The following is a 117562-nucleotide window of genomic DNA, read 5'->3' as shown; positions in this document are numbered from 1 at the left end:
ATAATTCACGAATTATTAGATTAATTAATAAATACATTTATGAATTACTGTATGAATTGACAAATTTACGGACGAATTGCTGGACAAATTGACCAATTCACGAATTGACAAACAAACTGACAAACTAACGGCTGGATAGTTTTGGCACAAATGGCACTCCATACTGATCAGTCACTGGCAGTTCATACTGCTTTTTCCACACTAGACAGCCAATGGGAAGGCTCCCTGTCTGCTTGGAGGAATCACAAGCTTTCCTATTGGCTGAATGCAAAGGATTTGCGGGCACCAGTAAACTAGTCACTATCTGCAGCCCCCAATCACAAAAAAAGTAGAGACACATCTAGGTAATAATATAAAAACATATATAATATGTTATCCTTGATCTAGGGGAGGCTTTTCAGGTTTGCAACAGCCCACATCACCATGGAATGTAGTTCCGCCCGGGGTACACTGCCTACTTCCTGACCGTCTTGCTATTAGTGTTTCCAGCTTTCTATTAATTACTGTGGCTCCTTTTGCGACACTGCAGGGAATAGCTAACCGAATAGGTTACTGGCTTTTCTGACCTATTTCCAGAGGAGCTAGAACCACCAAACTTGGCATGTGAGATGTACTCGACGTCACCTACAATTCGGTACCATTCATATCGCTGTGCCACCTATAGGGGCTCTGTGGCGAATAGCTAACCGAATAGCTAACTGGCTTTTCTATTAGAATGCGAAAGTAATGACTATTACTTAAAAGTTGTTACATTAAAATCCACTGTCAAATCATTAAATACAAGCACCTCTATGCTGTATTTTTTAATTCTTATATCAGAATAATGTGCCAGAGCCCTGGGGGAGGAGGATATTGCAACAGTAACACAGGGACCCAATTACCACATGCATTACACACACGCAAGTACAATGTGGGACAGTTACTTTGTTAAACTCCTTGACAATTTTAAATACCTCTATTAAGTCGCTTCTGGCTCTCCTTCTTTCTAGGCTGTACAGATTCAACTCTTTCAGTCTATCTTCACAAAATTCTAGGTGTGGTCGTACCAGTGCATTGTATAATTTTAATTTAACTTCTCTAGATTTGAATTCAACTGTCTTGAATATATAACCTAACATTCTGTTTGCCTTTTTTATAGCTTCTCCGCACTGTCTAGTTGGCTTAAGAGATTCATCCACTACTACCCCCAAGTACTTTTCATACATTATTATTATTATTAGTTTATTTAGCAGACGCCTTTATCCAAGGCGACTTACAGAGACTAGGGTGTGTGAACTATGCATCAGCTGCAGTCACTTACAATTACGTCTCACCTGAAAGACTGAGCACAAGGAGGTGAAGTGACTTGCTCAGGGTCACACAATGAGTCAGTGGCTGAGGTGGGATTTGAACCAGGGACCTCCTGGTTACAAGCCCGTTTCATAGCCTCCTCTATTTCATTACTATTCATGCTGTACTTGCCTCTAATGTTTTTGCTCCCTATGTGCAAGACATTGCATTTATTCACATTAAATTTCATCTGCCATGTGTCAGCCCAATCTTGAATCTTGTTTAAATCTCTTTGTATTATTAAAGTTGCTGATTGGGAGTTGGCTACCGCTCCCAGTTTTGTGTCGTCTGCAAATTTGCAGTTTACTGATTATGTTTTGGTCCAAGTCATTTATACAGATGAAGAATAGCAATGGTCTCAATATTTATTCCTGTGGTACCCCACTTGTTACATTACTCCAGTTTGATGTCTGGCCTCTAATTATAACTCTCTGCTTCCTATCTTGTAACCAGTTATGAATCCATGCTTGGTTGTCTTTAGTCACTAAATTACCACTGCTGTCACGTAAACTGACTTCCTCTTTCAGTTTCCTTTTAGCATTAACATATTGAAAAAACCCTTTTGGGTTAAGTTTACTATCTGACACCACTTGTCTCTCTAATTTCCCTTTTCACTCTCCTTGTCTGCTTTTTAAGGTCTCTACATGCCTCTCTGTATTCTATCATATTATGGTCACTTATTTCTAGTGGTTCTATTACCTGTAAATTGTGTATCCTTGCTTCATTGTTTGTTAATACCAAATCTAGACATGAATTGTATCTAGTCAGGGCATTCACCATTTGTGATAACAAGCAATCTTACAATAACTCTATACAGCAAATTTGCCAGTGTTGGATTAACTCTAATAGAGTTGAAATCAACACTTTCGCAGTGAACATATGGTCCCAATCTGTACAGATAGCGTGTAAAACGTTAATTCTATTGGAGTTGAATAGAATTAACTCTATTAGAGTGTTGTCGCAATTTATATTACTGCACCTATGCTATAAATATATACATTCCTTTAAAAACATAGCATGGGCACATATTAAATGTTCTTATAAAAAGTTTTATAGGCCTAATAATCAATAACCAGTCAAAGTATTGAAAATATTGTTTTATTTAATAATCCAACAGGTTACATTTGCCTCTTTTTGAGCTCCAAGCATTGACAAAACAAAATCATACAGAACCATATAATTAGGATGCCATTATGCAAAGGGTTTCCTTTCACAAACCAATAACACCAATACAAATCATTGCAGATATGTTTAGATCACCTGGGAATCTACCTGGTTATACATATTATTAAAACACAATATTTAAACTGTCAAATGGCCTGCAGTGTTTAAAATTACCCAGCACAAATACAGACAATTTCTCAATCCTAAAAGCATTTTAGCCATCATACAGGGCCCTATTCTGACTCGATTTACATGCCACAAGTGTTCATTTTCCCCATACATGGTTAATCTACAATGCATAAATACTTATGCAGCACAAGTTAAGTCAGAATAGGTCCCATAAAGAAATGCTCACAATATCAAGTTACTGAAAAGGCTTGTTCCTTTGATAACACAAATCAAACATGCGTTTTCATATGCTCAGATTATATGGCAATATGGGACTATAATACCTAATGTCATCTGATCCATATGAAAACTGTCTATCAAATGGCTTGTAGTATACAAGATCATTCACCTCAAATACATAGTGTGTCTGCTGTTTTCTCCTCCATCCTAAAAGCATTGAAGTGCTCATGAAAATAAAGTCACAATATCGCTGGTTACTAAATAGGCTTGTTCCTCTTTAAATATGATATTATTGATTTTTTTTTAAGCTAGCATCTCAAAGCTAGTGCCACACAACCAAGCCTTTGTGATACTCTGTTCCATAACACTTCATCCACTTTGTTGTGAAAATATAAGAATACTTACATTACATTTTTCAACAAGAACTAAACATCCCTGCATTCCACTTAGTAATTCAGACCAAATTCAAATCTATGAAAGCTGAAATGTTCCCATTGGTATACTACATAAGCCTGATGTTTCTTTACCAATGTTTTTGAAATTCTTGACTTAAAAAAATTGTTTGGCTTTAAATCTCATACACCACCTATGTAGCAATGGTCCGATCTTCCGAATGCACTGTGGATAGTGAATAACAATATGATGTTTGGGTAGTAAGTTCCTATCTTTTAACATGTTGTGATGATGACAAATCAAATGCTTTAAATAAGTCATACCATCGGTTATAATTGGGGAGAAAACAATATCAACAAAAAATCGGTAGAAGTAGCTGCAGTAGGTTCCAATATTTGTAATTTTGTTCAACAAGATCTCCAAACATTAGAGGAACATTGCGTAGCGAGCACCAAGTTTGAATAGCATTCAAGACCAAATCTTCGCTGTCATCATCCATTTTTAATCCACTAGATTAAAAATGTGAAAAACAAGAGAACATCCTAACTGGCCACATTTCAGATGCAATAATTTTCCAGGAAATAAACCATGTTTTAATTGTATATGTTTGCTATGGGAATTGCTACTTTTGTGGTATGATTTACAAACAAAACAAATCAATATTTTTGGTCTCATAGGCAGAATATCTTTTCAAAATTTCTCTATTCTGATTTTTCTGGTGTTTAACAATCTTGCTCCAAGTTCTCCAACTCTTGGGTTTTCGTTTGCATTTCCAACATCCGTGTTGTAGATGGTAGTTTGGATGAAAGTGTACAGACAAGATACATTCATTACAGTGTGCTTTGAACAGTTCATCAAAAGCGCCAACTGAACTTCGAGCCTTACATGGAATGGCTTTCTTGTTGATGACTATGAAGCATTTGTGGATGGTGTTTTTTCATGTGCCCACATCAGACAGCAAGCATGGCTGATCACAGCCCTCAGTGTTTTCAAGATGTTTTTCCAAACTGGTCTCCACCTACAACATTAAAAAGGGAAGAAATACTGACATTGTATTCAATATATCCCTAAAATCTGGCCCTAAAATAATGAACATAAAAGATCAGAACAGCAAGTAATAAAGCAGCAAGTCAACAGTTTACAGTGCCTTTCATATTTTACACCATATTTACAAGCTGTACTTATAAATCACCTACATGTTTGGGGTGCTCCTTTTAAAAATACCCAACTGAAATAAGGACACATTACAGAGAAAAGGTTTCATATTTCACTGCACTTTAATCTTTAACAATCTCCTGTTGAGAGGAGCATCATTATAGGGATCATCCTCTATCATACAAAACACAATACAGCAGCTTTTAGTAACTTTTTTGAAGCTCACCAGATAGTCAGTAGCTTGGTTGGCACTAATTTTTGCAGACTAAATTTGGCTCCTTGATGTTGGCAACAGCATCAGTATTGATGACATATCATTGTCCCACCCTGACAAAGAAGGGTGAAAAGCCTCAAATACACACATAATAAAACCTTTGGAAGAAACTTCCAAATGTCGCCTTGATTAAAATCTTGACCCAGTATGCACAACTTGTGCACTGACCAGACAGCATGACAAAATCCTGTTCAATCTGAAATTAAAGAATCATAATACATTTAACTGAACAGAAATTCAGCTAGCTTACCTACTGTATAAAAAGGTAAAGAGAGAAAAGGATCAAATGTAATTTGCAAATGTAAAACTTATTGTAAGACTGCATTTAATTCACTGTTACATGTATTTGTAAATGCAAGTAAAATTATAAGTCTAAAAAGAAAAATAAGTTAAAATACACTTTTGAGTTAAGTGTGCATACCAGGACTTGTGTGTCCAGAAACAGTGGGAACACCTCTATGACTCCAAGACACTTCTGGATCATGAAATTTGAAGGTAATCAGATGTTGCTCTCATTTATTGCTGTATCATTTGTGTGTCGGATGAATGTTTCAGAAATGGCTTCTCTGCACCGCTCCCCAGTCAGCTGCTCCTCATTCAGATATATTTCTCGCTGTACTCTTGGCCCATCTTTATAATCAGTGCTGGCTTTCCTGGGTTGCCACCACAGAATTGCGCTGAATTGTTTTAATTCTCCAGGCTAGATATCCTGATCCGCTATCTGCATCATAGTAACGATCCTAAGAAATTAAAAGAAGATGTCTGTTTTAATTCTGACACCAAAATAAGATCTGACAAATTCTTAACAATAAAAAAGTATGTCAATTTACAAAATGTCAGTTTAAGTATATTAGCTTTACTTGACCATTTTAAAAAAATTACTTTTATCAGAGAGAGCAAAAGCAACTTTTACAATATCTTACTTACATATCCATTTTTTGAATATGGCTCCAAGTACGGGAACAAAGTCACAATTCCTAAAGCAACATGATCTGTACATCTAGTGGTGGAATGCTCCTGTTAAAGAATATATAAATGATGAGACATCATACAAAAAGTAACCCCATGTGGATATAAGACATGAAATATTAATGTATTTAATAGAATACACTGTGTATATTATGGAACATTAACAATTGATCTAACTTTGTTTACTATTTTGGAAGCTGAATTATCCATATACTTCTGTCATATCTGCCTCTGGGTGCTGGCTAATAAAGTCTTGTTTTTTGCATATTCATCCATGACTGTCAGCACCTGGTTTACACTGAAGTATGCAACTAATCACCTGAAAAAATAAAGTATAAATGCAAAATTAACATTAAAAATTAACATTTTAAACCCTGAATCACAGAAAAAGTGGCAAGCACACATGCTGTTAGCATAGTTCTATCAAGAATCCAGTGTGTCCTAAATTTCTTACATTTTAAATTCTATTTGTTTTTTATTTAGTACATTTAGTTAAACTGAATGTATTCTGCCACAAAGCCAGTTTCTAAGTGGTGTTAAGCCTACTTGTTTTGCATGTTCAGTGCCACAGGCTTTTATCTATGAGCCTAATTTTCTTAGATGATGTTAAGCCTTCGTTTTCCTCCAAAATGAGTGGCATCCGAGTCATCAGATGCAGCAGATGAAAATGAAGAATCTAAAAATGGAGCACTGACTGCAAATTGTGACTAAAAAGTTAAAACATGCGATTACTATTTTAATGCAAGAGTGTAACTTTATTAAGTATGGCAATACAAAAAATATTTGGTTAAGATATTCTGCACTTCCAATTAAACATTTTAGAGATTTCTACTCTATTACTTACCATCAGATTCTCATTCTGAATTTGACTGACCCATCAAGTAGTATGACTTTTGTGGACAAAGGTAGACTTAAATATAGGCATTTCAGTTTATGAACAATTTGGTTGCACTTTGTTGTTTGCTGTGCAGTTTGTAGTGTAGCTCCCCCTGGCTCTATTGTTTCTGCCCCACCTATGTAATATACAGATTCCATGAATGTGACAGATAAGAATGGGCAAGTTTTTAGTCATTGCTATCTTTCATGTAATTGAAGCTCATTCTTTAAGTTGTATATTATTATTATTATTATTATTATTATTATTATTATTATTATTATTATTATTATTATTATTATTATGTATTTATTTATTTGCTTAGCTGGCCAAATAGATATGGTATAACATAATTATTCATAACATTTATTTGCACAAGCTTTTTTGTTCTGTTGTATGCAGACAGGTTTCAAAGTGCTTGCCTCCCTGAGGCTTCACGCGACTCAACAAACCTAACCGTGATGTCATAGGCTGCCAAATAAGGAAGATCCACGCAGTAGTGACAACTGGATGCGTAAATAACAAACACAGCGGATGAAAAAAAATTAAAACAAAGACCGAATAACTAGCTCGTTATTTTGACATTTAAATTTAATTATAATTTTGACATTCAATTATAGAGGAATTTAAAGAAAAGGATATTGTGATTTTTACAGATTCTCTAAATTCGATACAGGCATTAGAATTTGAAACAGTGGCGGCGAACTGAACTAAGCTGCACTTAATGCTAATGTACACACATTATATACAAATGATATGCTAAACAGTATCGTGTATCCCACAATGCTAATCGATCATGGCAGAGCCCATGGAGGAGCAGCGAGCTAGCGCGGTATTCTTGAAAGCCTTCTTAAGACAAAACGTAAGAAAGTTTTAAGAAAATAGTTAAGATCTTCCTAAGATTGTTCTTAAGTTCAATTCTTCAATTTTTCTTCTGTCGTCCAAAATTTCTTCTTAAGAACGTCTTAAATATTGTCTTTAAAAAAAGAATCCTGAGTAATATAGGCCTAAGGCAAACTGAATTTAAAATACATGTATTGTGATATAGCTAAACACACATTAGATTTTAATTTATGTATTTATGTATTTATTTATTTATACCAGTATATGTATTATAGTGTATTAATATCCCCATCTTAATTACATTACCAGTTCTATTATAGAGATCAGAATCTCTTAAAAACTGGAGCTATAATTACAAAAATTATCACTATCCACTGAATAGTACTAAAATAGTACATGCATGCCCAGTCATCTATTTGTAACACATTGGGAGCAAATCCTTTTCCATACACAATTACACAAATTTCCAGAAAAGGCCTGCTGTGGTTAAAAACTGTAGATCAGGGATTTAAAATCCTGGTCTGTCTTGGTTTTTGTTCCAACTGTACCCTAAATTACTTAATTGGTACAGTTGGAACAAAAACCAAGAACTGGACACCAGCCCTCCAGGACCACGATTGGAGACCCCCTTGCTGTGTAGACAGATAGACTATATTATCCTTGCTTTGCCCGCTCTAGATGGCACTGTAAATTTTATCTGAACAGTTTCAACTATAACAAACATTCTCTTTCAAGGTTTGGCATTGTATTTATTTATTTTTGAATTTGTCTTAATCCTCACAGGGATTACACCCAATCTATCGTCGTTGCTAAATCATAATAATCGCATTAGGATTCTGAGAAGGGACGTTTCCTGTTGGATTTTGAGTATCCTCCTTCAAACAAGAGGCTGATTTGTAATATACTAATTTGACTACATTATGGCTTTATATATCTGTCCAGGCTTTCACCGTTTTATATCATGGGCACACCTGCAATTTTAGATGGGAGTTACAACTTCTTTTGTAGAAAACATAATTTGGTGCATATACAGTACACTGGCCTGTATAGTCATGATTGTTTACAGTATGTGAATAAACGATTACACAAATAGATACTAGAATATCATTGTGTGCACTCATATTACATATTAAAAGCGTCTTACAAAAATCACTGAAAACGAAAAGCATACCTCTAAATTAGATGTAAGTGTACTTAAATACATATATATATATATATATATATATATACAGACGTGCTCAAATTTGTTGGTACCCCTCCACAAAAAACGAAGAATGCACAATTTTCTCTGAAATAACTTGAAACTGACAAAAGTAATTGGCATCCACCATTGCTTATTCCATATTTAATAGAAATCAGACTTTGCTTTTGATTTTTTATTCAACATAATATTGTAAATAATAAAACAAATGAGACCTGCACCTGTTAACAGGTAGTTTGGCCCACTCTTCCTGAGCAAACTGCTCCAGCTGTCTCAGGTTTGATGGGTGCCTTCTCCAGACTGCAAGTTTCAGCTCTTTCCATAGATGTTCAATAGGATTCAGATCAGGACTCATAGAAGGCCACTTCAGAATAGTCAAATGTTTTGTTCTTATCCATTCTTGGGTGCTTTTAGCTGTGTGTTTTGGGTCATTATCCTGTTGGAGGACCCATGACCTGCGACTGAGACAGAGCTTTCTGACACTGGGCAGTATGTTTCGCTCCAGAATGCCTTGATAGTCTTGAGATTTCATTGTGCCCTGCACAGATTCAAGGCACCCTGTGCCAGACGCAGCAAAGCAGCCCCAAAACATAACTGAGCCTCCTCCATGTTTCACTGTAAGTATGGTGTTCTTTTCTTTGAAAGCTTCATTTTTTCGTCTGTGAAGCTGATGTGACTTGCCAAATAGCTCCAGTTTTGACTCATCTGTCCAAAGGACATTCTCCCAGAAGGATAGTGGCTTGCCAATATGCATTTTAGCAAATTCCAGTCTGGCTTTTTTATGTTTTTCTGTCAAAAGTAGAGTCCTCCTGGGTCTTCTTCCATGGAGCCCACTTTCGCTCAAAAAGCGACAGATTATTATTATTATTATTTATTTCTTAGCAGACGCCCTTATCCAGGGCGACTTACAATCGTTACAAGATATCACATTATTTTTACATGCAATTCCCCATTTGTACAGTTGGGTTTTTACTGGAGCAATCTAGGTAAAGTACCTTGCTCAAGGGTACAGCAGCAGAGTCCCCCAACTGGGATTGAACCCACGACCCTCCGGTCAAGAGTCCAGAGCCCTAACCACTACTCCACACTGCTGCGATCAGAAACTGATGTACCTTCACCTTGGAGTTCAGCTTGTATCTCTTTGGCAGTTATCCTTGGTTCTTTTTCTACCATTCGCAGTATCCTTCTGTTCAATCTGGGGTCGATTTTCCTCTTGCGGCCGCGCCCAGGGAGGTTGGCTACAGTTCCATGGACCTTAAACTTCTTAATAATATTTGCAACTGTTGTCACAGGAACATCAAGCTGCTTGGAGATGGTCTTGTAGCCTTTACCTTTACCATGCTTGTCTATTATTTTCTTTCTGATCTCCTCAGACAACTCTCTCCTTTGCTTTCTCTGGTCCATGTTCAGTGTGGTGCACACAATGATACCAAACAGCACAGTGACTACTTTTCTCCATTTAAATAGGCTGAATGACTGATTACAAGATTGGAGACATGTGTGATACTAATTAAAGAAACTAATTAGTTTGAAATATCACTATAATCCAATTATTTATTATCTTTTCTAAGGGGTACCAACAAATGTGTCCAGGCCGTTTTAGAATATCTTTGTAGAATAAGCAATAATTCATCTCTTTTCACAGCTTCTTTGCTTTAGTCTATGACATACCAAAGGCATGCAAGTATACATGATAAAATAGCTTTTAATTTCATCACTTTTCAGGAGGAATGAAGCATATATATATAAACACAACACAATTTTTCATGAGCTACAAATTCATACAAAATCATTACATTGATATCAATGTTAAATATTTTTATGTTCCAAATGATGTAACTCTTCAGATCAGTTTGCACATTCCCAGGTATACGAGTACAGAATTAAAACCCATGACAACATGAACACATGTATTGTACTATACAAAAAATAACAATGAACTCTAAGTATAACTGCAATAAACAATTGAAGTATATATTTTTAGAATCAATGGATTTACACATAACAAAATGCCAAGGACCAAGTTGCTCTCAAGCTCTGTCTTACTTCCTACTGTTTGTCTGGGAAAGGAAATAATACTTATTCACATCATTTCTCTTTTGTCTGGAAGTCACGTTCGATCACAGTGAAAGGCAGGGTCATCACTCCCTTTACTCCTTAAAGAAAGGCAGTGAACCATTTCATGGCAACAGGAGTTAAGGTCATACAACTTAATTGTTAAATTTGGCAGCGTATGAAACAAAACAGTAATAAGAATTCAAAGAAAGACAATCGTACTGCTGGAGTTATTATTATTATTATTATTGTGCTGATTTTTCAGATTGTGTGAATTTCTGGAAAGCAGCAAGACAAATTTAGAAATAACACTGTTTAGGAATTCCATATACAGAGATGCCAAGGTCAAAATATCCAAATGAGTGAGATAATGCATTGTCATTTCATGACTTTTAGAAGTTACTCTGCTACAACTGACACTAAAAAAGTACCTAAAATGAGAGAGTCACTCCAAATGAGTGAGGCTTGTTATGTCTGCATATATACAGATGATGTTTTTGGATACATGTGTCTGTAAGCATTTATTTATTTCTGTTAAAATTGTCCCTTATGTCCCCTCACATTGTTTGCCAAAATTGCCCCTGTTGTAGGGCGAAAGTCCTAAATGTAAATTGTATGTTTGTGTGTGTTGGGAATATAGGGTTGACAGGGTGGGGATTAAAATCCTCCCTTCCATAAATATCTGAGAATATGGCTGGAGAGTTAATTGAATGATTAATGGTTCCAGTCAGAGTAACATTTACATTTAGGGCTTTTGCCCTGCCACCAATAGAAAGCTTGGACACACATTTGCATAGAGGGTCATATTCACAAAACATTTACCACTGGGAGTTGTTTTTGTAAAATGAAACACAAACTGCTAACAAGGACATGTATTGGTAGAGGAGGTAAAATAACCTCCCAGGTTATTTATTTGATGCCATTTAACATCAACATTTGGTTTCTTTTATAGAAAGGTGGTAAACAAATTTTGAATATGGCAAGGATTGTGGTGTAACTATTTTTACTGTATATTCGGCAAAATGTTTTCCATAGATCTAATCTGACATAATTTTATATAGCATTTTCATTCATCTTTCTATGTGGAATGTCCTAAACTACCTTAAGAGAGATGAAGATAAAGATGCATGTTAGCCAACGTGTTAAAATTCCTTTAAACACATGTGTATAGATTGAAGGCCAGATACTTCATTCCACCCAAAACATCTGTAGCAGTTCATCACCACTGACTGCGGGTGAAGGTTGTGTTGGTTTGTGTGTATATCTTCCTGTCCATCCCACATTAAATATATGCCGAACAGGATTTACTTCCCAGGACTTTAATTCCTTCAGTGACTGGGTCTTAGTGCATGCCTTGTTGTATACATCTGGCTTTATGGAGTGTCACAGTGCTGTAACCCACACCCCAGACCAGAACAACCTGTGTGGTCTCCTCAATGTCATTTTATAATCCACCTCCTCCCTCGACTCCCTCTGTCCCCTCACCTCCCGACCTGCTCTGGCCTGGTTCTCCTCCTAACTCTTCGGCCACACCTGCCAAGTAACCTGGCGTGGCTCAACCTCCACACCTCACCATCTCTCAACAGGAGTCCCCGAAGGATAAGTCTTGGGTCCACTCCTGTTCTCTCTCTACACCCGCTCCCTGGGCCCCCTCATCGCATCCTATGGTTTCTCATACCATTTCTATGCTGATGATGCTCAGATCTTCCTCTCCTTCCCCCCTCTGACCCTAACATCCCCTTCCGTATCTTTCTGCTATCTCCTCCTGGATGCACTCGCATCACCTCAAACTCAACCTCTCTAAATCTGACCTCCTTTTCTTCCCCTTCCTCTAATCTCACTATCTCCATTCCTCTGGAATCTACCACGCTCTCTCCTTCTCCTCAGCCAAGAACCTCGGAGTAACCCTGGATTCCTGCTTCTCCTACTCCCAGCACATCTCCACTCTAAACGCACCTGCCATTTCTTCCTAAGCAACATACGAAGAATCTGTCCCTTCATCACCAACTACTCTGCAACTCCTCGTCCAGGCCCTGGTACTCTCCTGCCTAGACTACTGCAACTCCTTCCTGGCCGGCCTCCCTGTGTCCGCTCCAGCTCACCCAGAACTCCGCTGCTCGCCTGGTGTTCTCTCTGCCTCGCTTCTCCCACACTACTCCACTGCTCCGCTCACTCCACTGGCTCCCGATCACTGCTCGCATCCAGTTAAAGACTCTTGTACTCACCTACTGATGCCTTGACCAGACTGCACCCAGCTACCTCCAGACCCTCATCTCTCCCTACACCCCCACCCGACCTCTCCGCTCCACCTACACTAGAAGACTGGCTGTACCTCCTCTTCGCTCCCCTGCCTCCAGAGCCCACTCCTTCCCCACCCTCGCCCTGCAGTGGTGGAACAACCTTTCTATGGATGTCAGGACTGCCCAGTTCCTGACCATCTTCCAGCACCTCCTCAAGACATACTTCTTCAGACAACACCTGTAAAATTCAACTCTTCTCTTCTGGACAATATAGGACTCTGCCTTTAATGCACTTTAACTTGCACTTACCTTCGCCCTATTTTACTGTATTTAATCCTGCACTTAACCCAATCTGTAGTATTTTGTATTTCACTTGCACTCGTATCTAACCCTGATGTATCTATCAACACTGTTATCTGCTCTTGAACTTCCCTGATATCAAGTCTACTGTGTTTTGTATTTGCTCTTTTATTACAACTGAAATCATTGTATTTTGTATCATGCTCTTAATTGTACTGTAATTCTTGATATGTACTTTTTGTATAACTGTAAGTCACCCTGGGTAAGGGCGTCTGCTAAGAAATAAATAATAATAATAATAATACCCAGTGCTGCTATACCTGTCCAGAGCCATCAGGATCGCGGTGATCTGATTCATGCATTCAAAATTCTAAAAGGTATTGACAATGTCGACCCAGTCTTTTTCGACCTGAAAAAAGAAACAAGGACCAGGTGTCACAGATGGAGATTAGAGAACAGAAAATAAGTGGCACTTTTTTACATAGAGAATTGTGAAGGTCTGGAACCAACTCCCCAGTAATGCTGTTGAAGCTGACACCCTGGGATCCTTCAAGAAGCTGCGTGATGAGAGTCTAAGATCAATAAGCTACTAACAACCAAATGAGCAAGATGGGCAGAATGGCCTCCTCAGTTTACCAATCGTCTTTTTGAGAGGATAGATTGCATACATTTCTATACAGGTCTGCGTGTATATATATATATATATATATATATATATATATATATATATATATATATATATATATATATATATATTGTAACAAACCAGTAGAGTACCCCTGCGTGATACTCTATTACTGCTTCCACCGACTGGCACAGACACGAAGAACGTTCAGGCAAGTAACTTTTATTTACAATATTGACACAAGTCAACACTTTCTTTGTATAGATTATTGCCCTGTACGTGTCACTAACTGGCTCACTTCTTCGCCCCTCTCTAACTATTTCAGAATACCGAGTTCTGCAGGCCGAGGCCTGTGCAAGTCTTTTCCCTGTGGAATTGAGTCCCCTGGGATGAGCTTAGCAGGAAACTCTAGCTGAGGAGCCCGGTAAGTGTCAGGAAGGATCCTTCGACCCGGGTGGGTCAGTCCACAGTTACGTACAGGCCACCTCCCTCCGCTGGAGTAGTCCTGTACGCTGGTAGGTTCAATGTAGGCTTTCCCTGCCAGGGTAGCTTTGTATTCCAAGTCAGAAGTGGCTTCCCCCTGCTGGAGTCTCTCTGCAACACAGGTAAGGATAGCGCACACTCCCTCTGCTGGAATCTTGCTGCAACACAGGTAAGAACAAAGAAGACACCCTCTGCTGGAGTATCTCTGCAACACAGGTAAGCGTAAAGAAGACACCCTCTGCTGGAGTATCTCTGCAACACAGGTAAGGATAGTGAAGACTCCCTCTGCTGGAGTCTCTCTGCAACACAGGTAAGGATATCGCAGACTCCCTCTGCTGGAGTCTTGCTGAAACACAGGTAAGAACAAAGAAGACTCCCTCTGCTGGAGTCTTGCTGCAACACAGGTAAGAACAAAGAAGACACCCTCTGCTGGAATATCTCTGCAACACAGGTAAGAACAAAGAAGATACCCTCTGCTGGAGTATCTCTGCAACACAGGCAAGGATAGCGCAGACTCCCTCTGCTGGAGTCTTGCTGTAACACAGGTAAGCGTAAGCAAGTATGGAATGGGCCCTCCCAGAAGAAGGGCTCTGTTGATAAAGAATTGTATCCAGGCTGTGGGGAAGGACCCCTGCAGCTGATGTCCCAGTTGTTCACGGAAACATGGGAGTGTCTCTGAGTTCAAGCACAATATCCATACTGTCCACACCACCTGTGGGTACTGTTGTTCATGTGGGTCACAATAAAGCACGTCCAGAAAACCAGACTGTTGCCTCAGTTCTCTCTGTTACAGCCCGCTGTTCCTGCAGTGCATGAATGCGCACTTTCCCTCCGAGTCCCGTGTCAAACACACATACACAAATATATGGATGTTGTGACGGTTCCCAATCGTCACGGAAACTGCGGAACTGTTTTAAATTAAACTACCGAGAGGCAGCGTTTATCTACCAACGTTTCAATAAATAAATTAAACTTTGTCAAAACAAAAGACTACCTCACCAAGAGGAAATACGCTCACGGTATCAACAAAACATAACTCTTGTTCACAAAAGAAACCAAACGTTCACTTTACCTTACAGTACTATGTAATGCACTCTTAACCTTCTGGGTACTATTCAGCAGGACAAACAGGCGGTGCTCCCCACAATCACCCCCTGCTGTCCCGCTCCACTTCCCTTTATACCCAGAAACCCCGCCTTGCTCATTAGTGCTAAGGTTCCTGGGTTGTGTAGTCTTTCAAATGGCGTTGCCATTTCTTAAAGGCGGCGCCACTCTTTCTTACAATATATATATATATATATATATATATATATATATATATATATATATATATATATAATTCCAATAGCCAAGATGAGTGTAGTGAAATATAAAAGGGCTTGAAATGGAATATAAAACATGCCAACCCATTTCAAGAAGGGACCATGAGTGTACCATCTTTAAAGCAGCCTAGTCAATGGGAAAATATCTTCCAATATTTGTGCTTAAGAATGAAATGCATTGGCATCAATGCTATCACATAAACATCATTTTTAAAAATGAAAGAACTGTAAAATCAATGTATGTTAATAATACCACATAATAAAAGACAGATTTGCTGATGTAATGATGTAACATGAGAGTAAGTGGCTTTCTTTTTCAACACTTGATGTCACTTACCCTTTCCCTTTCCTTTACAGACATAGAGGTGTATTAGCATTTGTAAACATGTTACCCTCCAAGGCCAAATCATTTTAATATGAATTACAGTGTGATGAAGAAACACAACAAAACAGTCAGTGATATCTGAATAGATGTATATAATGATACAGACTGTTTAATTTTCCTTGGAAATAATATTTAGAGTACAAGGAATGTTACAAAATGTAGGTTCATAGCAATATGGAGGCTTTATTAAAGTACATTGTTAAAAATATGTACACTGGTATTTAGTCAAATATGTATGCAATATATTCATTTAGAAGTCACAGCAATGTTTATAAACTTCTTTATTCAACCCTATGTACAGTCTTAAGCTACTTAAGGTACTCAAAGAATGGCAATCCCTATGTTTTGGACAGGTGCTCAGTTAATCAAACATACTTTTTTTTTAATATGTCTGCTTTAATATTACAAGAATTTAAACAAATTAAGATTTAAAAACAATTTTAAATCACACAAAGCAAAGTTCTTATTTGATAGAAACATTTCAAATATGAACATGTAACCCTAGGAGATGAGCACTTGACCTCCAGTAAATTAAGCTTACACAAGTGCATTTAAATGATGAAGGATAACAAAATACTTCCAGTAAAGCTTACCTAATATAATTTACTGTCATTTTTGTAGGCCTCACATTTTCCTATATGAAAGATGCACACATTATGGTAAATGTGTATTTTATTTTTTAAGGACATATTTTCCTAACAAAAAACTGTCTAGAGCCTTTGTACATTTTTCGTTGATTTCCCTTCAGTCACATGACTCAGTGAGTCGTAGAAAAAAAACAGTGATTGTTTACTGGGAAACAGAATCAAAGTGTGAAGACCAACTCCAGGAAGCAAACTCCTACACGCTTTGGCTCTCCTTCTAAGAAAATATGAAACAATAATTCTCTGTAAATATTTGATAGCTGTATTTCCTTTAAAGTGAAGTAATTTTTCTACCGTGGCAGTGTATTTTAGCATACTCTTAATTGTACACAAAAGATTACATTCAAAATGGAAAATTGTAATTTTACATACAGTAGTTTTAAATGCTGTTTACATGTTTAAGTAATTTGTACAGTAACTCCTTTCAAAAAAAGGCGCAGATTTGTCTGTTATTGTGTGGATCAGACTACAGAAAGAGAAGCACAGACACACTCAACCGTACTTTTGGAGTTTTTAGCGTTCAGTATTAACTGTGTTTAAATTTAATCTGCTCAGAAACGATTATCATTCTCAGAGGTCCTCCAACTGCTGCTGGATCATGGATCGCAGTGCACTGTATCTTCAAACAAAGTGGAAAAAAAAGTTTCAGTAAAAAAATTAAAGAGTGAAAACAAAGTATTCCCTGATAGACTTATCCACTGATATAAAAACAGTAGCAGTCATCCAAAGCTCATTGTATTTATATTTATTCACAGTTTGACATATATAACAAAGTGGTCAATCCAGCATTCAAAGTGGGAGCTATCTAGAATGTTATAGTTGCTATGTTACAAGCATAATCTGAGCCAATCAACAGACTTCTTGTCTTGTGCATGAAGTCATGTTTGTTAACATCTCACAACAGATCATTTTGAGCCCCCTGCTGGTGAGATCTGATAATATATAAACGCAATTAACCTACTGTTAACATTCGTCAATAAAGGAAAACATTTTACACTAGCAAGATACAGTTAATCAGTTTTGCTCCTAAATTGCATGCATTGTACACAGATATTGTATTAATGCATTCTACATACAAAATCTGCAAATGAAGTGACAGTGAAACACGTTCGTAATTTTTGTTGCAAAAACAAAAAAAGTCATACTGTCATGTATTTAACTTTCGACATGCACTAACCTAAGACAATACAGTTTATTTTTTCAAGAATAAGGATTCCTGTTTTCAATTAAATAAATATCTTTGGTAAAACTTACTTCCTTGTTAGTTTTGTAATTTCTCTCTCCTCTTCTTCCTTTAATTTTTCAACAAAACTGTCAAGTAGAGCCATTTTATTATTATTATTATTATTTATTTCTTAGCAGCCGCCCTTATCCAGGGCGACTTACAATTGTTACAAGATATCACATTATACATTATTTCACATTATACAGATATCATATTATTTTTTACATACAATTACCCATTTATACAGTTGGGTTTTTACTGGAGCAATCTAGGTAAAGTACCTTGCTCAAGGGTACAACAGCAGTGTCCCCCACTGGGGATTGAACCCACAACCCTCCGGTCAAGAGTCCAGAGCCCTAACCACTACTCCACACTGCTGCCATTTCAAACTTTATATACTGAACAACCTAAAGCAGGAGTCCAAAACTACTGTTTTTTTTTTTTTTTTTTTTTTTTTTTTTTTTTAAATCTGTAAGCAAGTAATCACATAATTTATTAGCATTTTACATTTAGAGCACTTTTAACACAATAGCATCTCAAGGGCATGGCTGAGCACATTGACTGCAGCAGGTACATGCCTCACCTATGGACTACAATACAGCTGCAAAACGTATTTGATATAATAAACAGTGAAACGTCTCTAGTAATGAATTGAGAAACAGAGACAAAGCCAGTGCTAACATTATAAACTAAAACTGTGAAACTAAAACTGAGAATTTTTTGCAGGATAAATGCAACTGAAGATTTATATAGTTAATCCCTTTAAAATAATAATTAAAAAAAAAACGTTCCTACTGAACATTTTAAACAATCGTAAAACTCACATCATAGGTGACTTCTTCTCCCAGGTCTGTCTCCATTAGGAATATCTTTGCTATTTTCTCACAAGGACCATGAAGTGTTCTAGATATCAATGGATATTCTGTGTCTCTTTGTTTGGTCCGTTCTGAAACATTGAAAAGTATTTTATTAAATGTTAATAGTACTGATAGGTAAAATCATATACTGTACAATGTCTTTAATGTTCACAGGGACAAACAACAGATTCATTTATACACCCCCGCATGGTAAATATATTTCCTCTTTAAATTTAAAACTAAAAAAGCAAAAGAAAACAGAATATGATTATTTACAGAGCAATTAAAGGTGTGATAGGATTAGGTTCATTTTTTAAGTTAACATTATTTGTTAACCCAAAGGGTTATCTTAAAAGAGCGGTTATTATCAAGACAGCTGTCAAGTTATCTGGCACTGGCTTTTTACACTGATATGATTACTTTGTGACTCAAGTTATTCATTGAGCATGTTGCTTAACCCCCCCCTGAAGTGTAAAAATAACTCTTCAAACGTCTACTCATCACCTTCCAGTTCACACAGAGCACTGGAGTTAGGTGCTTACAATAAAAAAAGGCCATTTGAATCAAATTCAATTAAACTTGAGGAGTAGTCACAGTTTATGAGACTGAACATCTGTAATCTTGCTTAATATATTGTACCTGAAGTGCAAAACTGGACTCACTGTCGCTGGATTTGTCCTTTCTATTGTCTTATATTCCTTACTGCAAACATGTGGTAACAGCATTAGCAATTCTGTGTGAATGGTGCCAATTATTAAATGGCATTTACACAAAACCAGTATGACAAGCATGAAGATACGTGCTGGTTTACATGCACATGAACTTTCTAAAACAGCACATTTGGCACTGATCTTGCATCTTGAATTGGATAAAGTACAGAACTTACCTCCAGTTTCATGAACCAAATACAGTGCAAATTCATCTGACGTATTTTCATCCTGCAATCGTTAAATATAGTTGTGTACCAAAATATAAAATTCAAAAGTAAAACGTAAGAGCAATTGTTTCTTCACTTTTCATAATATTAAATATTGAAGTACTGACAGCACAGCAATGACAGTGATAGTAAGGGCAGTCAGCTACTTCAAAGAAAAATCGCATTCTTACTTAGAAATGTGCTAACTTCATCACAACAACATTAAGAGTTTTCAAATTTATTATTGATTTTAATATTTTTAGAATTCATCTGCAAAAAGTTTATTTTTACTAGTCATAACCGTTTCAAAACTGTTGTTGGTATTTTTCATGAATCTAAAATTCAAAACTAGTCACTTGTTTAAAATAAAATATTAAATAATTATATTCATTAAATGCATGCATGTCATAGAGATCTAAAAAGAAAAAAAAAACTTACTCGGAATTTGTTAAGAAGTAAATTCAGTACTTGTGGTGTGGTCATAGTACTGTTCACTCTAACATTTGTCACAAATCCATAGGCAGGCATGAACACTGAAGTCTGTAAAACATAAATTACATTTGGTTGTTGTAGGAGAATGAAATAAAATGGGAAATGTGTGCATAGATACTGTATACACAATGTACACAGAGCTTGATTCATCCTGAGAAATTACTCACTGCAGTACATGGATCCACAGATGGAACCATGTAACCTGGTAAATATTTCACGTGTTAAAAATATAAGCAGTGCCTTTTGTGACCCATCAGTACAAAATCAGTCGCTAAAGAGGCGCTTTGCATTTTCAAAAGGATAACAGTATTAAAACAATAACGATGAATGGCAGGCAATGTTTTAACATTCAAACCACAAACAAACCCATTTCATACGTTTTATCACCTGACATATCATGATGAAGTCATTTAAAATATTCTTTGTAATAATGGTAAATATATTACTTGTTTTCTTGTTCAAGCAGGAATCAAATAGTTGTATTTCATACAATATGTTGGCATGACTAGCTTTTTCAACAGAGATCTAGTGTTATTTAGAATTCATAATCTGAATAAAACCAAACCAAATATTTTCTTTTGGAAACTTGAGCTCATAATCATGTTTTGTTGCTGAACCATGTCTTCGTTGTTGTCTGTTGAGTCTTGACTTGTTGCTTTAGCTGGAGTTGTACTTAAAAAGGTAACAACCAGGGGCTCCCAAGTGGTGCATCCAGTAAAGGCGCTCCTCGTGGAGTGCAGGATGCGCTCTATAGTCTGGACGTTGCTGGTTCGAGTCCAGGCTATTCCACAGCCGACTGCGGACGGCAGGGGGTGGCACTCAATTGGCCGTGCGTTGCCCGGGGGGAGGGAGGGTTAGGTCGGCCAGGGTGTTCTCGGCTCACCACGCACCAGCGACCCCTGTAGGCTTGCCTGTAAGCTGCCCGAGAGCTGTGTTGTCCTCCGACGCTGTAGCTCTTGGGTGGCGTCATGGTTAATATTATTTGTCCACAGTGTGAAAAAAAGCGGTCGGCTGACGGCACACGCTTCGGAGGACAGCGTGTGTTCGTCTTCGCCCTCCTGAGTCAGCGCAGGGGTGGTAGCGGTGAGCTGAGCATAATAAAATAATTGGCGATTCCAAATTGGGAGAAAATAATAAAAATAATTGGCAATGACTAAATTTATATATATATAAAAAAAGGTAGCAACCAAATTATTATTCTTGTTATAAGGTGTGCTAGGTGATGCTTTAAAAAATCAATTTCTTATCAATTATTATTCACTTTATTAACATCATTACTATTCCCCGTTTATTGTGCTGACAATCTTTCAGGTCTTCTCTGGTTTTATTACATTAATTGAGGATTTGCTAATATTTTAAATACACAGCTCTAGCTAAACTGCTGCTCCATCATTCTGGTTCCTTTTCTGCAGGTTACATAGTCTGAATGCAGCCTAGACCAACACAGTGAGTTTGAAGTGATTCGGTACCAGGAGGCAGCAACAACTTTTTATTCAATATCATTGTCTTGGATAGATCTGCAGATGTCAAACTGCAGTATGAAACACAAGCAAAGAACCCAAAGATCACCAATAAAAGAACACTGTAACCAATGATAACATTGCTGGTGCTATTAAAAGGTAAGAAAAATGGATTTTAAAAGCTAGGGTAGCACTCTTTTACTATGCTCAAAGGGGGCGTGCATCTTTCAAATAGGCATGTCCTTTGCCTTACAGCTTTATTCTGTTAGAAATCTTGTTTTCCACACCAAAAAGAAACACTGCTTCCTTTCTGTTTTTTAAACAAGTGTTTTAAGACCTTTGTGTACTCAACGAACTTTGTAACCTCAGATATTATTTATGGCCGTGTCACGTGAGCGTACTGTATCTGTGTTTATTCTAGTTGCACTGGTGGTGCTGACAGGGCACCGGTGTACATGAAAAGCTGCATCCTGATAGAACAATACATTCATACACAAATACTTTTACTAAATACTAGAAATGTCTGTTTTTGTGAACAAAAAGAATGCATCCTCTGTGTCACAACAAAGTGAATTTAAGCACTGCATGGCCACTACATATAGACACATCTGCAAATTACTTCATCACTTGGCAAATTAAGACCAACAACCAAGATGTGTGAGACAAATGAATGGTTGTTTTTCAAAAATACACAACTTAGATTAAAAGACAAATACAGTGTTGTTGGAACAGCTTTGTTTTACATTAGATGAGCAGTTACCCAGATATAGGCACCTCCGGTATATACTTGTCTGTATGAATATACATAATGGTCAGATAATTAGCATTACTTCCTTTTATAGTGGCATTACTAGAGACAGTGGTAGGCATGGAGACAGTGGCAACAGACATATAATCATTAGGGATTCACACAAGCCACCTATAATGTCATGGTAAACCAAGGAGAATGGATGAGATGGGAGAGTGTGGAACAACGCAAGTTTCCTCATCAGGTCAACATATGATGTTCTCCCATCACCACAGAACCTAAACCTCTGGGTAGGAGAGGATCCCTCATGTTCATCATCTGCAACATTAAGGCACATTTTGACAAGATGTAAGGTGGCTCTTAGCCAAGGACGGTTTACTTGGCACCATGACCAGGTGCTGCGATGTTTGGCCTTAGCATTGGAAGACAAGCGTAACATGACCAATAAGTTGCCAACTGTTCCATCAAAACATTACACACAAAAGACAACATTTCTCCGCCCAGGACAGCAACCACTAAGAAAAGGTGTTAAAACCAATCCTCGCCCAGGACAAATGGAAGCTGCTAGAGACTGGAAAATGCTGGCAGATGTTGGTCAACGGCTTATTTTTCCACCTGAGATTGCCACCACTAACCTTCGACCAGATATTGCCTTGTGGTCTGGATCAGCATGCGCCTTGTTCACCTGGTAAACAGTGCCATGGGAGGATGCTGTAGATGAGGCGTATGAGAGGAAGAAACTGTGGTATGCTCAACTAGCCACTGAAACGGAAAAGCGAGGATGGAGAGTTCGGGTTTACCCGGAGGTGGGTTGTTGAGGATTTGTGGCACACTCTACAAACCGGTTTCTCAGAGACGTCGGATTCAGTGGCCAAGAGTTGCGTCGCACAGTGAAGAACTTATCTGAAGCAGCAGAGAGGAGCAGCAACTGACTGTGGTTGAGATGGAAAAATTCTGGCTGTGTGCACAATAGAAAGAAAGAACGGGTAAGTAAGCTGGGCTGAGTTGAGTGGGGGACGGAGGGGGGTGATGCTGGGACGCCAGAATCACCGTCGAGCCCTCTTGAGGTGTCGTAGGCTAGTCGGCGAAACACCGAGGATGGAAGGTGCCCACTTGAATTCCCCAGAGATGTACCCTACTTAGTTCAATCCAGACGGTTGTCATGCTGATGCGTTGGGTTGACCGCACTGTGGTTGATCCCCGGAGCTAGCATCGCAGCCGTTGTGTGTGCTGATGCGCTAGGGAGGCAATAAGCTGATCCCTGGAGCCAGCATTACACTTCAGCCATTAACACCAGACAGAAGGATATCTACATCATCATATGGAAGGAAACGTAAATGGATGGAGACACATATGGATCACATTAGTTTACTGTAAAGCTACGTCTTAGTTGGTGCTTATCTTGGGGAGAGCCGAGTTCAAATCAGCATGAAGTTTTAACATCTACTCTCGTGTAATGGAAATCATTATATATATATATATATATATATATATATATATATATATATATATATATATATATATATACACACACACATATATATAGCAGTTAACTTATATATATTTAAATATAAATATATATTTTTAAGTTAACGGCTCCAAAAACATCATTACCAGACACTAGTTTTCTTCCCACCTCTCTGCTCTCGTCACCAGAGCAGGTCTTTCTCTCCAATTCTACACCACATACTCCTTCAGGATTGACGCCGCCTCTTCAGCAGCAAGAGCCTGCATCAGCCATCACCTGATCAAGACCATGAGGCGCTGGTCCTCTTCAGCAGTCAACTCCTACATCCAATTGCTGGCATCTGATATCACAGCAGCACACCAGTCTATAGCTAGCATGCCCGGAGTGGGGGAGCACTCTCTGCCAGACCACAGAGGTTTTCCCCTAATAGAAGGCTTTTTTTCCTCTCTGCCGAGCGGATGGCTGGCACATAGCTTGTTCCACTAACCATCTATTTTAGTTAGTTTTTTGGGGGGAGGGTCATTGTTTGTCTCTTCTTGCTTTATGTTATACATTGGCACATGGTCTTTGTTTGTCTTCACAGGTGCGGGTTCAGCGGGGAGTCAGTGGTCCATCTTTTGGGGGGATACTGAGTCTCACCTCCCCGACCTAGAGTTTCAGTAACTCCACAGGTTCTTCGTGTGGTCAGAGAGGACCACCAGCCACACTATTCTTTCGCAGCTCATGTGCTATATCTTGCCTCAAGAAAGAAGGCTCTGTCTTACTTCGTCCTTTATCCTCCTGGAAAGTGGCCCTCTTAGTGCTCAAGTCCCATCACTAACAATTATTTGTGTTCTTTAAGATTCTCTTCTCTTCCTTACGTCAAGGCTTCGTATGAGCTGTTCCGTCCTCTGAGGGTCAAACCTGGTCGGTAACCGGGACCAAAGCGCATGGCTCCACCTATAACGGCTCTCCGAGAAGTCAGAGGACCGTATATTCATGGGCCCGGAGGTCGATAGGGCTAGCCTCGACTCCATAGGGAAAGCTCTCTCAGTTGGAGTCTGGCCTGTCCTTTTCTCTCTCCCCTGTTCTAGAGGCCAAGCCTGCAATCCTATGTTTCAAAAACATTCCCTTCCTATCGCAGCCCTGGCTCCCGCCCGGTGAACTACCAGAAAACTAAATGTTTTCCTGAAGGTTAAAAATAGAACTACATACTGCGCTCTTAAGGTGAAAAATACGTACTTCAGCCTATGCTGGGGTGGACAATATGTTGTGTATATGCTTTTATGTTTAGGCTAATTGAATTTTTTTACACAGGCTGTTGTTAAAAGCAGCAACATATATAGAGCAGTAGATAACGTATTAATTAGAAGCATTAACTATTCTAACAAGTTCTAATGCACAGTACAATACTTACTTGTAAGAGTCTGTGAAAATATTTCAGTGCTAACAGAATTATTATTGGACTTCAGTGTATTCTCTTTTTGAACAGTCTGTGCAGCATTTCCATTTCTGAATAACAATAAGAACATACGACAATAACAATAAGAACATTAATCTGTAAATCACATTACTGAAGTTCATATCTGTAGTTGTTCTGTTTATTATTGATTGATTGATTGATTGATTGATATGACAACAAAGATATTGAACCATTGTCCTTGCCATAAACAGATTACATTTTGTGCTTTATTAATAATGGAATCTCAGTTCACAACATGCAATCGATTGGTAACCCAGAGTATTATTATAAGCACACCCTTAATTTTAAACTATTTCTTATCATTTGCTTTCCACAAGATCATTGTAAACTATATTCTGACAAAATAAAAAGGGGGAAAAAAAGCCAGATTCTAGGAACCTTGATGACTTTGCAAACTTTCAAAGCATTCCTTTTATCTGGCTTTTATGTTGGACCTCCCTTTAATCTTTATGGCTTTGATATTGCTTGCACTTACATTGAATGAGCAGTTACTCTTACACCCTGGCACAGCATACTGTGAAAAGGCCATATCTTGAATTCTAACAATCTTATCAAAAATGATACAGCACCACTTAGACTGTATAAAATGACCTTTGTTTTATTATTCCGACAGGTTTATACTTGTCAATACCTTGATTCAACTCACACTGGCTTGTATTGACCAGCACTGTAGTCTATCAGGACTGCAAAAAAGCAGCAACATGTGCTACAAACACATTTTTACTAGAGACAGCTGTAAACTTATAACGGTATAAAATAAATGCAGTTAGAAAGAATGTATACTTCTTCCATTTCCTTTAATAAATATACCTATTGCACAGTGGGATGGACTACAATTATATTTAGGTTCTTAATTAATTTTATTCCTACAATGTTCCATTGCATATTTTATAGGTTTGCAAGTAGTATTACGGTTGTATTTGTCAAATATCTGTTGAATAGGTTAAACATACAGTTAATTGATGCCTTAAAAAAAATCGAATAACTGATTAAATCAGTTAAAAGACTGACCCAGACGCAACATTAAACAGCAGCAGCTACTGAATCTGCATGAACAGCCCGAGGGTTTTGTTGAAGTTGTATACTCACAAACAAACCTTGATTAATCCAGCCATAATCACACATGCTTTTGTAAGTAAGATTGTACACGAGAGACACAATAACATGCATAAACACAGGTCAGCTACACAAGACAGATGTAGCAGGTGGCTAGTCCAATACACCCTTGGCAAGTTAAGTCTTTCGGAGAACAACCAATTTCTTATGCAGTTTTTTACTGATTAGACGGGTGTTTGGTTCTATAAAATCTTATTTTGTTCCAAATGTTCACCCATCTACCATCTGCAGAAACCAGAAGATCTGCTTACCCATCATCCCAGTACAACTGGCTGTGGGCATGCAAAATGCAACAGAATATATTTAAAGAATAGACCATAATCTGTTCAAATTGAAACAATTCAATTATTGTGAATATCAGATTAACTTTTGTCATCGCCTTCCCGGCAATCAACTGTGGTGTGGTAAAAACTTGGGAGGGGGCAATAGCAAGTCTAAAATATGATACATCAGGGAATGTTTTGTCAGTAGTTTGTCAAGCTGTTTTCCAGGTCATGTTAAAAATATAAGAACTCTGCTTAAAACATGTGATATGTATACCATGAAGAAATATGACACCCTGTGTGTCATGAAAGGACTGACCTTGACAGTTTACAGCATTTCTAATCTTATGCTGTTTATTACTCATGTCTTACATTTAATTGCCCTTGCAAATCAGACAAGCCTTGCTTCAGCAAACATCAATGACACTTGTCTATTTGGCGAGTCACTGCATGTTACCTTACTTGTTGTAAATAATGGCTGATATATACTCTACATAGATGCAATGCAGGCAATAAAAGCAGACAAAACAGTAGAGAAACAGCTGATGTGTGTTATTAAACTACAGAGTGGATAAAGATTAAGCAAACATTAAAAGCAACATCTAGCTGGTGATATTGATTAATTTTTTTATTAGACAGATTCAAAATGTTGTAAATTAAAAGATAATGGAAAGTTACAAACAGATTTGTGCTTTGTTTGTTTACACAGTGGTGGGTTCAGGACATGTGCACCAATGTCTGGAAGTTTGATCGAATAACAACATAGAACAGGGACAATACATTTCATCAAGAGTATTCTTTTAATTCTGAGATCAAACATAAAAACCAGCTGCATGTTTAATGCGTACTTTACCCTGCTACCCACCTGTTTAAACCAGTCTGATCTAACCTCCACGGCCCAATACATGGGAAATGGACTCGCTCATTGTCATCACGCATCTGAAGTCTGATTAGCCTTCGAAGACCCCAGGAGATGTTAAGCAAACCTTCAATGATTAATTCACCTTCTTCCTGCAACAGTACAAAAAATGAATTCAGAATTAATAATATGAAAGCCAGGAAATCCTGCTGGCTGAAGTCCATTCTAGTTGCAGCACAGGTCTACGTGCACAAGAGCAGTTATGTTGATCACACGTTCACATTTTAGAACAGGAGTGGTCTGGAAACCTGGGCTGGGTACAGTCAATGAAATTCACATCAACCAAAAGCTAATAACTGTCACTTCTAGGAGGGAAAATGAAGATGAGACGTGTGACGTCACAGACTACAAAGTGGTGCCTGAGGACACGTAGGCCTTGTTAAGGTTTCTGAACTCTGTATTGAAGTTGTTTTTTTTTTAATCTGTTATATATATATATATATATATACACACACTGTATATATGAATGAAAAAAATATTTTCGATAGCACCGATCGTAGCTTTTAGAAGGGATGGAAATTCAGCTGACATTTTAGTCCACAGTAAACATATAGGGGTCACTGATACATTAAGGGACATTGCAACCTGTAAAAGCACATGTAAAGTGTGCAAATATATTGGTAAAGATAAAAGTGAAATCACAAATAAAGAAGTCTTAAAAAATCTGTCATGTAAGGATAGCAACCTTGTATATGGTATATTTTGCATAAAATGTAATACAATTAAATATGTAGGCAAGACAGAAAGAATACAGAACCAGCTATCAAATATAATAAATAAAAAAGAAAATGAACCAATAGTTCAGCACTTTACATAATGTACAATATAGAAGAATATATTGGATAAACAGACTAGATACCATGATGCCTGAAGGTTTAAATAGAAATGAACAGTAGATTGTTGCATCATTAGCTACATGGTGAATGACATCACAAAGACATTGGATTTAAATAAATGTGTGGTTACCGTGGCATCAAAAAGCCTATAAATACCTCCAATGTTTGTTTTCAAACACACTTTCCCTTGACAAAGGTATGTTAAACATACAGAAATGTTGGGAAGTTGGCTCTTTGAGAAAAATACTTATATATACATAGATAGATAGATATAGTATTACAAAATGGGCCCTATTTTGTCTGATTTACTGCCAATACCATCATATCAACTGAATCATATCAATATGCGTTATTTTTACACAGGGTTGAGTTGAAAACGAATACTTTATTTTTGCTCGCAATCCCCAATGTCAGTTCATCTGGCGATGGAAATCGCCAGCTCTAGTTGTTGTGTAATTAACGCAAATCAAATCCTGAGCTTGAGTTATATTCAAATAAGTAAAACACTTTATCTGATTTGGCAGACTTTCCTGAACCAATTCAACCTGAGATGAACTTGAGCTGGATGCCTCATGAAACATAATATAATATTACATCCTAGTTTAGTCTGTTTGGAGATGAACTACATTTTACCCTTTTCTTCTAAACTGGATTCTCTTAAACGGTACACAACAGTATTTGTATTACTTGGTATTGAGGGGTTACATAAGCTGGAATAGTACAGTATCTCATTGTTTGAAGTGATAAAGTGTCTTTAGAGCTTGCTTTCCAATAAGCTGCAGACTTTACATTGGATCTGTTTCATGGCTATCTGTGATATTGAAGAACAGGACTGTATAAAGAGCAGCACATTTTAATTGGAAAGGAAAGCACTGGCGTTCAGACTTCAGTTCATGCTTTCACTTTTGTCCTGATTGACATGCTGTAGGAACTTTTAGTAAGACTTGGCTCTTTCAAACATTGCACATTAGCACTATCTTGCTGTAAGGCCCTATTTCAAGTACAGTACACACCAAAGGTATTTCACTGTGTGACAATTATTATTTCACTCAAACTTTATGTAAAATAATGAGTCTGGAAAGTGCAATTATAAACTGGTCCTATTAGACTTTAGATTACTGGCAGATCTCAGAAGTAGTATAACAAATGTCCACAATATACAGACACGTAATGGCTGCATTGACTTAAACACATTCCCTTAAAATGTGCCTGACAAAGTTTAAGATTCATTTTGTATGTATTTCTCTCAATTCCTTGATAAGTGTGTGTTTTCCAGTCAGTGATAAATATTGTGACCTCCATCCAGACACATCAAGGACTCATTACAAGTCTTCTGATCATGACAGCCATGAATGTCACACTAAAAGCATTTTCATAGAATTGTCTTTTGAATTGCGGTCTACGGCCTATTTTTTAATTCTCACACTAAACCAGAGAAAATAGGCCAAACATGAAAACAAAAACACTACAAAGAACACTGCTCATCTCTGGCAGATTAAACAATTTCACCAGAAACTATTCAAATGATAACCTTTTAATTCACTACAGACTATCTATTTCCGTCTCCCTCTCCATAGTAATTCTTAGGTTCACTAAATGACTGTTGGAAAGGGTTAACTGTAGAACTACTAGAACCTTAGGTGGCCTACATGTTTAGCTACTCATAAAGCGGTCAGGACTACAGGACTAATCCAATCAGGAACCCACTCAATGGATAAGTCTCTTCCGTTCACAGGACACAGCTGAACTAAAAAAAAACAAAAAAACCCTCAGGGTAAATATACAACCAGCATGGTTTTAGAATAAGTACTGAGTCAAAGATGTTGTACAAATTACTAAAAATAACTTGAGGCACTCAATTGCATTAACTGTCTGAGACAGCTTTTGAAAATAGCAAAAATGCTGTATCTATTTTCTTTATAGTACAAACTGACAACATGTTTCTTTTGTGGTTTATGACTCGTTTATTATACGTGGTAGACAGGCACTGTACAAATGCGTAGGTTCTTAACATAATTCTTTGTAAATATATCATCTTCAAAAATAGACTGACATGTACCCAGTCATAAAATATCAACTTCCTGTTATATAACATTTTTATTAGTTTTCAGATGAACACACCCGAACAAATTATTAAACTAAAAAATATATATATATATTTACTGCTGCTGAAACTTCCATATATTTTGTTTAAATGTGTAATATGTGAAAAAAAAGAAAAAAAATTGGTGGTGGATTCTTCAAAATTGTTTTCACTGATATTGTGTAATTCCTGTCTGCAAATAAAATGCATCCAATTACGCACATGCTGTCTTTATAGCAAATATTTACAAAACTGATAAGTGGGAGATAAATGAAACAATAACTTTATAGTACATTAAATTCAAAAGAAATGTAAACTCTGTAACAGCTGTTGAAATGCTGAATCCATAGTCAGCTTCCACACCAGGTTTTGCTTGGCACGCACGCACACACACACACACACACACACACACACACACTCACTCTCCCATCAAAGTTCTGAGGTCAGAGGCACAGCTATTTTTGTTGTCTGTTATCCTTGATTTAAAACTCGCCGCAGGGGTAACAGTATAAAAGGCTCTGCCATTCACTGTTGTCCTGAGAAAATATTTCTATCTCAGACAAGTAAGTACAAGCTACCTACAGTTACAGTATCAGCCACCATTTACAAAACACAAGCTGATAAAAGGACTGCATTACTTGGGCACCACAGTAACTCAAATAAGGTAAGCTTATTTATATTCTTAGCTGGTTATTTTTTGTTACTGATCAGTACAATGGTACATCACTGTAGTGTTATACAGCCTAAAAATACAGTCATTTTAAACACAAAAAAAATACTGAATGTTTTCTACTTCTGCATTTCAAGACTGTACTTTTTATATTTCTTGTACACAAATGGTTATTAACCCAAATTGTTCAGCTTCTAGTCAGTATTTCTGAGAAGCTTGGTAATGGTCACACATGGCACATTAGTTTAGCCTGAATCAATAAAATATTATTTAGTTTACTGTTATAAAAATCAGCTGCAAAATAATTAATCTTTAATATGTGTTGCTATAGTCCAATAAAAATGTGGGTCTCAAATGTATTGCTCCACATGTAACATAACATGCAAAAACAACTTACAGTTAAAACTAATCAGTTTAGGGGCAGTTCACCGCGCACCAGTGACCCCTGTGGTTGATAGGGCGCCTGCGGTTCTGTAGTGGATCCATCAGATCTGTGTTGTCCGCCGGAATTATAGGTCTGGTGGCTTCGCTGTGGATCCACAGTACTAAAAATGGCGGATTGGCAGAAACACGTTTCGGAGGACGCGTGTTCTGGTGGGATGCAGCAGTGAACCAGGATTAAATAATAATAACTGGGCATTTCAAATTGGGGAGAAAACCGGGGTAAAAAATTGGTGACGACTAAATTTTTATAAAAAAAAACTAATCAGTTTAACACAATGTATAAAAACTGGTTTGTCCATGGCTTCATGTATATTTATTATATTTTAATGGGAATGTTTTTTTTTTTAAAAAAAGTCCTTGCTCATTAACAAACTAATTTTCTATCCACTTGTTGCAGAATGAAATCTAGACTACTTCTCTCTGTTGACCAGTTGCCTACGATCAGTGAAATGTACGAGGAGAAGTCTCAAGGAGGATGCCTAACCCCTTCGTACTCATCCCAGTCACTGGATGAATATATCATGTCCATTCGTCAGCTGGCACAGCCCACGTCTTCATCAGGGTACCCGCTGTGCAGCAATCCCTTCAAAATGCAAAGCCCACCGAAAACAAAAACCAACAGCAAGCCTCTAACGCAACATTCCAGCTCAGCAACTCGAAGAAGAAGCAGCACCCGGGGTAACAACGCTCTCATGCCAGTGTGCTTGGACGATGTTACATTTACAATCGGAAATCACATGGAATGTAAAAGCCAAGTGTTTCTAAGCACAAGGGACCCACTGGATTGGCTGTTTGCACAATCACAAAACAATTAATCTTCTCTTAAAGAAAATATTCCTGCTGCTATGTGTCTCCTCTGAACAATATACCAATATGTCAAAAGCATGAGGACAATCCTGACAGACTCGAAAGTGCACTCAGAGAGCTTGAACACTCAATTATTTATGTGATATGCACATGTGTTTACATTATTGACTGGTATTATATTACAATAATATTGTGATGTATCTTTTATTGTAGGAGTATATATATATTTTTTTATAGAACCAATGATTTTGTATTTGTTAATAAAATATTATAATTACATTTTTGTCAATACTATTTATTATTTGGGTAAACTTACACTAAAATTACAAACTCAATTCCATTCCATAGATCACCCCCACTGCATAGTAATTTCCAGATTTAACATACCAATGGACTGTGTTTCACATCTTTGTAATTCATGACCAGAAGAGTATGGCGTTGTGATACTTATATCATTCTATGCAGGTTTCAATAGCATAACCTTTTGTTATCCCCTAGGTAGCACCATTCACTACTATTCACTATTTAGGCTGTTAATATGACAACAGTGTATTTGTACTGTTCAGTGTCTCTTCCTTATCTAACTCCATATGATCACAAGGAACACAAAGACGACTTTGTTTGTCAACACACGAACAACAAGGTCTTGTTTGAAGCACTTCCGGATGTATTAACTCATATTAAAGTGGCATATATGGTGTGGGTAGAATTAATTATTGCTTTTATTTATAATTAAAATCCATGCATTTTTAAACTATCAAAACTCTCATCATAATGCACTTCCATCCTTCCCATTATACCACCCTGTTATAATGCCACCTTTGCATTCCATCAGCTATTCCTTCTAAACTAAAGTTCACTAATACAAATACGACTACCCCTTACAATTACTTACATTAGCTAAACAAATGTACATTAATGCATTATAGTCTCACTCGCCAACAAGATAACATCACAAAATGCTAACATTTTGGGGATCTTTAAGGACCCCTGTTTTATTGCCACTCTCACTAGTTTGTCTCTTGTCCCTTACTTGGATGTTCACAAGGGTGGAATCAGAAGTTGAAAAATAAACCCTAACATTTTGTTTTCAAAGTTAACGTTGAACTGGACAGTGAAATTCAGTAAAATGTTGATACACAGCACCAGGACCAGTAGTTGGTTGTTTCCTTGTTTAAATAAAATATGAAACAAGTCCCAAGATTTGTTCTGATGTTCAGTCTGCTAGATATCTGATGCCAAGATGAGAGGTAACTGAGTGACACGCCCATCTTTTGATTTCTGCAATCCTTAGATGCAATAACTGAATAAAAAGTTGCATATCGTTGTAGAATAACGTTTTGGTTTATAAAACACTTCCTCTCCCTATTATATGGCAGTTCAAGGTCACTTCAGACATCTCCACAGCTGTGTCTTAAATAAACAAACAGGAAAGGAGGAAGTTCCGTTCACTTTGTAAGAACATACTTACCCTGCTGCAGTGGGCACAGACACAAAGAGCCCCTTGTTAACAATGTTTATTCTGGCTTCAAGGAGTGGCATTTGGAAGCACTCCCACGCGTAGGTGTGGCAAAGAGCTCTGACTACAGGAAATGGCACTTCAATAACAGAACATCTGCAAAAAACAAGTCCATGATACATTACTAATAGTTTTTTTCAGACACAATTGAATGCAAATATTACAACAAAAAAAACACACACACACACACACACACCTAAGCTTAGCTAATCAAGCTTTCTGTAAACCTTGCTATGCAATGGGAGTTTGAGTTCCATCCCTGACTGTATGGTACAGTACATGCCTCCATATATCCCCAGATCTGAAACTCTCAACTTGTTCCCCAAACATTACAGATCGGATAGATGGATGGGATATCCTCAAAGGATACTTTAAACACAACCTAAGTTGATCATATCTGTGGAATGGGTTTACATTTCGTTTAGGCAACAGTACTTGTTAATTAATTGATTATAAAAATAAAAATAAACAATCACATAAAATGACATTTGTTAACATGTTAGTGAGCTAGCTGTAGTTTATAAAATATAAAATAAAAGGGACCTTTTATTATTTAGTAATACAAATCCTTTGTCGTTAATATATGGTTCTAAAACAGTTTAGTAATACAACTCCTTTATAGAGGCTGCAGTAACCCCTGTATGAAATGTATTTCTAACACAGCGCTGCTGCCACCCACTGGCGAGAACAATGCACTGGATTTGGATTCCAACCAATGTACTGTACTGGGAGTCAAAGGCAATAGGAAACTGATGCAGTTCTGCTACTGAGGTATGTATTGTGATAATACCATGGTCCAGATGGAAAACAAAGCATAACTTTATTTAAAAAATAACTTTTCGATCATCAAAATAGATTGACTTTAGATTGTGGACTCTATTTTTATGATCTAAAAAGCCACCGTCCTTAAACTTGCACACCTGCTCTATTGCAGACCTCTTGTCCCACAATTTGTTTTTGTATTCAATGATGCTGGGAAACACCAGCAGGGTTAATGCAGCAGTGTTTTCATCAGCCACTGATTCGATCATTTAAAAACCCCTGTGCGTCGTTCATAATAAAGCTGTGGATTCGCTTCCCTGCTTTTAGATCCACTACAGTGTCTGTATTGTGCAACTGCTGTGGAAAAGTACACAAAACAAACTTGAAACAACAAGAAGATGGATAGCAGGAAATGGGGACATCTTATTTGTTTACATCTACACTATCTGATATTACACAAACATTACCAATGGAATTAATAAATCAAGAGGTTACTACACCGTTGTCTGTGGAGACATGCTCTTCAACCCAATATTATTGAGCAATAGGCACTGGTACAAACAGATTCCATTGGCAGTGACGCAAAAGGCCTGCTTTATATAGGAAACCAGATTATATTGTTATCTGTGACGTACATGCGTTTAGAGACACTTCTAATAAGAGGGGCCTCTGTGAGCTTTGCCATGAATCCAAATAGAACAGACAGTCTATAATGTGACTGGTTTCTACAATCCATGGATATCTCATTAACAATATGGAATAACTGGGACAGAGCAAGATAATCAGACAGAACTGACTGGGGAACAGTGTGGAGTGTACATTTAAAACTCTTTTTTCCTGAGCAGATCCATGCTACTCCATACAAACACTTTGTAATGTTAGTGCTGCCTAGTTCTGCATCACCCAGAATTTTAGGATTGAGACATCATTTAAAAAGGCAAACTATATGAGCAGAATTTAGCTCTTTTGTTTAACATCATGTCATAAAAGAAACTACAAAATGATATCGCAAAAGTCTACTGGAAGCCACAACAGTAGTAGTACAGTATTTCATGTTAGATAACCGAAATGTCAAATTTTTTCATTTGTGCCAGTTTTTCATTAAGTATATGGAAAACTACAAAGCGGTACATAATTCAATGTTAACAAAACATTATTCAGCAGGTTTCATTTGACTTTATCAAGCAAAATGTGTTAATTCTATAGAATGATGCAAAACGTTTGGCTACAGCTGTAGATGTGTTCTGGGAATGTCCACTTATTTGAGTTTTTTGGAGACATGTGACCTTGGTACTGTCTCTCTCAGGATGGGCCAAGCAGAGGATTCTCTAACTGGGCTGCCCATCCGTGGGGTCTTGGTAATAGAATCCACTATGGGGTATATGCACAGTAATTCATCTTTTTCATTGCATTTTTCTGTTGCATTAATTTAATTTTTTTTTATATTATTACTCAACTACAAAGTGCATCAGTTCCCCCAAAGCTGTAGCTAGTATTTCCAATACAAGTGAAACAAATGGCTTCAAAATTAGGTAAGCTTTGGATAACTGCATGTAGTTAAAAATCTACCAGGAGAAATTGGCAAGTATTCAAATACTTTCTTTCGAAAGAAATCTGGGCTATCAACAAATTCTTTCGTTTCTTCTACAAGAGCTTTACAAAGTAATAATATAAAAAAAAACACAGACAAGACCTTTCTTGCCTTTGCAATCATGGAAATACCCAGCAGGGTTGTCCTTGAACTGCAATGAACTGCAGTCACCTCTGTGACAAATTACTTGGCAAACAAAGCTGGGAAAGTCCAAGGCATTGGTTAGTTTAAGATTACATTGTTTAATTAATATTAAACCAATGTATAATATATTGTACAGTATATAGTAAAACCCACAAGATAAATGAAAACATATAGAGGGGCTGGGCAAACACATCAGTCACATGTAGCACATATGAAGCACTTAATCTGGTCTTGGCTCTAAATGTCAAAAACATAGGTGGTGATGTTTCTACCAAAGTCTAGAGCCCAAAAAACAAACTGCATGTGCTACAAAATTAAAACAACTCAATAAGCACATAGGTTCTCTAGAGTTATTTATTTCTACATATATATTTTTTAATGTTACGTTTTTGTTCCCTTTGAAACTAAAATTGTGTTACCTGCAGTGTTATTATAGGAATTCCACGGAGCTACAAAATCCTGATTGAATCTATGTATGTGAAACCAACTACGTGTGTCTTGAAGGGTACATAGTTTAACAATGGGATCTATTTAGATGTGTTTCTCTTTGCCCAGACAGGATATACCAGTATTTAATTGCTCTTCTATTTCTTTTTTCTTTACCTTCTTATGTTTTTTGCAAAGATCACTATTTTTCCATTTAGCTGTCACTTTTTCGCTTTCAGCTAAATTCTAGCTGACCCTTTTCATTTGATTTCCTCATTCCAGAAAGTCACACGAGGTTGTGAACTCAAACTGCTACTATATAGCATAGTGAATTAAGGTTCAAATACTAAATGACCATGTTTAGTCTATTGTAGTTCTGAATGCTTTCAGGATGCAGGGCAAACTTTGAAACTAGCATTTTTTTCAGGATTTAGCATCATAGACAGAAGCATACAAATAACTACAACATCTATCAAACTTCATGCTGTACCTCTCGGTTCCTTAGCTGGAAAGTTTTACCTTCATGGTAACAGTTATATGTTTTCAGCAGGGATAAAAGATCTGACCTAGAATAAAAAAAATATTAAAAAGAGCTGGAATGAGCTCATCCTGGGTTTCCCTTCATTGTCTCACGTACAGGATCTAGACAATAACATTTCTATTCTGTTCTTTTATCATGAATAGGGATCCAGGACATAAAACAAGTGGGGTAACACTAGTAATACCACAATGCTTTGCATCTTTAACAGCTGTCAGTGCATTGAAGCAGCATGCAATAAGGAACAGTGCAAACAAATATCACAGGTGAGCCAATCACTGGAAAGTGCATTGAGATTTATGTTTGGGGTGTGTGTTACAGAAATGGGTCTAGGGATTTTTGGGGATAATTTTTGCATAGACATTCAATAAAAAATAACCCACTGTTGTAATCCTTCAAACTGATTTTTGTCTTAGTCAAACACTAGATTTACTTTTGAGATTCAAATTCTTGTTTTGCTATTATTATTATTATTATTATTTATTTCTTAGCAGACGCCCTTATCCAGGGCGACTTACAATTGTTACAAGGTATCACATTATACATTATTTCACATTATACAGATATCACATTATTTTTACATACAATTACCCATTTATACAGTTGGGTTTTTACTGGAGCAATCTAGGTAAAGTACCTTGCTCAAGGGTACAACAGCAGTGTCCCCCACTGGGGATTGAACCCACGACCCTCCGGTCAAGAGTCCAGAGCCCTAACCACTACTCCACACTGCTGCTATTGAGGTGATTATAACCATACCCATAAAATCCAATACACTATGGTCAAGGTTTGACTCTGTTTTTCCTCTGCAATCTTTCATTGCAAGTTTAAATTCAATTCTGGGGAATGTATACCGAATATCTGCCCCAGGGGGAAAAGAGCTGAATCAGATAAGTTAAACATTGACTGCACACTGGAAGGCAGCAACAACCGGGCTGTCCCAGTACTCTACCAGCAGAATTTGAAGAGTTTAACCCAGGACTAGGCTCTAAATGTCAAAGGTCTGTTATGTTACTCTATATATGAGTGCTGTTCCTGCCACAGTATCAACAAAACAAAGACCAATACCCACGTTGAAATGGCTTTATCACCACTGATTTTCACAAATGGAGCTTGCTGGTAGTCGTCCATCTTCCTTTTTAAAGAGTCAACTAAAAAACAGAGCAAAGGAATGAACGAGGACTGAACTGCTACACACAGGCATTTGTTTCAAAACTTGTAGCTACTCGCAGTTAAATTCAAACTTGGTCAATGTGGCACTACAATGGTGATAGTTTGCAACAGTTACTCCTGTACTCTTAGCAGTGGGAATCCAATGACTCATAGACTTTAATCATTTTGAACAGGATGGTATTTCTGTGGAGGCAAGGAATCAAACATCCCAAAAGGTTGTGTGGTTTATAGGAAATCACAAGACAGATTCTGGAATGCATCCAGATGATCTCATCATATAAATCATGCCCAAGGCGGCATGCTGGTGCACCAAGAAAAAATAAAAACTGGAAATCCCACTCTCAGAGGAGGGGAATACCGGGAAGCCATGTGACCCAGTGGGACAGGCCATGTGCACAATAAAAAGGTTCAGTTGTAGGAGAAAAGAAATTCATTTCAGCGTTCTAATTTTACCATGGACCCCACACTTCAAACACTGAGCCTTGTATTGGCATTAATGGCTTGCACTCCTCTTTTTAAAGGTAAGATTTAAAATCTGCATTTGGTAATTTAACATTTCTGATTTTTATATTCATATTAATCACTTAATATGCATTGCATAACAAGTGAAATGAGTGTTAGTCACAGCTCATTTGAGTATCACAAAACCTCTGAAGCTTAAAGTAGAAATTTAAGATGGTAGGTTAAAAAAACGAAATCAAACGCAAGCCATTTCAGACTACAAATAGAATAATTAGGGTTGTAATAAATTACAACATTTAAGTAACTACAGTAATTATGTCCAGTCCAAAGTAACTATACTATTATCTTCAGAAAAGCACTATATTATCTTCCTTTTTTTCACAGCACGATTTGGAGAAGCAGTGTATGTCCCAACAAGATGCCAGTGTCTACAAAGCAGAAAATCCATTAGAGAACCAATCGTGGATTTTACTATAACTGAAAAGGGAACACATTGCAAAAATGATGAAATCATGTAAGTTTCTAGAATATCCGTCCTTTCTCTATTGTATATAACTGAATGATACACTGGTTTCTGTTGGATTTCAATCGTAACAATGATATTTGTTTAATATTATTCGGAACGATCTGATCTTTTATGAAATATAACTTGAATCAAGTCAATATTGTTATGACACTGAACCTTTTTCCAACTAATACTTTTATATGACTACTTCTATAAAACAGATTTATCAAGATGTTTACTGAAGTGATATTTGATTTCTTTATGTTGTTACCAAACTAGCAACAAGCTTAAAGTGTTTGTTACTAGTTTTGTATCCAAAGATGCATTAGTTTACCTAAAAATTATTCATGTATTGATAATCTTAGCTACTGCTGCAAAAACCAATCAGATTAGGGTTTTCTTTTTAACAATTCCTTTCATTTCATTATGTTTAGATTAACTGTAAAAGAGACAGGTCGTCAACAGTGTCTGAGTCCAGATGGCAGACAAGGCAAACGGCTGATCAACTGCTGGAACAACAGGTCAGTGCACTTTCACTGTGTGTTACAGACTGAATCAATATTTACATTGCCAACTGGTCAGGGTGAGGGGTCAGGCATTCAAGTGAAAGGCTACTTTCAATTCTATAAACTCAATGCTCAAATCATGATTTTGATAAATACAAATAAATACAAATTGTATGACAACCCAAAATGGATGCTACTTCACAGTGTGAAGGAAGAGGGGCTTCCAGTTACTCATGCTGTGCTGTGCTGTGATAGGACAACAACAACAGCAAAATCAATACAGAAATGTCATTAGGTTGTAAAAAGTATGCATACCCTCCAGTGCAATTGAGATAGTATTGGGACAGAAGTGTCTCTAATGATAGCGACAGACTGTTGTAAACTACTATTTGTGCTAAAGAAAATGACATATTCGTATTAGTGTGTGAGAAGTTCAGTAGTCATAGCTGAGATCCAGTCCTTCTCAGCATTAACATGTTTGTGTTTCTCTTCTTTCAGAATAAATAAAGAGGAAAGCAGAAAGAATAAATGCATCGTAAGGAGGAGGCGTAAACAGAAACAGAAAAAGAGCTCCATGGCAAGGACCCCCCAAAACCAAAAAGGTGAAACGTCATGAATCCTCAGCAATCTTGTGGGTGAAACAGAAACCATGAAAGAAGAAGAAAAAGAGTGCAGCAGCAAACAGAAAGGAATGGAAGATGCCTGCTGATTCAAATAGGAACTGGGAGACAGCAGAAGAGATCATTTACTGTACATTGATTTAGATGATACTTTATGTTGAGATGCACTTTAAGATATTCTGGACTAACTTAACTGTATGTAAAACCTGAGGACATTCTGACAGAATGTTTGGAGAGAACTGGATGCTGTACAAAACCAGCATTACCATGGGTAATAGTCTCTTCCAGTCAGGGTCGAGGCTCACTGGTGGAACAGGTTGGACGAGCACAGAGACTGCCAAATGTGTAGAAATACTGTAGTTACAGTCTCAAGTGTCTATCTGAAATCTTTCACACACACAATTCAGAAATGTGTTATGTGTGCATTACTGCAAAATACAACAGTATAAAAATGATAAGCAACTCATTTTACCTGCTGGTTTCAGGGTTTTTCATAAGGTAATTGTAACTTTTAGGTCATATTTATATTTATGTAATTTGTTATGTTATGCTTAAAATCTTTTAAAACTGTATGTATTTGTGTAAGTTCAGTTGAAAATAAAACCAAAAATAACTTGATTGACATTGCTTTCTGTACTTACTATGCAGATTTCCATGCATGGTCGTTATTTCTGTCTGTCTGTCTGTCTGTCTGTCTGTCTGTCTGTCTGTCTATATCAATTTATAAGATTGAGTGACAGTCCTTACCAAATAACATGCAGCACAAGTAAGATTAAAAAAGAAAACTAAAAGAAAATGTACCCTGGTTCTAATCTTACAAATCAACCTATACATGGATTAAATACTTCATACACAAACATGCTGCAGAGGAACCCAAATGGTGCAACCCCACCCTTTGTGATGTGAGATATGTCTCCCTACAGTCCATACACATTTATTTAATGAATGATTCTTAGAGCACTCCTCTTGTGTGCTCCTTATCCAGCATCCTTATTCTGTAATCAGCGGGGAGATAAATGGATTGCTCTTGAGGACAAGCCCCCACTACTAGTACAGGAACGCTGTTTGTGATCTCTTTAGTACACAGTAATCCGGCGCATATCCGACTGCGGTGGGACCAGAGTAAGGGCGGATATGTAAAAAGTCGGATGAATCAATCCTGTTTTAAATACCATTATGCACAGCTGTAACAATTACTATATGCACACAATTATTGTTTTGAGATTCAGCTTTTATTAGGAAGCTCCCCTAAATCCCTTGTTTAGAAAGATACAGGGTATTGATGCTTGTGACAAGGTAGCCGTCTGCCGTGTGGGTGCGTGCTTTCGCTGCTGAGTGACAGGCAGGAGATCGAGACGGAGGTTGAAGTGAATATGCCCCGCAGGCGAACATGATTTAATTACATCAACACACTGAACAGCTCATGTGACACTACCAGCAATGGTAGCGCATGGAGCACATACAACACAGTGTATGAAAACTTTGGTAGGATCTACAATCTCTAAACTAATCTTCTCTGTTCAATAATAAACCAACATAGCTGAAGAGGTTGATCATGACGGTTAGGGCATATATGTGACAGGCGGATACGTGATGTAAGCCAAGCTGATAGAGAAATGCTTTTTTTGGCATGAATGACAAGTTCATTGTGCTACATAGTGCAGGACTCTTATTATAATCCAACTTATACAGTCTGTAGGTTTGCTCGATTTTTTACAATTTTTTTTATCTATTTCCCATAAGATACATTTTGAAGTGTTTTATAGTTAATTCATTAAGGCACGTTTCTAAGCCACTGCTATTCTTGATAAGATAAAGAGTAGTGTAAAACCAATAAAAGGCTGTGGGCCAAGATTTGTGCATTGTGAAGGAACAATGATTGTTATTGTGGCCACTTCATATATCATTGAGAAATATGACATGAACAATTTAGCATGCAACACCTAGATGACATGGCATAGGGACAACCCAAACACATAAACACATCAATAATCACCCAAAGCAGTTTTCATTGAGTAGGATTGGTAACTGTTAAAGAGTTAAAAAAAAAAAAAAAAAAAAATTGAAATAAATAAATAGTTAAATGAGCTGCTTTCTGCAACATTTGCCAAACTCAGTAAGAAAAGCTCTAATTTCCTGTAAGTCACGTGATTATGAAATCACTTTATATGGGCATGCAGTATGTTTATACATACCGTGCAGAACAACTGCAAAGCAAGATGCAAATCTGTAACACAAGATCGGAAATGTTTTCCAAACTTCCAGCAACAACTGCATGTCCTATATTCTTGAGCATGCATATATGTAAAGGTAAGGGATATATCTAATATGCAATACATTTATTGACATTATACATCAGATGGCTAATGCAACCTCTATTCGACGTCGGATTCAGTAGCCAAGAGTTGCGTCGCACAGTGAAGAACTTATCTGAAGCAGCAGAGAGTAGCAGCAACTGGCTGTGGTTGAGAAGGAAAGATTCTGGTTGGGGATCTCAAGCACAATAGAAAGAAAGAAGGAAAGAAAGAAAGAAAGAAAGAAAGAAACGCTGATGTACAGGTAAGTAAGCTGAGTTGAGTTGAGTGGGGGACGGAGGGGGGTGATGCTGGGACGCCAGAATCACCGTCGAGCCCTCTTGAGGTGTGGTGGGCTAGTCGACGAAACACCGTGGACGAAAGGTGCCCACTTGAAGCGATGTACCCTACTTAGTTCAATCCAGAAGGTTGTCAAGCAGATGCACTGGGGAGAGCGCACTGTGGTTGATACCTGGAGCCAGCATCGAAGCCGTTGTGTGTGCTGATGCGCTGGGGAGGCAAAATAAGCTAATCCCTGGAGCCAGCATTACACGGCAGCCACCAACACCAGGCAGAAGGATATCTACATCATCAGATGGAAAGAAACGCAAATGGATGGAGATGCAGATGGATCACATTAGTTCACTGTAAAGATACATCTTAGTTGGTGCTTACCTTGGCGACAGCCAAGTTCAAATCATCATGAAGTTTTAACATCTACTCTCATGTAATGGAAATTGTGACAGATGTGAATGTGTGAATACTATTGACTTTGTTCCCTACAGAAAGATAACTTTTTTCGCTATAACTGCAAGAACACCAAAATCATGTAAGTATTTAAACTTTATAACAGAGCTCTATACTGTATATCTTGGCAGTTACCCATGTGCCCATGTTTAACCTGTACAATACCTGCAGACAATAAAATGTTAACTATTATAATAAGAAAATATACTGTATGCATTAAATGTAAGAGTTACAGGGACAGCTGGTAGCTTTCTCCAGGTCAGATTCCAACGATCGGATCCGCTCCTGTCAACCCTCCCTGGCTATTCATTTGATTGTGGTTAGAACTTGAGGAGCTCTGACATGCAAATATTTAGGTTTAAAACTGACTGCAAACTGCAATACGTTATCTGCTTCTGAAATCAAGATTTGTTCATTACAAGTAACAATACCCCTATATTCTTTCTGAACAAAAGTCTTGTGACTTTAAATGAGTTTTAAAATCTAAAGAAATGTGTAGCTTCTTCTCCAAATTGCCCTTAATTATCACATTATCTATTAAGAAAATATATTTCATTAGAATCTGTTGTTTTTTTAAGACCTGAACTACCTTTTCTGGCTGGTTACATTGCATAACCCTACTATGCTGCAAGAATAAGAAAGCAAACATTTTGAACATAGTCATTTTATTTACATTAAGCAATCCTGATTGAATAGTCCAATGAAATCCCCTATTGACAAATACAGGCAGCACTCCTCCACATCTCCACATTACCAGAGTAGTCTCAAACAACTGTCAATTTAAAGGTAAAAAAAAAATGTGGACTGAGATCTGCATTTGGAAATTCATATAGGGTTAAATTAGGATCTATTTGTTGACTTTGTATCGCTAAAGATTTAAATCTTTATTGCTTCTCATTAGAAAACAAATCTCAGTCCATGAACGTATTGTGAATTGGCACAGATGCAGAAAAATCACTCCAAACATGAAAATACATGTAAAGCAAATGCTTTCAAGCGTGGGAAGCGTTTGATGCCAACGGCACATTAGAACAATCAGTTTGGCAATGAACAACAAAAAAGAGATATAACCAATTACATTTTCCATTCTGCTGTTACTGTATGTAATCATTGCATTAAGATCAATGGCAGTAGATGTACAGATGTGTGACAGTCTCTGTAAGCTTCTATAACCAGTATATCAAAATGCACTCTTAATGAACAAAACACAAGGAGACATTTCCTGATATTTTCCTCAACATCTTTAAGTTCCAAAATACTAATCCACTGCCAGCTGTGAAGAGCTGACGAAAGCGTCAGAATATTAGTGAAGGAAAGAACTTCACACGCCCGTCTTCCTTGTGGACACACATGCACACAATGCATAGCAGAAGAATATACATGTATGCATGCAAGTGCCCATGGTGGCAAGAATTATAACTTTGTTTTGTACTGTGCTTTAAACGGCAATACAAGGGGAGTCTGTTAAAACCGGATGTTATTATTTTCTTCCCAGACTTCATCAGAGAAATAACAAAGAGGTTTGACTAAATCCAGACTCTAAACAAGGCCAGGGCCTGCAGGAATGTTGGAGGTTAGTTCAGCACTTCAAAAGCCTACTTTTTTCTCTTCCCATAAAAATATCAATTTATGCGAGAAGCAACTCCATTATCTGCTACCCCTGGTACATAAACAGTGCATTTCTAGGAAACCAATATGTCATGCAGCCTTCCTCACATGCACACGTATTAGATATTCTATTTTAAATCAAACATGCATTGAACACTTGCATATGTTGATTAAGGTTACATTTTCATCCAATTCAAACCCGATAATTGATATGATGCTTATTGATTAAATAGCACTGATGTCTTGATGCAGAATATCTTAGAAGCAGACTTAGGCAAAACGTTTTATCTTCCTTCATTGCACTACAACAACATGCTATATAACGTGAGCTTGTACAGCCCCACAATGTAAGCTATGTAAACCCCCTTACAGTGTTGAAATCTCAGAGAATCGCACAGCTGCATAAATGAGACATACTCCCGAGACAGCCTTCCCCACCTGCTTTATCAAATCATTAAAGAGTCCTGAACAATTATACATCAACAGCTGTGGGACCATCTTACTCACCAGTAACACATGTATCTATAAAAAAAGTGAAAAAACATACATGCTGAGCGTGCCACCTGTTACGCTTTTTAAATGCTAGTTTGGTAATATATTCATGTGCCTTCAAGTACAGTAGCTTCTGTACAATGAAAAGTCAGAAGCTAAGCAAGGGTGAGCCTGGTTAGGATATAGGTGTTGGTGTCTCAGTATAGTGCACTCTTCCTTCGCCCAGTACCGTCACATGGTGCTGTAGGAGGAGCCATGCTTTCCCATAAGGGTTCATTCTCTGGACTTGTTGAATGTCCCCTTCCCTAACTCATTCTGGAACACAATTCTATTCCCCAGGTTAGTAAGAATCTAATTGGCTGGATATACATCTGTTCTTTTAAAATAAAGAATTCCAAAGGCTTTTAAACCATTCATGCTAAATTCTTAAACACAATTGCTGTTCTATGCAAAGCTTATTATGTCAAATAAAATCAATTCATACCGGTAAGCAATTTCTATAAAACTGAAAACTGCTTTTCCTCTACTAAATTAAACCACATGTCTTTTGATCAATTGACAACAACAATCTCATGCTTCCTGTTCTGGACAATTTATATGGAGGACAGAAGGGAAAGAAAAGATCATGCTTTTAAGGGTCTCTAAGCCAAGGCAGAACACACAGAACACTCTCATCATGCATGTCGACATTCCCAATAGATCAGATCACTCTAACCTTCCCCAACACAACAGATCCCCATTGCCAATACTAGGGCAAGTCATCCATGCAGATACTGACTATCAAACTGAACCCACTGCCAATCGTTCGTGATGACTCAACCTTGTTCAATAATGTTTTATCAACTGAATTCAACATTTCAATACAGTGCTTGCTGCTTGCACAAACGTGTAAAAATGTCTTTCTGGCTTACGTTCAAGACAAACTTAATGCATGACAAATGTAACCCGAAGACACGGTAATTTAATACATTATTATCCAGCTCACCTGGTGTTCATTCACGATTTTCTAATAACATATGTTTATGGTTTTAAAAGCAAAACAATTACTTTTATATATTGCCACATCAAATTAAACGTGTAATGCTACCAGTAAGACATTTTTTTCCCCTTCTCGCATTATATGCCTTACACATTAATTTCTGCAAGTCTTGCCACTCATTAATTTTACGCTTTTCTTTAGTTTAACACAGGCAACATTTTCAAGCAAACAATTTTACCAAATTCTAAACTGTATACTAGCCATCGACCTGAAACAATGTGCATCTTGTATCTATAAGCACGCTTCTTACAGTATGCATATAAGGAAATGACAGATATGCTTACCAATTCCAGAGTTTAGAATTAAAAAAAAAAAAAAAAAAAAAAAAAATCCCAATGCCGGACTATCACATCAGTTTAATACTTTGTCCATTTCCATTCATAAACCCGACTTCTGTCCACTCAGTTCAGGGTACTGTATGAGACAACATCTTCTAAGCAAACATCATGATTGACATTCACTCCAAGCAATTAAACACGAGGTATTTGACCAAGTAACACCAATCCGCGCTAAAAGGAGGGAATACCAGTCAGCGCCAGATTGAAGAGGAGTAAACAGTAAATTGTTACCATGAGAAATTTTGTCACTTGATAACAGACTGTTTCAAGAAAAAATATATTTAAGAATGATTTACACCCTTATATTCTGTCATTTCAACAAATTAAAAGGAAACGTTTGCAACTGTAAACAACGCTTTTTGTGCTTTTAATATGGTTATGCAGTATATTATGGGAAAATAGTCAGGCTTTTGATACGAGGTAGAGTGTATGTGAGACAAGTACAGCACGATTGTTTGTACTTATCACCGTGGCACTTTCTAATGTAACATAAACATCAGCAAAGCCTTCCATGGATGGCAGCACTGGTTATGAGTAATGTGATTGTTAAGGAAGCCTACCAATCCAGCTTCCAAGCAGCTTCCTCTAGGCAATTTAGCTTTGTTTTAAGAGGATGTAGTCATATGATTGCAAACATCCCCAAAAAGTAAGATAGTTCATTACATTTTAGGAAGTTGCCGCTGAAAAAAATGATGAAGTGGCTAAGGATTTGCTGAATGGAAAGTATTATTCAAAATAAGCATTTGAAAAATATATATGTTAATCATATATATATATATATATATATATATATATATATATATATATATCTATATATATATATATATATATATATATATATTAGATACTTGATAAAAAGGTGAATAAAGATAACAAAACATATACTAGTGTGTGTGTGTGTGTATATATATATATACCCTTACTTAAGCAGGATGTGGACACTTCTCTCCTCTAACTTGCTTGCTACTTGTGTTTGCTGTTTGGGTAACTATGCATATTAATTGATGTCTTTCAGGTGTCAGAATCAGTCATTCTTCCCTTATTCGGCAGCAGCTTCTTCAAATTGCAAGTAGACTGATCAGTAGTTATCTTCTTGTGCGTTTGCCATTCCTTAAAGATGTCAGAAACAATGGACTTTGATTTCCTGGCTGAAGTGTTTTGGATAAAGATGCTCAGGTACCCACTATCATAACCCTTTGTAAACGTTGATCCTACTAAATAGCTGCTAACTGTGCTAGTCCAACAAGTGCTAGTCCAACAATCTGCTTCTTAAAATGTCCCAATGACACACACACTTTATTTCTTAAGAGTTCCTAATAAAGTCCAGGCCCTGAAGAATCAGATTGTGATCACCTACACACCCATTCAAACGGTCTCTTTTTGTTTTAGTACTCACACTATTAAGATGTATCTGTGCTGGCCCTGCAGACAAAGTGACTAAACTAAACTAAACTAAACTAAACTAAACAGAAAATATTGTAAGCAATTTAGCAGTGATTTTTTTGAAGCAATAAAAAACGTTAAGACATTGTGCTCTTCTATTATAGTCAATAACTAGTAAAACATCTGATTGCTCACTAATACACACAGTGAATCATCTTGCCTTAGGAATAGATCGTGGAACAGACGAACAATTATAAAGCATTGGTTATGGATTTGTTATATATGTTCTACTGAAGGAAGAAACACACAAAACACAACCATGTGCAGTGAATTCAATACAGTCCTTAAGCCGTGTGTGAAAGGGGTTATACAATGGTTTACTTCCATTCATAAGAGCTTTTCATGGATGAAGAATAATACCGTGGCTCAAGGAATTCTTTTAGTGCTTGTAGTACACAAAGCCATTTGGTTTTGTGCTGCATGTTTCTACAGCCAGACAGAGACTGCACTGATGTTTTCAATGGTTTTCCCAATCCATGTACTGATCAATTCACTCAGAGCTGCAGAATTCTTATGTTTAGCACGCACTCCCTTGGTATATTACATGTATTTTGAATAAAACAGATTTACAGCAGTACTGTAAATCTTTAAAATAGGACCCCTCTTACATTTTTACAGACAGAAATACACCAAAGATACACACAGTCGCTATTTGCTGTTTGATTTGATATGCAAAGAGCTTATGTGAATGATATAAACATTGGCAGTATTTAGATCTGCCACTTTTTGGATCAATCGAATGCACTGCATTATTTTAAAGTCATGTCAAATAAACTTGGAAAGTTCTCATATCCTGTTTTTAAGGCAGTTAGCACACTGTTTGACACCCAGTTCCATGACTCAGCATCTTATTATTTTCTCTCTGACTGCATGCATGTCCTTTTGTTAAGAAGAATAATGGGAAACATGTTTGGGCCATCAGCCTATTTGTAACTTATGTAAAAGGATACTCGATAAAAACTAACACAAGGCAAAGATAAAAAATATATATTTTAAACAAACCAAAACTTGTGACTAGTCCTATAGAACTATGTGTATTGTTCATTTTAATCAGGCAGTTATATTTATACTGTATATTAGAATGGTGTGCATGACTATTACATACATAATGGCATTGCAGCACTTTTAGAAAAACATTATAATAATCATTTGTGTTAAAAGGGGAGCACATGAGGCTAATAAAATCGTTATACAAAACATATTATAAATATGAATAATTAACTGAAAAGGCAGAATATGGCAGTCTCCTCTTACAAAGAGATTGCAATGCTATGCTTTGAAGTATGCTATCCTGTTATAATAAGTGCTATGTACTGTACATACAAATCCAGTATTGGAAAGAGCACTTTCCGAATGTCAGTAGGCTGCCTGTAATTTTGAATGCCTTGGCAGTTCTCGTCTCTCCTTCCACTGTTAATGAATAGGAAAGTGGAGACTGTTGCTCAAGGTCAGACGAAACAAAAGTAGTGGCCCTGGGGGGTTTAAAGAGCCTGGTCTTTAGAATGTGGAAGTCTTGCCTCTATTAGGGATTTTTTTTTTTTTTTTTTGGATGTATGAATTGGATTTAGCTGTGTTTTTGTAATGTATTACATTTAGCTTAATCTAAGAACTCAGCACGTGTTGCTTGATGTCTGTATAACTATAATTTGTTGCTTAGCATTTTTGTACTGTAGTCAGTTAGGCCTCAAATAATAAAACTAAATTAAAACATTTAATCACTATGGTTTTAGCAATGCGATGCCCTTTGCGAGACAGGAATTGGCTTTGTGCCATGTTAACATGTGTAAAGGGTCCTGAGAGTCACAGGGGATTCTGTATATGAATGCTTATCCCATGTCTTACTAGCTATTAGTAGATTGAGCTGTAGTGTGTTTGCAGGGGTCACTGGTTCAGGCATTGTTTCTATTACTTTGGGGTGGGGCTGAGATGGGCAATCTTTTGTGCAAGGTTCAACTAGCAGGAGTAAGGTGCTCACTGTGATCCTTGGGTTTACAGTCCCCATCTCTATCTTTTTTTTTTTTTTCATAATAATACCGTATGTGCCAATGATCACACAGCTTATTGAATTACAGAAAATTGCACTTTTGTGGACATCTTTTTTTTCTATTAATGTAGTGCACTAGGAGCACAATCTGGAGGCCAACTCACAATGAAAACGTAAAATTAACATTCAGAAATGCTGTAATTAAAATCGAAATTGTTAAAACAGTTCTCCTCATCTAGAAAGTACTAGAGATACAATAAAATGTTCAAGTAACAACAAAACAAATATGAAACTAAATTAATTTAGAGTCCAATATATTAGCATTTAAAAGTTCAGTAAATGGCTAAACTAAACTGACGCATTTATATATTTCAGCTTGACACTTCAAGTGGGACTAGTAACAAGCAACTTAAACAAAATTTGCATATTGCTACAATTGCAGTCAAGGAAATACCAGTATGCATAATCAATGTATTTTACATCTCCCTGAAGAGTGTTGTGTGAAGACAGTCCACAATTACAGACCTACAGCAGAATGATAAGTGCATTCACTGTGGCTCCACACAAACTGTCTGTTCCAAATTAATCAGAGCTTCCATGAAAGAGCTCCACTTTCAAAGACTGTTAATGGTCTGACTTTTGTAAAAGGACTACAGCTATCAATACCATGGTTTGAATAGAAAAGTTAAACTTTCTCAGTAGACATGTTAGTCAAGCATGAAGCTAATCCACAATGGCTCATTATCCTTTAGAAAGTTTGCAAATGTTTGAAATAGCAATCATAACAAAATTCAACTCTACAACGTTTGTACGATTTCCTATTTCATATTTGCAGAATTAAAAAAGAATAAAAAGACAAACAACTGAGACATATATTGTCTATTTAAAACCCTGTATAACTGCTGGCCTTTGTTTACATAGAAAGCCCAGACATAGGTGATATCAGTCCCAGTCTCCTCTCTCTTCTGAATTAAGAGCTTTGTTTGAGCCTTTATTTATTTAGAAACAAAGATAGCCTTTATCAACAAAACATTTGTTAGATAAAACTAAATTACATGTGATTGTATCTTGGGAACATACAGTAAACTAGAGAAATATACTGTATGTATACTGACATGACCAAAACACTAAGAAACCAGCAGGGGGAAACAATATTTGGCATTGAGATTAATTAAAATGGTTAGCTATACAAAACAAAACAGTAGTTGCAGTTCATGAAACATTTTTTATTGGCTAAAGGCAACTTGTAATAATAATAATACTGTATTAAGTAATTCAGCATTGTTTGATTGCAGCGTTTAATAGTTATGGATACAGTAAATCCTTTCACCTTTGTCTGTGACATGAAACATAACATAAATATTTTATGAAAGGTGCTATATAAAATAAAGATTATTATTATTATTATTATTATTATTATTATTATTATTATTATTATTATTATTATTATAACAATTTATGATATCAATGGCACAAGAAACATTATCACAATCCATTTTATCTGTACAAACTGACTACACCACAGACTTGATTGGTGCAGAAAAATAGACGAATCAAACTCAGCTGGTATAACAATGATACTAAGTGATAATTTTCTTTCTGTAATTCAGTGTGTTGTTTGTTGCTTATTCTTTGATTGAACTGCAAACAGGATAGTTCATGATAAAACAGGATCTTATTTAATACATGCATTGTTTGGTACCACTGGTAAATGTGTCCAGATGTTCTCTTATGATCTGCAGCTGGTATATTCAATGTTATTGTTTAGTTCTGCTTTTTTAAACTCAGTAGTATTTTGTTTAAACAGTTCCTGGGTAAATTCACTGAAATCCCTTATATCTTTGCACAAATGTCCTAGCAGTAAATTATAACTAGATTAGTAGTGTTGGTGGTTAAAATATGTTTTGTTTCTCTGGAGCTTTCAGTTTGAACACTGAAATTTACTATTACTGTGTTATTATTATTATTATTATTATTTATTTCTTAGCAGATGCCCTTATCCAGGGCGACTTACAATTGTTACAAGATATCACATTATACATTATATCACATTATACAGATATCACATTATTTTACATACAATTACCCATTTATACAGTTGGGTTTTTTTTTTTTACTGGAGCAATCTAGGTAAAGTACCTTGCTCAAGGGTACAGCAGCAGTGTCCCCATCGGTCAAGAGTCCAGAGCCCTAACCACTACTCCACACTGCTGTTAATGTGTTTAGGAATGTGTTTAGGAAGTGACTCAGTGACTACGTACAGTAAGTAGCATGTACAGAATATATCTGACATGTGCTTAATGGTATACAGTACCTCCAGTGAATATATAAAGCAATGCCTAAAAAAATACGAATGTTATGGTCTGATGATGGGAGTCGTATCTGAAGTATCTTCCTCGAGATCCATGTCATGATTATACAGGCTTTCAGACTCAACTGCAATCATTGTTACTGCATTCTCTTCAATATGTTCCTGTCTTTTCCTCCCCATGTTTATCGGTGGTTTATCCTCAGGAAAGCTTTGGTGAAGCATAGATGGCTCATTGTCTTTTGACGGTTTGATTTTCAGTATGCTCTCAAGGTATGCTAAGGGAGTTGTCTTCTGTTTTTTAACAGGATTGTTGAAGCTGTACGTTTGCTCTGTATCCCCAGTTTCTGTCACATCCACCAACATAGCAGAAGGATCTGCAGATTGGCTGGCTGGGTCTTTAGACAGCTTTGTCTTTTTCTTTTTACTTATTATGAAGTAGGAAAAGCCAGTTGTAACAAGCATAGCTCCTGAAAAGAAAAGAAACTGAAGGCTTTCGTTTGCATCTTAGACATTACAGTACTTTATGTAGCCTTAACATTTGCATGGATTTTCCTTGGACTGCTGTACTTGGCCTCAGTGTAAACCTAAGCACTTGAATACAGAATATACTGTAAAACAGACATAATTGACAGTTTTGACATTCCCAGAAATGCATATACATATGGTTGCCAGGTATCAGAGGTGCTAACAATCCCTCATTTGGAAAGACTCTCCCTTATTTTGACACTGTCCCTCATCAGCTAGAATTTTATTAGCATAAAAGTGTCATTTATGAATCATATATCTGTAAATAAATCTATGTGGATGTAGTAAGCCTTCTAAATGAGTTGAGGTGCTGTATCTGAGCTAGCAGTGGCAAAAATCTAGACTCGGCTAGTTGAGGCAATAATCTAGGGATAGAGATACAGCAGTTTATTAAATGTAGACGATTCAAAATAAATCTACTGGATATCTCACGGAAGAGGGCTGTTAAATATTCATTTTACTGGGTGTGAAATATAAGACTATAGGCAGCATTTTCAGAGATGTTTACTCCAGTGCCATTAACTGAATGTTAAAGTTACAAAACTCTATCCTTACAGTGGCTTTAAAAAAATCCTTATAGTGACTTTTAGTACCAACAAACAAAAACTATGATAGCTGTGTGCAAATATTCAATGCTAACACTCTGGGCTCTGGACTCCTGACCGGAGGGTCATGGGTTCAATCCCAGGTGGGAGACACTGCTGCTGTACCCTTGAGCAAGGTACTTTACCTAGATTGCTCCAGTAAAAACCCAACTGTATAAATGGGTAATTGTATATCATAATGTGATATCTTGTAACAACTGTAAGTCACCGTGGATAAGGGCGTCTGCTAAGAAATAAATAATAATAATAAAAAATAATAATAACACTACATACTGTTGTCTTGACCTGAGCACCCCCTGCTATTCAATGCCACAACTGTGTGTTGGTTTTGAGGTCTGATTGAGGCCACCAAAATCATTTTACATGAGTATTTACAGAACGTGTGAATTAACCTGCTGCATCTCTGCCCAGTCTGTTTTTACGATGCTTCACGTTACCTGGAATAGTAGCATGCCACACCAGGACTGGGTGCAGAAAACACACAACAGACATCAGTGTATAGGCTAAAAACTTTTGAAAGCCACCCAGTCTAGCTGTTTTTGTCCATCGGATAGAAAGTGTGGAGTCAGACTTGCAGCTGCAATACAGAAAGGTTACATTTGATAAATAAGTGATTTAATATGTAATATAAAACACAACAGTAAAACTTAATCTGCATAATATTGTACTATAGTACAGTTCTTAAAATACCTTTTTGTGACTATGTAAACGCCTTATAAGTTATAAGTTACCTATTAACCAGTCCATTAACCCTGCCTATAAAATCACTGCTCTGTACAAAAATGGCTAATCTTGTTCCACAAATTAGAAGAGAGGGCCCTCTACTGAAAGAAAAGGATATTGTCTTAATTCAGTATTCAGGCCCCCTTCCTTTATTTAACTATAAAACAGGTTCATTACAGCATGTAGAATTACCACTATACATGCTTAAAACAAAACAGTAACTCCATGTCTCGTTTGCACAATGTAAGAAACTTCATTGGATTTATGTAGATTGTATAATAAATCATTTCTGAACAAGGACCTCTTCTCTCAAATTTTACTTCTAGAAAAAAAACCCCAGACACTTTGTTTTAGATATAAGCAAACATGGTTTTAAATTACATGACAATAAGTATGATATACTTATTAATAAATGTGTACATTTTCACATTTATAATCTCTATAAACCATTGAAATGGTAAAGCATTCCGCTTGATCGTGTTATCATGCACTGTAGTAAGTATGAAACACACCTTAAAGAAAGGGAATTAATGGGAGAATGGTAGGATATGTATATATAGGTTGATCTTATTGCACATTCCAGATATTAAATGTTTCTGCTGTATATAGATCTAAAGCAGTTAGCTTCACGTTCAAATTATGTCATTTCCTCATACAGAAATGTTTGTTTAATCTATTCTTTTTCCAAACTTAGCAATAGTGAAAAAAACATTTAGGGCTTCATACATTTTGGACAAGACCTGAAAATACCAGCAAAATCGCTGAGGCTAGCCATTCTTTTGAACCGAGTCATGAATCATGTGGTGTAGTTCAGGGCACATCAGATTGTGACTCATTTGGGAAAACAGCGAATTGTTTTTACTTGTGTCAAATTGTTACATTCTTTAAAAGCAAGAAAGTGATTAAACTTCAAATGAAGTGGTGTATTGTCGGTGAATGTTGAATTATTACTCATGGTAGGGCATTGGTCTGCTTGCTATTGTTAAGGTCTGTTATTCTAGCTCAGCCAGCGACTCAGCCTGTGACCATGGGCAGGCCACTTGACCTCCTCCCACGTCTTATTATTCACTAATGAAGCAGGACCCCACTTAGTCTCCGAGTTCTAGTGGAAGCATCTCGCTTACTAAACCAGTATGGTGAGAGTATCTCAATGAAGCAATACCTGATACCCAGGCTAGACCCCACTTTAAATGGGAGTTGTTTTTTTGTTTGTTTGTTTTTGAAGAACTCTTTATTCTCTCTATTATCTTATTAATTTTTATTTATTTTTTAATTAAGAATGTTCAGTCTCATTGTAAGGATAACTGCAGCATAATAAAACAAAGTGTTTTTAACTGACTACCAATAGTATTTCATAGAATGGATATTAAAACATGAATTTGGAGTCTTTATGAGAAGGACTCTAATGCTTGTTTAGTGTGTGCTTGTTACAGTTTGTGATTTTAAAAGTAAATGGTTTGCAAGATAAATAAAAGCATGTACAAAACTCCTTTGCAATAATAAACAGATATATACTCACGGGAAAAATGGCCCCAGCAGTAAGTCAATGAAATACGAAAGTTCAAAAACACTAACGGCAGCTGCTGAAATACTTACAAAGGAAAGCATATGTTAAATGAATATATATATATATATATATATATATATATATATATATATATATATATATATATATATATATATATATATATATTTGTATATGTTAAAACAACAAGCTTATTGGGGTATAATAATAAAGAGATTGTATTTCAAAATAAGATTTGAGTATTTAATAGACAACCTTTCACTCTGGTGTCAGGTCCTGTTGCTTGAGGCCATAAAACAGATTACTACACTATTTTTTAATCCACTTGACTTCCTCACAGACATGCAATGCCATCTCTGTCAACCATTTATTGCTGCATTCTAGATAGTACTGCTGAAATGTATCTCTAGACTTCACTGAAATCTACGTCAGTCCCCAGATCCCTGACTGTGACACAAACATAATTTCTTAGGGAAAACATTGAAATCACTTACAGATTGTAAAAAGGAGACATGATGTAAATCAAGCTAATTAACACTGTTACAGATTTAATAGGTAGCAAATTTAACTCCAGGCCAGAATGTTAAACACATTCTATTTAACAACCACTCAGCAGGGCATGTTTTGCATCACTGCAATAGATCTTGGTACTGCGCTTACATGAAAAGATCTTGGGTAAGCTTTGACACTGTGAAATATCCATGTACAAACATTAGTTATTCTACCCACCCTGCATTTTAAAACAACTACATGTTCAGATGGCTTTTCTGTATGAATATGTTCACTAAGTTAATACTCACAGAAGATAGACACCAAGACTTTTGAATTCTCCCTGAAGGATGGTTTCTATTCCTACTCCCAGAAGAACTTTGTTTAATTCAAGATGTTTTGGGATGGAAAGGAAAGGGAAATGTATTTTTCAAATTAAGAAAATTCAATTAAAAAAACAAAACAAAATAAAATATTTTTGGTCACATATCTAATTGATCATACAGATCTGATGAAAACTGATCAAAGCAACTAGTAACAACGAAATTAGGAGATGTATTCAGTAAAAAAAAGTCCCTATGGTGTCACTATACTGTAATGTTTACTGAATATAAAGTAAACAGTTAATTATGCTGTTTCTAAAAGCATTACATTGTTTTGTTATATTACAGTAATCTGAAAAAATGTAATAACATTTTCTATATAGCTACCTGTGATTTGTAGAACAGTTTCATGATTGTATTGTCTGGAGGCCTGGCATGCAAAGCAAAACCAATGCATCCACAATAGGTCAGGGTCTGTAACACTTCAATGTGGTTTGCTGTAGAGTTTATCAGTGCCACAATGTCAAATATTGAATGTTTAAACTTCTTTATAGAATGAATTAATTAAAAAAATGATTTTTGTATTTAACTTAATCATAATGGTTTTGATCAGGAGCAATAGTGTTGACTAAGGAGGTTCACAGTTAAAATAAATAAATAAATACGTGAACCTCATTACCATGTGAATTACTCAGAACATAAGCATATATTTATTATTATTATTATTATTTATTTCTTAGCAGACGCCCTTATCCAGAGCGACTTACAATCGTAAGCAAATACATTTCAAGTGTTACAATACAAGTAATACAATAAGAGCAAGAAATACAATAACTAATATATAAATTCCAACCTACGTGATATCATGGTTAAAACTTGCATTGCACAATAAAACTTAAATAGCAAAAGGAAACAATTTAACTTTTAGAAAAAACATGGGCATTGTCCATTTCCTCCCTCTTATGTATAATAAGCATTGTTGTGGGGATAGCACGATGCTGAGGTGAGTTTGCAAGTTTTGCACCATGTTCTGATCCCTTAAACAAAGAAGCCTATTCATGAGTACAGAAAAACACTCTGTACAAGAGAGCACAAGAGAAGGGTGTAAAACTATTCCACAACATCTTGTAGAGCAGCTGACTCTGATTTGCAGCATTGCAAGGATAAGGTTTTTGTTCCATTAAGATGATTCATTAACAATAGGTCTTAAACAAGTACAATTACAACAGTAAGTTAGTGTGTAAAACACAGGTTAAACAAACAACATGTTTAGGAATTAAATAGTGTAAAGTACTCCAGCATCCCTAATGTCTTCCAGATCTCAACTGCTTTCCAACACCTGAAACTCATTTGTGATTTTTATTTCTACCACAGTGCAGAAAATGAATTTATATATTGTAAGTTCTACAGGTTTTTGTTTTTTTTTATCAGTTTATAGAAATGTAAGTTCTTCTAGTACAAACAAATAAAGTATCACTAAGTGTGCCAAATCCCACTTATTGAAAAGCATTTCAAACTGTGAACAGTCAGTTCTATTTCTTGGGAGTTTATAATAACGATAATATTACGATAATAAATGGCTTTAGACATAGTTCACTGGAAGGTTATGGCACATACATTGTGTGACACTTTTCAGACACATTTATAATTATTTTGTTATCTGGGCTAGTGGTTATAGAGATAAATAATATATTATTTAATTGCAGAATTGAGAAAAAAAGTGAATATAATATGTACTGCTATATATAAACTATTTGAAAAAAGAAAATCTGTTGACATGTTAGTAAACACAGTTTAGCTCCTTTCAATGGGACAAAAAATGTTGTATACGGGTCTTTCTACAGAAAGAGGACAAATTGGGCCTTTTTTTATAGTGAAACAACCAAAATTAAATAAGAAAATTTTTTAACTGCATATAACATAAGTCAGCCGAAATTTTAATGTATTTTTCAATATTTGTGTTCAAAAATGTTTTAGCACATAAATCTGTCATTACTGTAACACAACTAAAAACTGTGATATAAAGAGAAATATACATAAAATTAAAATCGATTAGGCATTAGAACATTACACATTAGTGAAAATATTTATTCCATTTTTCAAAAGATTTTCATATTTATTGACTAATTAAATTAAAGTTAAACTTAGTTTTGACACTTTTATCAGGTTTTGTACTGATATTTTTTATTTAAAAATATGTTAGCAATGATTAAAAGTATACCAAATTATTTAAATAAATAAATAAATAAATAAATAAAATTATATATATATATATATATATATATATATATATATATATATATATATATATATATATATATATATATGAGCCCTTCACTCCTGCCAATGCTGCTGCAGTTTTATTAACTAAAATAACTATTGTTACGGTAAGGACATTACAGTTACAGGAATGACAGCTTGTTACGGTAATGACACTAAAAGATTTAAACAGTGATTTAAAATAAATATGTAAAGAAATAAACCATGTATAATGACAATACACAGATTCCAAAATAGGTTTTATTGGAAATCGTAAAACTTTAAAACACGCTGGGGCTGATGTAAGGATAGGCATAGTGCAAACAATTGTGGCTGCAAAATCCAGATTGCCCAGCAGCCAGGCAATTATTTTGCACTGTGGCCTATGTAAACTTAAGAGTAATGCAAATTACTCAACACGCACAAACAATGAGCTGCAATCATGACAATGAGGGTCACAATGAGCACCGGCCGTGCATCGGGCTATTTAGCGGACGCACTGAAAGCCCAGAGGCGAGGTGAGTTAGGAGTATAGAGAGCAGTAGGCGCTGTATGAGATTTGTGGAGCACGAAAATCAAACCAAACAAAAACATATGTCAGAGGAAGGGCAGCAAAGTCCTCTTGGCACACGGAAAAGAAAATAAGTTTTTTTTGTTGTTGTCGTGGTGCGGTCTGTCCTACGACACATTTGCTTGTCGCATTGCGTGCGGTGTGTAGATGCCAGTCTAAATAGAGTAAAGCATTATGATATGCACTGCCTAGCCACTTTATTGTGTGCATTTCTACCCTATTGGATTTGATGGGGTTGTGGCCTTTACTGACTATTTCACCTCACATAACCCTTTACAGTTCTGGTCACCCTGCTACAAAAAGGATATTGCTGCTCTAGAAAGAGTGCAAAGAAGAGAGACCAGAATTATTCCTGGTTTAAAAGGCATGCCATATGCAGACAGGCTAAAATAATTGAATCTATTCAGACTTGAACAAAGAAGACTACGCGGTGATCTGATTCAAGCATTCAAAATTCTAAAAGGTTGCCCCAGGGGACTTTTTCAAAGTGAAAAAAGAAACAAGGACCAGGGGTCACAAATGGAGATTAGATAAAGGGGCATTCAAAACAGAAAATAGGAGGCACTTTTTCACACAGAGAATTGTGGGAGTCTGGAACCAACTCCCCAGTAATGTTGTTGAAGCTGACACCCTGGGATCCTTCAAGAAGCTGCTTGATGAGATTCTGGGATCAATAAGCTACTAACAACCAAACGAGCAAGATGGGCCGAATGGCCTCCTCTCGTTTGTAAGCTTTCTTATGTTCTTATGTGCTTACTGACTAAATATCTTGGCATTGTTAAATAGAGCAAAATATTTATATTATATATTAACTACGATTCATAGGCAAGTATTTCAATCACAAGGCCATCTTACAAGGGAATATGCACCCCAAAATAAAATCAATTTTCTAGTAATGCAGATGGGAGTGGACTTAAAGGGCATTAATGCCCCTCCCCTAGTCATTCTGCATTCAAAGAAAATACTAACAAATGAATTTACATTTAACATTAATTTAGTACAAAGTATTTCCAAAAAGTGTCATTACCGTAACAGCTCTGTCATTACCGAAACTAAATAAGTTGTTACGGTAATGACTGTTACGGTAATGACAATTTTAAGCATTTTCATGAATTTATAAAAATCTGAGGCCTATACATTCTGACCTTGCCTAACTTTGAACATATAAATCATGAAATAATTCTAACCTATAATTATTTGTTTCATAAAACATTATAGCACGTACAGTAATGACGCATACCAAACCCAATCAATGATTTTCAGAAACTTGAAGTGATTTTTTTAAAAGAAATATTTGAAACTGATCTACTCCCCATGTGGCCATTTCTCTTCTTATGATCACATGCTCAAAGGAGTGGCCAAAGAGGCTTTCACACGGAACTTGGTGAGCCTGCCACCTCCTTGCGCGCCGCTCTCTAGTCGCCGCAGACCACTGTTCACACCAAACGTGGCAGGGGAGTGACAGGGGAAAGTCAGTGGGTAGTCTGTTGTTACATCACAACTGAATGTACAGTGACTTTTGGTTGCCAAGCAACAAACATTTAATGTCAGCGGGAAGGGAAAACGCTTTTATACCGAAGACAAAAAGGTACGGCGAATATCATTGGCTGATACAGGCGCTCCGGTTTGATGAAGGCAGATTTCAAACTTACTTAATATTGTATTATCCAACTCTGAAATCATAACCACGAGCTTTACCTCCATTTTAATTTATTTAATTGTTTTTATTTCTTCCTCACAAAGGAGCCTCCTACTTTCCCCTGATTGGCTGCTGGTAGTTTACGTCACGGCGCGGCGAAAGTTGAAAATATTTGATCTCCTGCGCACCGCTCTGCGGTGCGGTGGGGTGCCGCTTCTCTCTGCTGCTGCGTGTGACCGCCTTCATTGAAAACAATTGCTGCTGCCACCCCGCGTCCGATGTGAACGCCCCTTTCGCATATTTTCACTAGATGGCAATAAACATACACTGTCTGTTACGGTAATGACATTGAAAACTGGGGACAGGTTTTCAATGTCTTTTTATTCAAAAATAAAAAAATATATATTTTAAAATAGTAGTTCAACAGCATACATTCCTTTTTAAAAAAATATTGTCATATTTTAAAATGATTACATAAAATACATTTGGTTTGATGAGAAAGTATAAGAGCTGGAAGTGGGGACACTGAACTTTTAAAAAATCACCCTTAAATGTTAATTTTGCATAAATATATATATATATATATATATATATATATATATATATATTTGCTAAATGTTAATTAAAACAGATATATACATATGTATATTGCATAGGTGGGGACTCAATTTGTCCCATTTCTGTAGAATGACCCATACATCGTAATTGCTTCAGGAAATAGCTCTTTTTTAGGTATAAAAGTAAAAAATGTACGTTTATATATTTCATTGTATTTATTTAAAATTATTATTTAAAATAGAATACACCTGTGTATTTATCAAAAAGTAAATATCACAAACATCATAATTAAAAAGTTTTGATTCACATCCAACAAATCAAAAGGTTATGTAGTGTAACATAACTGTTCTCTTTCCAAAATATTTTTAAATCAGAAGTGTCACAATAATAAAGATGCTTTATACATTTATCACTCACATTTAGTCTAAATACTGTATTTAATATATTTTTTTTTATCTTTGCATAAATCTGCCACCAACCTTCCTACCTGCTGCTGTAGAAATACCAAGGACTCTACAAATGCACTCCACAACAATCCAGGCAACTGCTCGTTCCATTGTAAAGGACCTTACGCTTTTTGTTCAACAATTAAAAAGCTTCCTGTCACCTACTGCAAAGCAGGCATATGAAGGAAGAAAAATAATTTACAGAATCTTACTTATGGAAAAAACAAAACCTGTCTCAAAATATTTGTTCTTGTTGTTGGTGATGACATTCCAGTAATGCTTGGTTTCCTGTTTGCAAACAAGGGTCTCACTCCATTAATCACAAAATGTTCAGATTTCACCAAACTTAACCAGTTTATTCTGCTTCCAAGCCGTCTGAGGGCGATGAAGAAAACCAAACTCACCACTGTGTGTTGAAAGGTTGTTTAATTATTACCTGTATACAGTAACCCCAAGGCCCTGTCCACACTACATAACCATTCTCGAGAACCGTACTCAAAACCATTCTAACAAACTTCACACTGTGAAGTACCGTTTCATGTAATGTTGTTGAAGTACCTTCAAAGTTGTGAAGTACCTTCTCCCCAGTAATGTTGTTGAAGCTGACACCCTGGGATCCTTCAAGAAGCTACTTGTTGAGATTCTGGGATCAATAAGCTACTAACAACCAAACGAGCAAGATGGGCTGAATAGCCTTCTCTCGTTTGTAAACTTTCTTATGTTCTTATGTTTAGTCGGGCTTAATGCGTCCGCACACTATTAGAATAGTTTGTTTACAGTTCCTTGAAGTGCAATGAACAGTGGAAATTAATACAATAGTATCCCACCATGCACTGTATTTTATTTTAAAATAATGTGTTTTGCTTCATTAATAGAGGTGCATATATGTATATCTAGTGTTGTGCTGCAGACTGCAACCACCATTCAGAAACTTTCTGAGAAAGAGAAAACTGCACTTTCGTTAGTCGATTGTATGTATTGCTGGTCCCTAAATGGCAAGACTAAATAGGCTACTAATAAAAAATAAACACCACCATTTGTGTATAGACATGTAATTTTATCATGTTCATGGTATATTACTGTAGGCCTATACTACAGAGAACAACGAAGCACAACTGTTAAAACGTACAGCAGAATAATAAATCGGTGTCCACGCTGTGCTCTTCGTGCGGCTGACACATCTGCTGATAACTAACTTATACAAAGCTGAGAACGCTTCGTCATGTCTATTTTTACTACCATGTTGGTCGTCTGGTGTTGAGGTGGGGGGATACTATTATATGATAGTGTTTTTTGCGTATGCACTCTCCCATGTGTATGATGCATATAACGAGCGTCCCGCTGAACAGTTTCCAAATGTTGGCAAGTATGCCTATGACAAAAAAAAAAAAAGAAAAATACCTATGTTCACATTTTCAAGAATATGGTACACAAAGATAAATACACTACAGTAACTGCAGTAATTACAGTGTATATGATTTATAATGCAGTGAGCAGCTTTGTTCAGGATGACTGATGTAACATTATGCATGACTGCCTCACTGACTGGGAGATTATGGAGAAGTTAAACTAGTGTTGCTGAGTACTAATGATGCACTGGTTTAAAACATCAACTTTACTTACCAAAGAGTATAAAACATGCAAATAAGCAGTTATATTTTTAGTTTTTCAAACTGCACTTTAAAAAATTATAACCTTGAATATTGTTACTGTTTTTTTGTTTTCTTTTTATAAAGTAAACATAAAGACATTTTTAGAAGCGCAATAAACCACACCAGGGTCTGTGTAAGACACACCTTAACACACAACCTGTCTGGAAAATTATGAGATGTTAGAGCACAAAAAAAAAAAAAAAACTATTTTGAATTATAATATAGCAAATTCCATATCCTCTTGAGAAATAACAAATAATATTGGAAATTCAAAATTATTATTAAAAAAGAAAAGGGACAAAAACAAATAACAATAACAAGTGAAAGAATGAAGCCATGTTGTTTGTTTTATAAAGCAAGGATTCAAATACATGCGCTAGTACATTTTAGTACAGAACTGTATTTTTTCCTTTCACTTTTGCTGTATTACAAATGCCATCTGTTTACAGCTATATAACAACAAAGAGCTACCGGAAGACATTTATTTGTAGAATACAAAAGTGGTGTCAAAGGGCACCGCTATTGGCTGACTGGCTGTCAAATCTAATTATTATGGATTGCTTCCATGCATTAGAGATCAACAATCTGTTTTAATGGCTCACACTGTTGATAATACAACAACAACAACAACAACAACAACAACAACAACACATGCGTTATTGTGTTTCTGCCAGAAAACAAATATTTTAAAATAATTTAATTAAAAGGTGAATGAGCAGACCGATTCCAGTACACGTTCTCCAGCACTGGTACTTCAGCTGCTATCTTAAGTGTTGCTACTACAGTTTTATGAAATAATACAATTCCTGTTGTACAGTCCGTAAGCAGCTGCAGTTCATTTACATCTTTTAAAGCATTATTTGGTTACCTGTGAATGAACCTTATAATGCACTACGTTTTGGTACAGGAGGCCCTAGTCAACTTTAACAAAACTTTACATTTGAAGGTCATCAATATCAAACCTTTTTTATTCAACTTTGGCAAGTTTGTGAATAGAGCCTGGGGTTTTAGAAACAGCTAATGATCAACTCAGATTGTTTGTTGCATAACCAGTACTGCTTAAACTCTCCTTAAACTGCTTTAGGTACTAATACATGAAAGTGTTGTTTATTTTCATTTGTTTGGCTTTTTAATTATTATACTCTGCTCTAAATTATTGTGGTCATTCAAAATCGCAAGAAAACACTGTTATGAAAAATACATGATCCCTTTATATAGACTTCATGTGCCTATTTTTAGCCAAGTATTTGGTGTTGTTTTCTATGTAGTTGCATACTGCAACTACATGCCTCCTCAAGTATCATTCAGTACATTTTTTCTTGTCTGTTGAAAACACGAACACAAAAGGGAATGTAAACTGCGCGGTTCACTGTTCCTAGCTCTGTTTAGCATGTGTTTGTCATTATAAAATTGTAGAACTGAAACTCAGTGGCAAGCAAAGTATACAGCACTGTGTCAGCCATGAACAATCACTTCACTTACTTCATCTTAGGTAAATCAGATCCAGTCATATTTTTACTGCATCTTTGTGTAGTCAGTCAGCTGTGATTTTTTCTAAGCATAGGAATCTAACAAAAGCTACGAAAACTAATTTTGACTGTGAAATTCCATGATGGAGAATCATTACCCTTGGTTTACAACAACTAATAACTGTTAGAAATATGCTTGATAGGCAAATGTGAAGCTATACCCCTTTTCAAGAAACAAACGTAAAGTATGTGACAGAGCCTTCTGGAAATCCACTGAGAAGGCATAAAGAGCCTGTATAAGGCAGCAGGGAACCAGAACTGCTGAAGAACATCAATGTACAGTACTTCTGTGAAGACTAGGAAATCACTGCCAATCCATATTGATCCAGAAACATCAACGTAACTATATTAGTTGTGCATGGCAGCCTTAAAGCTGCTTGTCCAATACCTTTTAAACTCTTTGGTGGACAAGTGAAACTTCTCTATAACTGGTTAGTATTTATTTCTTAGCATCCTTTATCGACTTTGATATGTGGTGTCGGATTTTTATCTACAGGCACCTTGGTTTGAGTTGTATTCCAAGAGCAGAGCCCACACAGTGCTTAGGTTTCAGGCTCTGTATAATAAATATGTACAGGATTTCAAACAACAATTCTCTGCTGCAAAAACAGATTCTCTATCTACTGACATACTAAAATCCTCTTTGGGATAAGATGTCAACCACAAATATATGTTAGTGTTCAGTTAACCTAATTCTTGTCAAAATACATCTGAATATACTTGTCAAAGAAGCTTATAATTCAGTATATTGACCAGTTCAGCATGGATATAAAACAAATAGGGGTGAAGACCCAGAAGAAATGTTTCTGGAGCTAGCAAGCATCTAGAAATGTTAGACATTAGAAAGTACAGCATGCTAACAAAGAACCATTGACAAAAGGAAAACACAGCTCTTTAATATTCTGAATTTACGGGGTATTAATGTTGCAAGAGAGTTAAACCCAGCGAATGTGGTCTTGGCATACATGCAGAGAACACTTTTTGTTTTTTCTTTAATGTTTATAGGAATGTTGACTCTTGTTAAGAAAACAAAATTACAAAGAACTTTGTTTTCTATCAGGCTGCAGTACTAATTGTTGTATGCATTCCAGTTCACAACTTCATTACAATAAATAAGTTTCACTATTTTATCCCAGTAACTCGTCAGTTATGCTACAAACAGTTTATAAAAACTGGCTATAGTTTATATAAGAAAAAAAAGCCCAGAAATGATCGGATTGTTGCTTGAGGCATGTAGAAAGCATGCCAAGGTCTCCTTGCCAATCCAAGAGCAGAGATGGAGACCAAAGCAATTTACTTTGATTGTTGTGTTTACCAATTTCCTGCCAGAACTCTATCCAGTTACATATAAAGTACAGCATTTGGCATGCTGACATGCATGGCTTCTAGCAAAGAAGACAGACTGCCAGTTCTGTAGTGCTTACTCTATCCAAAGAACAGGCACAGCATGCTTACATACGTTGTTAGTCATGTCCACTCACCTCCATGCTATTACCTTGACCTTGTGTAGGTTGTTTTTTCCTGCTTCATCACTCAAAACTTCGAGCATAGTATGTCTATTCTAACATATTCTGGGGTGGTCTTATGACACCTAAAGGTGAATGCAGACCAGTAAAAGAATTACTCCTATAACCTAGATCCTAAATTGTGCGTGCTTGAAATCTACCAATGATGGTCTCCTGATAATTCCAAGAACGCGATTAAAAACCTATGGTGTGAGGGCTAATCAGTATTAAAAAAAAATATAAGCATTAAAACATTTTTATTATTATTATTATTTGACCTTTAACGGGCGAGTAGTTTTGGTCTGTGTGCCCTGGGATGCTTGCACATGAAGGACCCTATATAAATTAAATTGGTATGGCTGAAGATCAGGATCATTACCTAATACAGCATTCTTAAAGATACAAATCAAGAAACTAAGGTCGTACACATAGTTTTATACTAGAATATGTATTACCCAGTAGAATAAACTTGAGAGTTGTAGGGATGACCTCTTAGTACTAAAGCTTGTATGGAAATAGCTAGCTTGTTGCCTATGGCTATGAAATTTGGTTCGCAGGAATATATTCAAAGCTCAATATAAACTTTGCTGGCATTGGTGTGGACAGTGAGTATATCATCGGCCATGATGGGCATTAGTTTATTGTATTGGCAGTTAAATCATTTCTGTCATAGATTTAGGATACAGTAATACAATTGAACTGGACAAGAGATCCCACTGCACAAGGTAATGGAATTGCAAATCTAATTGGGAGTACTGTATTGTAACCCCTGGCATGGTACTGATTTGTAACATCCTGTGAACATCCTTTGTATGTTAAGGATTTCTGGAGCAATACCAAACCTATCTGGGAATCCTACACTATTCCAACTTTCTCATCCAAGTGTCTATTTTAGCTTGGCAATCATTTTTTGGCAGTGGAAGATGGTGGGAAATAATCTTCTGACATTCAGCAGTGGGCCAGACTTTACATTTTTATTCTTCGGGGAGTTAATCCCTTAATCCGGCCACTCTATTATTAACATGTTTCTGTTCTGAGCATGCAGTAAAAGTCACTTTGAAGTTTTAATAACTGCCTTAATACCAACTCAATTTAATTGGCAACTCTTAGAATGCACACTTTTTAAAAAAATCCATTCTCCTACCATTTCTGTTCTGTTCTCCTTACGAAAAAGGTACGTGTCCATCTTTGTTATATTCTTTATTCTTTTCTTATACATTGGTCGGCATCTATTTATACGTTAATAAAGACTTTTAATTGAAATAATTTATCTGGTGCATTTCCAGTTAGAACTCAATTTAACTTGTGCTATGCATCCATGCATAATTGAAAGAATTAGGCAAATAACACATACTTGTAGTTCAATATTTCATATGACAACACAGTGAAAGACTACAGCAAAGTTGTTGTTTTTTACCTTTAGAAATATGTAAACGCTAAGATGATGTGGGTAGCACTTGATAACATGGATAGAAGTGTAATTCCATTGTAATAACTGTGTAATTATGAATGATTCCTGCTCTTATATAGTAACTACCTCATGTACCTAATTGTATGGTGACAGATGATTTCCATGTAATTTGACAATGTTTCCACCAGTAGTTACCATATAAGAGCCAGAACCATTGGTAGTTCACTAGTTATTACCATGTTATTACATTGTTATGAAGATCCATTTAGAATTTAGTGTTTTTTTATTTTTTTAAACCGATAGACCTGTGTTTTGGCAATATATTTTAAATAATGTCAATCATTCACTACTGTTTCTACATAAAGAAAATGGCTTCCAGAAGGCGGACAGTATGAATGTTGTGCGATAGATGCATGGACAGTAATGGGCGTAAAATTAAATCTGTCACTATTCTTAGATTCAAAATGCATCCAGAATTCTACATTGCCAGAGTTCTACATTGCTAGAATCCTAATGTGGACTTTAGCACAGTAAGTTAACATTTGTATATTGTGGCAAAGTGCCCCGCCCCTGTGTGCATTTGTGTGTTTTGTGTATGTATGCGTGCGTATGTTAAATGTTGGTGTATAGATTGGTACACGGGATATAAACGGGTCTGTGTTTCACGTGTATTTAAAAAGTGTAGATTTGTATTTAGGCACGGGATTGCACATCACGCACGTGCATTTAAAATATAATATGTGAGCACGGGGTTGCACAGAATTAATTCACGTGCTGGGATTCAAGTGAATAATTAATTAGTAATTGAATCCCAGCACAACAGTATATATAGAGACACGTAGCACTCAGTCGGGGTTAGGTGTTCTGGAGTGGAGAACGGGTGTGGAGAAGGAGAGTTAAAATAAGCGAAAAGATCGTAAAGATAAGTGTTTTCACTCACCGTGTTTGTTCGTCTGTCCTGCACCGTCTGTTTAGTGTTAGTCCGTTTTGTATGTCTGTTTATTTTGGCGCAAGTGCCGTGTCCAGTGTTTTTGTCTGTTCCAACCTTTTATTTTCTGTTCTGTTTATTAAATGCTGAACGCGATCACGCGTTCAGCCTCACCAAAACCCCATCTCTCTGTCGTTTGTGTTCCTGTTTCTGGTCTGAGTCCTGGAGGCGCTGTCGATCCCACTTCTGACACCACGTGTCACAAAGACGGCCGGAGTGGGTGGCGTCAGACCAGAAACAGGAACACAAACGACAGAGAGATGGGGTTTTGGTGAGGCTGAACGCGTGATCGCGTTCAGCATTTAATAAACAGAACAGAAAATAAAAGGTTGGAACAGACAAAAACACTGGACACGGCACTTGCGCCAAAATAAACAGACATACAAAACGGACTAACACTAAACAGACGGTGCAGGACAGACGAACAAACACGGTGAGTGAAAACACTTATCTTTACGATCTTTTCGCTTATTTTAACTCTCCTTCTCCACACCCGTTCTCCACTCCAGAACACCTAACCCCGACTGAGTGCTACGTGTCTCTATATATACTGTTGTGCTGGGATTCAATTACTAATTAATTATTCACTTGAATCCCAGCACGTGAATTAATTCTGTGCAACCCCGTGCTCACATATTATATTTTAAATGCACGTGCGTGATGTGCAATCCCGTGCCTAAATACAAATCTACACTTTTTAAATACACGTGAAACACAGACCCGTTTATATCCCGTGTACCAATCTATACACCAACATTTAACATACGCACGCATACATACACAAAACACACAAATGCACACAGGGGCGGGGCACTTTGCCACAATATGTATTCATGGAACATACATTCAACGGTGTGTATTTTTAATAACCAAAAATAACTGATTTTGTCAAATAATAATAAAAAACGATACCCCCCTCCGAACTGAACAAAAAATGAAAACCGAAAGATTCAATCCCTAGCTATATATAGCCACAGTATTTAGCTATCTGACATTAATTACATACAGCTTCTGTCCCCTTATATTTGTTAAGTTATACTTTTTCAATTTTACCAAAAAGTGATTCCAAAACTTGTTAGAAATTAAAAAAATATATAACTTAACATTTATAATGGGACAAAAGTTGCAAATCCAAAGGATTTCCCCGTCTTCCTACTCAATGAACTGAAAAAAATATATTCAATATTATGTGATAGAAGATTAAAGCTCACACAAAAAATTACAATAATTTACAAACAAAGTTAATCTTTATATTCATCAAAATTCTTTTACTCCTGGCTTTTTTTCTAGTCTAAACACACATGAGGTGTGATTAATTTGTTTGTGGGAGGAAACTAAATCGACCATATCAGTCTTCTAATCTCAGATTACTATAAAACAGAGTGAAAGCTACTTTGTTTATTTAGTGTAAAGAAATGCATCCGATGAAAGACTATCATTAATTTACTACCATGTGGTTAAGAATTCATTGTCGAGTTTGGTTCCTGGCTGAAAAGAGAGACTCTCATGAAGCCAATTAAAGGGTGATGCTAAGACCTGTGCTAACCAGACAGAAACAAGGGGGGAAATGAAGCATGTTTGTAAAAGCATATATATTGTAAACTATATACCAGTATTATATAACTACCGGACACTGCTCTTTTCTATAGAGGTCTAATAATGGAATAATGGAACAGCAAATAAAGCACAGCTCAGAGATAACAATTAATGATACCTGTTCTAAAACCGCTGCTTACTAATAAAATGCTCAAGCCCTGCTCTGAAAAAGATAACTCTTTCAGTGGACTACAATGATATTTTCAGACAGACAAATAAATAAATACCTTTGAAAAGTTGTAGTATAATAATGATAATGGCATTGCTATTTGTGGGTGTTCCTTGACCTCCCATCTCAGGCTTTATTTATTTTTGAACACATTTTTTTTAATTTATTTAGAAAAGAAGAAAAGTACTGAAGTACATAGCACATTGTAACATAAAACCCCAAACACAAACTAACCTCCCCTCCCCTCAGACTCCCACAATTCTCTGTGTAAAAAAGTGCCTCCTATTTTCTGTTCTGAATGGCCCTTCATCTAATCGCCATTTGTGACCCCTAGTCCTTGTTTCTTTTTTCAAGTCGAAAAAGTCCCCTTTTAGAATTTTGAATGCTTGAATCAGATCTCCGCGTAAATCTTCTTTGTTCAAGACTGAAAAGATTCAATCATTTTAGCCTGTCTGCATATGACATGCCTTTTAAACCAGGAATAATCCTGGTCACTCTTCGTTGTACTCTTTCTAGAGCAGCAATGTACTTTTTGTAGTGAGGTGACCAGAACTGAACACAATATTCTAGATAGGTCTTACTTAATGCATTGTAAGGTTTTAACATTACTTCCCTTGATTTAATTTCAACACATTCACTATATATCTGAGCATTTTGTTGGGTTTATTTATAGCTTCCCCACATTGTCTAGATGAAGACATTTCTGAGTCAACATACACTCCTAGATCTTTTTCATAGATTCCTTCTTCAATTTGAGTATCTCCCATATGGTATTTATAATGGACATTTTTATTACCTGCATGCAATACCTTACACTTTTCTATATTAAATGTCATTTGCCATGTGTTTGCCTAGTTCTGAATGCTGTCTAGATCATTTTGAATGGCAGTGTTTGCCACCCCTCCTATTTTCGTGTCAGCTGCAAATTTAACAAGTTTGTTTACTATACCAGAATCTAAATCATTAATGTAGATTAGGAAGAGCAGAGGACCTAATACTGATCCCTGTGGTACTACACTGGTTACCTCGCTCCATTTTGAGGTTTCTCCCCCAATCAGTACTTTCTGTTTTCTACATGTTAACCGCTCCCTAATCCATGTGCATGCATTTGCTTGAATCCCTACTGCGTTCAATTTGAGAATTAATCTTTTATGCAGGACTTTGTCAAAAGCTTTCTGGAAATCTAAATAAACCATGTTATATGCTACCCCCTTATGCATGTGAATACAATACTTATGAATTATGTTCATATACACATGTATTCAGTGCAATCATCTATAATTGAACATAAAAGGCTTTTTATAATGAGATAAAATCCCAGAAATGAAAAGCAGTGCACTACAATTCACTTTTCTGGTACTGCAGGAACTGTATTTATGTAAGTGGCCTAGCCTTTGATTACATTATCAGTTAGGTATCTAACTTCTTCCTTATAACTAACCTTCAATTTGGTCTCCTCTTTGAATCTGGCATCCTTCAGAAATAAACTAAAATAATGTAATCTTGTTCACAATGACAGTTTTATCTGGTCAGTAGAAACATTCTGTCACTATCTTCTCTGTGTATAAATATTATAATAGTTTGTACTGAGGATAAACAGCCTTCGTACAACTAGCAAGACCCCAACTGTATTATAAAACAGCTACATTTTGACATTCCTCGGGTCAATTATCAGAACTTAGCAGTAAAGGTTAAATACCAAAAACATACAGTAATCTGAATTACCATAGAAAGGTGTTGTTTTTTTAATACTGTATTTAAAGATATCTAAAAACTTTTTTTAAAATCTATAACTATACTTTAGAGCTAAATTAAATTTCATATTTCAAAATTGACTGATTTTTTTTTTTTTTTTAACATTGCAAATTAAGGTACAGGTAAATTGTTACAATACCTGTAATCTGCTTTTCATTGTTAATACAGATTGTATTCATAGCATTTCTATGGCTGCTACAACCTCATCATTTTTTTTTAAAAAAACAACACCTTTTTTTTTTTATCTTATATGACATATATTATGTGCCAAACTATGTTTAACTAAAATACATGAGATAACTTTATTATTGATCATAGTTAGTTTATTACACTATGCTACTAGAATGAGCTGCACACCATTGTGTAACTGTCATTAGCCATATTCTGCAGTTCTCATATGGAAGCAACTTTCTAATTTTTATGCCTCAAAATGATTAATGCAGCTAGCTCCTCGAGTCATTTAATGGAAAATGTCATCAGTTTATTTTTTTCAGAATGGAAAACAAGTTTCTAAAGGGGCTTGTAAATAGTCTTGTAAATGGGACCCATATGCAATGAAACAATGTATCTGCTTATTAAAAATACGCAATAACTCTGTATCGGTTAATCCCACACTGACTGCCAAATGATAATTAAATATCCCTGTTTCTTCAGCCATGAACAAAATTGAAACACAAGTGCATTGTTGCTTGCCAGTGAAGAAAAAACAGATCTTGAGATAAAGTGCCATCTTGTGGTAAAAATCAATCAGAGCGCCTGTGTACTTTTAGTTAAATAGAGTGAATACATACAGTGCCGCTGGTTCACTCAGAAAACATTTTTTTAAGTTAATGTATATATGGAAGGATGGATTATTTATTTATTTTTAATTTAGAGTGCCCAATTATTATTTGTATTTATTCCCCCCCCCCCCCCCCCAATTTGGAATGTCCAGTTATGTTTTTTCTCCTCACCGCAGAGAGTCCCCACACAGCACTGATGTTCTGAGGGCATGTGAGCATTCTCCAATCTCACAAGCCTAAAGCCAGAATCGCTTTTATGGCGAGCAATCCAGAGCAGAGGTGGGCAGGCTACTGATCACGGAGAACAGAGATCAGCCCTGTTGCTTTTTATCCACTCTGAATGTGTTCGGTGTCTGGCCAGTAGGGTTCGCTGTTGCGCGATGAGGAGAAGAAACCCCTGCCGGTTTCCCATCCCCCACCTTTTAGAATCCCCAGCAAAGTTCGGCCTCTTTGCACAGCCAGGACATGAACTGGCGCCGTCCACGCTGTGTGACCCTTCCTATGCTCCCGCGGCAGCGCTTTAACTGGATGAGCCACTTGGGGACCCATGAAGGATGGATTATTGTTCTGTATTTATTAATGCATATTGGAAAATGAAGCTATTCATCTAGGAAAATGCTGCTAGTGTTGCAGAAGTGAGGAGATGTCTCATGTGCATTATTAGTAGATACATACCAGTGCTGCTAATTCACACATTTTCATGATGCTGTCATTAGCAGTGGCAGCACCAACTGATCCCAAAGGGTCAAATTATGTGAGTCCTGTCTCCGCTATGGCACCTGCATAAGAAGCAGCTAAATTGAATCAGACCTAACACAGATCTGTTCCTTATTGGCTGCTGGCCCTATTTACCTCCGCAAAGACAACTACTCCAACCCCTCCTGGAGCACATCCCTTGATGGTACTGTAAGCATGAAATGTGTTTTAATTCTCCTCAAAAGAGGGAGCAACACTGTATGATGTAGCTTAGACTGAGTTCTAATCATATCCTTACACTGTTTAATCCAGTAAGCACATTAGGGTCAGTTAGCACCCTTGCTTTGTATACATGCTTAAATGCAGTCTTGTTCCACTGTTATGTAACCAAAGGGTGCAGACTAACTTGCACATTTTTATCCATTTTTTATAAAATATATGTGCAATAAAAATCTTACTAAAATATAATGCTTCATTATTAATATCTGATATTTCTTTACACAAGATTGTACCGAAAGTCAGTTGATGTGTAATACAGGTTTCTATTTTGTTGGTAATGGCTCCACTGCAGTACTTTGTAGAGATGTGGACAGCTTTGAACTTCATAAACAGTTTGTTCTTACATCGGCTGTTCTTTGCCTGATAAATTCCAACTGCTGTGATGGGAAGCTCATAACTACCTTACATCTGTACTTCTCAGCTCTAAGGAAACAGCATGTCCCCCACTGAAGCTGCTTTCTCTCAATCTCAGCTGAGCTCCTTGTCCCAGAGGTAGCAACCAGTTAAATATGTACAAATATAAAAGCAAGCAGCAGCATGGTTAATGTACAGCGGTACCACAGGAGGACATCCCCATTTAGACATCCACGTAGCCTCACACTTCAGGATAAAAATGGTAATAAAATACATCTTTTTTAAGTATTGTTCCTCTTTCAATTGTGTAAATCACATACCATGTTGTCTTTGAGATGTCAACAACCAAGCTGATGTGTGAACTACAGTAAACGACCAAAAGAATTGTAATCAGTGACTGAAAGGAAGCTGTCAAAATGCTAGTTAGTTGCTTGTTAGAGTTCTACAGGGTAAAGATCAATCAACAAAAGGATATTTTTTGCTGTTGTTTCAACCTTGCTGTTTTACTGGGGAGTGAAGAAACCCGATGCCTCATACTGTCTAACATTGCATGTTGTTTTAATTGCATTACGGTACTATGTGTATTAGCTCAGTTCTACTGATAGAATCTATTTAAACTATATTTTACTCAAGGGCTATGAAAAGGAAATACATATCTAACTATGACCTGAAATAAAGTCCTAGAACATTAATCATACATGCTTGACTTAAGCCGAACTACATTAGGGTAATGGAAGGTCCCTTGGCAATGTGAGCACAGTGGGTATAGCGGGTCCACAAACTTTCCATCCCAATCTTTCAAATAATAAATCATAGTGCTTATTAAACATGTACAGGCTGCAGTTCAATCTTTGGTACACTGTACACCCTTCATTTCCTAGAATAGGAAAATATCCAGAGCACACAGTGGTAAACTTACAGCACACAGTGAGTTTCTTTGTGATCGCTGTGGGCGCTAAAGCAAATCCGATCATTAAATTAAAACAGCTTTGGCAACTCATCACAGTGTAATGATGACAGTATCAATTGACAATATTATAACATATGGTATATGGAAACTACATTGAGCTGTTAAACATCGGAAAGCTACTTGGTCAAATCTAGTTAGATTTAAATCTGTTGATATTCAGAGTAGTTAAATGTAATTCCTTAAGTTCCAAGAGCTTCAGTAAAAGTAGCAGTTTCAAAGCATAGAGTAAATATTCATTTAACAATACTTATCTCAGTGTAAATCACTACTCAGTCATGTTGGATTAATGGTACTATGCAAGATAACATTAAACAGACACCATGCTGTTTATTTTGGGAAAATGTACAGAGGCTTTCAAACATGCTCTCAAATATGGTTTGAACACCAAAAAACATATGCAACAGATTTCTCAGTACCGTGTAAAGAATATCTAACATTTGTATTGTGCTTTGGATTTTCTCCAAAACTGGGATGTTGGTTGCGGACAGGGGGAACATTTTCCATTTCCATTTTCCCTTAAAGAATAAGATCACATTCCCATTAGTTACCGCATGAACACGATCAGACATGAGCGGCATGTTTACTTCATTTGATTTTAAGTGGGATATGAAAGAAGTTATTAATATTACAATGTTAAATGCTTTCAATACATTATCCTGTAGCACACTGAATTGTAAACCTAAAATCTGTTTTTAAAGATAATCCTAGATTTTTACAATTCAGTGCAAATGACGTAGAATGCAAAACTATTCTTGAAATGTATCGGATACATACGTTAGCTTGGCATGTGTTAGAAGTTAGAAGGGAGATTTTGGGTGGGCTCAGCATTATGAAAATATGTTTAGGAAACCCTGTCTTTCATGCCAATGTTCAAATTCCCTCTCACAAGTAAATTAAATTTATGAGCTAAGAAGGACTTATTCAAACTTAAGAACTCCCCACACCAAGTTAGGGTTGAATGCACCTCGTATACATGTTTATCAGCTCCAAAACAATTCTTTCCATGTAAACTTGTTTATGAGACAAGTTTGGCTTTCGCACAGCTCAGATTTTTATATCCTGCCCCAGTTTTGATAGATGTCTTAATAAATTATGCCAACTTAGTTTATGTTAAATGCTAGGATTAGATATACCAACATATTCTTTACCTTCTGATTGTAAATTTAAACACTATGAACATCATGTTCAAAATAAAGGCTGATGCAGCTGCTCACACACTGGCTACTATTTTACATTTGCATTCAATTAATTTAATCTGCTTACAAGTTTATCAGAAGCCTGTCTGTTAATACAGGACGTTAAACACATCTTACTGGGTTTAAATACAGTAACTTATACACAGGAAACAAATTACTTCTGAAATAGTTGGTATTTTTCACATATGATGTCATATCTTTTTGCTGTTCAGTAATCATCTGTACACCAGCAAATACATGTATGAAGATGATTAAACTGAAAAATATACTGCTATCACTATGTAATTAAAACAGTATCTCTCCTATGCAACATGAAATTTCTGCTTTCTTAAACAATTACAAATGTAGGCATTAATTTTCAGTAACTTGCTTGTAAGTCTAATGTTTATTAGTGCATGCACAAGATGGAAATTGTAAACAGTTTTATTATTTATTATTTTAGTCATTGCAATCTGCCTGCATCTGCGCCAACAAAAATATAAACCATGTGAACATAACAATGCTTAATCACTTTATTTAGTCTGCCTGTGCTTGTTGTGTAAATAAAAATAATTCTGCAGTCATCGAAAATGGAAAAAGAATGCAAAAGTTGATGAAAAATGTCCCGTATTATTCTCATAAAGCAGTTATAGATTATTCTTTAGAACAATTAGCACCCACAACCTTGAAGAGAACTAAAATGGTCCCTTAATATCAGATTCTATAAATAAACGCAAGTATCCTGTGCGTTGTATCCCTAAATCTGACTCACACGATCTTACACCTCCTCAAGGCTTTATTTTAATATTTATGCTGCACATCAACCCAGAGGATTTTGCACTAAGGTCCTCTTTAAAGTCACCAGTACCAAGGCAATGGTTTATGGTTGCGACTGAGGGATGTCAATCAAAATTTAAAGGTGGGCTGAACATCAAAACCAAGAGAGTCAGAAACTCTTTTTATTGTCCCTACAGCTTGGGTGTCAAACTCATTTCTTGTAGGGCTGGCTGTTGTTCCACCTGAGCTCTCGGTTACTTAATTGGTCTAATTATTTCATTCATTGGACACATTTAATACGCCTCTCCAGGCCTCAAAATGTTTCTTAGGTAGTGTACCTTGAATCAAGTGCATTTTTTAAACCATCAACTGTAAAAGGCCGAAAAATATTAAATATGTCCAGCTGAACAAATAATTAGATCAATTATGTTACTTGAGAGCTTAAGTTGGAATGAAAACCAGAAGACCATGCGGCCTTCGAGGACTGGAGTTTGACACCCCTGCCTTACAGCATTCTTCTAGCCCTTTTATTCAAAGAATTTTATAAGGTGTAAAAATAACCTTTATTCATGTCTATGTGGGATCACATCCAAGCTTCCTCTGTTTTTTCATGTGATGCATAGATATATGGAAAAGCAATAATGATGTATTACATGTACGATTCCTCTTGGACTTTAAATATCAACCAGTTTTCATTATGAACGGGATAGAAGCCAATGATATAATCAGTTCTTTTTCCGGACTAAGGAAAGAATACCACAAATGCATTTGAGTCTCTTTTATTCAGTTTTTTTTTTAACTATTTTCAATCCAAGGCAGATACAAAATAACAATGCAATGTGTTTTAAACTAACTCTAAGTGAAGGTTTAAATAGATATGCTGCTTTGCATTAAATCAACAGGGATTGCAAATTGTAATAGCATGGCCTGCCACAAGCCATTACGATTTCATTTTGACCCCTGCTATATACACTTGGTTATGATTTTAATATTGGCTTGTCATATACATCTTTTTAATATTCCACCTAGCATATTCACCGTGGCTCTTGTATCCTGCTCCCCTGGGTTACCATGACTGTGCACTGCTTGGTTCATATGATACCCTCGAGATGCACATTACCTTTCATCACTGCTTTTAGACTCAATGAACCCTCATCACAACCTAAGAGACCTGTCTGCAGAATACAGATGCACAAATGCTGGTTTGAAAAATAAGTCTAATGATAATAAACTGAGTGGATTCAAAAGTTACAGGGTTACTACAGATTTTGACAGAGTTGAACCAAAAACTGGAAAAAAAAATCTCTGCAACATAAACCTTATTATATAATTTGCTTCAACTAGATGCATCGATGCAATGACAAGTTATAATGTGATCAAAATGGTAATTGGCCAACTGCATTAGCAACTTATTCTCCAGTAAACAGAGATTGCAAGAGAGATTTTGTAAAATAAGCCTTTTCAATTATGCCACATGCATGTTGGAATGATCGACTTGATGTTGTAAAAACAGGATCTAATTTTAACCTTTCTAAGACAGAATTATTAGGGCAATGAAAGGAATTTATAAATTATTAACATTTGATGTCAATTATGATTCCTTATTATTTAAGTAATAATCCCTGAGATACTGATCCATTCCTGGTAGTTATGGTTGCATGACAAACTTCCATTCAGTAGATTAATGATACGTAGGATTAGTGTGTATAATAGAACACATGTTTCATTGTTTTTGTATGAAATAATTCATTGTAAAGAGCCACATAGCATTGAGAATGACTAATGGTTGTAATACTCTAGTATTTATATTTGTTGCTTGTGTCTTGATCTGTGTATTTTATTTGATTGTACAGAACACTTATTTTATAACAAGGCTGCACATGACAATTAAGTTTGTGTACCTGTGTAAGTCTGTCCCATGCATTTAAGAAAATAGTAAGACTGTTATATAAAACAACAATGGTAGATAGCACTACTTTTTGGAAGTAAATTCCACACTCAGAAATATACATATAAATGAAACAGGCGGTACACCATTAATTTCACTGCCATTTCAGGTGGCCCAATGTAAAGAAGAATGCTGAAGTCAACTGGATTTAAGATTTATGGATATAAAACTGTATGCTTAGATTTCAAATTACTTGCTATATGACGAGAATTAATAAAACCATTATGGCATGCAGTTTCTATATAAACTTCTCTGGCAATATTTCATTGTAAATGATTTCAATAAGAACGCAATTTAAGAGCTAATTTCCTAATTGGCTGTTATAGCTCATTCCTGTGGGTGATGTCATGATGGAAGTGAAGTCTACAGTTACATACCTAGAAATCAAGAGGGAAGAGAAGTGATGTAAGTGTGTTATTCGAAATGTTGGTGGTGTCACTGGAGATTGACAGTGAATTTTATTATTTTATTTCAACTGTGCTTTTTAAAAACACATAGACAACAAAGAGCTATATAAAATAAGAGGACTGTGTTGCTGTACATGGAGTTGAAATAGAATTGAGGGAAACACGTCAAACTTTGAAAAATACCAGAGGGTGTAAGAACTTGATGTCTTTTCTGTAACATATTCATCCTGAACGGTTTGAAGTAGAAAGCTATTTTATGTTTTCAAATCAAAGTTAATAGCTTAGAGCAGACTTAAAAGATCCCAAATGTTTTTGTCATTTAGGATGCATTCCAAATTTAAATGGAGTCCAAATTCACTTGGAGTTAATTCTTGTACTCATGAAATGAACACTCAAGGAAGATGCGACTGTTGAACAACACATGCTCTATATTGTACTGTACAATGGAGCAGGTGAAAGGTTTCAGAATCAAAACATGTGAGCAGAGAAAGTCCAAGACTGGACAAACTGATATCCGTCTGCCAGCAGTGATTTATATATATATATATATATATATATATATATATATATATATATATATATATATATATATATATATATATATATACACATACATATATATATGTATGTATATATTTCTATGTTATACATATTAAAATGAATTAAAAAGTTAAGTTAATCACTGGGAAAATAAAATAACACATGTTAAGGGTTGTTAAAAGCTGTTTGAACTTTCAAAAACTAAACTACAGAGAATTACATTATTCGTTTGAATAAGTGCTTGTCTTTGTAAATTTGGCATCAGGATCAGAAGAAAGGCACATTCCTTATGCTGTGCTGTATTTATGAACAAGAGGATTGTGAACCACAGGATTAAAGAGACATACTGCAGAACTTGTTTTATATACTGCTGGGATCATAAGTGAGTTCACATCATCTTTCTGTGGTTTTATTTTGGTTAACTCAGAAATATGATAATAACACCACATTGGGCCAAAGAATGAGAGTGTGCGTTAGAAAACGCACAGTACATGTCTATGGCCATGGTATAATAGGTTTGCATTTCAGACATTTCCATTTGTAAAACAGTTCTTCTAATTACTTTCTTGCTTGTTTATCTCGACTAGTCCAGGCTGTGTGGTTTCAAAAAGCTGTGGCTATAGACACTGACCAAAACACAGGTCAGACCAAAAGAAAAAAAAAATGGATTTGTTTATAATATATAGAAATACATAGGACAAAAAGAGTTCAATGTATTCCCAAGAAAATGACTTATTTCTACTGAGAAAAGCCAAGTGCAATGCTCCTATCATGTTTGCATCTGACGAAATTAAAAGTAATTGTGGTCTCCTCCAACATTGTAAATCTAAATCAAATGCTGCAGAGATAAGACTCTATAACAAAAGGCAACTGTGTTCTTTAATAAGGTGTTATGTTTAGAATTTAAAAACACCTGAAAAATAAAGAAACAACATTCTGCTCGCCACAGTCCACTGGGAATTTTTTTTTATTTTTAAACACAATGTTGAGAAAATCCATCAGCACATGTCAATTATATGTGTAGCAAGCTCTTGGGACACCAACTGGCCCTCATATTCAGATCAACATTGATTTCAGAACTGAGGTCTTCAATCAGGCAAGTGTTGAAAGTCCCAACATGTGGGATATTAAACCTTTTATGGCAGTAAAAACTAGCTATAACTATTATAAGAACAAACTCTAACTTCATTATTTCTGTGGCTGACAAGAGGCACTTCAGGGCTTTGCTGCATGTATGGTGGTAATAATTACAAATGCCCAACAAAGGCCTATACAACTAGTTTATAAATGTCAAGCGATCTAAGCAGTGGGACATCTAAATAGTACTGTTGTTTAAATAATTAATAGTGAATCTTCCAGACATCTTGCTTGCATGCACAGTTTGGTGTTTGATTATCATATCCTTTGTACATGAAGGGACTAATGATCTAAACAGTCTCGTTATTTACATCCATGGTTTATATCAGCTAAATACACCCTATTTAATTGAGCTTTCAGTTAATGAACTGATTCATGTAAGTATTTCTGGTTAGGGATGATATTCTTGATCTAAAAATTGGATTTTATTCTAAAAGGAAGGGATTCCTTGGTAATTTGAGATCAAGTTTAATAGATGTACAAATTAAACATCTTATCCCACCACTGGTAAAAAGACATATACACAAGACTGGAGTAGGTCACTGTGGTACTTTAATGGCTTTCATACAATGTTATAGCTTGTCATACAGAAGCCTTCTGGGGGTGATGTTGGCATGCCTTTGCATTGTATGCATATTAGACAACAGATCCCGCAAATCAATGGTAATGCATGTCTCATCAGATTTTCTTTTAGCAGCATGCGGTGCCAAAAGCAATAAGCAAGTGGCCACAGACATCTGGAGTTAAACATCCATTCTGGCTGCAAATAAACCTAAAACAGCTTTCAGCTGCCAATAAGATTATGATTTTGAGAGGGATGAAAGGCGGCCTGACACAAGTGCTTACTTTTTTCCATTGTACAAACACTCACATTTTACAGTAACACTCCAAATAATTGGGATCAGAACATTTCATAACTTTTAAACTTCCCTTGCATTGTTTCTAGAGTTTGTGGTCTGACCTGTGTGGGTGTGTTTTGTAAATAGGACGCAATACAGCATCTATGTTTTCTTTAAAAAAAATGCTAGGATTTTTGTGGTTTACTGTGTACAGTCTGATGGATTTTGAGTAATTGTGTACAATAGACTTCCAAGAGTACTGCATTAGGGCAGACTCAACTCAGTATTTATTTTCAAAATGCATAAAGGCTGGACTTTTTTAATGTTTAACTGGCAGAGACACGTAGCAGCAGTCATTTATAAAGTGATTTTATCAATCTTTATCAGATTTTTGTAGCACTGGGAAATCACCATATCAACCAACTAAACATGGTTATCAAAGAATTATACCTACAATGCTACTAAATGCATTACCTACCCTGCTGGAAATTCCAACACTGACCAGATTCAAACTGAAGCTGGTCAGTGCTGGTCTAGAGCTGGCCAAGTTGGTTTGGAGATGGCCAAGCTGGTTTGGAGATGGCCAAGCTGGTGAATAAGCTGGTGTACTGCTGGTAAATCTGAGTTTTAGATGGTCATGCTGGTGAATCTGCTTGCTAATATATTGATGGCTGCTGGTGTAAAGCTGTTGAATCTGGTCTGGATAGCCCACTGGTCATACTTAATGTTTTTTATTTTTTTTATTTTACTAAATGTTACTTCATTCATCCTTAAAATGTAATAGAAATTGTTACTGTTTGTTCAATTGCAAATTTGAAAATAGTTGAAAATATTTAAGTTTCTTTCAACTATACTCATACCTAAACTTAAATATTTCAACTAGTTCTTTCCACAAAATATATTTAAAAAATGTCAAATAATTTCCATTGTGGAAAAATGTATTTAATTCATTCAACTATTTGATATATGAATTTTTAAAATGCCAAAGTATTTATTCCAGGTATAAAAATTATCGTTATGAAATACTGACATTTAGAATGTAACTTGGAGAATAAGTGAAGATAACTTTGCCCAGTGTAAAATCTCAGTAAATATTGGCTAAAGTGCATTGTGCTTTAACACACTGTAGTCAAGGTTCTTGTCATTAACTGAAGCGAAGCAAGCAACAAACCAGCAAAGTGATAAAGAACTGGATTGGACTGGGTCACGTGACTTGTAGGAAATGGCTGTTTAGTCACATTGGCTTTAAACAAAATGATTATACAGATTCTGTCAGAAAGGCATGAGTAAGAACATCTAAAACCTAAATTACTATTTAGGTGCTAGGATCAGCTGAGCAAAGACTGATTCCAGTTGGATATGGTGGTGAAATCAACAAGAGCTGGATAAGGTGGTCAAGACCAGCAAGAACTGGGACAAGATCAGACCAGCAAGAGCTAGGACAAGAGCAGACCAACACACGCTAGCTGAGCATGGTAAAAAGAAAAAACTGACAATATCACAAAAGGGCATTAAAGGAAACTAACCAGTTATTAGAAGTTTCTGGTATCATATATTTTTTTCTATTTGCTGTTTTAATGACTGCACAGCTGAAGAAATCCACCAGTTAAAACATTGAGAACTTGACTGACTTCAGTCCTTTGAGACCTTAATGTTTAATATTTCACTTGGGACTTATAGTCCTATTATTATAGACAACTTTGCCCACCCTATCGAGTCAAGAAATCTTGCTCTGTGAAAAAATGTTCACGCATATTTGTTGTGAGAAAGAAAAAGCTGAGATTATTTTTAATCACTTCAGTTTAGGTCAATGAAAAGGCAAATGAAAAAGGGTTATTTAAAGGAACCAAGCATAATGCTGAGAATTATTTCGCATAATCAGTGAAAAACCGATGAAGAGACCGGACCCTGTGAGTAATGTCACAGTGTTTAGGACAGTTTCTAGTTCTATATTGTAAAAGGTAACAAATGCAATTAAATACGCTATTTTTTATGAAGTGAAATTTGTATCTGAAAATACCGGACCTTGACAACATCTTGTGATAGATTTTTTCCCATCCTAACACCAAATATCTTAGCAATTTTAAAAGGTCAATTTTAAAAGGTTTTCTAAATATTTGCCTACAGCAGATTACATTACAAAAGACTCAACTCTGCTGGTACTTATGTGTGCATAAACAGCTGCATAGGCCTAAGTGAAAAGAAGATTTGTTTTGAAAACGTGCTAAAAGATAGTTAGGAATTTTTAATATCTTTTAAGAGTAAGTAGTGGGGTTCTGAAAAATATAGTTATACGTCCTCACGTTTTTCTACAACTGTTTAAATAATGTACATGTAATTGGTATTTTCATTGTTAACATCCTGACTACTTCTTACACTTATAACTTTAAAGTTTGTTTCAAAGCTCTTTTCAAAATGGCCGCTCTAGTGCAATGGGGTGTGAGATCAGTCCTCTAAATCACTGCAGGTAGAGCGATTAAAAAAAACAAAAAAAAGAAACATAACAAGTGCTCTGACTTTTCTGATCCGTACCACATCATGGATCGTTATTGCTGTGTTACCTGTTTGACAATGTGGGCAATAATCCTTACACTATCAGTGCACTAGAGCGGCCATTTTAAAAAGAGCTTTGAAACAGACTTTAAAGTTATAGGTGTAAAAAGTTGTCAGGATGTTAACAATGAAAAGAAAAATGACAGGTACGTTATTTAACAGTTGTAGCAAAATGTGGGGACGTGTACAATATATTTTTTTGGAACCCCGCTATTTACTATTTAATACTACTCTTGTCACATGAACCAATTTTCAGGCTATAACCATTTGTTTTGTAAAATATATAATATCGCAGCAAATTGTCTTCATTCTGTGTTAGCACTATTGGGAAAAGCTAGTGCTAAACCAACTGATTATTGGACATCCTTTGGGGTTCACTTTAATCCCAAAATATATAGCAATCCTTTGTATTATTACAAACCTTTAGACATAATATAGAGACGTTTATTATATTCTTAACTCTTCAATGTAGTACTGAAATATTAAAAGAAAGTTATACAATTAAATGACAAATTTTTGACTAAGTCTTTAGGATATTGAGAAAGACTTATTTGTCATTAATGTTTCAAGTTTCTTTTGTATTATTACATTTAGCCTCCAACTATAGTGTTCTATAGTTATGTATGAATAACTCTTTTAATACTGCAGACCTGTGCAGAGGTCCTATCAAGAACAAATTGCAGACCACAAATGCAGTCGTTCAAAAACTGTACTGTATAAAACACTTGGCACGTGTCCAATGTTTACTTCAGTGTTTAGTTAATTCCTGTTCATTTTACAAACGTGAGCCAAACAACTCAATAATATTTTTTGTTTGTCAGTTGTACTACATTAACATGAGAAGTTGACAGTGTTAAAGAGGCTATAGAAAGCTTACTTTCTGAATAGATGTAACCATCAGGACATCATCACACATTATTACTTATATTCTTTATTTCCTCCGAGAGTAATTGAAAGCAGGCTTGTTTGGATGATTTGCAATCACAATCCCCAATTGAATTACTTGTGAAAATGGGAAAATAGGTTTTCTGCCAAAACCTGTGCAACTGAAGTCCAATGAAGAATTTTACAAATAAAAAACAACGCCCTCTTTCATGGAAACACAGGGTTACAGTTCAATCGAAATGATAGTAACATCTACAGAAATAACCTATTAAAAACTAGTCCTCATTTTATTACATTTAAAATAAACGCCAAAGTGAAAAGTTTTATCTTATTCTAATCTGTATCTTTATTTATTTATTTATTTTTAATTCCTAATAAACTGCCAGACCTCACAACCAGAAACATAATTAATCTCCCTCTGCACCGCAAATAAAACAGTCAAATAGAATACTTTGTCCCAGTGGAAATGACTTCACAAATAAAAAATATAAACATATAACACATGTATAACAATATATAACACAAAATTCCACAAGGAGTGTGGCTAATGCATTTCTAAGTATAGGTCTGTAATCTCTGGTAATTCACTCTGCGTCCAATATTATTGCTTAAGTAGTATAAAGCACGGGTAGGAAACCCTGGTCCTGGAGTGCCACAGACACTTCTGTTTTTTGTTTTACCCAAGCCCTAATTGATTCAATGATTGGCTTAAATGGTCAGAACTACCATGTGTTCCAGGTATCTAGCAACCGATGATTAAGAGATACCTACAGGATTGTGGCACTCCAGGACCAGGGTTGCCTACCCCTGGTATTATTATTATTATTATTATTATTATTATTTATTTCTTAGCAGGCGCCCTTATCCAGGGCGATTTACAATTGTTACAAGATATCACATTATTTTTTTACACATTATTTTTTACATACAATCACCCATTTATACAGTTGGGTTTTTACTGGAGCAATTTTAGGTAAAGTACCTTGCTCAAGGATACAACAGCAGTTTCCCCCACTGGGGATTGAACCCATGACCCTCCGGTCTGGAGTCCAGAGCCCTAACCACTACTCCACACTGCTGCCCTGTTAACAATGAAAAGAAAAATGACAGGTAAAGCAGAGTTGAAAGGTGAATGAAGGATATTTTGGAATGATGAATCAAAAGACTGGACTGTCACTAAGCAGTCCACAGCATGCTTTATAGTTAGTTAAAATGGCTACAACTCAGAACTCACAACTCAGAGTGACTGTAAATATAATATACATAAAATATAAAACAACAACTCAAAAGCATTTGAGGCTTTCACTTTCCAAATACATCCCACGGGTATGTCATTTAAAACATTATGATTTATAATGAACAGCCTTTTAAGACTTATTTTAACCTATTATTCTACACAATACTCCATGTGTGTCATCTGGTGTTTTTCCTCTTTATTTGCACAGAGTATATCAGAATGTTAACTGGGAGTGTGTGGTTGAACAGGAGGCTGTGTGGTCCAGTGGTTAAAGAAAAGGGCTTGTAACCACGAGGTCCCCGGTTCAAATCCCATCTCAGCCACTGACTCATTGTGTGACCCTGAGCAAGTCACTTAACCTCCTTGTGCTCTGTCTTTTGTGTGAGACATAGTTGTAAGTGACTCTGCAGCTGATGCATAGTTCACACACCCTAGTCTCTGTAAGTCGCCTTAGATAAAGGTGTCTGCTAAAAAAACAAATAATAACTGTAAAAGATTTGCACTCACTCGGGTTCGTTGCCCCTTTATAAATAGACCCAGCACACAGAAATTGATTTTAAGCGCGGGTGCGCTATTTTTAATAAACACAAAAATCAAACAAAACACACAAAATAAACACCTAGCTCTGTACGAGCACTAACTAACACACAGGAACACCCTGGCTAACACGGGACAGCTACACTGTTTCCCCGTTCCTTACAAAACACACTGGCTTTTTTACAGCACTTACTTTTTAGCTCATGACTGCCAGGAAGCAGAGCACACCTTTCTGCCTCCTTCTCCTCAGCAGCCTTGAGCAGACTAGCTGCCTCTCTTAAATACCCTGCACCTGGTTTTAATTTAACAATAGCTACCAGGTGCAGGGGATAATTAATAATAAAACAATTAACAAATCAATGAAACAATAAAGTAAAACAATTAAACTAAACAAATGTGCATTCTGCACATGTTTTCCACTCAGGGAGGCTTTAACCCCCTCCCTGCTGTGTTACACTTCCCCCCCCTTGTCTTTTCAAGACACCGGCCACTCGACGGCCACCTCCCTCCACCCTTAAAAGACCACCCACCCTCAAGTCCAGCAATGTCAATTGTCGACCTCTTCCACGGGCGGGCTTGAGGGTGGGTTGGTCCCTCCGGCGTTTCCAGGGATGGACCTAGGACCGACGCGGAGGGACCCAGACGGCTTGTCCAGGGCGACCACAGCGCAGGCCGGTGACCGGGAGCCAGGACTGGCAGGCAGAGGCGCGTGGCTGTGGACCGGCGCAGCGACGTCTTGAATCTCAGGGGGAGCGGAGCAGTAGGTAGGCGGAATGGAGCAATCAGCAGGGGGAGCGCCAGCGACGTCTGCCTTTTGCGCAGTGACGTCTTCATCCTGCGCAGCGACGTCTGGGATTCCAGGGGGAGTGAAGCAAGGGACCAGGCAGGCGACTGTGCCTGGCTGTACTGCGACCTGGGAGCCAGGTCAAGCGGAGGGAGGTCTGGGCATTCCGGCCTGGTGTCCACGCTGCCGGGACAAGGGACCTCCCTCGGCAACGCCGGACTGGCTTGCAGGGGAGGCGGCACATCCTCCCCCTTGACTTCCACCGGTGACTCTGGCAACAGTGGCTCCTCCCCTCTGGGCTCTGGAAGCGGCGGCTCCTCCCCTCTGGGCTCTGGTAGCGGCGGCTCCTCCCCTCTGGGCTCTGGAAGCGGCGGCTCCTCCCCTCTGGGCTCTGGAAGCGGCGGCTCCTCCCCTCTGGGCTCTGGAAGCGGCGGCTCCTCCCCTCTGGGCTCTGGAAGCGGCGGCATCTCCCCTCTGGGCTCTGGAAGCGTCGGCTCCTCCCCTCTGGGCTCTGGAGACTGCGGAGCTACGCTAGCCTGCTCCCATTCCAGGAGTAACCGCTCCAATTCGGTTGGCTCCCGCTCCTGTCTCTTCTGCGGTGCCAACCCCATCTCTCTCTCCCATCTCTCCAGCTGCTCCTTCTGAGCAGCGGCCTTTCTATTAATCTGCTCGATCAGGTACCATAAATCCATCTTTCTGGGTCGTAGGGGCGCCCACACTTTCTGACACCAAATGTAAAAGATTTGCACTCACTCGGGTTCGTTGCCCCTTTATAAATAGACCCAGCACACAGAAATTGATTTTAAGCGCGGGTGCGCTATTTTTAATAAACACAAAAATCAAACAAAACACACAAAATAAACACCTAGCTCTGTACGAGCACTAACTAACACACAGGAACACCCTGGCTAACACGGGACAGCTACACTGTTTCCCCGTTCCTTACAAAACACACTGGCTTTTTTACAGCACTTACTTTTTAGCTCATGACTGCCAGGAAGCAGAGCACACCTTTCTGCCTCCTTCTCCTCAGCAGCCTTGAGCAGACTAGCTGCCTCTCTTAAATACCCTGCACCTGGTTTTAATTTAACAATAGCTACCAGGTGCAGGGGATAATTAATAATAAAACAATTAACAAATCAATGAAACAATAAAGTAAAACAATTAAACTAAACAAATGTGCATTCTGCACATGTTTTCCACTCAGGGAGGCTTTAACCCCCTCCCTGCTGTGTTACATAACATATGGAAAATGAAGCACTTTCTCTAGGCTGGTGGTCATTGAATTTTTGGAGTGTACAGTTTATAATCCCTGGCTGTATGACTCTGTCACTGATTCTTACAATCCTTACTCTTAAGTATGAACTACTTTCACAGAAAGATGTAACAAAACACGTCACTCTCAGAGCTCTTCAAAGAGCTGATATTTCACATTGCAGCAATTATGTGTCTGTATGTCTGTAAGACTTAATGTGCTGGACAATAATCATCAAGTTACCTTAGTTCACTATAATTAATCATCATTATCATTAACGGCATAGCTCTGGGAGTTCTACCAGTTCTACCATTACAGTCATATTTGCCAAAGTAATGTTATTTAGAGTTAAATCAAACAGGTTCCTAATGACTCATTAATAATGTTAGCCAGTTGTGGACTGCACTACCCTAGTTTCAGCTCGATGAGGACGTTTATTTTAGTGCCAGTGATGGGTTAGAAGGGTAGTAACAGAGGCTTCAAAAGGAGAAAAGAGCTTATATTAAAACTGGACTGGTAACAAATCAAGATGGTGCATTAGGTCCTCTGAGACACGTGCAATTGGACGCATAACTGGACTTCATTTTAATACTGTTTCCTTATGGCAGAGGGGACCTTCTTGGAAATATTGGCCATGGTCTAGCTTTATTGTAGAGAGATGGAAGTCCTTGCTTGAGAGTCTTGAAGTGAAGCTACTAGGTTACACATTAAATTATCAGTAAGGTTAACTTACATTAATATATATATATATATATATATATATATATATATATATATATATATATATATATATATATATATATTATAATGTAGAATAATGTGGATAAAATGATGTATTCATGTAAAGAAAACATGTTGTTACTAAACAAAAATTGCAATGCTTAGCAAATAGCAAACAATAGTTTTTGACATTATTCATGGCTGCAGAATGTTTACTTTTTACTTGAAATTAGTTTTAAAATTTCAATATATGTTTTTTTAATGTAGTTTGCTCAATTCTTAATAAGACTGTCTCCAAATAACTGCTAAGTGGATCCATTAGATGTACATGATCCAGGTTGTGTTGGTAAGCCTGTCAGCACCTAATTCGTTATGAGGTGTATTTGCTTAACTTGCACTTACCAAACTTTAATTAGAGCCAGCTGCTATTTAATGATCATACAACATCTGCACCATCACCATGGAAAATAACATGCACTTTTAAAAATGTACTCTGCTTATTTAAAATCAGAGATCACAAATACAATATTATCTAGTTAATCTTTGTTAGCTCAAAGATGTCCCATTTGATGGAACGGTATTCATAGTGAATTGCTGGATGACATCTTATTTGGAATGCTGATCACTAGAATGGAGTGAATACTATGGAATACAGATATTTAAAAAAAAATCCTAGCATGTAAAAATGTGGCGAGTCAGCTGCATAAATGATTTAAACAATCTAGGATCTTTATTAGTTACCTGCAGTGTATTCACAAAAGTCAGACACAACCACTTTTTTTTGTTTTGCCAAGAAAATTGCACTCTGGCAGGAATAGGAAAACAAATAATGAGGAACCCTTTTCATCCTAACCCTAATGCCAGTATCCCATAGCTGCTTCGAATCGAAACATCTCCATGCTTTGGCGAGGCAGACGCCTCTGTTGCTGCGAGAGAAAGATGTCCCACTGAGTTGTTCTGACGGGAAAAATGTGTGGTACCCTTTAGATAGCGGAGTTAACTTTTTTTTCCTAGAGTATCAGCAGGTTAAAAAAAAAAACTCTGCAGAGCTCTGCCTATACCCCTAAGTCAAAGAAACACACCGTGTAATGACACATGTGCAATATGTTTTATAGAAAGAAATATCAAACTTAAAACCAAAAGGAATACAGGTGCATTAATAACAGGCAAATGAAAACCTGATGAATTACTGAGTATGGTCTAGGGATTTGAGTTCAGAAGCAGGAAGATGCAAGGCATCAGTAGAAACCTGCATGCTGCACCACTGCTGCTGCAGGCCCGATTTTATAGCTGTAAATGTTTTACCACCTATTCTTGGTATTGCATAAACACAGCTGTGCAATACTAAGAATGGGTGGAAAAGGGTTTAACAAAACCTATGGTAATACAGTACATTGTAGTTTAAACTGTGATTACATTTACTTTTTAAAAGCTTTTAGCACCACATTCCCTGTGTGACCTTGCTAACGAAACAAAAGACAATAATTATATATTTGTAAAAGTGCTTTAGTATTGTGTCAGTACCCTCCTATGATGAGCTATAAGCCTTGAAATATGAATTATGGATTATTTGTTATTGTATCTACTCATTTGCTGCAGTTTTGGTCTACATATACTGCACTTTTCTGTCATCCTTTGAGAGCTAAACTTATTGTAAAAATGCCTTCTTTCGATTAACTGTATAACATGCAAGCTAAAGCCTGGAAGCTCATATGGCCACCAATCATTAGCTGTGTTCATGGTAGAGCTCAGTTTATGTTTTCTATTTCTAAGTGAGAAATATGAGAATAGTGTTGACATACCAGCAATGTCGATTTTTGAACCCACATCACTACCCACAAGGTTTTTCCTTCATGTTATATTTTAAATGTCCAGTTTGTGGTGGTGGTGTCAATACTGTGGGTTATTGTTGAGTGCATTTCTCTGTGTTTGTTGATGTAGGGTTAGCAGGGGTCTGAGAGCCAGACAAACCTTTTGCACTTTTAGCACAAGAAGCAGTACCTGCATGTATTTTAGTTCTCAAATTTGGTCATTACACCACCAGTTTTCCTTCAATTTCTAATAGACCAATATCAATCTTGGAAGCACTGCAGGTACCAAATGACCCACACTCCAAGTTTGGCATATATGTAATATACTTGCTTTTTAAAAACGCTCCTGGCCTGAAGTAAGGCTGAGAAAGTCAACATAACTGTATATTCTGCCACTTAGGTCAACCACAACCTGGATTATGATGGTGCTTATTTGTTCATGTGGTTTTTACATGATAATAAAACACAATGCACAGTGACTTACAATACCATGCATCATGTGACTCATTCACTCGTGTTAAACAGTAGACAGTTTGGCATCTGGCAATTTTACAATTTCATCACCAGTCGCTTCTCTCTCTGTAAATGTGCATATTTAAGTGTCTCTTGACAAATAAAGTAAAAATAACATTTCAAGTTCACATTATTTCCAAAATGCAATGGGAAAGAACCTCTGAAACCTGTTGTGAACATGGAAAATGTCTGCAGGTATTCATAAGAGAATTAGTAGATTTTACTTGTTATTACATATACTACATGCTGAACTTGGGATTTCCTTTAAATACATAACCAATGATTAAAAAAGGTTAAAATAAATGTCTGCCACTAGAAACATATTAATAGGGTATTTAAGATGGTTTAAAAGTTCACTCACATTTACCATTTTGCAGTTGGCCCCAATAATTCACTTTTTATTTTCTTTATTTACCAATACATTTAATTACATTTTTTGTGGAATTAATTGGTTATTCCCTCTGCTTAATTTATGTAGCGTGAACAACTTTATTGTGTTTTTCCTTGTCCTTTTCAACATCATTGCACTATTCTCCAATAATGTTTGGACCTATTACTTTTTTCATACTGTTTGGAGTATAATTTAAATAAATGTCTTCAATAAAAGTATTCTTTCAATTGTATTCTTTGCTGGTTCACTTGATATATTGGTTTGCTATATGTCAGCAGTTACCACAAATCACTTACCACCTTCCTGGGACCTGGTTATACTAACATTTACAAAAACAAAAACATTTAAAATATAAATGCTGACACACAGGTTATGGATGTTATGTCAGTGCATACCTCAAGCAGTGAGAGTAGTACAGGAACACAATGTGAATCTATGAACTATTTACACAAATGGCTTTTTTCTCTGGGTTTTGAATTTAAGTACAAGTGAATATCCCTTCTTTTTCCGGTTCACTTCCAGCCCTGAAGCTGGTCGAATAGACATGAATAGAATCCTTGGGGCATCGTAAAAGTTTTGCTGTAGAGCACTAAAACTGTCAGACTGGATGTGTGCTGTTTGACAGACAAACATGTTGAAAGTCCAGTATATTTCAAAACATTCCTGAACATTCTTAATTCATGAAGCAGTGACACTATGGTGAAGATACTGTACATTCCGTTATAGTCTGCAAAAGTCTAGTTTCTGCCTGGCTATTCCAGTTTTGTTCATGTCTGTGTTTAAAAAAACATACACCCTCCAACACTCCACAAACCCATAAACTGAAGCATGCATTAGCCAAAATGTATGTCTACTTAATTTAGTCTCTTCTAATTAGGACAATGTGCAATGGAGTTGGAAAACACTGATTTGAACCTTTTTTTTATGAGTATCTTTACATTTAAATCAATTTCATGTTTTAATTTGGAAACTTCACAACCTGAGGTATATAATTTCAACACAGAACACTAAAATGTTCTCTCCATTTGATTGACAGTAAGCATTAGGAGGTCAACATGAGGTTACGCCTTAAATGATACATTTTCCCAGTGTCATATTGATGTGCAGTTTTATCATGTAAACAAAACAACGCCATAGATCAAAAGGGGAAAGGCCACTGCCCCACTCTTCAAGTCAACTGCTGGTTATCTGCTCTTTATTTTGCCTTCAAGACTCTTGCAGAAATGATTTAGATGAATGTTAACACAGGGTTTATTATTTATTTTTTCATACAACAATGAATTGGTATTGAAACATGACCTTTTCTTTCAATGCACCGTTTAATTGCAAGACATCCAGTCAAGAGACCGTTGAGGTTGGCTGAAAGCATTCAAGTCAGTTCCAGCAGCTGAGTATATTTTAATTTAACTTTGCTTTATTTTCCAATGTATATTAAAACCAAAAGTATCATAGAACTGAAGGCATTATTTTCAAGTCTTGCTAAAAATGTTAAACTAGCATATGCCTTTACACTTGTAACCTACCATGGAGGGGACCAATTACATTTTAATGGGAAATTTAACAATATTTCTACAAAATAAACACAAAACTTGTTCACCATTAATCCTGCATAAAAATCTTTAAATCTAGCCTGGACCATAACCATGCACACAAAAAAAATGTTAATAGGTTTTAAATGAACATTGTTTAGCTATCCAAATACTAAAAACATGTTCCTCTTTTTGCTCTGCAGCTGCATAAATATAAATGGGCTAACCCAGAGGGAATATACATTTCAATTACATTTACAAGCATACAAACAGCTAATTATTCTTAAACTCCCTGCTAAAGAAGTCGTCAGACTCAAATCATAAATCAGCTTCCTGAATGCTAGGAGATAATATTTAAAGTATCTGGATAAGATCTCGCTGCATTGTAAAAAAGCTTTTTCGGACAATAGCTTTTTTGGAAAAAACATACCTGTCTTGCATTTCAATAAATGAATAAAGGACTAGCAGGAAATGATATTGAACGATTTGAATACTGTATGTATTTAATGGCATCTCTGAGGTTTTTTGAGAAAGCAATATGAAAACACACCAGGGTGAAGTTACAAGTCTTCCACATCATTATTTACTGAACAGTGAATGAAATGCGGGCATTCTGTTTATGTTGTGTCTGTTTTAAACTTGATCATCACACTTGATCCAGCTTCTTTAGTATCTCTAATTTAAACTGATCTCTGTGACTTTTAGGCTTTGAGGTTGACATCTTTGAGTGGTACCACTTAAAATGTGTTTTTACTGCGGAAACATATAATTACATACAAAAGGGTTTGCATGTAAAGTAATCAAATACAGAAAGCTTTAAGAACTAAAATCTGGCTGAACAGCCCAGGCACTGTTCCTGGTAATGAAAACAATCCTTTGTTCTTTCTTAATAGTCATCTCAATTATTTTAAGATTAATGACACAGCATTTTTATACACCCAAAGGGGCTTGAATACTTTACTTTCTGTACATTTGGGTTGGGTGATTTATTAGCCATGTATTGCAATTTACAATAACAATTGTGAAAGCAGAATAAAACATGATCACAGTAAAGGACGGAAGTATGGCAAATCATTATACACTCTGGTAAACTCTGATAAATGCACAATAGACATAAGATAAGTAAGGGACATTGCAAAATGATCATACAAATTGTACATGCCATATGGGACTATCAATTATCAAAGTCAGAAATCCATACAGTACACTTATTTTGCCTAACCATCTTTGTGCCTTTTTTAGTTTCCATAATATTGCTTTCAGTAGTTCAGGACAAACCCCACTACGCTAGTGATGAGGTAAAAATAAAGTATTTTATTGATGCAGTATGCGAGGAATGAAACAAAATGAATTTGGCATTTCACCTATCTGGATTGGAGATCTCGTGCCTGGCAATCGGACGAGGCAGGAGACCCCCAAAATAATGTCCAGATAAGTCTCAATGTCACAGATAAGGAGTTAGAGTGAGATGGATTATTGATGCAGTATGCGAGGAATGAAACAAAACGAATCTGGCATTTCACCTGTCTGGATTGGAGATCTCGTGCCTGGCCATCGGACGAGGCAGGAGACCCCCAAAATAATGTCTAGATAAGTCTCAATGCCGCAGATAAGGAGTAGGGTGAGATGGATTACTGACTGATACCAGCTGCAGGTCTGATTGGCTGCCTGGCTGTTAAATGAGGCTGCTCTCCCCTCCCCCCCAAAAAGGGGGATCCGATGAGTAACTCAATATATTTATAGGGTTTTATTTCTTGTTTTTTTTTACCCACTCGAGAGAGATCAAAAAACGTTTAGCACGCAGGAGAGGAAAACAAAACCCTTAACCGACAAGGGAAATAAACCTCTGGGAATCTGAAACTAAGGACAGAGTGAATTAAGTGCTTTTCTGAGATCGGAAGCGTTAGTCCTGATGTACATCTGATATGCCTCAGACGAACACCACCCTAGCTGTTTAATTAGGTGGTCGGGGACTCCTTGGTGGGAAGCTGAAGAGGCTGCTCTGATTCTGAATGAATGACCTGAATATTTGTCTGCTGGGAAACCGCATCTGGACAAAATCTGACGAAGATGGTAAATGAACCAGTGGCGGGTGACAATAGTTTTCTTTTTGTTCAAAAAAAGGGGGTCCGTACTTGAAGCTCCCTGAAGAGTTCGGAGATGGAGGAAGGAGAAGAGGGATTCATAGGGACTTAAGTGAGAATTTCATTTGAAGTAAAATAGAGGGTGCCTTTGCCTTCTTGGTCAGTTTTACTTCTTTTTATGTTAAAAACCTGAAAAAGGCCAGTAGAAAAAGAGCTTCAAGAGTTTTGTTGAGTGAAACAGAGAGGTACCCGGATCTGAGAATGAAGATACACCGAGAAAGAATATCTGACGTGATAGGCAAACCAAAGAGAGAAGAAGGCGCTTCGGAGCGCTGGAGTCCTTTGAGGAGTAAGGAGAGAATAGGGCTGGGAGCACCAAGTATGAATTTATGAAAAAATTGAATGGCTGAAGCACCTACTTTGATGGAAGACACTTTTTTGTGACTGTCTGAAGGAACACGAAGAATGAGGTGATAATTGAGGTGGAGTAAGAGGGTAACTGAACATTGAAGGTAGCGTTGAAGTTTTTAAAACAGGTCCAGATAGACCAGTAAGTTTCAAGGGTGCGTGGCGAGATACCGTGAAGCAAAGTTTCCTATTGGGTGATTTACAGAAAAATGAGTCCTGAATAGGGAGGGGTTGGAGTGGGGAGAGTATCGGCTTCTGGAGCTAAGAGTCTGAATCTCTGAAAATCTAAACAAGAGAGAGAGTCAGCGATATTATTTAAATGACCTGGAACATGTTTTGCTGTTAATAAAAATTGGTTACAGACTGAGAACCAGGTAATTCTCCTGAGAATTTTCATAATTTGTGGAGAAGATGAACAACGTTTATTAATAAACGGCAGAGTTATCTGAATTAATTAATATGGACTTTTTTGACCATTCGGCGCCCCACAGAAAAACAGCTACGGCGATCGGCTATATCTCAAAAAGAGCAATTGAAAGATCAATTAAATTAAACTCCTGGGGCCAAGGAGCTGCAAACCATCTTCCTCTTAAATAGCCTCTGAACCCATAAGACGGGGAGGCGTCTATGAAAAGCAGCAAATCTTTGGTGGAAAGCATCACAGCCAAGGCTGGTATTGGCAGGAAGGAAACCCAGAGACAGAACTTGCAAGGTTTAAAGTGCTTTTGCACACTTTAATTAAAAAAATAATAAACAATAAACAAAACAAATAGGCACAATGGCCAAAACAAACAGTTTAAACAAAAAGACATATATTATATTATATACATTTTAAACACCGTGGTTGTAGACCGAGCCACTGCTTTCACACAATAAACACGGCTTCATAAACTCCCCTACACACCAACAATAATTATCTATATACATACAGCACTGCAAAACACACCTTCACCACTAACACCGACATTGATTCTCAACACTAATTCTAAACTAACACCTGTGATCACCATTTTATACACCTGTAGGTGGAGCCTAATTAATCATTTAATCATTTATTCAATTTTTGGCTCCAGCCACATTCCTGTGTGTTTTTGCAGGGAGAAATTTAACCTACTCCCTGCCACCCAATACTCCTCACACCTGTGCACCAGCAGGGCTTTCACCCTGCCACCCTGCCACACTGCCACACTGCCATGCTGCCACCCTGCCACACTGCCACACTGGTACATCATGATAATCTTCCATTAGAAACATAAATCCTCCATTGCTGCTTTGAAAATGAACATTGTACAGCACTGTTTACACAAGTGGTTTCAAAAACAGTTCTCTCAGATCATCAAAAAGCAAAATGTTTTTGCTTACATCCCCTTATAAAAAGCCCCCAAACTACCTCAATCAAAACTTTTCCCTTGGATGCCTATTCTTCCTGAGAGCAGCAAGTTGCTTTCACCTCTCTCAGTGGGTTTGACCCACGTTTTATCATTGTCCTGAGACCACCTCCCTTTGGTCTCGGCTCAACTCCTTTAAAGGGGCGTTGAGGCTATGTGAATGTGTTAGCACTGCACTTTCTGGCCTTTTAAACTGCCTCTAGTGCAACACAGGGGTGGTCAAATATGGTGTGTGAAGCCAACATAACAGATGTAGCAGCCTTAATAAAGTATGGCATATTATTCCAACCCCTGCAGCCTTTGAAAGTAAAACACTCTCATTTCTACTTCAGTCTTCACATAATGAAATGTAATAACCCACAGCAAATATGTGTTTATACACTTAATATATGTATCTAATATTAAAAACATACAATTTAATGGGGAGGAAACACCCCAGTTATGCCAACCACAACACAGGCACATCAATGCTTCATAACTGGTAGTTGAACATTGAGTTTGCAAGCTAGTTTCTAAATGCAATACCTACTGCATGTGTAGTTTATGCTGCCTGGATCTGTTTCCACTTTTTGTTTTGTAGCAGTATAGTGTCTAGTTACAAAGTATTTTTTTCTCCAAGTAAAAGTAAAATTGAGTATTACTGGGATATACTGAAAAAATGAATCAGGTCAAAAAAAACCCCAAACAACTATTAATCAAAATACAAATAAACCAAATATATTAACTGATGTAACTGATCTTACTTAATTGAGCACTGCCCACAGTGGCTCCCAAATCGTTTGACAGTGCTATGGTAAGTGTTTCTATTTATTAGTCCCACACCTGAATATACTTCACTATTATCTTTAAAATTCACAGACACTTGCTATGACTTTTTCCATTCCAGGCACTTTTCAAACCTTCATTTCTGGTGTGCTTGTGCTAGTTGACCTGTGTGTATATATATATATATATATATATATATATATATATATATTGTTTATTATTATTATTTTTATTGAAAGATTACTAGGGAGTTCACGTAGAGCCAGACAATTTTTAAATATCACAAATGAAAAAAAAAAAAAAAAAGTTTAGTCTGTAAAGCTGACTGTAGTAACAACTACAATGAGACACAGCTTCCTTAGCCTCCTGCTCATTAAACATGTTGCATGCCTAAAACACAGCATCGGTTTTGCTGCATTTTGACAGTCTTTTCAAACTAAAACCCTTAAATGGGATACTTCAAAGGAGCCGTATTGTGGAGCTCTATAAGTCACGAAAAGCCACCTGTCAGACAGCCCTGATTTACAGCAGACAGTTAAACATCAATCTGTGTGGCATTTACCATCCCCAGAAACAAATATTTAATCTGCGATACATTGAAACTATATGGTTCTTTTTTTATAGTTAAATGTCATTTTGTCTTCATTAATTTTATTGATAATGTAAAGCATCACACTGCCAGACCTGGAGGCATTGTCTCCTGCTGTGTCAACACTGGAGTTCTGTCAGCTTGCTTTATTATTTAACCCTTAGTTTAATGAAATCATTTTAAAAAGAATGTGTCTGCGGCTGGATATTGTCTAGTAACTACAGATTTAGTTCTTACACAAACTTTTGTCAGATCTACTTTTATTATAGCATATGAGGGGATCAGCCTCCCTTGAAGAACAGAATCAACTGGCCATCTAATGCTGGGAGGGGGTCCTTAAGAAATAATAAAAAAAAGTATTTATTGCTCTTTCTGTGATTGATGGATCAAAGGGTGCCTGCTGAGAGGCAAATTGGTGCTAAGTAGACAGCCTCCTGTGGATTACTAGTCTCTCCATCATGGTAAAACTTTAGGAACCTTGCACAGATAAGCTCTATCACAGAGTGACCGAGGCGCACATTTCATATGACCTTGATATGTTAATTATTTAAATTACAATCCTAATTCCACCAAACATCATTGCCTTAATTCATTGATTGATTTTCTTCTCCTAGAGAAATTGTTATTTTCACTGTGGCTTAAAAAATAACTGCAAGCCTCATCTTATTTTACCTCTAATTGGTTACAGTTCACAATAGCTTTCTTCACCCAAAGATTTAATTACAAATTAGTTTTTTTGAACCCCTCCCTTCATTATCGTTAGGCTAACACCACAGATCCAGGACACCTTTACATACTCAGTAGTGGTCCGGTCATCTTTCAGTGTAACCGCCTGCTACTTCCTGTTGCTGTGATGATGTATTACTGGAATCTAAATTCTGTCCAAAAACCTTTTTATGAATTTAGATTGAACTACCAGCTGGAAGATTAAAGGCACCTTTTATGGTCTTATTTTGCTGAAATAATTTACATAAGCTGTTTCATAATTTGCGAGTCTAATAAGAAACAATTAAAAAGGTACGGCTTCTGAAGTCCACCTAATGCTTTCTCACAGTTTTATTCTATTGTTTATTATATGTATTTCATCCTGGTGTAAAAAAGCTTTGGTAAACGGAAGCCTAAATCCAGACATCTGTTGCGAAACATTCATTTTAAATGGAAAAGTGAATTGCTGTACTGAGTGGCTGGAGACAGACAGAAAAAAATGTTAATATAAAACCACACTATATTCAGGAGTCCGATTTCCAGTGGTATAGATTGATATAGGGTCCACATCCATTTTTCATTGACTTCATACAATTCAGGAACAGAATAAAAGTCACTTCAAATTAAGTGAAAAGGATAACTCATCTAAGGGATCAATGTGGTCATTCTATCCAACGCCACAAATAGCCACTACTGGATTTTATTGGAGTATTTTACACTGGGGAATCAACCATCCATTTATCCCTTAAAATATGTGGTTAATGCCATCCAGGAGGATTATCCAGTGCTATATATAGGCTGATCACATCTAGTCCTTAGTTCTGTAGTATTAGTATGGGAGTAGTACTAAAAGAGATATTCCCGGGATAAACTATGTTTATTTATTTGCTTACTTGGCCATGAGGTGATTCCATTGACATTCACGGGGGTCCTCCTGAAAGACAGCAGGGTGCATCCTCAGCAGGGTTAAACAATAGCTGGTAGAAAGTAAAACGAAGGGTAAGAAACTGGCACTCATACTAAACAACGGCAAAGGCACATTTCTGATTGCATTCGGCAGTGTGGTGATTACACATTTCCTGTAGACATGTATCTTTAGATTCAGTGAGCAACTGGATTCCAAGGGGCTTGCTACCCAAACACTAAATCACCATGAAGCTAATCAAGACCAGAATGTAACTTTTTAGTTAATCAGATCCAGGTTTAAAAACAAAGTTTCAGTAAAGCTCTCATCTTGCACAGATGCTGGGTCAGTGCAGTACACTTCACATGTTGCACAACAATTGATTCTGAAGAATTCAATACAATATCAAAGGACGGTAATCTGTCCAAACCAAACAGCAAGATACAGTAATTACATTATTTAATTTCCGCATAGAATTAAAAATCATGAAATTATTTGCCTTTATAGAATGCAAATTTGCAGAGATGATAAAAAAGATGCTGCAGTTGTTTGCTTATACAAATACCAGCATACATATGGCATTCAAGAGGACCCAGTGAATCACAAATCATTAACATACAGGGAAAATAAACAGAGACGAAGAATAGAGCCCTGGGGACCACTATTTCTTAGTAATCCAAGCCCTTAGGAATGTTTGCTGATAGATGCAGTCTTAGATCTACCTGTTAGACGTGTTCTTGCAATCTAAAAGTTTTGTGTGTTGACTAATGAATTTATTTATCCTGCAAGAAACTGCTTCCTCAGTTAAGCCAGACACGCTCTGGGTTGCCATAAAAACTATTAAACAGCACCATGAGGAAACTAAAAGATTAGATTAGATACTTTTACAATCTATTAGTACTTCAAAATGAGTAGGGTAACACAGCAGATGGTCCTTACTGACAGACATGATTAAAATGTACCATTCCAATAACTTTTTAAGAATAACTATAGCACTTAAAAACATTGACTTGATAATTCTGTAGACATAGCTGTCCGGACCCCTGTGCTGCTGTTCTTACCATTCTCTACTGTTTCTACATTTTGTACTGCACATACTTACAGTAACATCATGTTTTGGCTAGCTACAGTCTACTTCATACCTGTATTTTGAATTGTATTCAATAAAAGCATTTTAGTGTACCTTAGTCTATGGTGTACAATATTTATTTATGCTCAGAATCCCATACCCCAGGCAGCAGTACTTAACTGTAATACCTCTATTACAGTTTAATTATTTCTTCACAGACATTTTGTTGTTTCTTTGCCAGAGTTACAATGAGAACATTTTCTTTAAGGGCAAGCACAACTGAATTTAAACAGTTGACACAGACACAACTTGTAAATAAATCCCAAGTGTCTCCTGGGAGACAGTTTAACAGCGAGAGGTCTAGTCAGCTATGTGCTGGCACTGATAACTTCCTCTGGGAGCATGTCACCTTTCATATCAGATCAGATCTGATTTTAGTTAACCAGCAGTGATAGAAACAGAGACCTTTAAGCTTCCCCCTTTTAGAATGTATTTTAATTTACAATTCGTAAGGTATGCCACTAGAAAAATTCCACAGACAAAAGGCCTCATACAAACATACACATGGTCCTTATCCCTGGATCCCATTCTAGGTCCAGCATTTTCTCTTTCGTTAACAATTTGTTTGGTTTACACAATGTTTTGGCTACCAGCCTTTCATGCTTTTAAAACTCTATTTTCTATCTTTTGGAAAACCATTGACTATTTTTGCAAACAAACCACATTTATTCTAGAATAAATATATATATATAATCAGACTTAAACATAAATTAATGGTAGGTATAAAACAACAACAACAAACAACATGGAAATATAACTTTTTAAAGTGTTTTAACACCATGCTACCAGAGGAGGGCGCTGGTTTCTTTGTTGTTTTTTTTTTTTTAAATAGAAACAATTAATTAATGAAGCATGGATTAGTTGATCACAACTCTAAGGGTGCATAGAGATAATGAAAAACATTTCATGTTGTTTAACTGGAATTCCACATTAATTAAATACATAATTCAATCAATCAATTAATAATATATAATAATGACCAGCCAAAAATATAATCAACTCAATTTACATAAACATTGTGAACTTTTCTTTAGTGCACCAGGTAAGCTGGGGGGGTCAAACTTGATTAACTCACATAGGTGTGGAGCTGTGAACTAGTTGCACAATATAAAGAAGCATCTACTTTCAAGTAATCAGGTTAAGCAACCTATACTATTTATGACTGACAGTTTTCCAAATTGTCTTAGTTAACATAGGTCCTTTGCTGAGGGGCCCAGCTTTTGCCCATGGTTTCTACGGATATACATTTGAGAAGAAACCTGCATTTTTTTTTGTCATAATTCCAATTAAAGATGTACTATAATCAAACACACTCAAATCAAATTCCCGGATGTCTCTTTACTCTAGTATAGCCTCCTGTGCAGTCTACTTCATTAGAAAGCAGGCTTTGTTGACCAGTTTGTTCAAAGTGTGTTTGTTTGCCTCCCTACTTGAAACCTGCTTGCCACAGTATCACTCTAGTAAGTCAAAACGGCACGTTTGTAATTCAAATCTTCCATCTCTGATAGCTCAGGAAGCAAAACAGAAATTAAACTAAATGATGAATTGTTTTTAAATGTGTCATCCCGAGTCTAGTTACACAAAGATTTGTTAATTTAAAAATAAAAACATCAGAGAAAAAGAGCAATGGCTAGATTTGAGGCATTTATAATGCTTTGTGAGTCACAGACGCATGAAGATACCCACTTAAGTGCACTTCTTGTTTGAAAAGCTCCTTATTTTAGTATTTAAACTGCTCTTTGTTTTGTCTTGGTCCGGTGGTCTTGTGGCACCTCTGAACCTTTATTTCAGCGTCAAGATTACTAAAGTACCTGAAGACCGACAAAGATGAGCCAATGGGTAGGCTTTTTTAAGATTCAGATTGCTGCCAGGATGAGGACTGTGTAAGATAGCGTGAGCTCCCACTTCAGAAAATACATTTAGAAAATCCCTCCGAAACTTGTGCATGAACCATTATACAATTTATTACAGGACATGTGTGCCATAGCATTACAGTCAACTATTAGTCGATTATTCCTAAAATGCCTGCAGTTTAAAATTTCAGGACCTCATGTAGTTTAAGGCTAGGTTCAATACCCTTGACTTTGTTGGGATCCCAGACTGGGGAGACAACCACATACTTCCCAGGGTCATAGCAGCCATGGTCTGGGAGGTGGTGCTCTTATCACTTGTGCTGTGTCACTTTATCAGGGTTTTATTATAGCTGGTGATACAACATTGACTTTATCATTTAATTAGCCAGTTCTACACTGTACTAATATGTTAAAGAATCACAAGACATACATTACTTAATAAAATTATGCTAGTGATGCTAAAAATTAAATAAAGATTTCTCAGTTTTCTGGTATTGATTTATATCTTCATAGAGGACTTCCAACATTTCAACCATCCTGCCTACCCCCAATCCCCACCAGCACCCTTCCCCCCTGCCCCCCCGCCCCTTACCCACACACAATGTTTGGTGTCACCTGGTAGTAACCCCCCACAGTGGTGACTTTTGACAACAGCCAAGCCATCAGATCAAACTGTATACAAAGGATTTCTTCTGAAGTTATGCAACTGCAAAGAGATGAAAAGAGGGAGCCTATTTTGGCATAACAGTGTCTTTGGGGATCATATTAAGTAGGGTGCAGAAATTCATTTTGTTTGATAGAATGCTAAGGTTTGGAATTAGTATTGAGAAAAGAACATATAAAAAAAAGGTAAATGAGTATCCTTTAATGTCCTGTGAGCTTCGGCATTGCCAAATGGAACCTTGTCATGGATCAAGCGCAATGACTGCTGATTTAGGCAGTAGTCCATTTTCAAACACAGCACCAGGGGCAGTTTTGTGGTAATAAACTGAAATAACAACTCTTGAGCGTTAGAAAATGATCTGGGATACAAAATATTAAAGTTGAACAACTGTGAAATGAATTTCAGTGGTCTAATAATCATGCTGACATTTGGAGTTCATCAGGATTAATTATCCACCGGATACATCCAGTCACTGAAAGACAACAAGATTTCAAATCAGTGCTGCTTTGTTTGCATTTGTAACGTTTGTCTCTTGGTGTCCTTTGCTTTTTAATTAAACTGATCAGTCGCTGTTTATATTGGCACCTCTTCCTGGCAAGGCGCTAACCAGTTCCCTCTCCCAGTTGTTTTTCTAATTCTCACAGTGCTTGGGTTGATGGCATATATATATATATATATATATATATATATATATATATATATATGTATATATATATATATATATATATATATATATATATATATATATATATATAAACATCAACAGTTATTTTGATAATTGTCTTGTGTGAGATTGCTGCAAAGGAATTGGGTTTGACGTGGTAAGGTAACTGTAAAATGTGTAAACCATAAAACTGTAACAAAAAGACTTCTGATTGGCTTTCGACATGTCAGGTAACTTTTGTTACTATAATAATACCATTCTGAAGATTCAGTACGGTGCATGCATTTCAGCATTTTACTGGAGGGCAAAAAAAAAAACAAAAAAAAACAGTTGTTCTATCAAAGGCTGTATTTTGCTTTAGTTTTAGCACAGACTGCTAAAAGTGGAGTAAACTAATTAAGACATGGATGTGTCTCACCGTACAATTTATGTTCTGTCTGTGTTTAATGTGCGGTTCAGCCATCTGTTCCGCAACTAAACTGGAGGCAGTATACAATGCTGTTGAATGTGAGGGTCAACCCAAATGCTAAATCTGAAGTAGCCAGAAGAACCTGAACAAAAGCACAGCCACACAGCCGCTTCTGCTTTGAAAGCGATTATTAAGACACAGCAGCAACCTATTCGGCTCCGATGGTTCACTGGATTTCCATTCTTGAGGTAATCTATGTGCATTCTATTTTAGCAATGTGGCTTTTATGAAATGAGTGCAACTATCCAGCTGAAGGCAGTCACAGGAGAGTGGAGCGTCACATGACACCATGCAGTAAGTATGTAGGAGTATGTAGAGGTCACTTTTTCTGTAAGCACCTACATCAAGGCAGAGAATGGAATGTGACTATATAGATTTTCTTGACAGGTTTTCCATTAGATTTGCATTTTGGGTTAAATACACTTAGGTAACATTCAGTTATCAGGAAAGCCAAAACTTGTGTTTCTTGTTTTGTGAGCGTACATATCATTTCTTAGGCAATCTCCTAATACTGCTGCTACTGTGTGAACATGATAGAGGTACAGTGCATTTGGCAGCAGAACAAAGTGTAGCTAGTATTTACAAGTACAGGTACACATTATTGAGCAATAATAGAGAATTATCCTATTGTGTCTTCTCTGGCACAGCTTGTGGGACTTACCATACATTGATTTATTTTTTTCTACCAATGTACCCAAAATCTAACCACAAACCAATGAATGAAATAGACATTATGTCATGACAAAACACACATACACACACACACATATATAATGTCTTTGACTTGGAAGGTATAGAATATATAGAAAATCTGAGGAAGGAAATGTAACAGTTGCTATACATTTTCTTGTGTTGTGAGGCATTTTCATTAACTGTTGTCAAGATGAGTTTGAATTTGAATAAAATGTCAACATCAATGTTGACCAAGTTCAAAGCGGTTTTACCTTTGCTTGACCCCCAGGTTGGGGGGCAAACAGTATTTTCAGTAGTTCAGGACAAATTTGTATTGAGTTTGGTAAACTCTTATTGATGATTGTGTGATGAATGTCTCAGAAAACAATTTAGCATTAAACTTGCCTGGTTTGAGGGTCCACCACCACCTGGCCATCTGGACAGTTCAGGAGACCCCCAAAATAGATTGTAACTAGAGAAGCTGCTGGGACGGAGATGGGAGGAGGTGGAGGGATGTGAATGAATCAAATGCAAGAGAGGGTTGAGTTATGTGGGTATTCATGTGATTTTGATAGGTTACATTGAATATGTAGGGGCCGTCCCTCCTCCTGAACTTTAGTTTTTAAACTTAATTTATTGTATTTTCTACAGAACCACCTAAACTGTGGGTTTATCGTTTCAGACTAACCAGGTTCTATTCCTATATATACTGTTTAATGGAATGCAGACATGCAAAAATGTGAGGTGACCTCTTAATTATTCAAGTCAAATGTCAAGTCAAGGGGGCTCCCGAGTGGCACGTCCGGTAAAGGCACTCAGGGAGTGCAGGATGCGCCATAGGTCGCAGGTTCAGGTCCAGGCTATTCCACTGCCGACCGGCAGGGGGCGGCGCACAATTGGCCAAGCGCCACCCGGGTGGGGAAGGCCTAGGTCGGTCAGGGTGTCCTCAGCTCACCGCGCACCAGCGACCTCTGTAGACTGGGCCTGCCTGTAAGCTACCCAGAGCTGCGTGGCCTTCCAACGCTGTAGCTCTGAGGTGGTTGCATGGTGGGCCCGCCGAGTGAAAACAAGCGGACAGCTGACGGCACACGTTTCAGAGGACATGTGTCCGTCTTCGTCCCTCCCAAGTCACCGCGGGGGTGGTAACGGTGAGCCGGGTTGAAATAAAAATAATTGAACATTTTAAATTGGGGAGAAAATAAGAAAAATTATTGGTGATTCCAAATTAAAAAAAAAAGGTGAAGTCAAAAGTTTGTAAGAGAGACAGACAAATGTTAAATGTTAAAAAGCAAAGCAAGCATAAAACATGTACTTGCAGAGAAGTATTTAATTGTTGTTCACCAATATTCTGCTCCGTGTGGGGCAGGCTTCTGACACTATTTCAATCTGGAATAATGACAATAAAAGTCACACCAGTCCTACTGAAGTTTTTTGTCTAAAGACTAAAATTCTTAAATGTTATCATTGAGGGGGCTATTTTTACATTTGTTTTAATTTCAACAACTGTTGATCATACTACCACCTTCCTATAACTGGTAAACCTATTCTATTACTACACCATAAGTGTTTACGTTATGAAGTTCTGTTATTTGTTTTTACTTTTACTCAGCTGGAACTTCCAACACTTCCAACTGAAAGAAATGAACTGAATGAACAACAGTTTCCTCTGCTGCTCCTGTTTCTACATCCATGACTTTTTAGACATCTGAACTTCATGACTCTGAATGATGTGTCTCAAGAAAAGCTGCAGCATACTGATGGACCGTGAAAGCATGTTTAATGTAATGCGTTATTTTTCTTGATTAAACTGTTTTCTACTACTTTGATTGCCATGCCAAGTAAAACTAAAGAAACTTCTAGTCAACAAGACAAATGTTTCGACAATGATTAGACATTAAAAAAGACACATGTCGAATTGTTTCTCAGAATAATAGACATACACTAGTGGTGGTTTAAAAAACAAACAGACAAACAAATAAAATATCATATTTTGTTTTCCAATTTTAAAATTGGCCACATGATCTGGAAAAGCATTATCATATACTGTCAACTTCAAGAGTACTTAACATTGTAAAGATGTTAAGACACAAATCCAAAGCAATTTCACATTTCTGGTACTGTAATGTGTCTGACACTGTATCAGTTGCCAGATTGAGACGTATGAAATCCATCATGACAAAAATGCTGATTTGCAGTATGAAACTTTTTCTTTTAAGAAAATGTAACCTTAAAATATTCTACTTACACTTGCACTTCTGAATATGAATCTATGGGTGAATGCATTATTGACAAAAAGAAAAAAATGACTGTCCAAATAAAACATGCACTAAGAATATTTTTAATCAGTTTCTGAATTTTCTTCTAGTACCAATACAAGGGACAGATTAACCAGTCATCATTTTAATACATGTAAATCCAACATAAATGATGTACCCAGAATTAATTTGCATTAAAACATAACCAAGAATGATGATTATCTTGCCAGATTGTCTGTGCATATTATATGTTTTAGATATAACAGAAGTCAGTTAATGAGAAGCATTGAAAATACGAAGGATCTATGTAAATACATTGGATAACCAACTTCTTTGAAAATAGGTAATGTCAGAATTGTATACTGAGCCAGTTTTTATAAACAAATATTGTTTTTTTCTGACTATTCGTATAGCATCTTGAATTTCTCAGATTTGCTGGTATTTGGGAAAGCTCTGCACAAACAGAACATAATCATATTGCATAAATCACAAGAGAAGTGCTTTAGTTTAAGCATTCTCAGCACTGAGTGATCCTCCCAGTTGACAGTGACTGGGAGGACAGGGTGGCTGGACTGGGTAGCTCAATAACACATTGAATTACAAGCAGCAGTAACACTATGAGCACTAACAAGTAAAATACATTCAGTCTCTCTGTAATGTTCTAATTAGTATATGTTTCCCTAGTGGATATAAGATATATATCAGTAATACATACCACATATAGCAAATGTGATGTCTTACATTCAATGGGGGCATAGCGTTGCATAGGGGGACAGGTTAATGGTTACACTCTGACATACCAGCTGGTCTTACAGAGAAGATGTTTGAGAGGCCTTTTGAGGCCACAGGGGTGTTTTAAACTTTTGAGTTTATGACATATCAGGGAATCTAAACAACTAGAAGAAGAATACATTTGTGGAAATAATTGTGATATTTCATACCCTTACCAAGTTGCTATTTTAGTAACTGCAAATATTATATAGTAAACAATAATTAAGTATTAAAGATCTTCAGTTTTAACGCACCTATGCATAGGATAAAGGACAGCTATTAAAATACGTCAACTACCTAATTCACCAAAACCAACCCCCCCCCCCCCAGCATGGGAGTTGTTTTCACCTGCTTTCCACAGGTCACCCTCAGAACATTGTCAGCAACGTACACACCTATTGTGACATACCTTCCTGCTGCAAAACTTGTTTTTATTTCTGCTAAGAAATAAATAATAATAATTTCTCATGAAAATTTAATTTGAATTCAATTTTACAAAACCTTGGCACATGTAAAATTGATATACTTTTTTTAAGCAACTTTTCTCACAGTGTTTAAATAGACTAATGCTATGGTATTTACAATGTGCCAAAGTGTATTGTAAGGCCCTTCCCCAATGCAATTCCATTTTCTATCCAGATCTGAAAAGCCTTTTTTGTTTGTTTTATTGTTTAAAATGGAGTAGGATGACCTTCTCATTTTAATTGTCATTCATGATACAGGAGGTGTTCAAATACGACCTGTTATGCAGGTGGACATTATATGGGTTGCCTTTTGTTTACACGAGCAATCTCCTGACTTTTTAAACATGATTCAATCATCAGCTTCATTGCAGAGGGGATTTGGGGCTCACACTTCTGACTGGGACTGTGAAGCTTAGGATTCTTGGCATGGTGTGATAATACTATTAGAAAAAAAAGACTGAGTCGCTCATCTGGAAAGAACAGTATTTTAATAATGCATTGAAAATGTGCACATGAGCATGATTATCCTTTTCACCCACAGAAGACTCTAATGTGTTTTCTTATAGTTGAATATGATTTAGACCATTACACAACGTTTTCCTTTAATGCACTACATTAGGCAACAAGTTTTGTCAATGGTTTTTTCTCTCACCCTCTGCCCCCTCTCACTGGTTTTGTTTTTTGTGGTATATTTGCTTAGTACATACCTTCTTAATGAAACAGATGTAGACCCAACTGTACATAATAGTGTAATTTACAAGTAATTATGGTGACAAACCTTTTGGCACAGCATTTTATAAGTTTTTATTATTATTACTACCTGTACAGTTTGGGGTATTAATATACCAACTCGTGTCCCCCTCAGCTTCCTTTCCCTATACCCTGAGGTACACTCAGATGGCCTTCTGAGAAGAGCACGCAGAAATGATTCCAATAGCACTTGTATATAAGTTACTGCCAAAGTACAATGATAAAATAATTGTATTTTACCTTGTGTATTTGATCCAGTGTGAAATGTATCAGCACATTCTTGGACAAGTGCTGAGATAACAATGTAATCAGTTTGCATAGGTTTGTTGGAACAGTGTTTGTGTTGTTAAGGTTGTATCAGTCCTGTTATGGCAGTGAAGTCAGTGTGCCGTTCTTGGCTGTGGGGTTTTGGGTGCAATGCTGCAATGGTAGAAACACTCTCATCATGATAAATTACATGCATATTACATGCAAAGGAATAATACAAGGTTTACACAGAGTTAAGAAGAAAAAAATAAAAACATGACCTTTGGCCTATTTTTATAATTGTCACATTATCAGTACAAAACATAAAATATTGCAACTTTCAGTTCATTTTTCAGAAAATTAATATACAAATGCAAACGTGGGAATATTTAAAGTCTCCCATTGTGCCTGATCAAATTAACATCCCATTCTCTATTTATGAGCGAAGGCATTAATCTGGTTTTCATTTTCAAAACCCACGCTTGTTTAAGGTCACAGGGGCTGATGAGACTGACAGATAGCAGCCCCAGCCATCACCTACCGAGGATTGCAATGAGTGATCCCGGGCTGAAGAAAGGCAATTCGACCACGAGCAGTGTCAACTGATAACACGACAGCAGAAGATTTCCCTGTCAGACAGTCTGTTTACACAGCGCACAGATTTCCTTCAACGGTACCTCCTACGCAATATAGATCAGTGGAAACGGCAAGCTTAAATGTCTCTTTTGAAAATTCTTTCAGGCAGTTTTATTTGCATTTCTTTCTTTGTTGTCTCGGAAGTGTTTTTCCCGTGCACTTATATATTGGTTACCGAACCTGCCGTAGTGGAAAAATAAATATTGATGTCATATGGTTAATATCCATCGTATAGTGATCGTGTATCAGTTATATAACACCTTTGTTATTTCCTTGTTCTATGATGACATTCAATAAGACTCTCTGGTATATGAGTTTTAAATTAAGCTTTTAGAATATTAATAAGAGTTTATGACTCTTGTTCTAATGCAGAGAAGAAAAAAACGTCATATATTTGCACAGTGTTTTACCTATCACTAGAATAACACAGAAAAAAATGCATTCATTTTAGTCCCTATGACTATTCAAATCATATTATTACTATGAATGAATATTGAGCTATGCCTTAAAATGTGTGTTTTTTATAGTGACATAACAACATTGATACATTAAGATTATTTAAATAATCTTACCTAGTGCTTGTAGAAGTCATCTCACATATGACATTATAATAATTACAATGTATTTTATATATAAATATAAAACATTGTAATTATTATAATTGGAATAGACGTGTATATACACATTTATTACTCAATAAAACTTGGAATTTAAACTTTTATAATTTTAACCAGACGATGCATATGACAAAATGATTTTAAAGAATATAATTTGCTAGAATATACTATGTGGGGAATGCTTTCATTTTTTGCCAGTAGAGTAATGTATAACAGGTCAAGCATGCCTTTATTTCTTGCACATAGGAGTGTTTGTATTTACTTTCCATATTGTGCAGCTGACTGATACATTGTTTATAAGAAACCAGCTATAGCCGCAGGGCAAGTAGAAGATTATTTTCAGACAAGAAATGGTCACTTGAGAAAATAAACAATAGAATTAATCCTGAAGAGATGTACTTTTTTCATGCATAAAACCTGGGATTTTTCACTGTATCCCTGAAAAAGAATGTTCCCTCAATACTCTGGTACACATATAAATAATGTAATCCAAATCAGTATCTGTGGTAATTGAATTGCATAACTCGCTTTAAGGTGAGGCTACACAGGTCTGCAATGTTCTGTCAAATCAGCAGATGGCCAGGCGTTATTAAGATTCAGTTCTACAAAGAGGTCAGCAATTTGTGGAGACCAAGAGCTTAACAGAAAAAAAAGTCTTAGTGAAACCTTATATCAAGCCATCAAAATTGCCCTTTCCCCTTATGTGAGGTAGAAGTGGATGTGCTGTCACCACGGTCAATAGAAATCAACAGGCAGTTTTTTTTTTTCTTTTTAGATCTGTTTACGTCTGCAGAATGTCAGTCCTGGTGTGAATTTACCCACCTTCAATGTATTATCACTCCGTCATTTGAACAGTATACACCTAATAAAATGTAACACATCAGAGTTATTTTTTTGTTTTTGTTTTTCATTAACATCCTAATTAAAATAAAATAATAAAAAGGTTATATTAAAATCAGTGTTGACTGAGCAGGGCAGTGATCTTTCCAAAAATAAATAAGAAAAAAAACTCAATTTAGTTGCCTCATGTAGGTGTCCACTTTTTACTGCCTGCCACTATGCCTAAAATAGACTGCAGTTAACACAGGATTTGTTTCTATAAATCATTTACAGTTTAACCATTTGTACTTGCATAGCCTTACCTGCACTGTACTTCAGCTGTTAAAATGTACTTCAGCTGTTGAGAAGTTTGTAACAGGCCTATCGAAGTCAGTCACTATGATGCAAACATTGTTACCATCCCTACACATTTTTACTTCTAGAAACAAAGACAGAAACAAAAGTCTGGCACAACACCCAGTCTTGTTTTTGTGGGCAATGGCCCATTGATGGAAACAGACCTCACATCTGTGTCCTGTTATACACCAAAATAATTCCTTGCCAGTAACGTTTTTGCCAGATTAAACTGGAGGGTTGAGTGGAAAGTTCCACCCATAGGTAAATGTAATTGTTTGGGGACCCAAAAGCACAGATTTTTTTTGTGTAGAATTTCAGCCTGTTCATGTCTGTGATGAAAATGCATATACCAGCATAGTATTTAATGCCGACTCCCCACAAAAACGTATTGTACTTAAATAGTGAAAATAAAGTCTCCCTCTACAAAGTAAGACAAATAAATAAAGAAAATTCCTTTTGCATTAATCCAGTGTTATAGCCATGTTTCTTGCATGTCATTAGGAGGCAGTGCTTGTGTCAATTCAAGACTTATAAAAAGCACTTCTCTTAAAGGTAAGTAGTATTAATGGCCCTCTCATGCTAAAGAAACTTTGGGGTCCTGAAACTTCAAAATCTTGAAACATAGTCATCCATAGTTATCCAGTCCAAAGTATAAAGTTAGATAATACTGAAATATAAAACCATTCTGTCCGCCTGCTTCAGTCTTCCACAGTTTGTGTTAACAAAGCCAAGGTGCATAGCTCATAGCTTCTTTCAGCCAAATAAACTTCCATTTCACATTCTGTGAGCCAAATGGGCATGATCCTGCTGTTACTTGCTGCAGTACAATGTTTAAATAGGGCCTATTCAAGCTCTGTTATACAGTCATAAAGGAATTAAAAAGATGTTTCCAAATGTTATACTGACCTCATTTTACTGGAAACACCTATTGCTGATATTTTCATTTACCAGCCTTAATGAAACACATTTTTAAAACAGCCTGTGAAGCAGCTGACATTTAAGTTTGAAGGATTTGTTTTTTGTTTTTGCTTCTAGAAATATCCATTTTCCTGGGGTTTATCTGGCTCTGCTTTTTCACACAATCACTCCACCACCTCTTGAACTAATTAGAAACAGGTTTTGGGCCCTAGACAATTAACACAATGTTAATAGGTTCAAATTCACTGCCTCACAATTAGTTATATGTCTTAGTAATTGTAATCTAAATGTATGCATTGACTACTAAAGTTAATATTGTTTCTCTAGTAAGTAAATTATATATATATATATATATATATATATATATATATATATATATATATATATATATATATATATATATATATTAAAAATCCCTGATTAATAATTACAACTATCTGACTAATTATTCCTATATATGAGCATTTCTACATGCACTATCTGCTCTGAATGTAAAAGTAACTTTTGAGAAGTATAAGAATTTAGGGGCATGCAAATTATATACTGATACTGAGTTTTAAGTTACCTGCTGCATTTACATTCATGTGTTTAGACTTGCATGATAAATATGATTAGTTGTTAAATGATTTCCATACGCACCAGATTTTACAAAGTGTTGTTAAACAAGTGGAATCTGACATTTTTAACATCCAACATGCTTTAGAGAAGTTTTGCTAAACAATGCAAGATTGGATGACTGAAAAATCTGTAATTTTATACTAGCAGTGGGAGCCTCATTTTGTTATTACCCAGGTTTTGATGCCAGGCATTTCACTCTTGAACATTTTAATACAGGAAGTATGTCATGCCAGAGGTAATAACTCATTCCAAACTACTCCCCCTTTATCCCCAACCCTCAAGTAGGAGTGGGCACTCAGTGCATTTAACACTCAGCACAGGACTTACAGAGTCACAGTTACATTGGAATCTTGTTGTGTGAAATTTAGTAAGCCACCCACGATGGATGTGAAAGCTCTTGCAATTATAACCCTGCTGATGGTGACAATGTGCATCCATGTGTCACATGGTAAGTTACCTTCCAGTTTATGTTGACTGAATATAGGGCTGCTACTTAAACCTGAAGCTGATCTCTTACAACAAAACTGCTGTTAATGTTTTAAAATGTTTAGTAGGTGTTTGATGATTATAAATCTAAGTTTAGAAATAACGTTATGGATGTAGACTTGCTTAGTTTCTAGTGTGTGTGTGTGTATGTGTGTATATATATATATATTATATATATATAGTGTGTTGTATGTTTGTTTAAATGTGACTGGGTTGTTTAGTAGCTTTGTGAATGTATGTTTTATAGTTTAATTCCAGTTATTGGTTAATCTCATGGTATGCTGATAAGGTTTGCTTTTAAGTTTTATAACAAACTTTATATAAAATATATTAAAAAAGCTGGTTTTGCTGGTATGCATCTATGTAATTAAAAATGAGATCTGATGTTATCTACTTTTGAAAGCCCATTTTCTTTAAAAATTAAACTATCATATTTCACAGTCTCTAAAATCAACCAGGAGACTGGTATGTGTGCAGAAAGGGTATTTTCTAAACATGTGAAATTGGAGCTAAATGACAATGTGCATGGTTTTAAATTTTAGCTTACAACTTGACTTAATAAAAATTATTTTGCAGCTGGTTTGTATTTTTTGCTTCGTTGCGTGAATTGCCATTTAATACATACAAAGGGACTCTCCTTGGTTAGGTTGTTATATCGTGTATTGAGTGCAGAAAAGAAAATGTGTGATTAATTAGAATGCCTTCTAATTTCAATTAAGCCTTTTATGCACTCTCCTTTAACATTCGAATAACGTGTGAAAAGAATTGGGAATCTAAACAATGGGGGGAGGGAGAAGACTCGTTTTAATTGCAAGTACTGTAGGTGGCTGAAGGTAAATGTTTTTACTGCATAGCTTTGAAATTAAAGCTTTGCAAAGTGCCCATCAGTGCTTGAACAAAACATTTTAATCAGACGCATGACTTTTTTGTTCAAACTTTCGATCCTCTAAAAGAAATGGCAGTTTAAAAATGTTAATACCCTAACTACTAACTAAGTATTTAAGTAAGGGATACATCAGCTTGGAGGTCATTTCCAAAATGATACAATATCTGCTTAGGCATTTTCTTGAAA

The 117562-nt window shown here is 36.4% G+C and overlaps 4 protein-coding genes and 2 long non-coding RNA genes across 10 annotated transcripts in view; 4 read left to right on the top strand and 2 right to left on the bottom strand.

The window, feature by feature from the left end:
• Positions 1-17117: 17117 nt before the first annotated feature.
• Positions 17118-38481, bottom strand: LOC117415777 (ras association domain-containing protein 4-like). Its single transcript, XM_059027820.1, is given in 11 exon segments — positions 17118-17223; positions 17859-17925; positions 18206-18236; positions 18654-18775; positions 19573-19624; positions 20041-20142; positions 24631-24839; positions 25167-25261; positions 27477-27622; positions 37303-37378; positions 38423-38481. Coding segments are annotated over 11 exon segments (1065 nt in total).
• LOC131737442 (uncharacterized) lies at positions 30887-32649 on the top strand. The gene is made up of 2 exons (XR_009329050.1): positions 30887-31113; positions 31961-32649. It is a non-coding gene; the product is annotated as an uncharacterized LOC131737442 (long non-coding RNA).
• Positions 38482-38884: 403 nt separating the features above from the next.
• Positions 38885-41234, top strand: LOC117416198 (C-X-C motif chemokine 9-like). The gene is made up of 4 exons (XM_034027274.3): positions 38885-39044; positions 39370-39499; positions 39925-40011; positions 40495-41234. Exons 1-4 carry the CDS (start codon positions 38978-38980, stop codon positions 40610-40612), a joined length of 402 nt encoding a protein of 133 aa, XP_033883165.1. The 5' UTR covers positions 38885-38977; the 3' UTR covers positions 40613-41234.
• Positions 41235-42818: 1584 nt separating this feature from the next.
• Positions 42819-109921, top strand: LOC131737441 (uncharacterized). 4 transcript variants are annotated; one of them, XR_009329047.1, is made up of 5 exons: positions 42819-42926; positions 43696-43739; positions 45153-45230; positions 48150-48310; positions 109163-109920. It is a non-coding gene; the product is annotated as an uncharacterized LOC131737441 (long non-coding RNA). The 4 variants fall into 4 exon arrangements; XR_009329048.1 differs by adding an exon at positions 107095-107175 and having other exon boundaries at positions 42825-43739; positions 109163-109921; XR_009329049.1 differs by having other exon boundaries at positions 42825-43175.
• LOC117414821 (transmembrane protein 72-like) lies at positions 51945-62771 on the bottom strand. The gene is made up of 5 exons (XM_059026336.1): positions 62577-62771; positions 57051-57117; positions 56245-56316; positions 54440-54579; positions 51945-53339 (listed from the first exon to the last, which is right to left on the bottom strand). The coding sequence occupies exons 1-5, from the start codon at positions 62644-62646 to the stop codon at positions 52918-52920; spliced, it is 771 nt and encodes a 256-aa protein (XP_058882319.1). The 5' UTR covers positions 62647-62771; the 3' UTR covers positions 51945-52917.
• Positions 109922-116220: 6299 nt separating the features above from the next.
• cxcl12a (chemokine (C-X-C motif) ligand 12a (stromal cell-derived factor 1)) overlaps positions 116221-117562 on the top strand; it is a 7575-nt gene continuing 6233 nt past the window's right edge. The window contains exon 1 of one of the 2 annotated variants that reach the window (XM_034026689.3): positions 116221-116452. In XM_034026689.3, coding sequence (XP_033882580.1) covers positions 116386-116452 — 67 coding nt within the window. In that variant the 5' untranslated portion in view covers positions 116221-116385. The remainder of the gene's footprint in view (positions 116453-117562) is intronic. The other variant, XM_034026690.3, reaches the window with a different exon arrangement.

The sequence above is a fragment of the Acipenser ruthenus genome, chromosome 7 (assembly GCF_902713425.1).
Source record: "Acipenser ruthenus chromosome 7, fAciRut3.2 maternal haplotype, whole genome shotgun sequence".
In the NCBI taxonomy this organism is placed as follows: Eukaryota; Metazoa; Chordata; class Actinopteri; order Acipenseriformes; family Acipenseridae; genus Acipenser; species Acipenser ruthenus.
The sequence above is the reverse complement of the archived record's forward strand: the minus strand, read 5'-3'. Positions and strand labels throughout refer to the sequence as shown.

What these genes read in the sequence shown, in the direction of transcription:
- LOC117416198 (XM_034027274.3), top strand. Translation starts at nt 38,978, where the DNA reads ATGGACCCCACACTTCAAACACTGAGCCTTGTATTGGCATTAATGGCT. An exon ending in TTGCACTCCTCTTTTTAAAG is followed by an intron (nt 39,045 to 39,369) that starts GTAAGATTTAAA and finishes TTTTTTTCACAG; the next exon opens with CACGATTTGGAGAAGCAGTG. An exon ending in ATCAACTGCTGGAACAACAG is followed by an intron (nt 40,012 to 40,494) that starts GTCAGTGCACTT and finishes CTCTTCTTTCAG; the next exon opens with AATAAATAAAGAGGAAAGCA.
- LOC117414821 (XM_059026336.1), bottom strand. Translation starts at nt 62,646, where the DNA reads ATGGAACGAGCAGTTGCCTGGATTGTTGTGGAGTGCATTTGTAGAGTC. An exon ending in AGTCTTGGTGTCTATCTTCT is followed by an intron (nt 56,317 to 57,050) that starts GTGAGTATTAAC and finishes TTCCTTTGTAAG; the next exon opens with TATTTCAGCAGCTGCCGTTA. An exon ending in CTGCTGGGGCCATTTTTCCC is followed by an intron (nt 54,580 to 56,244) that starts GTGAGTATATAT and finishes TCTGTATTGCAG; the next exon opens with CTGCAAGTCTGACTCCACAC.